This window comes from Ruditapes philippinarum, unplaced genomic scaffold, assembly GCF_026571515.1.
Source record: "Ruditapes philippinarum isolate M1 unplaced genomic scaffold, ASM2657151v2 ctg111_1_1_1_1, whole genome shotgun sequence".
Lineage (NCBI taxonomy): Eukaryota > Metazoa > Mollusca > Bivalvia > Venerida > Veneridae > Ruditapes > Ruditapes philippinarum.
In genome coordinates this window covers 151,869-296,047 of record NW_026856776.1, presented here as the reverse complement: position 1 = coordinate 296,047, position 144,179 = coordinate 151,869, and the positions used below count along the sequence as shown (strand labels likewise).

The 144,179-nt window shown below is 32.4% G+C and overlaps 9 protein-coding genes and 1 long non-coding RNA gene across 54 annotated transcripts in view; 8 read left to right on the top strand and 2 right to left on the bottom strand.

Annotated features, from left to right (window-relative positions):
- LOC132747680 (androglobin-like) overlaps nt 1-19,248 on the top strand; it is a 145,201-nt gene extending 125,953 nt beyond the window's left edge. For 35 of the 45 annotated variants that reach the window (XM_060737156.1, XM_060737155.1, XM_060737157.1 and 32 more), the window contains 15 exons: nt 1,541-1,694; nt 3,741-3,928; nt 4,218-4,423; nt 4,941-4,958; nt 8,887-8,963; nt 9,881-9,910; nt 10,876-10,908; nt 12,857-12,889; nt 14,117-14,188; nt 14,931-15,042; nt 15,460-15,671; nt 15,992-16,087; nt 16,555-16,784; nt 17,145-17,328; nt 18,252-19,248. In XM_060737156.1, the coding sequence (XP_060593139.1) occupies nt 1,541-1,694; nt 3,741-3,928; nt 4,218-4,423; nt 4,941-4,958; nt 8,887-8,963; nt 9,881-9,910; nt 10,876-10,908; nt 12,857-12,889; nt 14,117-14,188; nt 14,931-15,042; nt 15,460-15,671; nt 15,992-16,087; nt 16,555-16,784; nt 17,145-17,328; nt 18,252-18,455 (1,849 nt within the window). In that variant the 3' untranslated portion in view covers nt 18,456-19,248. The remainder of the gene's footprint in view (nt 1-1,540; nt 1,695-3,740; nt 3,929-4,217; nt 4,424-4,940; nt 4,959-8,886; nt 8,964-9,880; nt 9,911-10,875; nt 10,909-12,856; nt 12,890-14,116; nt 14,189-14,930; nt 15,043-15,459; nt 15,672-15,991; nt 16,088-16,554; nt 16,785-17,144; nt 17,329-18,251) is intronic. The other 10 variants (XM_060737127.1, XM_060737132.1, XM_060737133.1 and 7 more) reach the window with 10 other exon arrangements.
- A 1,782-nt stretch (nt 19,249-21,030) lies between these two features.
- Nucleotides 21,031-30,295, bottom strand: LOC132747685 (uncharacterized). The gene is made up of 10 exons (XM_060737173.1): nt 29,844-30,295; nt 28,556-28,674; nt 27,185-27,368; nt 26,528-26,636; nt 25,799-26,056; nt 25,381-25,484; nt 24,749-24,848; nt 22,280-22,406; nt 21,753-21,836; nt 21,031-21,158 (listed from the first exon to the last, which is right to left on the bottom strand). The coding sequence occupies exons 1-10, from the start codon at nt 29,894-29,896 to the stop codon at nt 21,031-21,033; spliced, it is 1,266 nt and encodes a 421-aa protein (XP_060593156.1). The 5' UTR covers nt 29,897-30,295.
- A 4,086-nt stretch (nt 30,296-34,381) lies between these two features.
- Nucleotides 34,382-45,735, bottom strand: LOC132747679 (PEST proteolytic signal-containing nuclear protein-like). The gene is made up of 5 exons (XM_060737122.1): nt 45,688-45,735; nt 42,828-43,045; nt 40,312-40,383; nt 39,088-39,143; nt 34,382-36,036 (listed from the first exon to the last, which is right to left on the bottom strand). The coding sequence occupies exons 1-5, from the start codon at nt 45,716-45,718 to the stop codon at nt 35,901-35,903; spliced, it is 513 nt and encodes a 170-aa protein (XP_060593105.1). The 5' UTR covers nt 45,719-45,735; the 3' UTR covers nt 34,382-35,900.
- Nucleotides 45,736-65,790: 20,055 nt separating this feature from the next.
- Nucleotides 65,791-73,697, top strand: LOC132747673 (uncharacterized). Its single transcript, XR_009628149.1, has 3 exons — nt 65,791-65,921; nt 71,861-71,930; nt 73,209-73,697. It is a non-coding gene; the product is annotated as an uncharacterized LOC132747673 (long non-coding RNA).
- Nucleotides 73,698-78,794: 5,097 nt separating this feature from the next.
- Nucleotides 78,795-87,941, top strand: LOC132747672 (uncharacterized). Its single transcript, XM_060737117.1, has 7 exons — nt 78,795-78,917; nt 79,415-79,489; nt 81,612-81,677; nt 82,370-82,435; nt 83,104-83,148; nt 84,103-84,171; nt 85,765-87,941. The coding sequence occupies exons 1-7, from the start codon at nt 78,881-78,883 to the stop codon at nt 86,742-86,744; spliced, it is 1,338 nt and encodes a 445-aa protein (XP_060593100.1). The 5' UTR covers nt 78,795-78,880; the 3' UTR covers nt 86,745-87,941.
- Nucleotides 87,942-98,027: 10,086 nt separating this feature from the next.
- On the top strand, nt 98,028-101,330 carry LOC132747684 (uncharacterized). The gene is made up of 5 exons (XM_060737172.1): nt 98,028-98,287; nt 98,840-98,958; nt 99,745-99,928; nt 100,475-100,583; nt 101,025-101,330. The coding sequence occupies exons 1-5, from the start codon at nt 98,235-98,237 to the stop codon at nt 101,328-101,330; spliced, it is 771 nt and encodes a 256-aa protein (XP_060593155.1). The 5' UTR covers nt 98,028-98,234.
- A 2,280-nt stretch (nt 101,331-103,610) lies between these two features.
- Nucleotides 103,611-105,864, top strand: LOC132747671 (uncharacterized). The gene is made up of 5 exons (XM_060737116.1): nt 103,611-103,710; nt 104,224-104,323; nt 104,706-104,832; nt 105,301-105,384; nt 105,680-105,864. The coding sequence occupies exons 1-5, from the start codon at nt 103,643-103,645 to the stop codon at nt 105,805-105,807; spliced, it is 507 nt and encodes a 168-aa protein (XP_060593099.1). The 5' UTR covers nt 103,611-103,642; the 3' UTR covers nt 105,808-105,864.
- A 1,524-nt stretch (nt 105,865-107,388) lies between these two features.
- LOC132747670 (52 kDa repressor of the inhibitor of the protein kinase-like) lies at nt 107,389-113,805 on the top strand. The gene is made up of 5 exons (XM_060737114.1): nt 107,389-108,174; nt 108,746-109,121; nt 109,318-109,534; nt 110,418-110,678; nt 112,990-113,805. The coding sequence occupies exons 1-5, from the start codon at nt 107,730-107,732 to the stop codon at nt 113,434-113,436; spliced, it is 1,746 nt and encodes a 581-aa protein (XP_060593097.1). The 5' UTR covers nt 107,389-107,729; the 3' UTR covers nt 113,437-113,805.
- Nucleotides 113,806-115,474: 1,669 nt separating this feature from the next.
- On the top strand, nt 115,475-126,616 carry LOC132747674 (uncharacterized). Its single transcript, XM_060737118.1, has 6 exons — nt 115,475-115,550; nt 118,895-119,182; nt 119,948-120,191; nt 120,883-121,067; nt 125,434-125,579; nt 126,563-126,616. The coding sequence occupies exons 2-6, from the start codon at nt 118,903-118,905 to the stop codon at nt 126,614-126,616; spliced, it is 909 nt and encodes a 302-aa protein (XP_060593101.1). The 5' UTR covers nt 115,475-115,550; nt 118,895-118,902.
- Nucleotides 126,617-127,297: 681 nt separating this feature from the next.
- On the top strand, nt 127,298-141,359 carry LOC132747677 (uncharacterized). Its single transcript, XM_060737121.1, has 13 exons — nt 127,298-127,520; nt 127,826-127,941; nt 129,817-129,945; nt 130,222-130,481; nt 131,333-131,537; nt 133,062-133,683; nt 134,300-134,409; nt 134,617-134,831; nt 135,267-135,496; nt 135,802-135,898; nt 136,291-136,446; nt 138,540-138,622; nt 140,947-141,359. The coding sequence occupies exons 1-13, from the start codon at nt 127,371-127,373 to the stop codon at nt 141,031-141,033; spliced, it is 2,460 nt and encodes an 819-aa protein (XP_060593104.1). The 5' UTR covers nt 127,298-127,370; the 3' UTR covers nt 141,034-141,359.
- Nucleotides 141,360-144,179: the final 2,820 nt, after the last annotated feature.

Here is a 144,179-nt window from a genome sequence, read left to right as displayed (position 1 = left end):
ACGACTATTCTAACCAGGCATTGGTGTCCACTTTGTTGAAGCTTTTGTGTGAAAGTTGCTATCTCCAAATGGGTTGAAACTTCGCACTTGTTTAAGAGTATAATAAGAGGTCACTTACCAAGGCCAATATTTTTTAACATGGATTTTGATAGAGTTATGGTCCTTTTTAAACTTTGAAAAATCAACATTACTTAAGCTCTTGTTTTTACTATCAAGCACTAAGAAAAGTTGAGCACACTGACAGCTCTTGTTTTTGGTGGTTGTTATTTTTAGCTCACCTGTCACACAGTGACGGGGTGAGCTTTTGTGATCGCTTTTCATCCGTCTGTCGTCCGTCCGTCCGTAAACTTTTACTTTACATGACATCTCCTCATAAACCACTAAGCCAATTTCATCCAAACTTCACAGGAATGTTCCTTTGGTGGTCACCTTTAAAAATTGTTCAAAGAATTTAATTCCATGCAGAACTCTGGTTACCATGGCAAAGAAAAAACTTTAAATATCTTCTTTTAAAAAACCCAAAGAGCTAGAGCTTAAATATTTGGCATGAAACATCTTCAAGTGAGTGTCTACCAAGTTTGTTCAAATAAAAACCCCGGGGTCAAAATTGGCCCCGCCCCAGGGGGTCATTGATTTTCCCTATATGCTTATAGTAAAAACTTAAAAAATCTTCTTTTAAAGAACCCAAAGAGCTAGAGCTAAGATATTTAGCATGAAACATCTTCTAATGAGTGTCTACCAAGTTTGTTCAAATAAAAGCCCTGGGGTCAAAATTGGCCCCGCCCCAGGGGGTCATTGATTTTCCCTATATGCATATAGTAAAAACTTAAAAATCTTCTTTTAAAGAACTCAAAGAGCTAGAGCTAAGATATTTAGCATGAAACATGTTCTTGTGGGTGTCTACAAAGTTTGTTCAAATAAAAGCCCTGGGGTCAAAATTGGTCCCGCCCCGGGGGTCATTGATTTTCCTTATATGTGTATAGAAAAAACTTAAAAATCTTCTTTGAAAAAACCCAAATAGCTAGAGTTTAGATATTAAGCATGAAACATCTTCTAGTAAGTGTCTACAAAGTTTGTTCAAATAAAAGCCCTGGGGTCAAAACTGGCCCCGCCCCAGAGGTGTCATTGTTTTTAATTATATGTGTATAGTAAAAACTTAAAAAATCTTCTTTTAAAAAACCCAATGAGCTAAAGGTAAGATGTTTAACATGAAACATCTTCTTGTGGGTGTCTACCAAGTTTGTTCAAATAAAAGCCCTTGGGTTAAAATTGGCCCTGCCGGGGGGGGGGGGGAGAGTGCAGAGGTCATTGTTTTTCATTATATGTGTGTAGTAAAAACTTAACATCATGAAACATCTTCTAATGGGTGTCTTCCAAGTTTGTTCAAATAAAAGCCCTGGGGTTTAAACTGGCCCCGCTCCGGGTGCCTATATACAGGTGAGCGACCTCAGGGCCATCATGGCCCTCTTGTTTAAATTCTGCTTAAAATTATATTCTATGACAAATTGGCATTAAAATGAAAATGCTTTTTTTATTATAGAGAGGTGTTCCATGTAATGGAAGAAATGTTAGCTGTTCCGAAATTATATGTGCCAATCAGTACATGTATGTTACGCGTGATAAACAACGATACTGGTGAAGAGATACCCAGAGTCTTTCAAAAAGTGGCACCCTATGTGTACAAGAAAAACAGAGTAAGTTTTTAACTTCATAAAGAATTTCTTTTTATTGATGTGATATATTCATTTGTCAGCAAATGTAAAATTTCATGTGGTATTAATCAACTTCAGATTTAAAATAAAATTGTAATTATACCCCCAAAAACGAAGTTTGGGGGGGTATATAGGAGTCACCCAGTGGTCGGTCGGTCGGTCGGTCCGTCGGTCCAGACGTCCGTTGCATTTTCCTTGTCCGGAGCATAACTTGAAGACTAATGGTTGGAATTCAATATAACTACATACAATGGTCAAGCACATTGAGAGGAAGTGCAGTGCACAAGAACCATAACTCTATCTTGACTAATTACAGAGTTATTGCCCTTTGTTACTTTTCCTTGTTCGGGGCATAACTTGAAAACAACTGGTTGGAATTCAAAACAACTTCATACAATTGTCAAACACAATAAGGGGAAGTGCAGTGCACAAGAACCATAACTCTTTCCAAAATAATTACAGAGTTATTGCCCTTTGTTACTTTTCCATTGATTTTTTTGTCCGGACCATAACTTGAAGACTTATGGTTGGAATTCAATATAACTACATACAATGGTCAAGCACATTGAGAGGAAGTGCAGTGCATAAGAACCATAACTCTATCTTGACTAATTACAGAGTTATTGCCCTTTGTTATTTTTCCTTGTTCGGGGCATAACTTGAAAACTACTGGTTTGAATTCAAAACAACTTCATACAATTGTCAAACATAATAAGGGGAAGTGCAGTGCACAAGAACCATAACTCTATCTAAAGTAATTACAGAGTTATTGCCCTTTGTTACTTTTCCATTGCTTTTTTTTTTTGTCCGGACCATAACTTGAAGACTAATAGTTTGAATTCAATATAACTACATACAATGGTCAAGCACATTGAGAGGAAGTGCAGTGCATAAGAACCATAACTCTATCTTGACTAATTACAGAGTTATTGCCCTTTGTTACTTTTCCTTGTCCAGAGCATAACTTGAAAACTACTGTTTGGAATTCAATACAACTTCATACAGTTGTCAAGGACATTAAAAGGAAGTGCAGTGCACAAGAGCCATAACTCCATTTTGAAAAAAATACAGAGTTACTGCCCTTTGATACTTTTCCTTGTCAGGAGCATAACTTAAAACGTATTGGTTGGAATTTAAAACAACTTCATACAATGGTCAAGCACAATAAGAGGAAGTGCAGTGCACAAGAACTATAACTCTATCTTCAGTATTTATAGAGTTATTGCCCTTTGTTCCTTTTCTTTGTCTTTCTGGACTTATTACAGAGTAATTCAATTAAACTTCATCAATGGCCAACCACATTGAAAGGAAATGCAACATATAAGAACCACAACTATCTTTAATTGCCCACAACCATAACTCTATATTTCAATTCTTTTACAAGGTATTCTGTTACTAGTAACATCCTCATTTCCGAAGCAGTCTTGTGGGGGTATTAATCACATTTAGTGATAGTTCTAGTTGAACTTAAAAATAAAAGGTTAAGGGTCACTTCAGCATGCATATGAATGGCGTCCATGACTGAGTCATAAAGGTCATTGACTTTAAACCAGTTGCCCCTCTCCACTGTAGGTTTGAGTCGTGCAAGTATATTTAGATTCTTTCATTTTAGAAAACTTTCCGCTGCCAGATAGGAAGATTTGACTCTGAATTTAGATAGATTTTGATGTATCATGTTTTGGAGACTTTCTTCCAACATTATTCAAGGGATTGGTAACTTTAGATACTAAGAACCCATCGATAGGACTGTTACCTTAGAATTCATTCATGACTAAAAAAGCTAATTTTTTATCAGTTATATATCTATTAAAAATGAAGAGAAAAGTTTCCATTACTTACACTGTGAAGTCATTCTATTATTCTGTTAATGAAATTATTTGAACATTTGAAAGTTTTTGGAACACATTATTGCCAACTATTATGCTGACTAGAAAAGCCTAGGAACTTTGAATTAAAAGTGTTGCAATTACACTCTTAACATGTGATAATATAAGTCTTATTAAAAATTATGTTTTTGTTATTTTGCAGAAAGGCTACACATTTGTTGCCGAGGCTCGTACCACGGACCAGCCATTACAGACTGGTACCTGGCGTATGAGAATGATTGGTTCCCTGTCTCCACTTCCTGCCCCACTACGAGGGGAGGTCAACAGCAGCTTTTCTGTGAAAGAGATCAAAGATTATTATCTTCCAAACAGCAAAAATGTCATCTTCAGGTACATTGTTTTAAATTATATTATTTACTTTTGATTTGGTTAAGGGTTTTTCCCTCAATAATCACACACAAAAATTATTTCAGCTTTAACATGGAAAGTTAGTGCATATGGTTAACAGACAGCTCCAGTTGGCATAGATATAAGATTTAGTGTTACCTTGAAAATTATTCTATAAAATATATAGCTGGTAAAATTTAAGAATGGAGATATACAGTCATTAAAGTATCAAATATGTTTCAACTTGAAATAATGTAAATTGATAGTGAAAAATTGTTACATTGTTTTTCAGATATGCAGTTAAGGTTACAGAGGACCATTTAACCAGTATACAGATGAACACCTCTAAATCTGATGTACACATCAAGCTTGTGGTACTGAACAATGAGGAGGAGGTTGCAAGCACCCTCGGGAAAGGTCATGCTGTTATCCCAGCCTTCACCTTCCTCAAGGACATAAACCCGGACGAGGAACCAAAAAGGTCAACTTCCAGGGCATGTAAGTGTTGTTTTTACACCTTTCTTGTGTATTTATTTGAGTTCTTAGGCCTGACAATTTAAGAGCAATAAAAACAGGAGAAGAAAGTTTGATTATGAAATACAGTCAAACATGTATATAGCGACCGCACAAGGGAAACACCAAAACTGGTCAAGCAAGGGAAACACCAAAAATGGTCGCTTACTGCAATAGTCTCTAAAGACAAAGCATGAGAAAAAGTCAAAATTTGTTTATGATATTTTACAGTGGTCGCATAAGGCAAAAGTCGCTTAATAAAACACATGGTCGAATGAACAAGTTAGACTGTAGTTAAACTATTAACCATATTTTATTTAAGTTCACATCAGCGGACTTGAAGGTTTTCACCATGAAAAAATAGAAGATTTTTAAATCTTCTATTCAATTTTGTAATGTCTTACATTATGTTTGACTTTATGACCCTTAGTGCAAGAAATATTTATCAAAAGTATTGAATCTTACAAAATGTTACAAATTGTATGATAATTTTATGTTACAGTACATGGCAACGATCATTGTAAGAATATATAGCAACTGTTTTTTACGGCATATAGATTGTGGTGTTCTGATGCATTTGTCATTGCTCTTTCTTGTAGATATTTTTAGCACATGATCAATGTTTACTGGCAGTTCTTGTTCATCAGATCTCATTTAAACCCTTAACCTGCTGGAAAGAAAAGTGTCAGCTTTTGCTACCAGTGTAGAGTCAGGCCAGCCTACACTGACCCTGTACTGTTGCTATGCCAATTTTTGTATTTTGTTTTTAAAAGCCCTTAAAAGAACTTTACAAATTCAAACCAGGGCAAATCCAGTACACAAATTCAGCAGGGTATGGGTTAAAGTAATAACAATATTTCAAGAGTGTAAAATTATCATGTTACAATATTATAATCATTTGCAATACTAGCATATTACACCATTATATACATTTGCAATACTTTTCATGTCACAATTTTACATACATTAGCAAAAATTTTCATATTATAAACATTTGGCAAAACTATTGTGTTACATTGTTATGAACAGTTGCAATACTTTTCATGTTACATTATTATATACATGTGCAATACTATCATGATACAATATTATAAGAATTTGCAATACTATCCATTTACAATATGTACATTTGCAAAACTATCATGTTACAATATTATAAACATTTGCAATACTTTCATATCACATTATCATATACATTTGCAATACTGTCCTGTACTTTGCAATACTATCCTGATACAATATCATATACATTTGCAATACTACCTGATATGATATATACATTTGCAATTCTATCATGTTACAATATTTTATACTTTGCAATTCTATCATGTTAAAAGTCTACATGTTTTTCATGTTTTAGCTTAAATTTCCTTGCAATACTATCATATTAAAATTTCAAAGACTTTACTATTTTCATCATGTTGCAATACTATTGCTTGACAATGCTACCATTTTGCAATACTTTATGCCAGTAGTTGACTTCTCAGTTACTTGGGGGCATAAAGTATTGTAAAAGCTTAATTTATTCTGAATTATGACTTTTTAACCAGGTTTTCAATTTTGAAAATCCTGGTTATTAGATTGGGGTATGGCGGGCGGATGGGCGGATGGGCGGCTGGGCGGATGGGCGGATGGGCGGGCGGGCGTCAAACGAAATTGTGTCCGCTCTGTAACTCTTCAACCCTTTGAAGAATTTTGATGAAACTTCAGACAAATGTTTACCACATCAAGATGACGTGCAGAACGCATGTTCCGCATGGCTGGCTCCAAGGTCAAGGTCACAGTGACATTAACATTGAAAATCCTGTCCGCTCTGTAACTCTTCAACCCTTTGAAGAATTTTGATGAAACTTCAGACAAATGTTTACCACATCAAGATGACGTGCAGAACGCATGTTCCGCATGGCTGGCTCCAAGGTCAAGGTCACAGTGACATTAACATTGAAAATCCTGTTTACATGATTTTAACTTCGGGCGTCAAACGAAATTGTGTCCGCTCTGTAACTCTTCAACCCTTTGAAGAATTTTGATGAAACTTCAGACAAATGTTTTACCACATCAAGATGACGTGCAGAACGCATGTTCCGCATGGCTGGCTCCAAGGTCAAGGTCACAGTGACATTAAACATTGAAAATCCTGTCCGCTCTGTAACTCTTCAACCCTTTGAAGAATTTGATGAAACTTCAGACAAAATGTTTACCACATCAAGATGACGTGCAGAACGCATGTTCCGCATGGCTGGCTCCAAGGTCAAGGTCACAGTGACATTAACATTGAAAATCCTGTTTACATGATTTTAACTTCGGGCGTCAAACGAAATTGTGTCCGCTCTGTAACTCTTCAACCCTTTGAAGAATTTTGATGAAACTTCAGACAAATGTTTACCACATCAAGATGACGTGCAGAACGCATGTTCCGCATGGCTGGCTCCAAGGTCAAGGTCACAGTGACATTAACATTGAAAATCCTGTCCGCTCTGTAACTCTTCAACCCTTTGAAGAATTTTGATGAAACTTCAGACAAATGTTTACCACATCAAGATGACGTGCAGAACGCATGTTCCGCATGGCTGGCTCCAAGGTCAAAGGTCACAGTGACATTAACATTGAAAATCCTGTTTACATGATTTTAACTTGATTTGGCAGTCAAAGGTCATATCATCTTTGGAGGTAATTTAAAAAAGATATGATATATTATTTCATGTCTACTTTGTAACTTGTTTTTCATTATACAGAATTATCAATATTAATTATAGTGAACAAATTCTTCTGTGCTGAACTCGTCCTACATTTCTCAACGGATTTTGTTCAAACTTTCACAGAAGCTTTGTCATCAAGCACCCTGGCACATATTGTCGGGGTTTTGTGATTGGATAGTTTTTGACCTAATTATGGCCCTTTGTTTTTTTCCTTATACATAATATTATAGTGAACACTTCTTCAGTGGCAATTCCTCCTACATTATTCATGTTTTACATTGCACATAGTTACATTGTTTGTTGCTTGTATTTGTATTTCAAATACAACATATTTATCTACAATGGTGATAATTGAAAACCTGGTTTCATGGCATTGCCATGTTTCTTGTTTTACCTTAAATCACATAACAAAAAAGAAAAAGTAAAAAAAACAAATTAAGATATCACAGGAGGTGGAATTATGTGCATATAGTTGGAAAATAGAAAATTTAAATAGCAGTTTGTGATTGTGATAAAAAGAATTTGGAACTTTACAAACAGATCTCTACATCAAGTACTGTAATTGACAATCTACATACCTTAAAATGTTCTTTAAATTCATAAGGTGGCAATCTTTCTTTTGAAACCTTAAGATTTAAAATCTATCTATGGAAATAAATGTACGTAAAATGTACAAAGTGAAAATATTCTTTTGGTAAAAAGTTGCTGCTTTGCTGCAGTAATTGCGGTGTTATTTCAAGCACAACGGTGGATGGATAAACATTTTCGTATATTATCTTGGGTTGCTGGTAAATAATCATAAGCACGTTTTTCTCATGACATTTTTTTTTGCTTAAATTTTTTTTCATTGCAGGGCAGCTTGTTTCTTGACTTAGAAATGCTAGCAGAATGTTTTGATGCTGCTACTCTGATTTAATCCTTTATTATTTTAATTAAGCTTAATAAAATATCTGAAATTTTACCTTTATAGAAAATTATTTTCCCATTTGTTATCTACAAATTACAAGTAAAAGAAAAGGATTGGTATAAAAATTCAAATACTTCAAAAGGAACTTACTTATCACATTCGGATTTTTATGTCTACTTCTTAATTTTGGTTATTTTGATAATTAAGACTATGAAGGAAATATGTTTTTGACTGTAGATCTACTAGTATTTTTTTTAAACATTTTACTTTGGCTAGGTAAATTTATAAGATTAAGATTGCTTAATTTGATTTTAACTATCTACAAACATTCACATATTCAGACGAGTTATAATTTTGAGTGTTTACAAGAGTTTAAAGGTAGATTTAGAGCTTTATCATTGTTGAGTCTTACTATTTTCAGTTATGCATAAGTTATTTACTGAGACATATTAGTTTGAGAACAATTTTTTATTGTGAATATCTTGAGTTAATTTTATTTGACCAACCAGAGATGAAGACAATATCAAAATTATTATAGTCTAGGGTGATATTCTTCATTTCAACCTCCAATATCATCACTACACCAATGGACTCTTACCCCCTGTAAGCTCCTCAAAACTCACCCCCCCCCCCCCCAAAAAAAAAACAAAAAAAAAACAACAACAACAACAACAACAAAAACAAATGACAAAAGAACGAAAAAAAAAAAAAAAAACTACCTAGAAAAAAAAAGAAAATTAATAATAGGAGATTACTAGATTAATACAGCATGCATTTTGATATATTATAAATCATGATAATATGTGATATAAAATGATATTTTATATTTATTACGTTAACAGCAAACAAAGGTGACAGTAAAGCTAAGAAAGGTGGGAAGAGAGGAGGTTCAGGCAAGAGTAATGATGGTAGAGGCTCGGTGAGTAGTTTTATAAATTTAGATAGTCTTTCAGCGCTATATCTGCTCCTAGAATAGATCTGATTTATTTTGCCTTATCTTTGATTATATACATTTGTAAACTTTCCTTCAGTTCATTTGAGAAAGTTGACAAATTGAAATTTCCAAAAAGTGCATTAAAAACAAATTTTTGTCATATGTCATTTAATAGTTGATAGACGAATAAGCTCTCATAATCAAAATGTTAAAATTGGTTTCTTGCCGTTAATGAATTTACTTTTGGTTTCTTGTCGTTTTGTGAATTTACTATTTCTCTTCCAATATTGAATTATTAGAAAAAATTGTACATATTAATACTAGTGAATATATTTTGAACACACTATATTATGATTTTGACTGCAATTGTCTATTCAACACTTTCTTTCATAATAAAATTGATGTTGTGAAAAAAAATAATGATTAAATTTGAAACTAAGCATGTCTTATTATATCCATTGCTTTTTTTTTAAACTTCTATTTATCTTAATTACATAATAAGTACTTTTTCACACACACTAAAAAAGAAAGTTTTTGTTTTAAGTGAAAAATATTGGTGTTTTTGATAATTGAAAAGTCGCTTTTTTTTTTAATTAATGATGATCATTGATTCAATTGAAACAATTTAAAGTAATAATGAAGTAAATGTTAAAATTCAAGATTTTTTATTATACTGACAAATACATGAATTGATTCTCGGTAAATTTTCCAAGTGTCTAAATTACCATGATGAAACAAGCTTTTTAATAGCAATTTAAGTTCAATAAAAAATTTAATTGTTTTTAATCATGTATTTAAGTTAATTAAATATGATATGATAAAATTGGAAAAAATCCAGGCTTTTTATTAGTTAAGATCATGTAAAAATCCAAGCTTTCAAATAACAATGATGAATATTTCAGACACCAACACCCACCTCTCGTAGTCCGAGGGTACGTAACATGGTTGTGTTAATCAGATACTTTATACTTGCATGTTTTTTATACAGAAAAGAAACACATTTTATAGAAGTTCAACAAAATATATATATCATATATGTATAATATAATAACCAAGTTGTGGTTTATTAATGTAGAGTAGTTAATTATAGTATGTAAATTAATTATACCAATTAAAATGATATTTATGCTCATTTTGTGTTTATTATGTGGTATATTTTGTAAACAGATTCTAATTGCATGTGTAGATTATAAGTGAATATACTTAGTAACAACACAATATATTTTGTTTTCAGGCAATTTAAATAATATATTGATCTGAGTATTTTATAATAATTTAACTAATTAAAGCATTTAGAAATTGAAATTCTGATATTTAGATGAACTTAAATAAATAGCATCATCCATTTAATTAAATGTTGAAAGGCAATAATCTTTTGATTATGTCAGGACACATTTCATCACCTTAGTGCAGTATCGGGTTAACTCCTATTAAATCATATAAGGAGTTGACCCATTTCTGCACTAAGGTGAAAATACAGAGTTTTGATTACAGAAAATATAATATATTAAAATTGAAAAAAAAGCAGAAAATGATTGAAATATTTATTGATATGAATTATAGGAAAACAGGAGCAAAAAGAATTAATAAAAAAAGAAGTACATGTATTTTCATGTAATTAATATTTTAAACTTTAAAAAAAAAGATACAAAAAACCTAAAAAAAAAATTATAAAAAATCTATTTATCTTCATACCAATAGCAAAACAGGAGCAAAAATAAAATTAAAAAGAAGTATTTACCTGCATTTGGCAAATTTGTGAATATGAGGTCTTTTTATATTGTGATTAATGCCTTATATATATTTTTTTTTTCCAAATTAATGTATGCATGTAGTATGTTATTATAAGATAATAATGAAGGACAAGTTAAATAACTTGATAATGGTTCAAATTCAGTCCAACCCTACTGGTACAGCCAGAAGAAGAAAGGTAAAAATTTTGGTCACCTGTTGAAATTATTGGATTTTTGGTGATGGTACTTGTGTTTTAAATTTATGGAAAATAAAAACAACTTGTATGTCCACACTAAAACTGCTGTGAAATGCATTATACTCAGAAAAAAATCTGTTTGTGAATTATTTACCAAGTGTTCTATGTGGGTGTCTTGTCCATTGCACAATTTTGTGAGGGATTATGTAAGTGTTATGCGCAGAATTCACCCAAATGTTTCTATGCTTTTGTCCTGTCAGTCGCTCTTGTGAGGGATTTACCAAGCTTTACAAGTCGGTTGCCTTGTAATAGTGTTATAACAGTTGCTTTTGTGAAGTATTCATTGAGTGTGTATGTCAGTTGCATTTGTGAAGGATTTATCAAGTGTTTATGTCAGTTGCTTTTGTGATGGGTTTTTCAAGTGTTGTATGTGAGTGTTTATGTCAGTTGCTTTTGTTAGGGATTTCCTGAACGTCCTGTATGAGTGTTTATGTCAGATGGATTTGATAGGGATTTCCTGAATGTCCTATATGTGAGTGTTTATGTTAGGTATGTTTGTGAGGGATTTATTAAGTGTTCTATTTGAGTGTTCACGTCCGTTGCATTGTGAGGGACTTACCTTTATCAATTGTTCTATGTTAGTATTTTGTCAATTGCTTTTATTATGGATTTTCCAAGCTTATGTCAGTTGCCTTTGTGACAGATTTTCAAGGCTTTTTATGTGTTTATGTGAGTGCTATGTCAGTTGTGTTTGTGAGGAATTTATTAATGAAGTGAGTGTCTTTTATTGCTAATGACCATTTGTACTTCTCTGAGTTTCATTTGATTACCAAGTCTAGTGGTTAAATACCAAGTGTTTTTCTATTTGAGTGTTTTTGAAATTGCCTTGAACACTAGTGATTCACCAAGTATTTGAATTAGTGTCCTAGTTTAGTTTACCTAAAGAAGAATTTCCTATGAACTTTGAATAAATGGTCAATTGCTCTTGAGTTTTATAGAAGAATGTCATTGTAATTTTGTAAGCAAAAATAAAACTTCATATTTGAAAAATTATGTTCCCAAGAAATAGATAGCATAGTCAGTTAAACTCAGTATCAGACAAATGTGTATTTAAACTTTAGCATTACATTAATGAACCTTGTTTTTCAGAGTTACTCAGCTATGACTTGCTTATTGTCTTTAAACCTTTCATATTATTCTATGTACTTACAAATCACAAAAAGTCACTGATGTATGTTGAAACTGAATTTATAACAATGAATTTGAAGCTGTGAAAGTCATTGAATTGTTTGAAAATAGTAAGAACCCATCCATTTTGCCTGCACATGATAATGCAGTTTTTCAATTTTTCTTTTATTTTTTTCCCCCTAAATGGCCCTTGTCTATTTCCTTCATCTATAAAAGAAATCATCAAAACACTTTTGTAGCTTTCTAGGTGATGGGTTTAGTTCTTTAAAAATGGAGAAAAAGTACCTTTGGTGTTAAAAATGTTAAAATATACAGAAAAAAATCTGAATTTTGCTTCTGTGTGTTTTCACTCCACTCCTGTAAAGGAAGGAATCCTGTGATTTTAGTTGTTTTCTTTAGTAATTATTGCATTGAGTTTGATGCATGTTTAAAACTGTGCTGTGGAATTTTCTTATGTAACCATTTACTGGATAGTGGGTAGTTTTTTTTCAAAGTACAAATGTACAAAACTTTAGATATAAATAATGTATGTTTTTCTTTAGAAATCATCAAAATTAAATAATGATATGCAAAGTTAATGTTATTATGTCTCTAATAAAATTAAATAATAATAATTTAACGCCAGAATTTTTTTGTTAAAGAAATAACACATTAAATTTTTAGTACCAATGAATCTTATATGAAAACTTTTTCAAATATTTTTCTAATCTGGAATTAATTGAGACATTGAAATGAAAGAATGCATGACTACTGTTTTCAGCAAACTCCGCCTGCTAGTGGCAGAAGTCCCAGGGTAAATAACTGTGTAACAATTTGTTTCAGAAGTGAAAATAATATGATTTTTGTTGTAACAAAGACTTGTGCCTATATTAGAAATGTTAACATTTAAATGTAGGGCAAAGTGTTTTTCTTGAAATATTATTTTTTGTTTTATCAGAATGCAGTGAAAAAATAAAGTGATGTTTTCTTTTCTCCTTTGTCAAATTTTAGTTGTTAGTTTTTGTAGTAAATTTAGAAATGAATTAACATGGTTCTGACAGTGAGGTTGATGAATTTACAAAACTAGTAATTCATAAATGACTGTATTTTTTCTTGGTAGAGGTGTGAGTGTAGATGTTAATGATATGAGCGGAGTTGTCTTTCATGTGTTTAGAATAGTTGCTGAAGTCTTGTTTTTCTGTGACAAAGGAGTGAATAATAAATAAAATATTTATGTGTTTCAGTAAAAATCAGCTGTATTTTTTATTTTTCTGTTAACATTAGCTATAATTTGAAAGATAAGAAAATTGTATGTTTTTTTTTCTTTTTGAATTTTTCTTACATAAAAAGAGGTTTAATAGTTATAGAAAAAAATATTTTAAAGACCTTAAATTTCTGGTGGGGTAGGGGGGTGTTCCTAGAAGAAGTTCAGATATTTAATTGCAAGAAAATGCTTTATGCTATTTGTAGATCCCCAGTGATGACAATTTTGATGAAGATTTAGTTACAGATAAATAATAAATATATTTAATATCATATGATTATGTGATTATTGTTTGTGAAGTCAGTTTACTGTTGCAGACATTATCCATATCACAAATTATTGGCTTTAATTATACACATTGTCATGTACATGTATTTTACCTGGGACAATAATTAAATTACTACAAATCACCAATGTGGCTGTTACTATGAAATTTATCAACATTTATTATGTCAAAACATAAAATAAGGAACTTTCTGTGTATAAACTGCATTTAATTTTTTTGCAGAAATATGTTTTAGGAAAAAAATAAATAAAAAAAAGAAACCAAACCATTTTGACTGGAACTATGATGTTGAAAAACAGGTTTAAAAAAGTAGAAACATATTTTTATGAAAATCCGTTTAAATTTTTATTCTTTTTGTTTGTCGCTTGAAGAGAAATAAACATGTATAGTATATTTTAGAAAAAGTTGGCAAACGGATCAACAATATTATTTGATATGGACTGGTACTAGTATTTTACACATTGTTTTACCAATGTTTTATTTGTTTACAGAGAAGCAGTCAGATAGATCATCATTCAGATGGAGGATTAAGTGATGGAGATCTGGAAGAGAGGGATCTTAGAGTAAGTTTAGGAAAAGTCGTTAACTCATCATTGTGTGTTAATGCCATTTATAGAAGACCAATGCTATCAGTGTTTAGTGTCAGTCCTAGAATTTACATCATTGCAATCTGTCTTGGCTCTATCTGTTGGATGCTAGATTGTTTAGTAATTGATCTTGATCCAATTTCAAATTAAGCTTTAGTCTCACTTTGATCATTGTGAAATATTGCTTGACCAAGCTTCCTTAAATTGAATTCTATAATTTGAATATTTTATAATTGGTGTGTTTAATGTGTGTCAAAAAAATTGTCCTCCTTTTGTCTTTAAAAAACAAAATGCTGTTTGATAGATATTCAAGTAATTATTTTTTTATCTTGTACATTAATAACTTTATATTTAACATTATAAACTTAGATTATTGAGAATTTGTGCATTTTATTTAAAGCTTATATCATGTCAGCCAGATGTTATTTGCAGACAAACCATTGGAAAACTTAGGGCTTAGCCATATGGCTGAGTGTTTAAAGCTGCTGATCACTTGCCCCCACTGAGATGGGTTCAAGTCCTCATGTGACATTTGTGGATTATTATTGATGGTCCTACTTGTCCTTAAAGTAATGTATGGTGAGGCCTTTCAAAGGTATAATTTCCCTACCTGTAGCCTGAAACTGGGAAGTTGCCATACAACCTTTACAGTGTTGAACTAGCCAGAAGAAAGCATGGTGGAAATTGATTTCAGTCAATATTTAAATTGTATTTTCAGCCACACAAGTATATTGTAGAGGCACAGGTATTAAAGGACAGTTGGCCGTTGTCTGAATCTAGCTGGAATTTTGTACAGATGCTGAAAGAGATGGAGAAAAATGAGCTTAAAGGTAACAAATATTCCTGTGTAATATGAAATAATAAGGTGTTTTTTTTTTAATTTGTACATTTATGTGAATTAATGTTGTGAACTTTGATATTTTTCAATAAGTATCTGGAACTTTATTCATATTTTGTAGGGTAGATGCAAACAAAGTTATTCTTATGTTCACCATTGAAAGTTCCAAACAAGCCAAGCTTGTTGAATATCTTACTGCTCAACAGTGTAAGATTTTGTTTGGTACATCAATTTAATATTTGTACCTACATGAGATAAAATTTCAGAATAAAATCTATTCAGCTCTCTGTCTTAATCAAGCATATATTTCTGTATTATTTTGTAATGTATAGTCTTTTTCAGCTGCCTTTCTTTTTAAATCAAGCATATACATATATTTCTGTGTAACATATATTTTGTGACCTTACAGTGGCATTTAAAGAGAAACCAGTTGAGGAGCCAGCTAAGACGGAGAAAGCTCCCGCAGCAGCTGATAAAGGTGCTAAAGGAGGTAAGGGTGGTAAAGGTGGCAAAGATAAGGGCAAGGACAAAGATGGTAAGGGGTCACGACCTCCATCACAACAATTTGACCTTGGTAAACCCCACTGGACCCTCCGAGTTGTCAGTGATGCCAATGCAGTGGTACGTTTGTGTAGTTTTAAGTAGATATTTGATATTTTATGGACATAAAGTAATATTTATTGCATTGTTGATGTTGTAATGAATTAATTAAAAAAATTGCTTATTACTGAAAGAAAAAAATAAGAAAATACTTTGTCTCTTTATTTAAGAATGTGAAAGTATGACTTTTCTGCTGTCAGTGAATTTAGTTTTATTCAAGGTTAAAGTAGGCTTAATCAGTGATAAAACTGACATAATGGGAAAACATTTTCTTTTGAAGGGTTTTTGTTTGCCATAATTACCATGAACTGGAATAATGAATTGATATATTACTTTTACAGGAGGATATAGAGATAAAGAAAGATACAGAGAGAGCTGACGAGATCCGAGCCCTGAAGAAAGCCTGGGAAGATGCTGAACCGGGCAGAGCTGCCAAGGTAACATACCTAGTGTTATATGATAGTGTTTATTATTGTCTTATTATGACATGTATCACATGACGTTACTTGTTTTCAATGAGATAGTCGTAAAATTTGCAATGGTTAGTCAAATCATGCCAGCAGTTACTCCTTGCTTTAAACCCAAACCCAAAGAAAAATGTAGTAATGTATTTGTTTTAATTGATACATTCTGTTTTTACTTGGCAAAGCTTTTATTTCTGCTTTAACATCATTGTTTCGTTTAGCATACAGTTAAAAGGATGTGTGTGTCATTTGTTATTTTATAAATGTCAACTTTTATTTCTGAAGTACACTAAATGTCTAAAGCTAAGAAAAATGTTTGTTTTTATAGAACTAATTATATCTTATTAAACCTCAACCAGAAATAGATAAAAGGAAGCCTATATTATTTCATGTGCATCATTCTAAGAAAGGGATTTATATCAATGTTTAATGTCTTTCAGGCTATGCAGTCCAGATTGAAGTACCTGTCTACACACACAATCAAGTTAAATGATGACGAGGAAGAAGGGGAGAAGGTGGAGGGTGAGGGTGGTGACCAACCTGGTTATGTACCACCACAAACACCAGGGTCATTCCTCGGTGATGATGATGGTAACCTTACTCTGGAGCCACCACCCCCACCCACACCCAAAGAAATGTTACAGCCAGTTGATATTACTCCTTTCTTAAGGTTAGTTAGTACCTAATTTCTGTATATGTATAGTGATACTTGCTATCTGTTAATTGGTTCCATTGAATTTAAAATTAAACATGACCAATATACAAATGTAGGATTGGATAATATGGATTAATTTAAAATGTGTTATTTGCTCTTAAAGATGGTTCATGGCATTACACTAGACTTTATTCATGTTTGAAACTATGCACCATGGGTCATACATAGTCAACCTTCATTTTGAAAATATTGCAATGTATTACTTCAAAAAATATTTAAAAAATTACTTACGGGATGAAAAAATAACTTGAGAAATGAAACTGTTTTACATTTCGAAATAAACAATTCTTTTTTTTTTTACACTCCTTGTTTTAGACATACAACTGACTCACCACGCTACCTGGATGAGGAGGAAACTCAGAGACGGTTCCAGGAACAGCAGAAACAGATAGCAGAGTACAAGGCGTTCAGACAACAGGTGGAAGAATGGAGAAAGAAAGATAAAGAATTACGCAATATGACTAAAGAAAAACAAATACAAGAATGCGAGGAGTTACAGGTATGTATACATCAAACAAATTGTTACTCTTAACTTGATTGGTTGGTCACCTTTAGGATGAGTTGTACATGTAATTTGAAAGGTTACTAGACTTGCTTATTTACAAATTTTGTAATAAATCTGCCAGCATTACCAAAATGATACATGAATTAAGATTAAAATAAAACACAGTCTACAGATGTACTAAGAGGCCTGAATTAATAAATAAAAGATAAATAAGCTGTGACATCATGTAAACGATGATATCTATTAAGCTTTCTTATTTGCTTTATCTGTCAATGAGCAAAATAAGAATCAGGTTTCAATTATCCTATGGTTTTAAAGACATTAAAATTCACTTTTGTTTAAAGAACAAATCATATTTAAGTGGTGGTATTATCGTAATCTACAGTGCAATTGCATTAGATTAATATTTTGTTATTGTTTGGCAAGCAATATCATATGGTATTATGTGGTATTTTTAAGATATAACACATAAGGTATTTCTTGAATCATCATACATTCTTTTAAGATCATAGTTTAAGACATTGTCCAAGGGCAATAACTCTAACATGAATTTTTACTGAATTACATGTCTTTTACCTTTGGAAACTTCAAAAAATCCTGCATTATCAAGGTTTTCGTGAAAAATTATGCACGGAGAACAATCAAGTAACAGTCAAGTCTGCTGTTCTCCTTACTTATTTAGTTAAAGCATATTTCATTTTTAGTTCAGTTGTAATGACAGTAATTGTAATGATAGTAAACCACTTACATGTATTTTAATAACTCACAAGTCTGCTGCCTTGAACCAACCAGTTCTTATAGCATATTATGAGGAAACATAGCCTTCACCAAAATATAGAGCTTGAACACTTCATACCTTGGCTTGTTAAATGGTAATGTTCAGACTAATGATTGATAAACAAATGTTGTTTTTACAGGCAATGCTTGATGCAGCTAGAGAATCTATAAATAAACCAAGGGAAGCATTTAGACAGACTTATTTAGAAGCAGAACGCAAGAAACTGGAAGAACTCGAGGCTAAAGAGGCGGCATTGCAAGCAGACGCAGCAGCTAAATCACCGAAGGGCAAAAAGGGCAGTGCTAAAGGCAAAAAGAGCCCGTCTGCTAAAAAGAAGAAATAATCAATAGACACTTTTAGTACTTAAATATATTTTTATAATTTTAATTTTGAATTCAAACACTGTGATAATTAAAATTAGATAGTCTAGACACATGAATGAAAGAACGTGTTTAGTGAATTTCTGTAAATAAGAATATATACAAATATATTAATTGTTGAAAATTTATTATTTGTTTAATTTATTTGTTAAATGTTGGTTTGAAATATGCATGGTATCAGAGTATTTAATTGATTTAAGATTTTTAGAATCATCAGAATTAGTTTTGAATGATGTACATGCAGCTATACATATTTTTGTATAGAACGGATTGAAATGGACATTTGAAAATGTTTTAAGGTTCAAAAAATAGTATTTTGTTTTAAGTACTAGTAATTACACTGTGATTTGTATTGATCTGTGATATATAGAGTGTACAGTAAGTTTAAAATAATTTATATTAAATATTTTCATGAACTTTTATTTTCTTGATTATGAAGGAAAGGAGTCAAAAGAAAACTTGAGTATTTCTTTTATCAGAATATACCTTAGAATAATTCACTATTCATATTTTGATTTTTCACTTGAACTATGACTTGTATAACATACAAAGCTGTCCAAATCATGCATGAATTTCAGTGTCTGATTTAAAGGTCGATGTGATGAATATGCAACAGTTAACATGGATGAAGTATTTTTGGTCTTTGTGTTAATTTGCCAAAGTGTTGGGTTTTTTCCCATTGATTTAATGTACATCTAAAATATGATTCCGTCCATTTGTTTGCTTTACAGACTGAATAAACATTGTTTTCCTTTACATTGTTTTCCGTCCTTTGTATAAGTGAAACTACTTTATTCTGTGTTGTTGGTAAGGCCCGTGTCTTTTGTGATTCAAATATTGTTTATAAAAAATACACAATAAATTTTGTATATATTGTCCTGCCTCGCCACATAGCCCTTGAAAGGTTCCGTCCCTACCTGTAACATATCCTTATTGTGAAGCTGGTCTGTTATCAAGCGATTTGTCAATGTTTTTATTTATTGGTTTGAATCTTAGATTCAACGTCTGAGATTGTTTTCAACTATAGTTTCATGTTCTAAAATTAAATGATACTTTTTGAATGGTTAGTTCATTTTCTTGAACTTTATATTTGTTGATATAAATAAATATATTTTGCTTATTTAAAGAACAACTTTATTTCTACATTTTGTCCCGTTTTGTCTGTTTTACTGTTGTTTTTTTATGTTGATTTTTTATACTCTAAACATGTATATTGAAATGCAGAATAAAATTTTAAAAAGAAATCTTGTTACTTCTTGTTTGACAAAATGTTTGGTTTGTAAAATGCTTTAGTTACCTCTATTATATAAGCTTCAACAATAGAGTGATAGTGGGTTAATTAATCCATTTCCCCCTGCATGATCGTAAGAGGCGACTTAATGGGTTTGAATTACTGGAGTCTGAACATCTCTTAGCTCCAGCAGGAGAGGTGGTTTTGACCCCTGGTGTTGCTATAATTTTGTAACACCCGACATTAGCTCCTTTTTCGGCACCTTATGACATAAACTATGTTGGTGTTATGCAAAACCAAAAAAAGAAAATGCATTTTCCTAACGCTGCAATTCAAGTAACATTGCCTAAAGTTTGGTTAGAACACTGTTGGGATCAAACCAAATGAAAACCAAATTTGTAACAAAGATCATGCTTTAACGACAGTTGCTAAGGTTGGATGCCTTGATATTTTATTTAAAGTTTAAATCCTTGTTATAGAATATGTTTTATTATTCTGTTGTTTCTAACGCCGAGCTTACATCTTTGCCATGAAAGGTAGCAACATGATATCAAAAGGTTACCTTGGGTAAAATATTTGTGTACGTATTATAGAGGGCAAAGTGGGACTAGTTTGTTTGAATGGTTTCTTCGGAAGTTGTAGAAAATTACAGAATTGTATGTCAATTTAAAAAAAAACAATAATATTCAGGGCTGCGGTTGATAGAAAGGGTATCTTAAGTCCTAGAACAAAAAGAAAACCACAACTTAGGACTAATTTTTGACAAACTTTAGACCGTCAAAGAATGTAGACTATATTAATTCACCCGAGAAAAGTTAATAAATACAATTACACACTCTTTTATTCGCATTGCTATTTCAGCAAGAAGTCATAACACAGGAATCATAGGTTAGAACATTTTATTTGAAATGCAAAATTTGCTTCAGTTTTGTTAACAATGATTTCATACTGAAACGTAGCCCTGGTTCTTGTATTTTCCTATACACAAAGGTGTTCAGTCAATGTGATACTTATAGACTAGGGTGGCGATTTGAAAAGAAAATGTATTTTTAATTATACATAATGTACATCTTTACCTTTTAAAAAGAGTTGTTCTGATTAAAGTTGTACGACAACTTTGTTCTTAGAGGCAGTTTGTTCTTAAATTTTGGTTTAAATCAATGTCATTGGTTACAATTGTAGGTCTAAAACGATTTGAATACTGAATATATTTACGCTGAAGAAAAAATAAGAAAAACTGAATATGTTTCAAAATAAATATGTATTAAATATTTGCATATTTTTGTAAATAAATATTGGTTGAATTTTCATTGGACAAGTCTTGTATTATGTGTATGATAGAATCCATAATGCTTGTTCCCGCACCCAAACTTTCTTGTCCAACCAAATGCAAGGCTGCCGTCAGCAGAACAAAATTTCTGTTTAATGGTAATATCTGAAGAAGAAAAAAGGATTTTTTAAACAAAATATTACAGTATATTTATATGGCCCATGTTAATATATGATAACATATAACGATTTTTAATACAAATTTACAATTTATAAATATTTCCTATAGTATTTAACAATACGATACACAACCTGGGTTCTAATTCTGAACAACAAAAACTGTGATGATTTAAGCGAATCCTAGATATTTCTTTTTCAATACCTAACCGCATAAATAGTTGATACAAAATAGTATGTTTAAATTAAGGGAAATAAAACTAAATAATAAAATAAAAAAGCAAAAATAACATAAAAAAGCACAAAAAAACAACAACAAAAAACAAAACAAAAATTAAAACATACGATATTCTTATGACGGAGCGTATGTTAAGACACAATTGTACTGTAATTTAGAATATACTTAGGATATGTTGCACAAAATTAAATAAAGGATTATAATTTTATCCAACTTTTACATGATATTCTGATAAACTTATAACAATGTCTGTGCTAGTTTTGTTTGTGTTTTTTGTTTTGTTTTTTTTTATATAAAGATGAAAAAATTACGCGGTTATTCACATGAATCGTGACATTGTCTCACCTTGTTTTAACTTGAGCAAACAATCTTCCCCTTTAACATCTAAAGTGGCATTTGCCCATACATACAGCTCTTCTCGTCTAAATTCTGTATTGAAAATATAACAGAACATGTATACCATGGACTTTTCATCCTTTTTTCGGCAAGTTTGATATTTCAATAATAAATGATGTCAAAAATACTCTTACACTATAATCGTATACATAGTATGATCTAGAAATGTTATATCAAGCTCAACATTTATTTCGTTAATAAATGCCACCAAAATAATACAATTCTTAAACGATATTAAGACAATAGTTTTATAATAAAATTTAATATCCTTCACTAAGCAAGATACATGTAGCTTAAATGGACTTGTAAATCTTTTTATCTTGAAAAAAAAAAAAAAGAAAGAAACATTCTTCATTTTCGCGGACAATTTTAGAGTACTTTGCCGACCATGATCAGATAGCAAAGCTAAATTTTGGTCTACACTGGTCGAATGGGCCAATGAAAAAAGGCTCCACATTTTAAATGAAAATAATTACGTTTTGATTCTCCATCGAGTAGAGATATACAACTCTCATGCTGCCGAAATCTTCGTTCATCTTTATCCATGACATAAAAATATGGATAAATGTAGAAACTGTTTCCAAGTACATTACCCAGATGTTTCTGTTGAAAAGAAAATAAGTTTTACTTTGAAAACAAAATACAATGTATGTATACCCTTTTTATCAATGGTTTTAACTAGTGACAATGTTTAAACATGGAAACTTTACGAACAAAACTTAATTTAACATTTAAATAAAAGATAATTATGTTTTATATGTGTCATTAAAACATAATGCTAAATACTTATGTAATATTCTTGTGTTTTAGTTATACTTGATATATAAACATTAAAAAATCGAGTCTTAATAAGAAAGGTAATGGAGTAGCATATACTATATCTATACTAGATCTAGTTATAAAGGTAATTGGGTAGCATATACTATATCTATACTAGATCTAGTAATAAAGGTAAGGGGCAGCATATACAAAATCTATACTAGTTCTAGTAATAAAGGTAATTGGGTAGCATATACTATATCTATACTAGATCTAGTAATAAAGGTAATGGGGTAGCATATACTATATGTATACTAGTAATAAAGGTAATGGGGTAGCATATGCTATATGTATACTAGTAATACAGGTAATGGGGTAGCATATACTATATGTATACTAAATCTAGTAATAAAGGTAATGGGGTAGCATATACTATATCTATACTAGATCTTGTAATAAAGGTAATTGGGTAGCATATACTATATGTATACTAGATCTAGTAATAAAGGTAATGGGGTAGCATATACTATATGTATACTAGTAATAAAGGTAATGGGGTAGCATATACTATATGTATACTAGATCTAGTAATAAAGGTAATGGGGTAGCATATACTATATGTATACTAAATCTAGTAATGAAGGTAATGGGGTAGCATATACTATATGTATACTAGATCTAGTAATGAAGGTAATGGGGTAGCATATACTATATGTATACTAAATCTAGTAATGAAGGTAATGGGGTAGCATATACTATATGTATACTAGATCTAGTAATGAAGGTAATGGGGTAGCATATACTATATGTATACTAGATCTAGTAATGAAGGTAATGGGGTAGCATATACTATATGTATACTAGTAATACAGGTAATGGGGTAGCATATACTATATGTATACTAGTAATACAGGTAATGGGGTAGCATATACTATATGTATACTAGTAATACAGGTAATGGGGTAGCATATGCTATATGTATACTAGATCTAGTAATAAAGGTAATGGGGTAGCATATACTATATGTATACTAAATCTAGTAATGAAGGTAATGGGGTAGCATATACTATATGTATACTAGATCTAGTAATGAAGGTAATGGGGTAGCATATGCTATATGTATACTAAATCTAGTAATAAAGGTAATGGGGTAGCATATGCTATATGTATACTAGATCTAGTAATGAAGGTAATGGGGTAGCATATACTATATGTATACTAAATCTAGTAATGAAGGTAATGGGGTAGCATATACTATATGTATACTAGATCTAGTAATGAAGGTAATGGGGTAGCATATACTATATGTATACTAGATCTAGTAATGAAGGTAATGGGGTAGCATATACTATATGTATACTAAATCTAGTAATGAAGGTAATGGGGTAGCATAATACTATATGTATACTAGATCTAGTAATGAAGGTAATGGGGTAGCATATGCTATATGTATACTAAATCTAGTAATGAAGGTAATGGGGTAGCATATGCTATATGTATACTAGATCTAGTAATGAAGGTAATGGGGTAGCATATACTATATGTATACTAAATCTAGTAATGAAGGTAATGGGGTAGCATATACTATATGTATACTAGATCTAGTAATGAAGGTAATGGGGTAGCATATACTATATGTATACTAGATCTAGTAATGAAAGGTAATGGGGTAGCATATACTATATGTATACTAAATCTAGTAATGAAGGTAATGGGGTAGCATATACTATATGTATACTAGATCTAGTAATGAAGGTAATGGGTAGCATATACTATATGTATACTAGATCTAGTAATGAAGGTAATGGGGTAGCATATACTATATGTATACTAAATCTAGTAATAAAGGTAATGGGGTAGCATATGCTATATGTATACTAGATCTAGTAATAAAGGTAATGGGGTAGCATATACTATATGTATACTAAATCTAGTAATAAAGGTAATTGGGTAGCATATACTATATGTATACTAAATCTAGTAATAAAGGTAATTGGGTAGCATATACTATATCTATACTAGATCTTGTAATAAAGGTAATTGGGTAGCATATACTATATGTATACTAGATCTAGTAATAAAGGTAATGGGGTAGCATATGCTATATGTATACTAGTAATACAGGTAATGGGGTAGCATATACTAATACTTTAATCAGTTAAATTTGAGTATAGCAAGAATCTGACCTCATTAACGGCAGGGTGGCAGTACTTCAAGCAAACATCTCTGTAAAGCTTTACAGCAGTGATGGCACAATCAAAGTTTCCAATTCTATCTATGACATCTCTGAAGCAGAAAAGAAAAGCATGAACCTGCTGGAACCAAAACTTATTATCCTTTGCCCCCCAGTATAGAGCCAGACCAATCTGAACAACCATACAGTCTGACTAGGCTCTATAATTGTTGCTAGCTAAAGTTATTTTATTTTTAAATTAATCCTTAAAACTTAAAGCTGGGAGGATCTCTTTAACTTTGGTTGAACTGTTCCGAATTCAAAGTTTGGTTAATCCATTACGTTAAGGATTCAAATGAATCAAGATTAAACCAATCACACGTGACTGCAGCAACAACAATAAATGACTAGATCCAAAAAATAGTAAACGACTTAAACATGTAACTAATTACAGGTATGTGGTAGAAGCTATCTTTACAACCCTTGAAATAACAGCACAATCAGTTTTATCTACTTAAAGGAAAAACTGTTATTTTTTGTAATAATTGGTTGGATAATGATACAGTCACACATTATGACAGACAAACGGACGGTGAGATAATTGTTATTAACTATTAAGAGAAAAAAATGACAAAATAAACTTACGGAGAGAATCGGCATGCTGTAGCTATTTTCATCAATGTTTTCATTCCCTCTGTCAGTATTTCCCTCATCTCTGTCTCTATGATGATTTTCAAGTCATTGTCCAGCTGTAGCAACATAAAATCATACGTGTATAATACTTGACTAAAAGTATAAAACAGTTTCAAAAGAACAATAAACTTCCACTATGAATCAAAGTTTTTTTTTCTTTTATCTAGGTAAGAGCATATTTATTCCAGAAAGACCACTGTTTAATTCTAAAAAAGCGACGTTAAATCTAATGATAGACTTTAATCATTGATCTCTGAAAGGCATTTTAAGCTACAGCTACTCACTCGTATTACGTTGGAATTTTTTTACAGGTAATGAAAATAAGTTGTATTTCATTTTATTGTTAGGTATTTTAGAAGTATATTTGTACCTTATTTATCCGCTCCTCTCTGATTTGTTTCTCTGTTTTGTACCTGGGGTACATCTTCTCAAAAGCCATCTTAGACTTATCTTTGTACATGATGTATTCTTTCGTCCGCTGTATGTAAACCTTATGGGCTTCATAGCTAGCCTCTTTGAATTCATTTTGGTCATCTACATCAACGTTAGCATATTCGTTGAAGTTGTCAGATGCAATATTCATCTGTGTGTATGCATCAAAACATTTCTTGTCCAGTTCTTTGTATGCCTAATTATAAAAAGTTTATACATAAAATTCAAACGTGTTAAGCGTTTCTTATATTATTTTTTTTTCTTTCATGAAATATGTACTCTGTACTAGTTTTGATGTTTTATATTTCGAATGTGTTACTGTCCGTTTAGTGTTTTGGACTAACTCATTCGTCACTTTAATGTTAGAATGCTCTTATAAATGATGGGTATTATTATTTCATTGGAAAATGGTTTGATGAATTGTCATTTGTACTAACGTCACAAAATCTTTATGAAGAGCTCTTCAAACTTCCGGAAGACATTTTATTAAAAATAACATATACAAGGAGGTGTAAACTCTGAATAAAATTAAAACAGCCTCTGATTAACGTGACATCATTACAGTTGATAAAACTAAACTTATTGCAGTTTATAAAGTATTTTAAACTATAATATAATACATAAGAAGTGTCAGCATTTCATTTCAGAATATAAAACTAAAATTTACCGAAATAGCTTCTTGTAAGGATTCAAGTGCTTGCTGGTGTTTATGGCATACTTGCGATAATTTCCGGAACAATTTCTTACATGCAGCCATTTCTTCTTTTGGTAAAAACCTATATAAAATGAAGAGCAAATGCAAACGGCTAGCTAGTATCATATTTTCTAAATTGTTGCATGAACACAGTGTTATTCAGTGTAGTTGTTATTTTTATAATGTTAATTTAAACAGTTATATTACACTGTTATATGTTAAATTTAAAGTGACTCCACTGAGGGTTTTTGACACGAGATGACTGGAAATATTTTCCCTACATTTGTGAACCATTCGATGTAGGCCTAGACCAATAGATGCTTTGCACATTTTTCAGATCAATTCGTAATCACGTTTTTCAAGAAAAAAAAGTTTTATAAATGACCCAAACAATGAAAAGCGTTGCAACGCTTTTCACTCAATATATCGTGCTAAGAATCGCACATAAGCGGATATTCAATTTGACACAAAGTATATTTCTTTTTTAGCCTCAGCAAATTTAATTATTTTAAGTACCTCACTTGATATATATTATAATTTAATTTTTATGTTTTTAGACTTTTTGACCTCACTTGAGCTTTTAAAGAATTAAAGGTCACGGAAGTACGTGTATATAGGTTTTTAACTTACGTATTATATGTCTGTCTTGTTCTTCTCAACCTATCAGTTGAAGAGTTGGACCTATTTGAATCCCCTTGGTCATTTTGTGGGTCATCTTCAGGCCAATAATCTAAATTACCTTTCTCACGAGATATATGATATTCAAACGCAGAATCTTTTAATAGATCAAAAGCCTCGTTCAACAGTGGAACATCTGTAACATAAGTCACAAGTTAAGAAAAAAAGTTTACTTCTGATCGTTTACTTTTAAGAAATATGGTTTGAAATACACTATGTACATTTCACTATGCACATTATCTCAATCTTAAAGGCCCATTATGTCTCAAAAATGCTACAATTTGTTATCACAAAATCTTTATTTTTTTGGTATCTTGTCATAGTTTCCAAAAATACTCAATTACCATATAGATTAACTATCTTTGCTTCTTTTGCTTTGTCGGCAATTGGAACAATTAAAGTGAAATAGTATTTTGTATGGAAGTAAAAATACTACTTTATTTACATTTTGCTATGTTTACGACACGTTACTACACATTCAGAGATAATTTCGTCAGCTGTTAAACATCTAACATGATCTGCATGCAAATAATATTATTTAAACATTATTAAACACATGTTTGACATTTCTAAAGAATAAAATTTACTTCTGAGCCATAATGTGCCTATAATGATTGCATAGAAAAATGCAATAGAATGAAACTTCAGTAGTTATTAAAGTAACAATAATAGTACCACTATGAAACTATATGAAAAGAAATATATTTGGACAATTGAGCTGAACATCATTGCTTAGAAACATTTTGTCACAAAGAAAAATTAAGAGAGAAATTTGATTTGACAACACAGACAGAAAGTCATACAAATATTGAATAAAGAAAGTGTACATTAATATACTCGACAGATGATAATATTGAAAATAAATGCACATCCGAATTGGTTTAATCAAAACTTATTAAATAACTTATGTGTACAGGAATATTTTTACTAAAGAAACTATACACGAATACATTTTTGTAATAATCAATATTCAATAAAGAATAAAAACCATTCACGAATATACATACCCTCGATTAATCAATATAAATTTATAAAAGAAAATAAAAAGAAAAACACGTGCACGGATAAACTGTTGATAAATCAATATTTGATAAAGGAAGTATGCATACAGGAATAACCTCTAGATCAATAAATCAATATTGAAAAAAGGATGTTCACATGCATGCATATACACTTGATTTATTAATCAATATTGAGTATGCATGGATATACTCTATATTAATTAATACATAATCAAGAAAATACACTCTAAACAATACACTCAAGATTAATCTACATTTAAAAATAGTAAAACACACAAATAAAATGGTAAATATTTATTACCTCTAAGAGGCGGGAATTTTGTGATCTTGGTTAATATCATTGCTGAAGGATCTCGTCCTTTTATAATTTCGTCAGCAAATAATTCACACAGCTTCCGAAACTCAACAAATCGATTGGTTCTGTAAATTAAAGTAATTGAACAAATTATAATCGATCCAACATATTTAAGAACATCATCTAACGACAGTTACATTAATTATTTGTAACTATTTGAAGTGAACAACTTAAAACTACATGCCTACAGATGAGTCAAAATATTTCAATAAAATCAAACTTGAGAAAAATGTACTAAGATGTAAGGAAAAGTAAAAAAGTTTCAATTTTAAGTAATATTTTACATATAATGTGCGATTAATGACTGATTTTTCAGTATTTACAACTATATTTCTACTGCGTTACTTACGCAGTTAAGGCTATATATGCAAATTTTGGTCATTTTTTTTAGGAATTTACGTGGTTTGTAAGTGCCATTGATAATGTGTAAATTGCTTCCTTTTGGTTACTTCACAATATTACACATTCAAATACATTTTCAAAATTTTAATGAAAATTAGCATGAATTTTTTTGGCGTGCTGCTTTACGTTTTAAAAGTTAAAATACGTTACTATGGTTCTTTCCTAGTTTTCACAATGCCATCTGTAAATTTCTCCATTTACTTTTTTTTTTTTTTTTTTTTTTTTTTTTCAATTTTTTTTACACAATACAAAACATTTATGCATATACATACAATATATGAGATATATGTACATGTATAAGTAGGAATAAGAGATTACTTTTTAGAATCTACAAAGTTTATAAATATAATAAAGACAATAATTCAATAGTATTTTAACAGAATTGACAAGTTTTTAATACCAGACTTATTTTAGTATAACATAAGCCAAAGATTCATTTTCGGAAACTTTACTTTACAATATTACAGAACTTATTTGACATAAAGGAGAAATTCCAATTTTACATTGAACTTATATTGAAAAAAAAAATGTCATTAATTCAAGGGAAACAACTCCTACTATCTTAAAAATGATATCCATTTAAGAGTTGCACCTCTTGTCATGAATACTTTATGCATTTATATCATGAGAAAGATTAAAAAAGACCAAATGTCATTCAAGGTGTTTAAAAAAGAAAGATACAAAAAGGGCAGTGGGTGCAATACGGAATGGATCAAGCCTAAATAAATGATCTTAAAACATTAGCCTCAATTAGGCAGCAAAGAAATATATTTTCCCCATAAATTCTCCATTTACTTTATGATCGGCAATAATTAAATTAAGATAAACTTACATCAGAGTTCCGTTCTGCGAAAAGATAAATGAAGGCTGATATACAGTGTCCATTCTGATATTTTTCAATAATAAAGGATGACAGCTGAAGTTAGCTGCAGTTCTTCACAAACTGGCGTCGTTAAATGATTTGGTTGTTAACGTAATGACGTCATAAACGTTAGTACGTAATTGAAATGACGTTGTTGGTTATTTTAACGACGCATCATGACAATCTTCTCGAAATAATCTCCCCTTCATTGTTTGCAAAGATTGGAGAACTTCTTTCTAATATTTTACAGCAAATTTCCCCCTTGAATTTGTCACGATTCATGTGACATTTTTGCAACCAAGATGATTAAACGTGATTGCCCAATATTGATAAATAGAGAAAATTAAATGACTTTTGATTCTGTATCGAATTTATTAAACGAGTTGAATAAGACAGTTTGAAGCGAGCCTCTGGCGACAAGATTTTTATTTAGTGGGTTTGATTTTTTTTCTTCCCTGAATGAATTTATGTTTAATGAGGGTCTACATCTACAAAAAGCTTAGAATATTAGCCAAAAAATATGAATTTTGAGCCGAAGGTAGGTCACTAGTACAGCGGTCAATGGGCAACATAACATACAGTAACATAAAGCAAATGGCCTGCCTGCGAACTAGGAGCTCATCTTAGTACCTATCCCCTCGCCGTCCATGGCCACTCTCCTTGATTTCAGACAGAGCATCGGCAACTGGTCCGTAGAACGCGAGAGTAGCTTAACTCCAAAATGCATTGTGGTGGTAGTTTGACCCAATCGGGTCTTAACCTGCTAGCGTAACCTTGGTGAAGCAAACTCCGACGAAGCTCAAATCTTCGGCTGGTGCCCTGTGCCTTACCACGGTGTGCAAGTAAGGATGGGTAAGAATTACTTTTTCTCTTGCTTTCAGACAGTAACAAAGCGTAAAATTCAAACTCTAAAAAAAATTCATGTGATCATTTTCGTCCATTGCATAGACATTTCATGTAATCATTTTCGTCTACCGCTTAAGAGACATTTCATGTGATCATTTTCGTCCATTGCATAGAGACATTTCATGTAATCATTTTCGTCTACCGCTTAAGAGACATTTCATGTGATCATTTTGTCTACCGCATAGAGACATTTCATGTGATCATTTTCGTCTACCGCATAGAGACATTTCATGTGATCATTTTCGTCTACCGCATAGAGACATTTCATGTGATCATTTTCGTCTACAGCATAGAGACATTTCATGTGATCATTTTCGTCTACCGCATAGAGACATTTCATGTGATCATTTTCGTCTACCGCATAGAGACATTTCATGTGATCATTTTCGTCTACCGCATAGAGACATTTCATGTGATCATTTTCGTCTACCGCATAGAGACATTTCATGTGATCATTTTCGTCCATTGCATAGAGACATTTCATGTGATCATTTTCGTCCATTGCATAGAGACATTTCATGTGATCATTTTCGTCCATTGCATAGAGACATTTCATGTGATCATTTTCGCCCATTGCATAGAGACATTTCATGTGATCATTTTCGTCCATTGCATAGAGACATTTCATGTGATCATTTTCGCCCATTGCATAGAGACATTTCATGTGATCATTTTCGCCCATTGCATAGAGACATCTGGTATACCTGCAGGTGACTAATGTTCACTAGTGCATTAATTTCTGTTCTGTTAAGTCAACTATTTTTGCAAGGCCAAAATTTCGCATAATCAACATCTGGGTCTAATTGGTGGGACAAACGATAAACATCTCTACTGTCAGTTTTGTTTAATTCATATGATACAAAGGGATAATTTAATTACCCTAAAATCACCGGCATGAACTATAAATAACTCACGTGGCCAAATGAAATTTCTATCAATATCCATCGGAATTTATATAGTCAAATGCGGATCAACTTGGCAGTGAAAAATGACCATAATGTTGTTTACTGATTATATATAACAACAGGGACATGATGGCCCTGAAATCGCTCACCTGTATAAAGGCCCCTGTGCGAAGGCCAATTTTAAACCAAGTGCTTTTATTTGAACAAACTTGGTAGACACCCATTAGAAGATGTTTCATGATAAATATCTAAGCTCTAGCTCTTTGGCGTTTTTATAAGAAGATTTTTTAAGTTTTTATTATATACATATAGGGAAAAACAATGACTCCCCCCTGGGTGGGGCCAATTTTGACCAGGGCTTTTATTTGAACACACTTGGTAGACACTCATTAGAAGATGTTTCATGCTTAGTATCTAAACTCTAGCTCTTTGGGTTTTTTATAAGAAGATTTTTTAAGTTTTTATTATGCACATATAAGGAAAATCAAAGACCCCTGGGACGGCCCAATTTAAACCCAAGGGCTCTTATTTGAACAAACTTAGTCGACACCCATTAGAAGATGTTTCATGCTAAATATCTTAGCTCTAGCTCTTTGGGGTTTTTAAAAGAAGAATTTTTAAAGTTTTTACTATATACAAAAAGGGAAAAACAATGACCCCCTGGGGCGGGCCAATTTTTACCCCAGGGCATTTATTTGTACAAACTTGGTTGACACTGACTAGATGGTGTTTTATGCCAAATATTTAACCTCTAGCTCATTCGGTTTTCTAAAAGAAGATATTCTAAGTTTTTTCTTTCGGTTGCCATGGCAACCAGAGTTCTGTATGAAATTCAATCCTTTGAACAATTTCTAAAGTTGACTACCAAAGGAACATTCCTGTGAAGTTTGGATGAAATTGGCTTAGCAGTTTATGAAGAGATGTCGTTTGAAGTAAAAGTTTATTGATTTACGCCGGACGAAAAGGGATCACAAAAGCTTACCATGTCACTTTGTGACAGGTGAGCTAAAAATACAACACTTGCCCTATCCTCACCCTTACCACCCTAGGTATCTTTAATGGACTTGTCCATCTTTAAATCTGGACGCAATCATTCATAATTTTAAGGGTATTTTTAAAAAAGAGGGCCATGATGGCCCTAAAGTTGCTCACCTGTATATAGGCCCCCGGAGCGGGGCCAGTTTAAACCCCAGGGCTTTTATTTGAACAAACTTGATAGACACTATTAGAAGATGTTTCATGCTAAACATCTAAGGTCTAGCTTGTTGGGTTTTTTAAAAGAAGATTTTTTCAAGTTTTTTTCTTTACACATATAGTTAAAAATAATGACACCTGGGGCAGGGCCAGTTTTGACCCCAGGGCTTTTATTTGAACAATCTTTATAGACACTTACTAGACAATGTTTCATGCTTAATATCTGAACTCTAGCTATTCAGGTTTTTTCAAAGAAGATTTTTAAGTTTTTGCTATACACATATAAGGAAAATCACTGTCCCCTGGGACGGGGCCAATTTTGACCCCAGGGCTTTTATTTGAACAAACTTTGTAGACACTCACTAGAAGATGCCTTGTGCTTAATATCTAAACTCTAGCTATTTGAGTTTTTTCAAAGAAGATTTTGTAAGTTTTTGTCATACACATATAAGGAAAATGAATGACCCCCGGGGCGGGGCCAATTTTGACCCCAGGGCTTTTATTTGAACGAACTTGGTAGACACTCACTAGAAGATGTTTCATGCTAAGTATCTAAACTCTAGCTATTTGTTTTTTTTTCAAAAAAGATCTTTTAAGTTTTTGTTATATTAACATATAAGGAAAATGAATGACCCCCGGGGCGGGACCAATTTTGACCCCAGGGCTTTTATTTGAACGAACTTGGTAGACATCCATTAGAACATGTTTCATGCTAAATATCTTAGCTCTAGCTCTTTGCATTCTTTAAAAGAAATTTTTTTAAGTTTTTACTATATGCATATAGGGAAAACCAATGACCCCCTGGGGCGGGGCTAATTTTGACCCCAGGGCTTTTATTTGAACAAACTTGGTAGACACCCATTAGAAGATGTTTCATGCCAAATATCTTAGCTCTAGCTCTTTGGGTTCTTTAAAAGAAGATTTTTCAAGTTTTTACTATATGCATATAGGGAAAATCAATGACCCCCTGGGGCAGGGCGAATTTTGACCCTAGAGCTTTTATTTGAACAAACTTAGTAGAAACTCACTAGAAGATGTTTCATGCCAAATATCTAAGCTCTAGCTCTTTGGGTTTTATAGAAGAAGATATTTAAAGTTTTTTCTTTTGGTTGCCATGGCAACCAGAGTTCTGCATGAAATGGAATTCTTTGAACAACTTTGTTAAGGCTTCACACAAGGAACATCCCTGTGAAGTTTCATTATGATCTGCCTTATGGTTTCAGAGGAGATGTCATTTTAAAAGTGTGAACGGACAACGGACGACAGACGACGGACGAAGAGTGATCCTAATAGCTCACCCTGAGCATATGCTCAGGTGAGCTAAAAATTATCTTGACTAAAAAGCGAACAGTGCAGACCATGATTATATAGCTGATCTTGGTCTGCATTGATCACAAGGGTTAATGTAATATCAGGTGTTGCCTGCACGCTGAATAGAATGACCTGAATATTTGGTTCTAATAAATTCAATGAATTATAAAAGTAAAAATAATAAGTTCAAATATATTTCACTTATTTATTTGATCTACAAAAACACAAGTAAAATAAAATACATAAATTAACATCAAGCCAATATGGCTCATATAAAAAATGCTTCCAATTGCAAAATAAACCCAAGTTCATTAACAATGACAGGTGTGTACACACCAACTTAAATAGTTCTGTTAATCAGAAATTTCTTTTTCAAAGGAAAAAAATTCTTTCCAGTAAAATACATATATTTTCAATCCTATTTCTTTAAAGCAACCGTTTCGGGATTTATTTCAATGTTTTGATTAAAATTCAATTAATAGTTTCAATCAGTAAATATTGTGTGAATTGAATGAGGCTGGTCAACAACAAACTTTCCGACAAAATTATTAAAAGTTTAAATATGCCAACATAGCCTTCATATTGCTTGTATAGAGTAGAAATATAATGATGAAAAAAGAATTATTCATTAGTATTTTTGCAAAAAATGCATTAAGAGTCATATAGACAGAGAAAATTTAAACACTCGGAACCTAAGAATATTTACTTTTCTTAAAACGATTCCAATGACAGTGTTTTTTTTACGTGTCAGGAATGGAAAGAATTTTTCAAGAATAATGTTCCATTTGATGTAGGTCTAGAACAATAACTTATATGCAAAATTTCAGGTCATTTGCTCACTGCATTATTTCCAGAATAATTATTATATTTTTGAAAATTGACCCAAAAATCTTTTTTTAGGGAAATTTCAGAATAAGTACTGACTGAATAGTGCTCACCATGATCAGATGTCAGGAATGTGCTGGCTGATCTTGGTCTGCACTAGTCACAGGGATAGATTCTGTAGCCAGTCAGCAGGCTAAGGATTTTATGTTTGTTTTATCACTATTTTACATACAGCAGTAGTTCACTAAATAAATACTGTCACCTCATCTTTGAACACAAGCTTTGAGCCATCCTTCAAAACTATTAATGTCACAATTAAAATCTAAAGCTTAACAATTCTAGTGAATTCAATTTTGGCAAAGACTTAACATAACTCATTGCTTAACATGCAAACTACTTCTGTGCTGAAACTGTCTCAGTGAAAATACATGTAACTAATAATTCTAAATTTTGGTGTCACAATAACAAAATCTGTTACATTTCAATGTATACTGTATAAATCAATATTTATGCGTACCGAAAACTTAGCGAATTTAAAATAAATTCCAGATATTCCAGAAAGAAAAAATATTAGCGAATCTTGCAAGGGTAGAATTTAATGACAGGTTGGTTGATATTTACGATTGAGGAAAGTTTTGCGATTTTTTTCGTCAATTTGCGAAATTCGCCAGTATTTCCACATCGTAACTTAACCAGCTAAAGAGTAAATAAATAACCTATGTGATCATTGACCTCCTTAAACTTGAATTATCTCCAAGAGAATCAATTAACTACTAAACAGTGAACACTTGTATATCCCTTAGAATAAGCAATAACGAGATTTGATCGCTGTACACAAAAATAGCTCTGCTGTTAAAACCAATCTCTATAGACGATCGTGTTTTCACTATCCTTTAGAATCGGCTTGCTCCCCTAATTCTTCCATTTGTTTTTTCAACTCTCTCTCTATCATTCTAGTTCTGTCACAAAAACCTAAATTTCCCTTTCCAAATGAATTTGGTCCAGCAGCAGTTTTGGTTTCTCTGAAACAAAAAAGTAAAAAAAGATAATTCTTTTAAATACAAATTAATTTTTCTTCTCCATGTATTTCATAATAAATCTTTTATTACATGCTTTGCAGTGGAAAGTGAAATTATATTTGTTAATTTTCACAGTGAAATTATATTTGATAATTTTCACTGTAGCCAGACTATATTTGAATGCGGACGGATGAAAATAATATTTCATGTTAAAATAGATTTATCAACAGGAATAAATTCCATTGTATGTAAATTTTGCTTCTTTAGGAGAAGCAAGTAAATAACTGCATACATTATGTTAACAAGAACTGTCAGAGGACAGCGACGCTCGACTATTCGAAAAAGTTGTCACAAGGGTGTTTCATTGAGTATAATAATGCTTACCTATATGAAAACATAAAATTGTCCGAAAAGGTACAAAGCTTGATATTAAGATGTTTTATCAATAAATCACTTGATTGCTTGGTTATTATGAATGCATACAAGTGTCACAATAAAATTCAAAAACTTTTAAGTAGTTATGGAGATAACAGCTTACACACAAAAACTTAACCAATAATTTCTAAGTCAAAAAAGGGGCATAATTATGCAAAAAAGCTACCAGAGTTATGGGACTTGTGCCAATCATGTTAGATAATCACAGAGAACAAGTGTGTGAAGTTTCAATCCATAGCCTTTAGTAGTTATGGAGATACTAGCTTACACACAAAAAACTTAACCACATAGACGCCGACAAATGGGTGACTCTATTAGCTGGATTATTCTGCGAATAGTCGAACTAAAAATGTAACAAAATGCTGAAATTTTATTGAACTAACTTTCAACATTGGTATGATGATGTCATCATGTGATGACATCATGAAGAAGAACGCATACATTACACGGTAAAACAAGTAACAAGAGGGCCATGATGGCCCTGAGGTCGCTCACCTGTATAAAGGCACCCGCAGCGGGACCAGTTTAAACCCCAGGGCTTTTATTTGAACAAACTTGGTAGACACCCATTAAAAGATGCTTCACAATGTTAAGTTTTTACTACACACATATAATGAAAAACAACAATCTACCCGCCCCCCTCCTTCCGCCCCCCCCCCACCCCCCCCCCCCCCCCCGCAGGGCAAATTTTAACCCAAGGGCTTTTATTTGAACAAACTTGGTAGACGCCGATAAGAAGATGTTTCATGCTAAACATCTAAGCTCTAGCTCATTGGGTTTTTTTCAAAGAAGATTTTTCAAGTTTTTACTATACACATATAGTTAAAACCAATGACACCCCTTGGGCAGGGCCAATTTTGACCCCAGGGCTTTTATTTGAACAAACTTGGTAGACACCAATTAGAACATGTTTCATGCTAAATATCTTAGCTCTAGCTCTGTGAGTTCTTTAAAAGAAGATTTTTTAAAGTTTTTACTATATGCATATAGGGAAAATCAATGACCCCCTGGGTCGGGGCCAATTTTGACCCAAGGGCTTTTATTTGAACAAACTTGGTAGACACTCACTAGAAGATGTTTCATGCTTAATATCTAAACTCTAGCTATTTGGGTTTTTTCAAAGAAGATTTTTTAAGTTTTTGCTATACACATATAAGGAAAATCAATGACCCCCGGGGGCGGGGCCAATTTTGACCCCAGGGCTTTTATTTGAACAAACTTGGTAGACACCCATTAGAACATGTTTCATGCTAAATATCTTAGCTCTAGCTCTTTGAGTTCTTTAAAAGAAGATTTTTTAAGTTTTTACTATATGCATATAGGGAAAATCAATGACCCCCTGGGGCGGGGCCAATTTTGACCCCAGGGCTTTTATTTGAACAAACTTGGTAGACACTCATTAGAAGATGTTTCATGCTACATTTCTTAGCTCTAGCTCTTTGGGTTCTTTAAAAGAAGATTTTTTAAGTTTTTACTATATGCATATAGGGAAATTCAATGACCCCCTGGGGCGGGGCCAATTTTCACCCCAGGGCTTTTATTTGAACAAACTTGGTAGACACTCATTAGAAGATGTTTCATGACAAATATCTAAGCTGTAGCTCATAGGGTTTTTTAAAAGAAGATATTTAAAGTTTTTTCTTTTGGTTGCCATGGCAACCAGAGTTCTGCATGGAATTAAATTCTTTGAACAATTTTTAAAGGTGACCACCAAAGGAACATTCCTGTGAAGTTTGGATGGAATTGGCTTACTGGTTTATGAGGAGATGTCATTTAAAGTAAAAGTTTACGGACGGACGACAGACGGACGGACGCCGGACGAAAAGCGATCACAAAAGCTCACCCTGTCACTATGTGACAGGTGAGCTAAAAATGACTCAAAATCACTAAAAAGCATGAAATAAATAGAAAATTTGTTTCTTTTGCATGTAAGACTGAAATACATTTCACTAGTGAACACAGGCCTAGCCACTCATGAAAATACTGTATCTGGTGTCCACTCAGTGAAATATATTCCATCTTATTTGGAAAACAGACAATATTCTCATCATTTTTTTTTTAACTAAAAATAACTTAATTATATGGTTGAATGAAGTTGACCTTTATAACTCATTAGTTGATTTTAGTTTATTGTCTATGTAGGCAATGAACAACTTTCTATTGGTCGCTTATATCTTTGGCTATAACATTTTTGTCTTTTTTCCACCTCTCTTTATTTATTTATATTTTTGTTAATTCTGTATATGGGTGACAAGTAGATCTCATGTTGAGTTTGAAATTTACCCTCCCAACCCTCTCAATTTGTGTGTTATTTGTATATGTAATTGTACAATAATGTTTTCATATAGGTAATATTACCTTAATGTTTGAATATTTGCTTGATGATAATTAAATATTAATTACTACTGTAATGATTATTGTGCTACATGTAGCATATGGGTAGACAAAACTATTTTGATTGTGTTTGTTGATGATACAAATTGTCATATTTGTATTTGATGTGTTTATATGAATGTGATACATCTGATCTTAAGATAATACAAGTATTGAACAAGAACTGGTATGAAATGTGTATAAGGGTGTCAAAACAATGCAGCAGAGCCTCATGGGTAAATTTACCTTCCCACATTTCTCATCCTCATCTTTGCCTCCATTGGCATCTCTTCTTCATCACTCTATAAATACAAAATAAAATAATGTCTTCTGTAAATAATTGATTATAATTCATGTAGAAATGTGATAAATAAATCTAGGCATATATTTAAAAGTTGACTCCATTTCGATGAAACCATTTTGATGATAGGTAAGATGTACATGTGATATCCCGACCGGATTAAAATAAATTCTTTATGCCAAATGTGCCAAATATGCGTTGAATTTCCAGTCGGTAAAAAATCCAGTTTTGAGCCCCTCATTCCAGAAAATAATCCAGTTCTGGCCCATTTTAGTTGTCACATGCATGTAGCTTATTCTAGCTTGACTGAATCACTCTTGAATCTGTTTCTTGGAGCATATCAGTGCTTAATCCATAATCTTTCTGGCATCCAAAGCAATTACTCTTTGCCACTAGCATAGAGCTAGGCCAGCCTGAACTCCCTATGAAGTCTGAACAGGCTCTAAACTGTTGACTGACAAACTCAGATTTTCATCTTAATATCCCCAAAATTGATAATGGGACTCAGTTCCAAAAATGGAAGCTGAACAAGTCCATTTAAGAAATTCAGCAGGCTACGGCTTAAAAGTCATATAACAAACATGTAGCAAATATATGTTTTATCCTCAAATCAAATGAAATATGAACATGTATTGATAAGTGAATAAGTTCAAGGTTTGATAACTCGCCTTAGTAAGAATAAGTGATTTAGAAAACTGAGTTATTCTATTTCTGGTCTTTGATAAAACCAGAATTCAAATTCCTATTTCATGAAGCGGATTACACAATAGAATGCCTTTATAAACTCTGACAAAATAATCATCAAACTGAGACAGGCAAGGGCATTCTTTACATCCAGAAATTTAAAGCTATTTTAGTCAAAATTAAATTTTACAGAGGCTAATTTTGAATGATTTCCTAGCAAGAATAAATGGGCATCATTCTGGGGCCTTGTGGTAAGAGGTCGTTGACTTCAAACCACACCTCTACAGCTGTTAGTTTGAATCCTGAAAGAGACTATGTATTCTTTCATGTGCGGAAGCTATCCAGCTACATATTGCTTATGGAATGTTGCTGGTTCTACTCAGGTGCCAGTTTGTGTCTGAAATAATGCAAAGAGGTGCATCCGAGGTCATCCTTTACTGGTAAGGTACAAATGGAAAAAAAATTATTCAGTATTCCTTGTATACCTCACTCTCTTCATTGAACACAGATGCTACATGTTTAGCTTTTTCCACCACTGGTAATGCCTCCTTGGTAGGCTGAAATGAACAGAAATATGAAACTTGTTACACATTATGATAATCTTCACTTCTTATGTGCTCTATTGAAATTATTGAATTACACATTAAGAAAATTAACACAATTTTTTTTTAATTGCATGCACATGTAACTTTATTTCCCTAGTCATAGATGTGGGGTTGAGGCATCCCACTACTATAAATATACTTTGCAAGATTTTCATTGGAAATATACAAATAGAGCTATCACTAAATGTGATTCATACCCCCACTTGCCATCAGTAAAGCTGGAAGTCACCATATTACCTCTAACTAATTTGCAACATGTAACGCCCCCACCAAAAAAAACAACATTAGTTCAGTTGGTTAATAATCAAACTTCAAAACATTGAAGCTGTCTTATTTCAAAGCCCTGGTGAAAAAATATGTAATCAGACCTTGGACCTTCTTGTGTATAAAACCCTACAAACTTGTACAGGATAAACAACAAAGTCTTTCTGAATGTTAGGATTATTAGCAATCATAACTCCTAGCCAAATTGCCATCAGAGCAAGTCATGCCAGTTTACAAATCATTACAGCCTCACATGGTTCTTACACTGTTGTTTGCTCAAACCTTATAAAGAATTTATTTTAGTTTGATAAAGATTGTGACTGTGTTTAGGAAGCTATAAGCTTATAGACACACTGTCAAATCTGTACCTGGAAACCAACCTTACCAGTACTGAGCAATGAGGGTAAAGTTAAATCTTGCTGAAGGAAACAACAAATCGCCCCTGAAGAGGTTTGAACCCATGCCACCAGCAATTATCAGATGCGTTAATCCCTTGGTGCCGCCACTGCTCAAACACTCATGAGAACATAACAAAGTCAAGCAAGGTAAGCCAAATATACAATAACACAAGAGGGCCATGATGGCCCTGAGGTCGCTCACCTGTATATAGGCCCCCGGAGCGGGGCCAGTTTAAACCCCAGGGCTTTTATTTGAGCAAACTTGGAAGACACCTATTAGAAGATGTTTCATGATGTTAAGTTTTTACTACACACATATAATGAAAAACAACGACCTCCGCCCCCCCCCCCCCCCCTTTGGCAGTGCCAATTTAAACCCAAGTGCTTTTGTTTGGACAAACTTGGTAGACACCAACAAAAAGATGTTTCCTGCTTAAAATCTAACCTCTAGCTCATTGGGTTTTTTAAAAGAAGATTTTTTAAGTTTTTACTATACACATACATGTAAAGTTAAAAACAATGACACCTCTGGGGCGGGGCCAGTTTTAACCCCAGGGCTTTTATTTGAACAAACTTTGTAGACACTTACTAGAAGATGTTTCATTCTTAATATCTAAACTCTAGCTATTTGGGTTTTTTCAAAGAAGATTTTTAAGTTTTTGCCATACACATATAAGGAAAATCAATGACCCCCGGGGCGGGGCCAATTTTGACCCAAGGGCTTTTATTTGAACAAACTTTGTAGACACCCATTAGAACATGTTTCATGCTAAATATCTTAGCTCTAGCTCTTTGGGTTCTTTAAAAGAAGATTTTTTAAGTTTTTACTATATATGCATATAGGGAAAATAAATGACCCCCTGGGGCGGGCCAATTTTGACCCCAGGGCTTTTATTTGAACAAACTTTGTAGACACTCACTAGAAGATGTTTCATGCTTAATATCTAAACTCTAGCTATATGGGTTTTTTCAAAGAAGTTTTTTAAGTTTTTGCTATACACATATCAGGAAAATCAATGACCCCCAGGGTGGGTCCAATTTTGACCCCAGGGCTTTTGTTTGAACAAACTTTGTAAACACCCATTAGAACATGTTTCAGGCTAAATATCTTAGCTCTAGCTCTTTGGGTTCTTTAAAAGAAGATTTTTTAAGTTTTTACTATAGGCAAATAGGGAAAATCAATGACCCCTGGGGCGGGGCCAATTTTGACCCCAGGACTTTTATTTGAACAAACTTGGTAGACACCTATTAGAAGATGTTTCATGCTAAATATCTTAGCTCTAGCGGTTCTTAAAAGAAGATTTTTTAAGTTTTAACTATATGCATATAGGGAAAATCAATGACCCCATGGGGCGGGGCCAATTTTGACCCCAGGGCTTTTATTTGAACAAAGTTGGTAGACACTCACTAGAGATGTTTCATGCCAAATATCTAAGCTCTAGCTCTTTGGGTTTTTTAAAAGAAGATATTTAAAGTTTTTTTTTTGGTTGCCATGGCAACCAGAGTTCTGCATGGAATTAAATTCTATGAACAATTTTTTAAGGTGACCACCAAAGGAACATTCCTGTGAAGTTTGGATGAAATTGGCTTAGTGGTTTATGAGGAGATGTCATTTAAAGTAAAAGTTTACGGACGGACGACGGACGGACGACGGACGAAAAGCGATCACAAAAGCTCACCCTGTCACTTTGTGACAGGTGAGCTAAAAAAATGCAGCAGGGTTACAAGAAATACCTGTGTGGCTAATGACATCTTGATTGGAGCAGCTCCTAATTTTTTCGTCCCTCCAATGTTCATATTTATTCCTGGTTTCTTTCCCAGTGTCATTGAAATCTTTCCACTGCCAAGCACTGCTGGTGCAACTTTGGTGGCTTTTTTGTTTGGGGCATCTGTGTTCTCCAGAACCTCAGCTTTACGTTTCTGTGGACTAACATTATTATCAGCTGTAGACCCTGCTGAGTAGAAACTGAGAAAATTGAAACTATGTTAGATGGATGACAATCAAAAGAATTACTTTTACATCTTTAGTTACATGTCCAACTGTTTGTCAATCTGTTAGTCATTGTGTTCCATTTTGGAGTCTGCAATCTTTACTTTATTGAGACTTGATAGTAAAGGGTATTTTTTTCAGATATGTAAAAATGTGAAAACCAGTCAGGGCTCTCAGTAAGGTCAGAAGTTCACGAGTCAAAGACTCTTTGGCCAAAATTTTCACGAGTCAAATCATTTTTTTCAAGTGTCATTTGACTACATGAATCATTTTTGTGTTCCAATAATTACTGTATTGAACAATTTGAAGGTCATTTTGTGTAGATTCTCAGGTCTAAATTGATAATATTTACCACAGAAAAAATGCCTAGTTATAAATGTCATACAGGGCTACAGATAACATTTTGTATATATTGGGTAATTACCCCATGTTTTGTGGTCTTTTGGGTTTTTTCTATTTTCTTAGAGTTATTTCTGTATTTTTACCCTACCCTCTCTAACCAATATGGGTTTTAAAGCACATTGTCACAATTTCTTTTTTATACCCAGAATTTCTGACCTTAATTGTAGACTGTTGTAGGTTTTGTATAGTAATAAAAAAGCTACTTACTACTATACTTTATGGTGTATTGTCCTAGGAGATTTCCAAGCTGCCTGATATAATTTTAAGGTTAAAACAGTCTGAAACAGTATGATCTGCCTGATGTACAGCGTTAAGTATAACTTACGTCTTTAGTCTTTACCCACCAGTTCCAGTGTAGTTTGCATAAATAAGAATTTATTTACTTTTTCTTACCCTTAGTTATTATTTCTATTGCGTTTTTTTTTTTACATTTTAAATGGGTAATTACTCAAATATGCATGTTACCTGCAGCCCTGGTCATATTCCCCCCCCAAAAAAAAAACCAACAACAAAAGAAAAAAACAAAACAAATAAAAAAAAAATGAATTGCGTCTTTACTGTGAAAAAATAAAATAAGCAGCAGCTTTTCTGATTAAATGTATAAAGTATAAAAAATTATCTACCAAACTGTTCTAGGAATATTTAATGGAAAAAGAAATAACAAATGTACAGGTACTACAAGTAAATCAAAGTCGTATTATATTAATTTATAATCCTTTAAAAGCAATCAATAATTGACACCTCAAGTATGTAATTCTCATCATTTGTGTAGAGTATTTTTAGCGCTGTCAAATTGCATTCACTGATGTCGCACTTCAGTGCACAAGCTGTGTAGCACTTCATACACGGCTTTTACTACCTGTTGACATTTTTATTAAGTTTCAATTGAACATAATATTATGTAGGATTTGATAGGTAATAAGGGGTGGATTTAAGGTAATTATTATTGCATAGCTGAGAATCCCATGTCGCAAATTGACTCTTGTGCAGATTTTATCACGTGTCAAATTTGTGCATTTCCTGATTTTCACCAGTCAACGTCTAAACGTCTGTGGCAACTAATCGAAAGTTTAAATTTTATTACCAAATTTATATTTTTTTCTTAAAATAATAATTTTTTTGTCACTAAACATACTACAATATATTATAAGAATGACCTTAGGGGTATTTAAAGGTCCTTTGTGCCTCCCTAGAAATCCTTTATTCCTTAGCAGTGTTTAGTAGCGAGCTCGACGAGCTGGCCCGAAGGGCCTGCTCGCAAAGCGAGCTTTACGGTAACGCGAGTACCTGCTAAGTGATGGTTTTGAAAACTTTCGTCCGAAGTACCGAATTGGACACATCGCAACTTTTCGAATTTAAAGATAACGATAAAAACTGAGGAATTCTGACTGAAAACGGATGTGTAGACTGGTCACCCGCGCACGTCTATGGGAACCATAATTGGACAGGGAACCAGAATAACGGAAGCTGTGTATAAAATATCGAATGACAGTTTTAAAATGAAAATTGAAGGCGCCATTTTGTTTGAAAAATCTGATAAATAAAAACAATTTTTTTGTCGAATTTTGTTGTGAAAACTATCTAGAATGAAAGAAAATGGTCTAACTAAGAAAATGAATCCGAACACCAATATCTTTTATTCAGTCGTTAACGCTGTACAGACGTTTAAAGTATTGTTTACGTGACGTCACAATGTAGCGCCAAACAGCACGTGCAAAACAATCAAATCAAGTACGCTATTATAATGTCGCAAACGTTTAAAATTTATTTCACTTTTAATAATCTTTATTTCACTTGAAAAATTATAGAGTGAAATAAAATAAACAAACAAAGTTTTATCAACGTTTTAAAAACTCTGTTATTCATTTAATGACAGGGGCGGAGCCATATTTAACACAGTACGTGTGACGTCACACGCACTCGTCACTGCATTTGAAATAAAAATGAGCGATTATTTCATACTATTTCACGTTAAAAGTACATCGAGCTCGCTTTGAGGCTTTGCCTTTTTCATATTAGGGCCCAAATTTATCTCCCTTGATTTAAAAAAATCTTTTTCAGACACACAATAAAATTACAACTTTCTCTTCCTTCAAATTTTAATTTGCCAACATATATGTCAAAACTGCAGATTTTCCTACTGCATAAATTTACAGGCTTATTCCTAGGAATTTAATGTTAAAACTTCTAATTCTGTCTTACCATTGACATATTTTGTACCTTCGTCAGCCATTTTGAATTTTTTAAGAATTAAACCCAATCAGTTTTTAAATGCCGGAAAGATTAAATAATTAGACCCCTCTTAACCAGGACGAGTGCATGCAAAAATAGCGGGGGAACATTTTAGATATACTTACAACAATAATAAATCAGGCCTCGGCATTTTGTCATGGAATATGAACGGAATGAATTTTGTAATTCATTACATTTTATACTTTTATCTGCTTTCAATCCTTTCATATTCCATTTTTTCCAGTAGTTTTTTTTTTTTATTTCTACAGTTTTTACAGAATTCCCAGGAGGTCAAATGCAAGATTAGGAAACAAAAATTTGTTTAGAAGTGCATATAAAATATTAAAATGTTATATAATTCAATTCTTTATTTTCACTACATAAAATGTATTTTACAATGTGCAATTTTGTCTACAGAAACTACTGTAGTAGGCATAATGTCCGATCAAATAATGTTTTCTAATTGTTGCTAGAGTTATGATACTGGGAGTAATAAAGTCAACGAAAGAAGTGCAGATAATAACGAGACTTTTTAGTTTAGTATTTTTCCTCACAATCACCTCTACTGAACCTCATTTACAATTAAATGATATTTGTTAGAATAATAATATTTACAGTTAACTATTGTGCATAAAATAAATGTTTAGTAAGTAAAAGCGAACTAAAACTCTTTCATGGAAATTTTACATTATTCCTAATTTTTTATATTTTATATTATTCATAATGACGACTTCTATTAGTGTTCTATAAATAATTTATTAAAGAGAAAATTCAGATATATTACAATGTTTATGTAGGCTGTGAAACCATTGATATAATTGAAAAATTAATAAATAAATTATAAACTGAAATTGCAAGTTCATAATTTTGCAATGTTTATATTCACAGCATTTTATTTCATTCTCATCTGTAGTGTAACATAGCTTTTAAAAAAAATCCATTTCAATTTTTTTTCTTAATTGATTACGATGTAAGTTTTCCCGACATAATAAAACACGCTAGCATTCACGTAAGACAGCTGCAGCACAATTAATTCAATATTATCTAAAGGAGCATCAATCAATAATGGAAATAGATGGCAGATACAACACCACAGCTACCTCAGATCAGTTAGATACATTTTTGTTAAATAATAATAATAAAAAAAAAAACAATACACAAGAAAACAACAACAATCTGAAACTCGAAGTGGAGATATCGATATTATCCACTTTTTAAAGAAAATGCTCAAAAAGCACGGATTAAGACCTGTTTTTCGTATTTAATAATCGTTGTTGTTCAAAATTTTGAAGAATAGAGCCTTAACCATTAAAAGAAAAACAACAATTATATCCCGTGTTTCCTACACGTTTTTCGTGTAAAGCATCTTTCAATTCTTAATATTTTGTTGTCAACTGATTCTATTGATGATTTTTTTTACATAAAGAATATCTAAATTGACTGAATAAGTCAGGGACATATATAGAGCTTGAATTCAAGAATCGATTAAGAAACTATTATATTTCTTGTGTGTACTTAAAATGTTGTAGGCTGGGTTTGAATGTACCTTTTTCAGTAGGGTTTTATTCATTTCTACCTTTGAAAATCAAATTCCAAATTCCATGAGCATCATGATTGTGTAAACACACTCGTTAGCTGCCCTCCATCATAATCCATATTTTTCGAACTTCCGACTTACAGTCCAGCTTGTAGGCTTACTATATAAACTCCTTCAATATTACAAGAGTGTTGTTTGTGCAATATTGTGCCAATGACAAACCTACAATACCAGTGTACTCAAACAGTGATTATATTATACTACTCAAAGTTTGCTAAACACCAAGTTTTCCACATATATAGCATCGTGCATTCTACATCATATAATGTTAAGATATTTACATAGTAATGTATCGAGAGTGTACCCTGTGTACACATAACCTTGAATGACAGGCTATTTCCACGTGCAATTAGTGCAAGCCCTATATTTTGATAATGTTTATTAGACACAGCATACACGTACGTACCGACACGTGTAGGGTGTTCAATTTTCATTTTCATTGAAATATTGAACATTTAAGATTGAATAATGGCGAATGCAAATGTTAGAAGCAGAGTTGTGGCGGGCAGTTGGTATGGTGAGCAAGGGGCTCGAAATCGTGAGGTTGATGAGGTGTTTGGTGTGGACCATACGGTTATCATCCGAGCCTGGGAGAGGTTCCAACAGCATGGTACACCTGTTAGACGACGTGGTTGTGGCAGAACAAGGGTAACTTTTGAGGCTGAGGATCGTTTTCTGGTCATCCAGGCAGGAAGAAACCGTTTTGCAGCTGCAACCCAACTTCGTTCTGACCTAAAAAATGCTTCAGGGGTGCGTGTGTCAACACAAACCATATAAAGTACCCGTTTGCATGAAAGTGACGTGCGATCGAGAAGACCATGTATACGGATCCCGCTGTCTATAGACCACTGCCGGCTCCGATAAGATTGGGCCATTGACCATGTTGGTTGGAGCAGGATGAACTGACGGCCTGTCCTCTTCACCGACGAGTCAAATTACTGCCTGGACTACACAGATAGGCGTGCTAGAGTATGGCGATGGTCAGTGGAACGGTTCAATATAGCAAACATTGCGGAACACAAGCGCTATGGCGGCGGATCAATAATGATCCGGATTGAATCAGCTGGGATGGACATACCGACCTCATTGTCATCGACAGAGGCACATTGACTGCCCAGAGGTATCGAGATGAGATCATAAACACCCAGGTAAGGTTGAATGCTGGTGCAATTGGTAATGGGTTCTTTCGATGGATGATAATGCCCCCCCCCCCCCATACAGCCAATGTCGTGAAGACAGGGAATTAAAGGTTTGGACTGGCCTGCACCGGATCTAAATCCCATTGAGCATGTATTGAATGAGCTGAAGGTCCGTATATCAGCCCGTCAGATCAAGCTAAGAAGCATCACCCAGGAGTTTGGTGCCGACCTTGTCGACGAGTGGAATACCATCACACAAGCTTTCCTAAGAAACCTAATAAGGAGTATGCATCGACGGTGCCAAGCTGTCATTGACAAGACTGGGTCACATACTCGCTATTAAAGCAAAATCATTTATTTGCATAGCTTTTTGGGGGCAAAAATGAGTTTTTCACTTATTCCACCATATCCGTCTTAAACACAAATTCATTACAATCAAAACAAATAAACATGAAATTAACAAATTCCTTAATGATGTTTATAAATCTTAGAACAGAAATAAGTCTAATATTTGACATACAACATTTCTTAGGTACCAAAATACTCTTGGTGCTTAGCAAAGGTTGAGTAGTACATTTTAGATCCTTCAAAATGTTGTGTTATAAGTGTTTAAATGTCGATTTCATTTTATTTCTATCATTTTCTTCTTGTAATTCATCATTTAAGGACTTCACCTTGCTTTCATAGAATGGTAGAAAAGCGTCAAAATTCAACGTGCTCTTATACATTCATGGAGAATTTTCACAATTCAAATTAATTTCTATACAAAGAGCTAAATTCTGCATGATATTATAACTACACTCGTGCACACCAACTGGAACTGGCTTCCAAAAAAGTTCTTATTGGCGTGCATGTGTGTAATTAATATAAACTTACTGTTTATTTCCTTAACTACGCTAAAATATTTGTGATAAGACAGAATGTTGTGCGATGATATTACCATTTGGGCATTGCAAAAATAAAAAAAAGACACTCTTTGGGACAGGAAGCCAAAGGGGTAAAGGTTCAGGTACAACATATCATAAGTAAAACATAACCAAACAAATAAGACATTTACGACTGAATAAGTATCAAGGTTATGTAAGAAAACATACATTGGGTTACATCACATTATTATTTCTTTATTAGAGTTTTATTTTGATGACAATTACAATACACAAAACTTAAAATTCAACACTTTATCAACTCTTCTTTCGTATAATTAACAAATCAAAAATCAAAAACTACAAAACCATAGTTTGTCCAACATTCTAATTTGCAACTATGTGATTCCAATTCCTGCGTTCATTTTTTACTACATTGTATTAGGACATCGAGCAGAATTTATTGATAAACACATCGAGATTATCATTAAAATCTGAAGCGTAAATCATAATAAATTACGGAAACTAACGAAATACCTCCGAAAAATGAATGAGTCTAAGGTCAATATATCTGTGAAATTATCAAATAAAAATTTCACGGATAAATCAGTGATCCACTCAAAAGCATAAAATAAACCCTTGTCATTCACGTGAAAGTTAAAATTAATTTGGCTTTCTTATTATTTTTCATTAAAAGGCACATAATGCCTCAAAAACAATTTTTTTACTTCTTTTGAAATGGAAAACATAAATTTTATATATTTTAAATAATGGCTGTACAGAATGTTCGATGCTTGTTACCTGAAGAAAGTAGTGATAAGTGTGAAATAATTTGTAATTAAAGCATTAAAATTTAAACAAAGAATTATTTTGCAAATCTGCAAAGACTTTTGTTACTATGCATTAATGTGATGCGCAATGTTTTTAGTGGTACATACAGTAATGTAAACGGGGTTCCCCTCTTTTGTTGTTGAAGTTTGTAAATAATTTATTGTATTGATACTAAGAAAATTAGTTTGTCCATTTACTTATATGTGTTTGTTGTGTTTGTGTTTAATGCCTGTTTTCTACAATGAATTGAACTGTATATTTGAGCAGGCAATGTAAAACAAATTCCATGTTTCAATAAATGTTGAGTCATAATCGATAATTTCAAAATCCATCTTGAATTGTTCATTGACACACTCATTATATGTTTCCATATGCTCTGGGGTTTGTGTCGGTTGAAAGATATTATTTTTCGTGGAGAGGAATGGGTGGAGGTGGGGGGGCATTTGACTTTTTCAAATTTAATACTTAGTCATGAAATGTGTGTTCATTGCACAATGTAATATAGATCTACGCACTAATGGTATTTATGCGTGTCAAAATATATCTATATTTCAATCATATTATAAAAATAAGCTATGCATACACTTCATTGTGGTATGCTTCATTAATAAATTTAATGATTTTCCTGATGATAAACGGTTATCAACATCAATCGGTCAGGTCACTGTTAAACAATGCCGTTTTTTTCTATCATAGTGATTTGTAATAAATAACAGGCATACTATAATTCAATATTTAATCAGTAGGTTGGCCTTCTCGAGTTCTACAGATAATTTTAAGAATTCTTTAGTCCATGTAGTCCAAAACCATTTTATCTGCAGACAGAATGACGTTGCCTCGATACGATACACTGATTTGATAAAACAACGTTGAATATATATAAGCTTTGTCCTATAATAAATAGTTCAAAGGCAAATACTTTATTCCTGCATTATTTTGAATAAGTTGACTATATCGGTAAGTGAATTTTATTTAAATTTATTTCATTTAACAACTCAAATGATTGTTTTGAAACTATTGATATAAATAGTATTACTAAAATATAAAAACTTTGGAGAAACCACGATAACTGAATAAATATAACTTAACGAATTAAAAAAGTAAAATGTCGAAACTCCTGTATATAATAGAGAAAATCAACATATTACTTGATTCATATTGTAATACAATTTGACATGGTAAAGAATCAAACACAAAAGTCACAATTTAGAAATTATTAAAATTAATGTAAACTACCTTATCAAATTTTATTTTAAAGGAGCAGACTACCACACATAAAATAAGGAATTCAAATAAATGAATATTCATTTAAAACATTTTAGAAACAAATTTTGTAACTACAATTTACATAAAAAATACTTAAAAACAATAGGTGAAAAAGACATCGCATTGTATAGTGTAACAAACAAACTTGAATTTCCAATCTTAGCTATATAGACCCAAATTCTTATTTTTATAGGATTCATAATTTATACTAAACACATGCCAATATACAAAAAGGAAAAACAAAAACAAATATAAGAACAATGTAAAACAAAATGTTTTAGGATATGTATGTAATTATATTTAGATTTACGTATATTTCTATAACTTAATGTGTTTCAGTGATAACTAAACGTCCTTATTTGTATTTTGAATTAATGTGACATATCCTGTTCGATCAATCAGAGCGGTTCAATTTATTTAGTTTTGTACCAGCTTTTATAAGGTAGAAAAGGTATATGAAATTAAATACGTTGCACTTTCATTTGTTCCTGTGAATAGTTTTGAAATTAAACAGAGTTAGAGAATTTACCATTTAATATTTGTTTTACGTAGGTATCGGAAGATCTCCTTTCGTTCAGTGGTGTTCAGAAATTAATTGAAAGACCAAACATAAAAAACAAGGTAACATATTTTCAACTACATGAACTAGTATTTCATGAAATATCAAATGTTATATAAAAACCTTTTAAACTACATGTACAAGTATTAAAAATTACTTATCACTAATTTATGTTCACTCTACTGTGTAACAAAATGTGTTTTATTTTCTTTTTAAATGTTGTCCACAGAAATTAAAATGGCCACACCTGCACCAGCCATACCGCTTTTGGATAAAAACGAAGCAGTAACAGTGGACCCTCAAGCATCAACCAATGGTGAGAAAAGTAAGTGTATACATTTTTGCTTACAATTTACCACACCTAAACCTTATTTTCAATTGTTGGATAATGTTACAGTTTGACAAATTACTATTTTGTACAAAATAATTATTACGGGTATGGATGGTGAGCTTAAGTTCTTTCACGAATATTGTATTTATCCATTTTAATTTATCAATACTTTTTGTATTGAGATGGTCAGTAATGAACAAAGAGAATATTAAAATAAAGCAACGTTTGTTGATACTGAAAAGAGATATATACGTAAAAAATTGCACGAATATCTCTAAAATAAAGAACATTTATGTCTTTAGAAAAAAAATAGTTTTTAGGCATAAACCTCAGCAGTATTTCTTCTATTGTTTATGGCCTTAAGTTCCAAAACCATAGGATATACGCCGCCATTCACGTAATGCAGAGGAGAGAAAATTTGTTGCATTGAATAATAATTTTATCGTTTCATTTCAGTTTACTTGTTGTTTTTTTAAATGACGTTTTGCTCAAAATAGTACGATTTTCTGTTTGATTGTTTAAATGACCCATTTGTTGTTTTTTAAGCTCTAAATGAAAGATCTCATGGTAAAAGATGTTGTCCTAGTTGTACCTGGAAGGAAACTGTTAAGGATATTGGTAATATAAAAAAGGGAGACCACATCTGTTATCGATCGAGTTATTGTACTCCTTATAGACATCATGCAATCGTGAAGAAAAATAAAAACAACATTTTACATCTTATCAATCTTCAACGTCCCAACGATGAATGCATACTTCGCTGTTTCTGCAAGAAATTATTCGAAGTAAGAAAGACGCGGGAGGAATTCAAAAACATGAAACGTTTGAAGGTTGTAAAGTATCCAAGTTTCGCAAACTTAGATTCAGATGAAACAATTAAAAATGCTGAGGAAAAAATGGATCAATTTAAGAATGAAAATAAAACATACAATCTTTGTACCTACAACTGTGAGCATTTTTGCTACGAATGCACCATTGGAAGTAAAAGTAGCAATCAAGCTCGGTCATTTTTTCGCAAATGTGGAATATGTTTGCAGTGCGTTTTTTCCCCTCCTTTTTTGGCGTTTAAGTATATTATAATGCTTTTTATTTTACACATTAGTCATAAAATTACTCATAAATACAAGGCGCATACCATTGAACAAATACTATTTTGTCTTGTATGCGCCATTCCGCTGTTGGTTTGTATTATTATGCAATTTTATTATTGCAAACATACAGAACGAACAGGAAATACAAGCTGCTTCCCCGATTACTGTACTAATTGCAGCAAAAGACACAGTGTCATCAGATGGATTCGTTTAGGTGTATTTTTGGTTTTCCAGTTGATTTGGTTTTTATACGTACATGGATTCCTCTTTCCGAAAAACCTTGGACTACCAAATTTAGATTCTATCCAGTATCCTCTCGATATTGTTATTTCACTGGCATATAGTTTCATCACTTTGTTTTTCATCTCTATAATTCCGCGCATAGTGTGTTGCTGCCGAAAAGATAAAGATAAAACCTCAACACAGAGCAATAATGATACAGAAATGCCGTCGCCAGCGATGGTGCGGAAGAAGCCTTAGAACTATAACGTTTTATTTCATGCTTTCCGGTGTTTTATTGTAATATATCAGATGATTATATTCTGATAAACCACTAGTGAAATATATAAAATATAATTTTCACTGTAGCCGGACTATATCTGAATGCGGATGAAAAGAAAATCATAACTAAATGGAACAACAGGCAGAAATAAATGCTGCCATGCGTAAATTTTGCTTCTTTAGGAAAAAAAGTCGATTTCACCATACATCATATTAAAAATGTAACAAACTTAGAGAAATTTAACAGAACTATATTTCAAAATTGATGATGTGACGTCATGATGTGATGCAAAATCAGTAAGAATACTTTAAATCACTTAAAAAGCATGAAATAAAAAGAAAATTTATTTGTTTTACATACAAGATTGAAATATATTTCATTCGTGAACACCAGCTATTATAATTTCAATCGTGGCTACGCCACTCGTGAAAATATTGCATCTGGTGTTCACTCAGTGAAATTATATTTCAATCGTACATGCAAAACAAACAAAATTTTTAATATCCTCTATAAAATGTTTGAAGATTTACTTCTGGAGATTAATTTACTCATCAAAATATGATAAACAAGATCAACAAGGAAAGGCGGCGTTTAGTCTGCTAAATCAATCTGTTAACTTGTATTTCACTTCAATGTTGTTACATTTTCTGGTTCTTCGGGATAATTGATGTCAGCACTATTAAGTGTTGAAAATTGAGTACCGCTCAAGCCGGTGCTAGGGAGCGTGAGGGATGTTGCACTTATTCATTATCCCTCATGAATAGACTCAATCAAACCGAGTTTACAATTTTCATGTAATTTTGTTGTGATTTATGATTCCGAGGGATCACTTTATTTTCAATTTAGTGGTTTGCAACCTAAATGGTATTAAACCGGAAAATGGCACACTTTTACCTTTATTCTTGACTACTGTTGTAGTTTTAGCAAGGCACCTGGTTAAGGTTTGATTTAATGATTGAGCTTGTATGAGAATTGAGACCTCATTTGTTGTCATTATTTATGACTATAAATCTGTTGGGGCTAGACTGTGTATCAGTCTGGGAGATTTTAGTGTGGTAACTCTGTCAACGGGTACCTGCATAAATTATGGACAAGAGGCCTGCAATTGTTGTGTTTAGGGAACTCAATCTTGGTTACCATCATAAATATTCCAGAATCAGTCTGTTTTGTTTCTGGGTACAGTTACTTGATCAACACTTGTCGTCATAAATATAGAAGGCTTAAATTGTCAATTAACACTAAGGTAACCTCCAAATATGGAGAGTCAAGGTATTTCATATTTAAATACTGGGACAAGATTTTCTAGGGGCATTCTAGATTGAAGATTGAAGAACGAGATTCAAAATGCAAGAGTGAGATTGTAAGAGATAGAGTCGGGATAGGGATTTTTGAGAGTTAATTCTCAGTGACATATCAACCATGTGTGAGGGGGAAAAACTCTGTAACTTTAATTATTAATTGTAGAGTAGAAATTTAGAACATTTTCAACAAATAAACAGTGAAATGAAATTAAGAACAGTTATTGTGTATTTTTATGTGGAATTATGGAAGTAGTAGAAATTATAAATTACGAGAGAGAAGAATTTATAACACTACCTAAGCCATTTAGATTATAGGCCTGTTGTTTTACAACAATGATAAAAGACGAATAAACACTGCACCTTGGGATAATCCTTATCTATTAAAGTTTGTAGAAATAGCACATCACACGTTGGGGTGACCTTTAAATTCAATCCTCATACACAGGTGTATACTATTGAACACATAATAGAACATATGCTGAAACGTTAATTTTCATATATTTTTATAACTATTTAAACTATGACTATTTAAACATTGTAATATATTTTGTGTTTATTTAATGAACTTTTTGTATGATGAATAAATCACTAAAAAAAAAAAATCTGTGATAATGTTTTGTTATTTATTTCTATGTTAAAGTCACATTTTTAATAAAAGTAATGTATATTCGAGGTTGCAAAAATGCTGAGTTTTCCTAATAATGTATTGAAATTCTATTACAATATTCAAATGGAGATTAAATTATGACGACAGCCACATAAAATCTGTATCAGGGATTTTCAGAGACCATGTTTGATACGAGAAATTTTACCGATATATACGCCGTCATATTATCTTCAATTTGTTACAAGAATCAAAACAAGTAACAAAACGAAAATGCCAAAAAAGATGTATTTTATACATCTGCTTTATAAGATATCACTCATCAAGGAAAGTCTGAGCCTTTTTAGTTTAAAATGTAGTATACTTTAATTCAATCCTCTCATGTGCAAAGAAGCATGTTACAAAACAACTGTGCTTTTATAACAATCTTTTAATTGTACATATATGTATTGACAATAACGTGCACCTTTCAAAAAATCCTATGACTGTATGTTTAATGTTATTTAAATTCATTCGCGACCCATTGACAATTACCAGTGATTAGATCATTGTCCAATACAAATCATCTACAAAGAAAATCTGATGATATCAATGTTAATACAAACTGTAGTGAGTTATTACAATTTTGCCAAGTGTACCATATCTTCAATCCAATTGTATACTTTTACCATTGTCTTCTGAATGTATATTTACTAATGGGAACAGAAAAGGTTCTATAGACTTTTATATTATCTAAAAATCACTTTTTCATAACATTAAAATTACACAAATGGTTGAAACTTAGTTGTCTTCTTTTCTGTTTAAGTATTATTGAAGATGGTACCGATATCAAATATGAAGAACCCTTCAGTAACCAAACAAAAAATATGTATAAATTCAACTTATCATACCCAGTTCTTGGTACGCATCATTGTATTGAATATGACCCAAACTCTTCATTGTAAAACAAAATGGTCTTTAATAGTGATGAAATAAATTAATAACTTCAGGTTATTTACCATTGTAAATAAAATATTGAAGCCTATACTTACTTTTATAATTTCCAGTAGTTTCATTTGCATTTGTGTGTATAGAATACTATTACATTTGATCGTGATGTAGAATCACCTCCAATGCAATCCTTTGATAACGAAAGAAGTTTTATGCACTTCAATATGAGGTGAACTTATTTTTGTATTAACATGCAATAATAAAATCAGTGATCGTTGTTGTATCTAACTGTTAAATTACAGCAAAACGGCTGTGTGTGGGGTTTGTAGGCGATGCTGTGACCAACTTTCTCAACTTTTAATATAACAAAACACAAAATTTAGATTGTATCTATCCATTCACTTTATATAGATACTGGACTAACCGCCGGGTATAGACTTACGCGAGAAACGATGAATGTTTTTGGTATGGACCAGTTGGGAAATTTGATACATGATGCGCCACTAAGTCATATGATTGAAAGTGTTTTTATATATAGAGGATTGCATGTATCAATATAATGTTTATCTAATTAACCTTTAGTGACAACTGATCTCTGGCCAAATCTCACCGCTGATTCAGAAATAATGTGGGATAAGTAGTCGCTTACTACCGGAGAAATTTTTTCTGGGTTGTTATCCAGGAAGACCGGTAAGGTGGACTAATCACCGCGATATGAGGGGGAAAAGAGCTAATATCAGCCTACAACTGATATAGAAATAAACAAACATACGTTTGAGTCCGTATCTTCTGTGTTTATTTTTGGACAATCGTTATAGTATTTAAAGATTTTTTTGTGTAATGAACTCAAAGTGTTCATATAATATCGAAGGTGTGTACTAAAGAATAGTTAGAATGAAAATCTAAATTACTGTCCGATCCACAAATATTGTAAATTTTGAAAGCACAAAAATTTTGCCTTGCTAATTGCACAATGACACTGTTGTCATTGCGTGTGAACATAGTCCGTCATTTCAATCTGATTAAAACCAGCTATACAAACACTGCGTTGAAAATAGAACGCTTCATTAACATCTGATGATAAATGAATCGAAGATGATTAACAGTTGGCATTTTAAGTACAACAATATATTTGTATGTCAAATGTTACCATTTGCTACACTCGAGATTTCTGATTAAATATTAGAAGAGGTGTATATGAAATCTTTTTGCTTAACGTTGGTCTACCTAGGGTATAATTTAAATTAATTTCAAAAAGAAAAATGCCAACATGCGATTTAAAAACTCGACATTAAATGCGATAAAATAAAACACTAGTTACTAATTTGACCATATAATAGGTCTGTATATCCAGGAACGTATGTCTTATACCCCATAAAGACTGTAAGTGATCAATACAAATACTTTTTCCTACTTTTTTATATATCTGTAACGGATCAATTGACAAATATGCATTTTATTTGGATTTTAAGGCGTTTTGAACTCTAAACCCCAAGTGTCTGTGTAATGGATTTCTCTTTCAATTTATTTCATTTAATATAATTTTTATGAAATAAAATTTTCAGACCATCTGTAGATTCAAAGATGTCCGAGATGAAATTCATTTACCTATTTTACTTTATATTTGAGTTTATATCTGGAAAAAGTGATCATACCGAAGCAAATCAGCAAAATTACATGAAAATTGCAGACTTGATTTGATTGAGTCTGTACATTAGGGATATTGAAAAAGTGCAAAATCCCTCACGACCCTAGCGTAACTCAATTCTCAACTCTTTAAAGTGCTTGACTCAATGATACCGAAGGACCAGAAAATTAAACAACACTGAAGTAAAGTACAGGGCAACCTTTTACGGCTGCCACACATCACTTGATAACTGCTGTTGTGATGTATAGATAGCTGGGAAAAAGTGATCCCTCGTTTGTATTAAAAACATCAAAATTACATGAACATTGCAGACTCGGTTTGATTTTTAAAAGTGCAGCAGGACTAAATAATCATGAAGGATCAAAAAGGGCTAAAAATATTTTAGGAAGAAATCAACTTCTTACAAGTAAACTGTTAAAGCAGATGCGAAATAAATGAGAAATAATCAGCGCACGTATTACTAATTGAACAATCCTGTTCCATAACAATTCATTGAACTGAACATTTTGAATTATGCTTTAGCTTTCTGAGTGGTATAGTATATCTAAATATGGTGCACTTTTTATTGTTTCACTCAATCAAAGAGACTCTAGGCTATATTTTCCCCGAAAACTATAAAATGTTATATTTAATAAATATCACGACCAACTGAGTGCAAAAAAAGCAAAATGATCACTCTTAACAACATACTATGAACATCAGATGTCGTTTTGGTTGATATAATTAGTGTCGGGTGATAAATGTGATACAGTGTATTTGTTTTGTTACATGTTCAAGCATAATAACTAAAACATCGTAACCGTTATGTTCTTGTACAAGTCAGCGAAAAGGAAAATATGTCACGATACGAAATGTGACTCTTTGACGTCACATGAGGCTAAACAGTATAAAATCACCATCGTCGGAACCCACGGTAAACATTCCGTATATACTACATCGTCGAAACCCACGGTAAACATTCCGTATATACTACATCGTCGAAACCCACGGTACACATTCAGTATATACTACATTTAATAGTATTGTATGTATACGGTAAATATCCTGGATTACCGAGGATGATAAATCACATGAGACAAACAAATTAAGAATACGGATTGTAACCCTCTGACGTTACAAAAGGTTATATACATATCAATCACATGAGATGCAATAATTTAACTTGTTTAGAAGTAAATGTTCGTGTAGTCTCATAATATTTACCTGGCAATTTTGCATGCATGATCCGGTGGTTGGTCGTGGTATTTTAGCTTTATCATTAAAGCATGAAAATCGTCATTACCATAAGAGGAAATCTAAATGGCTAATTCCAAAGTATCAAAAGTATTTAGATATCTTTCTATCACGTACAAATAACATGGTGAATTATTTTGTTGAAATCTAGCAGTCGAGTAGATACCTCAGTGTCATCTTTTAATACCTCCACAAACTCAAGCTTCCAAAATCTCTCAAGGACTGTGAAAATAAGTGGCACTGAAATGACATTACATATAGTTGGAAAACGACCTATTTTTGCATTCAGGAGAGGTCTTGAAATAAGTAACCGAATAACCGACCTTACACTACTGTCGGTCCATTTCACATAACGACCTTATTCTGTACGACCTTCAAAAATATTTACGAATGATATCTCGGTGTCGTCGTCATTGTCGGAAATAGGATGTATAAGTTTTAAAAACCTCCAATCTATTTAAGAAACTATAAACGTGTAATTTTTAATAACAGCAACAATCTTGTAATGTGCCATTTTCGTTATAAGAGTAATCTTATAAACTGCCATTTTTGATAATAACAAAAATTATCATTATTATTATCATTATTATTTTTTTTTATAAAATATGCAGTTCAGAACATTTTATAATTTGACAAAATTGATGTACGTTATACATGTATTTCTTATTTTTTACTGTATGATTAAACTTTAGAAGATTGTTAAAGATTAAGATGGTATTTCAGAAATAAAAAGCAGTTTTTCGGTCAAGAAGAACTCGGCAAGGCTTGAAGAATTTTAAATCCAATTTTCGAAAATATTATTTCAGAATTTTATTTTTACTTTTATTTAATTTATATTGAACAGAAGATTTCTTTTAGGGGTTGTTCGGATGTAGGTAATCTTTTTGTGTTGTCCAATTACATGTTACTGTTGTCGTCAGTCTGTTTGTCGGGAAAGATGTTTTCAATATATAAAAAGCTATATAAAATACGTTTTCTTTCATATCTGAAATGGAGATCAGCTGTATCTAGAAAGTTCAAGTCTGAAATGCCATAATTCCAAATACATTTTATATAACAAAATCAATAATCTAACAAAATTATCATATATCCGAATAATAAAATTAACATTAAGGAAAAAAAATGTCATTATATATAAAAACAAAAAATAAACAGTTTATAATACTGTTTAATGTGCATTTTCAGACAGCTTTAAATAAAAAAAAATTTATGCGAATTCAAACTTTAAGTCCGATTTAGTCCAAAAATGAAAACTGGAAAATTAAACAAATAGTTTTTCAGGTGACAACTTATAAACGTGGAAATATTTTTTTTGGGAAAGAATAAGACATTATTAGAAGTATATCTCTCTCCTTGTCATATTATCGTATTCATTGATATCCATCCATGGACGTTATTTCCATTTTCCTCATTTCAAGTTTTAGAAATTGTTTTTTTCTTAAAGATATTATGCTTAAATGCGTTACCGCTCGGATTTGCATTTTGTGTTCTTATTTTGAGCAGCCTTAATGGCGCTTAATAAAAGACATTGAAAAATGTCTATATACATTGCAACTGACTTATCAAACTTAATATTTTAGAAAATTCGAGACTAATAAGAGTAAAAATTTCGGGGAAAATACCGGATTGTATAGTGTGGAAACCTTAAGTTTTAGTTTCTAGTACCAGTGATAGTTATGATTGAAATTTATTGTATTCAAGCAAAATTACAACGAAAGTTAAATCTCTTTTTACAATGTTTATTTGGAAGTTTTTGTGAATGCTATGTATAATGACAAGGAAAAGAAATTCATTATCATTTGTATAACGAATGTAATTTACATTTGGATTGAATCACACGTGTCTTATGAAATTTGAATTGTACACTTGTTTAAGTCGACACAAAAACATATTTCATGACATTAATCCAGTTTCCGATAATGCTGGTTTTATTTCTTAAAGACATTTTGACAAAAATTCTGACATTCATCAAGTTTCTGATGATGCTGGTCTTCATTTTATAAGACGTTTTGACCTTAAATTACTGCATAGACAAATCGTTTTAAGGCATTAAAACATCATTAATATAATATTTGGGGCCTTGCCTCGAGTCTTGACAACAGACATACATAACTTTTTCATTCTTGCAATTTTAAAATTAAAAAGTTATGAAGAGGACACACAATTGTTGACTTTAAACATTTGACAAAAAATAAATGAGAGATGAATGTACAGTAAACAATCACTTAAAAGATAACGAGGATGTAATTTTTATTACGTGCTAATATAGGTCATGTAAAAAACAAGATTATTATTCATTATGCCCCTAATTTAATATAACAAGTTACACATCGGTGATAAATATTATTAACATCTTAAAAAATTCATATTTAAATATCAATTTTGTAAAATGTTGCTTTAAACAAACGCAATTTTATATTGTTGATGCCACTAGAATATCACTTTAAAATTTACCTTTCAGTAAGAATAGAAAAGAACCATGGATTTTGAAACGCACTTATACTTGAAAAAAATCCGAAGACCAAACGAGTATAGATAACTACAATAAAAACAATATTAAAAGAAATCATGTGACGAAAATTGTAATCTATATATTTTCCCTTTCCTCTGTATTTGACAAAGATTAACCTTAACACTTAGCCAGCTGTCTTTGTGTAATGGATTTACCTGGCTTTTCATTTGAAAAGGAACAATCCATTCAAAGTATAAGGGATTTGAATATCAAAATACAAAAATCCACCAGCATAGAGCCTTGTTGGAGTGTACGTATGTGCTGACTGGCCTCGCTCTATATTTGTGGCAAAAGATAGTCATTGTCGGTTTCAGCAGGGTAAGTGTTAAGTGAACAAATTGAGATAACAAAGAAATTAAATTATTTTCTAACTGATTTCATACTATTTTTCGTACTATGTTACTCAGTACAATATATATTCTCTGTCACCAGTATACACGTTTTTTTTTGTTTTCAAACAAAATAATTTACAAGAATATCATTCAACAATTTGTGGGAATAAACATAAGAACTCATTTTTTTAGAGCTACCTGCAATTCGGGTTTGGATTAATGTACCTAAATCTTGGCAATGACTTCATTATATGTTAAAATAACTATCATTTACAAATTTTGTTGCGAGTGCTTGCTGTTGATAAAAAGGTATTTTATCCACAAACTTAATTAAATGATTTCATGCTTATCATTTATTCATTATTTTCGTGTCGGTTAGCTCTAAGATATGAGAAAAGGTTTGATATTTCTGATCAACCAATTTTTGTGTGTCTTCCGTTGAAACATGGCAACGGCATCCATATTCTGAGTAGACAAAGTCTTGCCCACCATCGTTATAACAACATATACATGCCCCATCCCTCATATTTGGCTGAAATGCTTTACCGTTAATTGAAAAGCAGTCGTAATCTGAAATGAAATAACTGACTTAAAACAAATGAAATATTAATATATACATTCAGAGAAAGATTAATCTCTGTAAGGTATTTTCGTGCACTCAAAGCTATATGAATCAGAAACACCTTTTTGTTTTAAAGCGTTGTCATTGGTAAGATTTCTCGATGATTTTAAACAACGTTAAGCTGACCACAAACGCCAACATGTCATCAACATCAAACATTTTGACATCAATTACCCTGATTTAATTACTGAAAGCTCTCCACATGTTCTATTGTCATTATGGATGCCTTATGCAAATCCTCCATTCGCAATAGGTGTGTGGTCGTCTAAGCCATTCTCCCCTTGTCACTAGAAGTGCATAAAACTGTACACTTCTCACTAGGGCGCCAAAGAAATTGTTCACTTCGCACGAGGGGTGCCTAAATCAGTTCAGTTTAGCTTTGACAGTAGCTATCTACTCATGTATACTAAAGCCAACATGGTTGGAAAAAGGTCTGCTTTCACTGACAGAATAAGGTCCTATATCAAGAACTACTGTATTCTTGGTATACAGACGAAAGTCATATTTAATGAAATATGTCGTGTTTATGGTAACAATGAACTTTCTTTTTAATCTCTCATACGGCGGTGTAATAAATTTAAAAGTGGTATGGATTCAGTAAAAGATGCACCTCGTTCACGCTGTCCGAAAACTGCACCTTCGCCAAAAGGATTTGATAGCCACTAAACAATATTTACAACTAGGTATTTAACTAAATGCGTTGACATCTCTGTAAGAGCCGCTCATACAATGCTCAGACGTGATTTAAAAATGAGAAGGATAAGTGCAGAAGATTAAAAACTTGCTCGGGTTAGAATCTCTAAACAATTGTTGAAACAGTTCCCTAAAACCAACAACCGATATTTCATCACACGCGATGAGACGTGGGCTCACTTTTATGAGCCCAACAGAAATAAACATTACAAAATATGGGCAACCAAAGGAAGTCGAAGACCTTGCATAGCAAAAATCACCAGGAGCGTCAAAAAGGTGATGTTAGTAAGTTTCTTTATCAATCAATGTCCAGCTATTCAAATTGACGTACAAAAGGGTAAATCTGTAATTGTCAAGTTTTACAAAGGCAAAGTCCTTCTTAAATTAAAGAAATATTTCAAGAGCCGTCGACCAGCAACTGGTCTCTTTGGTGTCAGGTTGTCGTATGACAATGTTTCGTTACACAAAGGGGCCATTGTACGAGAATATCTGAATCGAGCTTCCATTCGCCATATCTTGCCATTTGTGACTGTTTCCTAATTCCGAAGCTCTAAAAACAACTTGCCGGAAGAAAATATCAAACGTGTAAAAATCTCGGTGTGGCTATTTTCCAGTGTCTCAACAGTATACCTCGAAAAGGTTATGAAAACGCTTTAAAAGACGTAAACTTTGTATTTCGCTGATATTCATTAAAAGGTTGGCAATTTTTAACCGAAATTAGTAAGCCCTTGCTGTTAAGAAACGGTATCGATTCAGACCAACATGATTGCAGTCTGACCAGGGTCTATACTGATGACTGCTCTAGAGTACTATTGTGACTCTGATATCTCTTAAATTTTCAAAGGATGGCTCCACTTTCTAAGCAGGACAAATCAGTTGCATAAAGTCTATTTGATAATAGAACAAGTTATAGAAAGAGCATCGAAACATGAGGCTATCTGATTTATAGAAGAGTGCTTATGGTATGAATCAGATTTCCGAGTGTTTTGATGTTCTTTTTCTTTTGTATCATAGGCACAAAAAACACGACGTCACAATTTGAAACCAGAAAAATATATAAGCAATGTAAGAACATATAAATATGACTTTTCTATTGTTATCACTCTCAATGTCGAGACAATAAGTTAACACCAGAAAAAATGAGCCAATCAACACGCATGCTGTATTCTCTCTCCCCCCCCCCCCCCCCCGCCCTCGCCGATAAACAGTGCAGTCACTTAAGTGAGTGTAACTTATACCTTCAATCGGGTTAACGCCCTTAGGGTATTGCACTGCAGTGCATATATAATATTAAATTTTGACGTGACGTAATTTTCATTTTAGAATAATAGTGCGCTAAATGTTAGTTACACAATAAAAGCGTTTCATTCATTTTTAATGTAAACAATTTGTTTCTTCTTCTTTCCTTTTTACAGGAGAAATTTGCAATTTTTGGGGCAAAAGTGTATTGATCGAACTTGTTATATTTCACATTTTACAGAAGAAATGGAATCGCAGTATCTCGCAATCGACAAAAACGGGAATTAAGTTAGTTTTAAAATATCTGTAAAAGCATAATTTTGTAAATGATGTCGTACATCTGTCTTATAAATGCTAATTCTGAGATTACAATAAAGCATCATTTTACAAAAGAATATAAAACAAAGTGTTTTCTTAATTTTAAATTTATTCTATACACATTTCACGTTTCGTTTATGACTTCGTTTATAAACATTCTCTATGTAAACAGACGATTTACTCTTACCTGATTAAGTTTGTTATAACAATATGTTCTACGATACGGCTATAAGTTTTAAGACATACTGAAATTTTCATTTCTGTTACGCAATTTTCACTTATTTGTGATATACTCGTACATGTTTATCTTACGCGAGAAGAATCCGTATACACTGTATATCAAATTTGCGGTTCAACAACTTTCTTTGTAACAAACCCGGAACCATATCATTTTGAGGAAAAATCCCGCTTGAATTTCAAAAAAAAATTGTTTATCTTAAAATTTATATTATCACATACACTTGCACGCTTAAAGGAGCATTTTGAATTAATGCGTTTGAAGATTTGAAGTCAGGGCTTAATAAATAGTTTGCCAACGATTGAATAGGCCTACGCAACTTTCGTTATTGTTTTAGAAACGGTTTACCACATCGGTAAGTAGTGTTTTTTGTTTCATGAAACTAAAATTAAAAATTGACTGAAATGCATTTGTTACTATAATATGACACTATCTTAAAGCATATCTCTTTTATTTGTGTAAAATATATTTACTGTAAAAACTGTCGAACCACTTTTGTCGAAAAAACTGTAATAGAGAAAGCATATTTTATATTAATGTCCACTTTTTTTTTCCTTAGGTCGTTGTTCAATTTATTCATTATTCGTTTTTAACAGGCGAAAAATGTCCCAATATTGCCCTTAAGACTTACTGCCGGAATGAATTTTGATGATTCCCAACAATATTGCTCTGATCATCCCCTGATAAAATGGCCTCTAAGCAATGTTGTCCTTATGCGTACAAATAGATAAACTTTAACCATCTTTTCAAATTTGATTAGTTTGTAGCAAAAAAAAGATAAATATTATAAGGCGGTGGCGCGAGCAAATGATTATCACGTCAGCAAGGCTATATTCTCAAATATATCCGTCTGCAACTTGTACAACGAATTAAAAATAATGTAAATTCTTAATCGCTACACTTTTTAAAGAAAACCCAACACATAAAAGACTTTTTTCAATGTAGCGCGGGAAAAGCGCAGGTAAAAAGATGAGTGCTGCTCGAACGTTGTTGTTAAATAAGAAGTAATTCAAGCATTAAGACATCATAGCGGTGAAAACTTTTGTTGAAGTAATATCATTTGAATTAGAAATATACCAAAAAAGAACAAAACACAATAACAAATTTTAGGCACACATATACTTTGAAGAAAAACATTGTTATTTGTTGCGCTTAGGTTCTTACGGTATATATTGCAAAGTATTCAGAATCCGAGAAATTTATTTGCATTATTATAATGCTCACACCTGAACTTAGATTATACATCAAATCAAAGGAATTTTGGGGAAATCTTAGACAAAAGGGGGTTTATAAAGTGATAGAATGCCATTAAAATGGGATGATATACTGAAGTCAAAAATCTTTATAATTAATAATATTACCCATCCAATATTCCCCTTTTTGATTGATCCGCTTGAAGAAATTTATATAACCGAGCCAGACAGGTAATAAACACATAAATTGTATCATTTGGGTACCCCACGTTGTAAACAATATGCGCTGTAACGATGCGCGTGCTGTTCGATGTTGCGTCCCGGTGAATCTTATTTCGACGTTTAATTTACAACATTGACTTATTTTAAAATCGTCTTAGTCGGCAGGGGACGAGTAATAAACAACATTATTTGGGTTTTGGAGTGATATCTGTGGATATATACCTGCCAAGATAAAATATTCGATTGAATGATTCCTGACAGGCTATATGGCCGTGTATAAACGGTCGTTTGCAATATAACTAACTATCGTATTGCGGCTGTGTTTCATTCTTTAAAGGACACCTGTATGTAATATGTGAACGCAATTTGCCATGGTCATAAGGACACTTTTCTGAAGAAAAAAACTTGGACATTTAATAAATAAGCCTTTTTTTTCGAAAATTAGGGCATTTTGAATTACCTGTAAAATTATTTTCTTTTTCTTTCTTTTTGTTTAGAAGCAAACTATCAAATTAAGCTTGGATGAAATGGTCGTTTTTCTTGAAGTAAATTTGACTGATTTTTACTTTCATAAGCTTTATCTACCATAATCTTGCATTAACTTTATGTTTACATTACCATTATATTGTATTAACTTTAGGTTTACATTTCTTTTATTATGTATTAACTTTATGTTTAAATTACCATTATATTGTATTATTTTTAAGTTTACATTACCATTACTTTGTATTAACTTTAAGTTTACATTAATAACTTTATGTTTACATTTCAATAATCTTACATAAACTTTATGTTAAAAATTCCATCATATTGTATTAACTCTATATTAATTTTACCTTTATCTTGTATTAACATTATCTTTACATAACGACCATTTTACATAACTTTATGTTTTATTACCATCATCTAACATCAAATATAACTTTATATAACCATTAGCTCACATTAAATTAATTTATGTTTACATAACCATCATCTTATATTAAATTTTGTGTTTACATTACGGTGACCATCATCTCACATTACATTCCTGTGAACATTACCATGCTCTTACAAATAAAATTTTATGTTTACATAACCATAATCTAACAATTAATTTATGTTTTCATTACCATCATTATAAATTGAATCATCACATAACATTAAATTTATGATAACATTAACTTCCTCTTCCCTATTAAATTTATGTTTACATTTCCATCATATAACATTAAATTATGTTTACACTACCATCATCTTACATTAAATTTATCTTTACATAAACATTATCTCACATTAAATCAATTTATGTTTACATTACTATAATCTTAAATTAAATTTTGTGTTTACATTACCATCATCTCACATTAAATTATTGTTTACTTTACATTACAATCATCTTATATAAAGTTTATATAAAGTTTATGTTAACAATTCCATCATATTACATTACCTTTATGTTTACATCACATTCAGCTTGTATAACCGGAAGAATAATTGACTTTCATATTGTACTGTCTTAATATTCATGTTTACAATATTCATGTTCAATACCATCTTGTTTCACTTTCAATTTTTTGTTTGCATAGAAATACACTTCTTTTCATCATTTCGATTAAAAATAGAGGGTAACGAAAGCCCAACAAGACAAAATTGGAAATGTTGCATACTCAGTTTGATTGAGTCTGTTCATGGACAGTAATGGAAAGTGCAAGTTACTGTCCACGCCCCAAGCACCGGCCTAGCAAAATTCAACATTTAATCATGTTAATGGTGAAAGTATGAATTTAGAAACATCCGCATATATGTTCATACGGCAGTTATCATGAAACTTTCAACGTGACTCTTTCATGCCATTCCATGATAAGTTCACCAAGTAAAAGAATGAGTGTCCCCTAACGAGAAAACAATGAGCGCAACTAGATAAAATTGAATTTTGAAAGGGGATCGGAGGTTATGAAGCCTGCATATCACATATATGACGTGAAAAGACAAATTTGAAAAGCAGGCAACGTATCCTAGGGGTGATTTAACATTATTCAAGTAGGAATAATATTGGAACCACCCAGCTAGAAAAAATGCCGAAAAGTAAAAACCTACTTGAATAATGTTGAATCACCCTTAGGATATGTTGCCTGCTTTTTAAATTTGTCTTTTGACGTCTTATCTGTGATACGCAGGCTTCATAACCTCGGATCCCCTTTCAAAATTCCATTTTATTTAGTTCCACCCATTGTTTTCTCGTTTAGGGCACACGCTTTTTATTACTTGGGGACCATACGCCGCTTTTCATGGAATGGCACGGAAGTGTCACATTGAAGGTTCCATGATAACCGCCGTATGAACACATCTGCGGATGTTTCTCAATTCAAAATTTTACTATTTCATGTTTAAATGTTGAATTCTGCTTAAGCCGGTGCTAGCGGGCGTGGACGGTAACTTGCACTTTCCAGTACCGTCCATGAACAGGCTCAATCAAACCGAGCCTGCAACATTTTCAATTTTGCCGTGTTGGGCTTTCTTTAGGGATTCTGTATTTATCTATTTTAAAATACTACAAACACAACAATAATGTCGTGCTGGGCGATCTTTAAGGATCGAAAATATAACATCCCTGATTGAATGAACGGGGCTACTTTTTACAGCCTCCACATGGCACAAACATTGCTGATTTAGCGTCTTACAAAATCTTGCATAAAGCAAGCAAGGCAAAAATGTGTATAGTTTCATCTTTATACACCTTTAACTGATTAAAGTACAAATTTACAAATGTTTTTTAGAAATATGACCGGCTTGTTTATAATAGAGGAAATTCCCTCTGATACCCGTTATTATAATTATTCAAATTAACTAAAATCTTATGACCCGTGCTAATAGATTTCCACGAAAGGCAAAAAAATAATTCTACGTATGCATAATATTAAGATATATTTGATACGTTTAACAAAAACTTGGTAAAATAATATAAAAATAAAAATATTGTACATAAAGAGTGTATGTAATAGATACAGTTAGAGTTTTTCTTCAAAAGTGTCTTACCGATGTAAGAATGCAGTTCGCTAAAATAAGCAACAAATTCATCGAGGCGAAGCCTTTACGTCTGTAAAAAGAGACTTTTGAAGAAAATACGAGTACAATTGTAATTGTATCTAATTTATACGACGATTAATTGTAAGAAAAGATAAATAAATAAACACATTTCATATTAAATAACGTAATCTAAAAGGCTTAGAGCTAAGATATTTGATGTGTAGCATTGCATTAAAGACTAAGTTTCTTCAAATCAAGACCTTGGGGTCGAAATTTGCCGTGCCAATGGAGTCACTTTGTTTAAATAAGTGGGAAAACTCTTTCCCAGCACATTAAGTTTAGAAGACTAAAACCGCTTAAGCCGGTGCAAGGGTTCGTGAAAGTTATACCATTTCCCTTCCTGAAAAAAAACTTACATTAAATCAAGTCAGTTTTTATTTAATTTCTTTGATAATGCTTCCGATGGATCGCTTTTTACCAGGTTTCCATATTGAAAGGGCCTAGAACTTAAACACTTTTGCTTATGAAGCATTCTAAACCACTATCATATTTGTTAAAGTCATTGTTCTTCCCCTCCGCCCCAGGGTCGATATCAAAAAAATCTTCTCTTCTAAAATAATTACGACTAGTCCTTAGAAAATTTTCAAGTATGTAGCAAATCTTAGCCCCATTTGATATAACATGTCAATTACCAGGTTGTTTTTACCTTTTGATTGGCTTCTTGTTTTAGAGCTAAAATATTGGAATTTAGAGCACAAACCTAATATGTCATGCCATTTGAACTACTTTTTCGAGTTGAGCTACAACTATATAATTTGGACCATACGCACAGTTTCTGACTTAGAATTGAAGTTTGACATCAGTTGACCAAGGTTCAATTTTGTGTCAGTCTCAGCTTTTAGTTATAATACAGTGTGATTTCTTTATTCATTATCATCTTTGCAAGCAGGATGGCACATTTAAAGTAACAAGCCATCATGGCAAGGATTACAGAAAGTCTATGGGCTTCTGCATATGTAAAAACATGTAAAAAGTTCATGCTTGAAGTGGTATTTTTTTGTATAAAAGTAACGTTTTATACGGTAATCAGCGTTAAGTTTCGTTATATGGTTATCGTATAACTTTGTTTTAAACGTTAGAGTTTGATACTATTTGACAATGACCATGGCCATCATAACAGTCACATGGCACCCTGAGTCACAAACCATTGATAAATTATAAATCCTTATTAATCCTTGTCATTTAGAGTCATTATAGACAGTTGTGCTATCTAGGGTAATCTTCGTCGTCGTCGTCGCTGTCACCGTCATGCAAAACCTTTGATGTAGCCCGTTATTCAAACATTCAAAGAAAATGTGTCAACATAATTTTGAAATGCTTGCTTATTACCACAAGGTGCAGTTGTTGGGCAGTGCGCATTAAAAGCAGTGTTTTGAGTTACATAAATGCCCTTTATAATTTTTAACAGATGAGCAATAACATTGCATGCGGTGCTCTTTTGTCTCAGACAAATTTCAGAACGGAAATAGAGAATAAGTTAAATAAAAAAAGAAATAAACAAATAATATTGTGATTATATCCTATTCAAGAAGGAATGATCAAACTATCTGAAAAGCAATAGACTGTATAATTATCACGCAAAGATACCGATATCAAATACTTTTTATGTGTGCTAAAATGTTCTAAATTTCATAGCTGAACATTCTATGACAATTTTCATAGGTTTTCTTTGACATAATCCGACGTTATCAACTGTTCATATACTTTGCCAATAATTTAGTTTAATTTGTTTTCAGTTGTGCATGATTTAAAACAACATTAAAGTTAACATCTGATTTTATCATAATACCATGTATTGTTTTCTCCACAGAAACCAAATATGACTGACGGTGACATTTGCATTCATGTAGAAGAAAGCAGTAATAATAACAACGAGACAGGTACAAAAGTTATATGTTACAGTTAGTCATGTTGAACTGCCATAATTGTCCCTTTGCCCTCTCTAGGTTTGTTAGATGCCCCACTTGGCTCCTTTGGTCTGGGTTTTGTTGGACGATAGGTTCATTGAATGCAACCTTCTAGATCTAGTTTTCATATTTTGTTATGTATTATTAAGACAATTTGCCAGTGACGGTTTAGTATTTAAGAAAAATATCAAAAAGAACGTTTAAGATGAGGGAAATATTATATGTAATCAAATGAAGGTATACGAGCTTTTTTCTTCTTTCATCAATGTATTTCCATTTTAGTTGTTTTTCACTTCAAATCACTTGCCCCTCACAGCTATAAGTTCGAACGAATCCCGAAAGGGAGTTTGGATTCGTTTACTTTCATGTTAGGAAGCTATCCAGCTAGCTTATGCAGCGTCGGTGGTTCTCGGTCTCGGGTGCCAGTTCGTATCTGAAGTAATTTACGGAAAAGCACCCAGATTCTTCATTCATCAATAAAGCTGTAATGTCTCCAATAGAGTGTTGGTGCTACTAAAAGACAACAAAATCATCTCTATATTATATGTTATTTTGGTTTTGGAGTGATTTATGTGGATATATTACCTTCCAAGATATTATATCTCCCGAGCCGTTAGGCAAGGGTGATATTTTATCTTGCCAGGAAATATATCCACATATATCACCCCAAACCCAAAATAATTAATTTATTACCCTTCCCATGCCGAGAAAGACTATTTTAAAATAAATCATTGCTGTTTCAATTGAAACGTCAAAATAAGATTCCCTTTAAGATAATCCTTCACCACAACATGACGTCACATAAATACATGAAGTATTTGCTTTCGTACCTAACGAATGTAAACAAGAGAAAAGGAGTAGTCTGTTGAATACACTCTTTTTGTAATTAATATCAAGCTTTGGCGAGGCCTTTTTTGTTTTCAATACTGATGAGAATATTAATCATTACTTTATTTTGGCAAAAAAATTATTTGACACTTAAAAAGTGCTTGTATATCGGAATTTACACAGCGTTAAATCGAACCGTACGCGCATCGCCACAACGGGTAAATTTAGTGTGTATATTACCCGTCTGGCTCGGTAATATCAATTTAAGAAGGTGGAAAAAATCTGGAAGGGTAATAAATTACGTATCATTAGCATTGAAAGTGGGGTCATGAAAAAAAGGGTACATATCTATTCTATTTGATATATAATTATATTTTATTGATATACATGTTGATGTTTGATACTGTTTTTCCCCTTCATTAGACCGTTTACACCAGGGAGAATCAGAGTGTTGTCCTGACTGTACCTGGAGAAAACCTGTAAAGTCGGTTCATAAAATTAAGAGGGGCGATCACATCTGTTTTAGGCCATATTGGTATTCTCCTTACAGACATCACGCAATCGTAACGAACGTAGATTCGACGCAAAAACAAGTGAATCTTATTCATTTCACTCGCTTGGATGGCAAGACTATTACTCGTTCCCTCTGTGGACAGAATTTCAAAATAAAACAAACAGATATGAAGTTTGAAGAAATGAACGGGCTACAGGTAGTCAAATACCCACATTCTAACCCAGAGCAAACAGTTAAAAATGCTGAAGAGGAAATGAGGAACAGTAAGGCGGTCACTTACAATATTTTCACTTACAATTGCGAGCACCTGTGCTATCGATGTACCATTCGGAAAAAGAACAGTAAACAACTGCAATCGCATTATCGTGCCTGCGTTCAGTACTGTTCTTTCTTCTCTGCATGGGCAGCAGGGTGGTTAGATATTTTTCAATGTTTATACTGATGTCCATTATTGATATAGCTCCTGTATATGCAGAATACATTGCGCATGTACTTTTAGAATTTGTTTGCGGTTTACTCTTTTTGTATTGCTTGATCATGTGCCTTCGTTTCCCATGTCAAAACGTGCCTACATTCCAAAGATGCTTCTTTCCCGAAAGATGCAATCGTTGCATTAAACGACATAATATTATTAGATGGTTTCGCTTCTTTGTTTTTGTGGTTATTCAATGGACTTCTTTATATTTAGAAATGTGGCTTATACAATATGAAATAAGTCAAGCAACAATAGTTTTAATTGGACTTGCTATCAGTATAGTCACATTAGTAATCGTCTTTTTGATTCCTGAGGTAGTTTGTTGCTACCGGAAGAAGTAAATTGAGGGTGTTAGGGTGCAATCAGATTAAGATCAACTACTGGACATTTCTTTTCGAGCTTCTTGATAATTCTACGCTTTAAGATTAAACAGACACCAACAGGAGGTCGCCAACTCGTGACCTTCCAATCAGCCAAACAATAGCTAATATTGTTTTAGTCATCAGTTTCTATTTTTAACTTTTGCGGAACCAAATTTCTGAGCCAGATTTTCACAATTTCAACATATGATGGGTGAATAAAATTTGCATTCGGAACTCTTCGTCGATTATTTATAATAATCTTGGAGATAATATGAACTGAAACAAAGACAGATAGTGTTATATGTTTAAAGTGAGAAACAAATGTTTTGTATTTTATGTGATATCCCTTGCAAAATCAAGTATATTTCTGTAATATTATACATGTATTCTGCAAAGAAGTATGTCTGATAATCAGAATCAGTTGAAGAATTAACAGTGACATACAATTATATACTTGAAGTGAATCTGCCCATAATGGAATGTCTGTCATACCATAAACTTTTATGTTGATAGTATCAAACAAGACAACTAACTACAAAAGATTGATATTATGTAATTAAATGTTATTGGTAAGATATTTCATTTCTTTATATAGCGTAGAATTTTATCAACATTTGTTTCGAACAACTACGTTTGTATTTATATAAATAAGAATATCCCAATTATATATTTCAATTGTTTATATAAATATTTGAAAAGTTTTTGGTAAATGAACCGATTTTAGACGTCTCAAACCTTATTTTAGTCTACTTTTATACAGTATGATGTAATAAACAAACTGAACGAACCACTGATTTACTTACGTTTAAAGTGTATAAATCTATGTCTGATGAAAAATTGTGTAAATATTTAAAAACAGCAAAATTACATTGTTTTCATTACCGTATGTTTAAATTTCTCAAAAAGGTTATAACATAAAATGTCTCTATTAATGAATACACATGAATATTGTTCGTAAACTAGAATAAAATGTTCCGGAACAAAATATTTCTCTACTATTCTTGACCTGGCTTATCATTTTTTGGACATGTTCCACTCGATGTCAATAAATAGCAACACACATTTCTTTATTTTAAAGTACTCTGTATCTAATCTGATCATTATATTAACAAAACTTATGCAATTATAATACATCAAATAAATAGCTTTATACACTTTAAATTTTGTTAGCTTAAGCCAAAATACCGTATATGTTATGTTGTTTAAATTCATACTATAGTAATACGCAATATAATCAGTTTGAAAAAATGGCAGAAGCTTCATTTTATTATTATTGTTATTATATTTCTTTTTAAATAATAATGGAATAATCTATTTGTCAAAGAGAAATATATGTTTACTAGTAATTGTTTGTGTATGTATTTTGATATTTTTGTACAGCGAAATCTGCAAGCCTGACTTAGACTTTTTTGCCAAATCAATTGCATTAAATAATATGTGATTGCTATTATATTAGTTGTTTTGTATTTGTCAATAAGGGTAAAATTTAGAAATTTGGTTACAGAAAAGTATATACGTGTAAATCTAACACTTTATATTGTTACATTTATGTAATACTAATTATGTTTTAAAACACAAGATCTATATTCACTTATTTCCCATAATCGCTTTAAAGCAGCATGATTCCAGATTCATGCTTATGTTCATGAAAATGTTTAAGAATGTTTTTGAAAGTAAAATAGTGTGAAGAAAATAAAGAAAGTAATTGATACATTACAAATGGCATTTACAAAAGGGTCAAAATATGCAAAATAATCTATGATACCCCCACCCCCATTTGTCAAGCAGCAGAAAAAAGAGTTAAAATACTGCAAAATCACAATTTATCGCATCTAACATTTATGTACATTTATATTTGAATCTCGAATCTTTTTACTTTTTTTACAATCTTAGTACATTGTCTCAAGTTTTATGAAATTTTATTAACTTTTATGAAATATTTTGGGTCATCTGGAGGCATCCAGCTTTTATAAGATTATTTATCTATATTTCTGACGTTTCGATAGCATATGTAACAAAAATGAAGCACTATCAGCAACCTTAAATAAGATGATTTCATAAGAACAAGCATGAGTACAGTTAACACTTTAATGAGAAAAAAAATCATTTTGGTGATTCTAAATTGTATGAAATGAACGTAAACTTGATTTGTTAAAAAGTAGCTAGGGGTATAAAGAGTTCACGGTTACACAAAAACTGTTTGGTTGAACGTTTAATTTCATTGGTTATCGATAAAGACACATTTATTACGAATATGTTTGAATTAATGATTTCATTTTTAAAGATTGTATTTTTTTGGTTGACAATTGAAATCTTTTTCATAATTATTTTTGTAATAATGATTATACATAAAATGATCAGAATTATTCAGACAATCTTCTCACTTCCCCTCGGAGCGTGCACGGCGGCGCTGGGAAGGCACAGGGCATCGGCAGAAGATTTGAAGAATTGGTGGCAAAAAATAAATAAAGACCAAAACTTGTACCTGCAGACCAGCTGCCGATATCCTGACAGAAGGCGACGGTAGTGGTCTTACAAAGTAGGCAGGACGACGAGGAAAGTCTGTAAAGGTGCCCCTAGCACAGAGAGTGACGGATGGAAAGGAAAACTCTTTGATTGGAACCAACAGCCATTTTCAGCGCAACCTCTTGTTCATATTGTTTCAGGTTACTGTACATTTAGGCTCTTATTGGCCGCCGTACAGTGGCTTACTTTTGGCTTTCATAACTTCGGCTAGTACTTCATGAGAATTGCGTGGAGGTATATTATTATCACTTTGTGCTTTAAAATTTACCCATTTAGGACATGACTTGTTTCATGTCCGGGGTCAATACTCGACAGCGAAAGCCGCTTTTTGTGCCCTACACTGGTAGATGGATCCTTATTTCATTCTTGAAAACGGGGCTGTCATATGAAATTATTGTTATTTTACAAGAATGACTACTCTGTCGAATTTGTTTGATTGTAGTCTTAACATTTGTTTAATTATGTCTCTTTGACCAGTTAGTCATGTCATTTCCCTGTCATCTGAGGTTCTTTGACAAAAAATCAGACGTGTTTGACATTTTGATATAAAGTAGATCTATGTTTTTTACAGACTATAAACTATAATAATTAATAAGGGTTTGGGAATTGGTATTGGTTTTTTAATTCATTTGCTCTTGTAAAATTCAATGTCAACTAAACTAAGACTTATTTTTAATTAAAACACTCGTGGATATAATAAAAGTTATTTCGAAAAATTTTGTACCGGATAGTTAGAATTCATGTTGGCAGCATAATTTCTTACCTTTTAAGTATTTCCTAGAATTGTGATGCACTGATGTTTGTAATTTACAGTAACTAGAGTGCAAACAGCGAACATCACAGTGTACAGAATATTTCATATTTCCACAATTGGTAAATTATGTTTTATATTATATGTCATTGTGAATATATATTTTGGAATATCATGAATATGTTATGTTAAGCATATAGTGTATATTGTTTTATAAGAAAATGGTTAAGTGGCCACTAGATTCAGGACCAATATGATATTAAAATATGCATTTTATGCATACATGATTTATGTAAGAAAGATAAAATACATGGAGTATTCCTATAGACGTATCTATTGATAGAATGGCTTGATGATATTAAGGAAATTGTAACGTATGTATTATACTATATATTTCATACTAATATTTGTACATGTGTACGTACAGGGCTAGATGTATTATAGTTATGATGTATTGTGTAACCTATTGTGTTGCACGTTAAATAGAATTATACCTTGTGTTGGAATTGCAAAGTGTCTACTACAAATTAAATCTACGAACCAGTAACCCTAAATTTTTGTTGTTTTTTACAAAAGGGATAAGAGAAAAAGGGGTTACATTTATATAGCTTAAATATATCAGATGAAGTTTGAAAAAGTAAAGTTAAAGGAAAATTGTTAAAACAATCATTCTGTAACATTGACATAAATGCGCACTTCTAAAAATATAATTTAAAGGGAACTAACATTTAGATCGCGTGATCCTAATTCTAGTTGTGGTATGGATACTACATAGCTTATTGTTACACTAAAACATTCATTCTCTCGTGTTCGTTTTATCGTCATAAAGATCAATTTTAAAGCAATTTTTCCTTGATTATATCTCATGTTTAGATATGATGAAACAATCAAATAATACAAAAACAGTGCAAAAAACAAACAGACGGAGAAACAAACTAACAAACAAACAAAACAAAACAATTTTTTAAACATTTTGATTACAATACTGTAGAGACAACTGGCTGCGATTTGTATTTCTTATCATAAATGTGTTATTTAGCGTATGGTACAAGTTTTTGTTTCTAAGCGAAGATTATGTAAAAAAAATCATAAACGTCGCCGATTTTTAAACACAAATAGACCATTCAAGTATTCAACTGGGTTTACATTTTTGCATATTCGACTCTCATCTTTGCAGTCGGATCGTTCACATCGTTACTTCGGTGTTAATAAAGTGATTTGTGAAATTTAGATTATTTAATTACTACTAAGACTTGCAATAAAAATTTGATTTATAGGATTTGAAATAACCTGTTATCGTACGGTTAATATAAGTTTACCAATAATTCAAGTTTTCATTAAACAAGTGTAATTGTTGAATAATTGAATAATTGATAAGCTAGTATTCCAAATCTAAAATATTACCCTTCAACGATTCAAAATAGTGTGACGAATCCGAAAGGATAAGGAAGATAACATACAAAGAAAATGGCGAAAAGATACAAGACAGTAGATACAGATATAGGTTTGATTTAGATATAAAAGTTATAAACTATGTTATTTATATTTTTTTCTTTTCTTTTTTTTCTTTTTGTTTGAAGGAATAACTAAGAAATAACTAAGGAATTGTTCAATACGATTACCTATAGACTTAAAAGTATCAGAAAATTCAAGAAAAAATATTTCTAGTAATTCATAGGAAATTAATACGGTCAACTGTATTTCTTTTGCATAATAAGGGAGAATACCTGGTATCTGCTAATACAAATGCAATTACCAATGATTTAATGCTTAAATTATGAAAAATAAACTTACTTAAGTTTTTTCTACACGATCAAATAAATATAACAATTAGTACAAAAATATGATGACCTTTAAATAACTTAAAGCAATTTTTACGTAAGACTTCCAGCAAATTTCTCTCACGTGAGAATACTGTTTTTAAAGCCCACTCGATGAAATAAAATTTCATCTTACACACAAACAAACAAAATATTCTCTATATCTTTAATATAACATCAGATATGGATGAATCAAGAATTCCAATTGCTGAAGGTCACCAAATACAGCAAGAGACAGACAGCATGGACATCAGAGGTAAGTGAAAGGTACAAGTCCCATCCCTTACCTCATAACACAATTTTGTACAATAAAAACTTTTATTAGAAACATCCTTCATGACCTCACGCGGCAGTATTCTTGGAACTTATTATATGATACTTAGCTATAATTTGCCACTTGCTAACGAAATAAAGGAAACAATTATGGGCTGTACTAAAACAGGAAATTGTTAGAGGGTATCATTACTATTTTGTCGCCTTGATATAGTATAAGTAACCTGTCGACGTTTCAGCTTCCTTGTGGAGGTAAAACGTCAGGTGTCTTTGTGGTTTTTTTTCTGACACAAGCGGGAATCTGTCCTTACCACCGGCCATCCGTAAGATAACTGAATAGCTTTTTCTACATAAAAGATTTTAAAGTCCCTTGATCACTCGGCCACATAAGTTCTGATTGATCGACAGTTTTCTAAAAATAAAAATTTGTAACTACCAAATCGAGGGCGTGGCGCAAGACTATTCTAACTTGTATTTTGAAATTTTTTCAGGAAATGGAAAAAATATGTTATTTTATTTTGATTTCATTTTTTGAAAAAAAAATCACAATCAATCTTATCAAAAAATAGAAATAAGTTGTGTACATGTTCATTTTTTCAAGAAAAGTGTAAAATATGGAATTTATAGCCTACATGCTAACATAGCCTAGTATTGCACTAGAGAAGCTACTTTTTACAGAATATTTTATTGTGCAAAAGTATTCTAACTGAAACAGTGTGTTGTGGTCAAGATATGGGTATTTTTACAGTGGTCTCCTTAACCCAAGTAATTTTGAACGGTTTAATACACCTAAAAGCTTCCAAAATAAAGGTTAATAATTTGTGCATAATTCAAATAAATATTATTTTTTATTTTTGAATTGGATTTAATTCAGAGAGATGATTTTTGCATGATTGTATTGACATAAAGCTTGTTTTATTCTTCTGTTGTTTTATTGAAATTTACTAAAAGTTAGTACTCAGGAGCACTTACACTTTCTACATCCAGTGAACTTGATTGGCCATAAATTATAAATCTTTAAATGTAAGCAACTTTAATATTCATCATTACTATAAAAAAGTAAATTTCCAGACTGAAAAGGGAAAATTTCTTCTAAAATTGTATAATACTGAGATCTGATTTTTTTTATTCTTTGTACTGATAATTTGAAATGTCATGCAGTCAGTAAAATAAATTAATCTTTACAAGTGTTTGAAATTGATTGTTACACTTGGCATAAATAAATGAGGAATCAAATTTTCTTCATCTTGAAAACAATGAAAAACAGGCAAAAACACATCAGAATATGTTTTAAAACTGTAAAATTTTGTAAAATATGATCATAGAAAAAGTGTCATAAATATTCTTGGAATTTATGACATCATGATAGCTTGTGATGACATGATCAAACTTTGTTTATTTTCAGTTAGAATAGTTAAAAAAGCAATAACTCCTGTCAACAGCATCTTTTATTTCGCTAGACTATTCTAACTTGAAGTTAGCATAGTCTTGCACAAAAGAATATCAAGTTTTTAACTTAAAAGTGATTGTCAAACTATTCTAACTTGACTTAGAATAGTTTTGCACTGAATATATTATATCACCAGATGGAATATTTCCTTAAAATGTGTAAAACTTAAAAATTAGTGGGAAATTAATTATGTCTTTTTAACAGAACATGCATTGAAGGAATTTATACAAGAAAATGTCAAAAAAACATTTTCTGAAAAATAGTTAGAATAGTCATGCGCTGAGCCCTCGAAATGACATTTCTGAAAGAACAAGAAAAATTAAAAAAAATACCCCGAACAACATATTTAATTTGGTAATCAATATTGCATATATAATCCTCATGAGCGATGCAGAATCATCACAGCTTGTCTTTGTCTTGTAGTTATTTTACAACATGTGCACGTTCAATTCCAATCATTTTTTTCATTACAATTCAAATCATTTAGCTATATATCTATAATATTATCACAAGGATTTGTGTGACAATAGTCAAGGTATCAAATGTTCAACTGCTGATAACTTTCGTTAAAAATTGAATTGCATATGATTTAAAATGGAAAATGTTAACATATTATTCATCTTCTACTTGTCACAAAATGTATTTTCCCCCACAGAAACAACAATTATGTCTATAGCCACCGAGGGTTTGCAAGAAACGATCGAAGAGCCCTACGTGACAGGTAAGTAATAAAAACTAATTTCTTCTACAGTGACTTTTCTCACAACAGCAAGTGTCCGATGCTGTGTGACATCTGTAAAACGTATGTCCGTGCTTCATCTGTTTTTTTTTCTCTTATTTTCCGATCTTCTTTCGGGTCCATAAATTGTGTTGAGGATTGAAGTATGATTTAGGCGGTGCTGGGATGCAAATGTAGACAAATGTAATGTCCCTAAATAACAGAAAAAAGTAAGAACTTATGGGCTGTACTAAAACTGTCGGCCATGGACTCCCCGACTTATCACATGTTAAGGAGACAGCTGTCAAAAACTATTTGCAACTACTTACAGGGAAATGGTGTTTCTGAAAGAGTAAGAAGAAACAGAAAATTACTATTCTAAAATTTAGTAATCAATATAGAATTTGTCCTCATGAGCGATGCAGAATCATAAATGGCTGTCTTTGCCTTAGTAGCTATTTTATGAAAAAATTCATGTAAAGTGGGCGATTACAAACATTTTTCATTGAAAGATAAATAATAGACTATCTAAATCATTTAGCTGTTTATTCTATAAAATTATTACCAAGTTTTGTTTAACATGAGTCAAGGTATCAAATGTTCAAATGCTCGTTAAAAATTTATTTGAATATGAATAAAGATGGAAAATGCTAAAATCTCATTCATCTACTAACTCTAACTTTTGTTCCCCACAGAAACAACATTCATGTCTAAAGACACCGGGGATTGTCAAGAAGAGAGCGACGGGAGCAGCCTGTCAGGTACTTAGTAAAATATTCATTGTGACAGTCAATTTTCTCACAACAGCAAGTGTCCGATGCTGTGTGACATCTGTAAAACGTATGTCCGTGCTAATTCTGTTTTTTTTTCTCTTATTTTCCGATCTTCTTTCGGGTCATAAATTGTGTTGAGGATTGAAGTATGATTTAGGCGGTGCTGGGATGCAAATGTAGACAAATGTAATGCCCCTTAATAACGAAAAAAGTAAGAACTTATGGGCTGTACTAAAACTGTCGGCCATGGACTCCCCGACTTATCACATGTTAAGGGGACAGCTGTCAAAAACTATTTGCAACTACTTACAGGGAAATGGTGTTTCTGAAAGAGTAAAAAGAAACAGAAAATTACTAATCTAAAATTTAGTAATCAATATAGAATTTGTCCTCATGAGCGATGCAGAATCATATAGCTATTTTAGGAAAAATGCACGTAAAGTTGGCGATAACAAACATTTTTTCATTGAAAGATATATGATAGACTATCTAAATCATTTAGCTGTTTATTCTATAAAATTATTACAAAGTTTTGTTTGACATTAGTCAAGGTATCAAATGTTCAAATGCTCGTTAAAAATTTATTTGAATATGATTAAAGATGGAAAATGCTACAATCTCATTCATCTACTAACTCTAACTTTTGTTCCCCACAGACACCGATGATTGTCAAGAAGAGAGCGACGGGGGCAGCCTGCCAGGTACTTAGTAAAATATTTATGGTGACAGTCAATTTTATCACAACAGCAAGTGTCCGATGCTGTGTGACATCTGTAAAACGTATGTCCGTGCTAATTCTGTTTTTTTTCTCTTATTTTCCGATCTTCTTTCGGGTCATAAATTGTGTTGAGGATTGAAGTATGATTTAGGCGGTGCTGGGATGCAAATGTAGACAAATGTTATGTCCCTAAATCACAGAAAAAAGTAAGACCTTATGGGCTGTACTAAAACTGTCGGCCACGGACCCCCCGACTTATCACATGTTAAGGAGACAAAAAATATGTGCAACTACTTACAGGGAAATTGTGTTTCTGAAAGAGTAAATGTCCGATGCTGTGTGACATCTGTAAAACGTATGTCCGTGCTTCATCTGTTTTGTTTTTAATTTTTCGGTCATTCGGGATCATTATTGTTAAAAGATTTAAATTTAGTTGAATATTGAATTATGATTCAAGCGGTGCTGCGATGCAAATTATGTTGCATACTTAAATGCATTTAAATGTATGCTTAAATACTTCGACATTAAAAATGCGATATTTTACCCCTTGAAAACGGAACAAAGCAACAACTTATTGGCGGAACTAAAACTGTCGGCCTCAACAAAAAATACTAGATCTATTCTAAAATCTAGTAATCAATAAAGATGAGACTAATCAATAGCTGCATTGGTAAGAAGCTTTTTTAAGAATTGTGCAAGTACAGTGGACGATAACAAACATTTTTCATTATATGATATATTATAGACTATACAAATCATTTAGCTTTATATTATATAAAATTATTACAACGTTTTGTTTGACATTAGTAAAGGTATCAAATGTTCAAATGCAAAAATTGAATTAAAAATGATTTAAGATGGAAAATGTTAACATCTCTTAACATCTCATTCATCTTCTGACTATTACTAAATGTATAGTTTATTACGTTCCCAACAGAAAAAACAAAATTAAAGCCTGAAGCCACCGATGGTTGTCAAGACAAGAGCGACAAGGGCAACATAACAGGTACTTTAGTAAAATCGATTTTCTGTGTCAGTCAATTTTCTCACAACAGCAAGTGTCAGATGCTGTGGTTAAATCTGTAAACGTATGTTCGTGCTTCATCTGTTTTTTTCTGATCATTCGGGATCATTATTGTTAAAGAATTAAATTGTGTTGAATATTAAATAACGATTCAAGCGGTGCTAGGACTGCAAATAACGTTTCACACTTAAATGTATTCAAATGCATACTTAATGCTACGACATGGAAAAGCGGCAATTTGCTCCTTATAACGGGATAAAGCAAACAAAAATGGGTTGTACTAAAATTGTCGGCCACGGACGCCCCGACTGTTCAGAAGTTAGGAAGCATCTTTCAAAAGACAATCTTTGCAACTTCTTACAGGGAAAAAAGATGTTTCTGAAAGAGCAAGAAAAAACCCAAAGAAAATTATCTAGATCTATTCTTAAATCTAGTAATTAATATAGATTCAGAATCATCTAAGGCTGTCTTTGCTTAGTAGCTTTTTTAAGAATTATGCAAGTAAGGTGGACGATAACAAACACCTTATGGTATACTATAGACTATTCAAATCTTTTAGCTGTATATCCTATGCAATTTTAAGAATTTGTAGAATTCTTAAGTTCAAAAAGGACCATAGTCGTGTCAAAATCTCTTTTAGAGTAATGAACCTTGGACAGTGCCCTCCTATTACGCTCTCAAATCAGTGTGTTAAGATTCGACCAATTCCTTTCAGTAGTTTTGGAAATACAATCTTGCACACAAATACGAAACTAAAATGTGACGCCGACAACGACACATAGGTGAATACAATAGCTCTCCCTACCCTTCAAACAGTCGAGCAAAAACAAGAGATTTTTAGTTAGTCAGTCTTAAATCTTAAATGGCGATATTTGACTGCCTCAAATAGGACACCATAGAAACAGACGGAAAGTTGTAGCGAACTTGATAGTGCAACTCGGGAGTAAATTTAGTTTGTCAGAAAAAGAATAAAATAAATTGGATGATCAAAGAAAAAGCTCAAAACCATGCGATAATCATTAATCGATTGGAAGACCACGAGAAAGTAACTAGCTATGAGTGGATATCAGATCTTAATGCGTGGCGTTATTTAGGAGCTTTGACGTATATCCGCGCTTCATCTGTGTTTTTCTTAATTCCCGAATTTCGACCTTCCGGGATCACTTACGTTCAAGCTTTAAGATATATTGCACACATCACTATCTTGTACAGTCTCAATAAAACCATGTCTGCAAACTTTTATTTTTTACTTTGTGTATAACTAAAATACATGTTAAATAATGTATGAAACCTTTCCAGTATCTTGTCAATGTTTTACTACTTTTAATAATTAGGTTAATAATAAAAATAATTACATCGTTCTTATAATCCTATTGTTTTTTCTTTACCATTCATTTTTTTATTTGTCTTTTTTTTTCTTCTTCAACCAAATAAAACACACCACCATTTGCGAAAGACAAAATATCAACCATTACTTTATTATATTTAAATTATGAAAATGTACGATTTTTATGTGGTCTATTTCCCAGTTCGATTTTCTGTTTTCTTAAATATGTTCTGTTTGACTTTATTTAGCTACAGCTAAAACAACTGCACCCCTGATAACAAGCAGTCCTACAGACGGATTAAAATGTTGTCCTGGTTGTACCATTAAGGTATCTGTTACGAGCATTGATGACATTAACAAAGGAGACCATATTTGCTATCGACCGAGTTGGTATTCTCCTTATAGACATCATGCAATTGTAGAAAATGTTAATGTGGATGAAGAGAAACTGGATCTAATTCATTTTGCTCGCCGAGATGGCAATGTTAATCGTTCCTTCTTCGGAAAGAATTTCAAAATACAGAAAACAGGTAAAAGGGTTGGAGAAATGAACTGTTTGAAGGTGGTTAAGTACCCATATGGACGATATAGCCAAGATGAAACAATTGATAATGCTACAAAAGAAATGAACAAAGGAGACGAGGTCACTTACAACATTTGTACATACAATTGTGAGCACCTATGCTATAAAAGTACCGTTGGTATAGAGAGTAGTAAACAAGTTCAGTCGTGTTTTCGCATATGTGGATTATCTGCCCAGTCCTTGAGTATCATTGTTGCATGGCTATTTCGATATTTCGCAAAGTTCATAATAATACCGATTATTGATATCAATCCTGTAATTGCGGAGAGAATTGCAATAGCATTATTTACATTTGTGAGCATTTTACTACTTTTGTACTGTATTCTTAAGTGTTCTCCTTGTTGCAAAAATGAAAATGAAGCGTGTAAAAACTGCTGTCCCAAACGATGCAATCTTTGCATTAAACGACACAATTATGTTAGATGGATTCGCTTTTTATCTTTTGTTGGTTTACAATTGCCATCCTTATTTTTAGAAATATATTTCATAAGAAAAGGAAACCGTCAAGCTGCGGTACTTCTCACTGGACTAGCCTTCCTATTTGTCACTTTGTGTACCATCAGTCAAGTGCCCAAGGCAGTTCGCCTCTACCTTACCAAAGGCAATTATTTGGATGGCAAAAATGATGAGGATAAAGGACACTAATGAGCATCAATCTGGAATCAGCTTGTCAATCAGCTTGTCATTACTTTATTTTATTTTATTTTATTTACATCTATTACATTTAAATCCTGCAGTTGTAGTGACTTTTTAGGTATATACATTCCTTTTGTGTACGGCCATTGTATGTATGATGTATGTACTTATACAATTGATAGAAATCTTGCAAAGTATGGTATATTTATCTTTTAAATATTATGCTGTACTGCTCTGTTACACTTTTTTGTTACACTTTGTTATATATATACATACATATTTTTACGACATGAATGTACATTCTATTAAAAAATAATTGTTTTACATATATAAAAACAACAAACATATTGCATGTTGACAATATCATTATTGTCCCCATGTTTTGAAAATAACATTTAGTGTTAGTTTGATCATGTTAATCAGTCGTATTATTTCTTTTGTGAGGTGGCTTCTAATAAGAGTGATTGTTGTTGTTGTTGTTGTAGATAGTATCGGACATACTAATTAGTCATCAACTTAAATTTTAGTGCAACATTAACATGTTTAAGATTATCCTCGTTCGCTGTCAAGACTGATAGATCGGACGTCAAAATATTATTCTAAAAGCTAGAAGAGTTTCACTTTGTTATTTGATTTAGGGAAACAATATATGAGAAACTATTTTGGAGGCACCAAAGCTATCATATTTTTTCAACTACTTATTTTGGAAGACAAAAATGACATTCTTATTGTATTTAAAGCTTTAAAAAGAGAAATAATTCAAAACACATCAAACTAAATATTTTGTCAGCATCGAAAACTTTTATCATCAGTAAGTACGTTACGTGTGGACATCTATAGTCCTTTTTAAGATGCGGTCCATTGCTATGAATAATAGACCGGAAACAGTATTTTCTCACGTATATATTCACTCTACCAAAATGATACAATGTTACAATGTTTTCAGTCTTATAATTTTTAAGTATTATATTCATGTCTCTTTTACTGAGAGAAATTATATATTTGTACTTACATGTATTTTCAATATTTTCAATCTTGTCAAACATGACTTATTAATGATCGCATGTCTGATTGATGTATCGTGTCTACTTGTATATAGGAACAATAATAATTATGTGTATTTGACTATTAAAACGACAAATAAACAAACAATCAAGTACCCATGCTGTTACTTCTTATCTCATAAAAATTGAGAATTGTGATATCAATCAAATTTCAGGTATATTCGCTACTTTATTTATGACCTTAACATTGTTAAAATTATTTTTTAAACTGAGCAACTAACTATATCGAAGATGCAATTACTGAAAATTTTCCATTCAGTTTGTTAAAGAACTTTACCTTTTAATGCAACACAATGTGCGTAACAATTGTCTTAAACAAGTCTTAGTTTTCAGAATGAAATAAGCTACATTCAAATATTCCAAAGGACATTGCTTACTGCACAGGAATAATTTTTTTTGAATCAAATGCTAATGAAATTAAATATTGGTTGTAATAAAAGAACGTTGACATGTTATATTGTCAAATGAACGGTTTGAAGATGCAATCAGTGTTTTTTTCTCATTTCACTGGGAAGAGGCCTTATTAATATTTCAAGTAAACTAATATGGCTTTAGAATAGTAAAATCACCAACAACACGTGAATATAAATTATATTTATTATGAACGTTACGGTTTACGCCATCATAACGATATATACTAAATTCTAACACTCCACGTTATTTTGTCAATATAGACAAAGAAGAAAAAAGCCGGTGTTAAACTGCCAATAAACACTGGTTAGGGACTACTTGTATATGCGGCTGTTATGTTTTCACCCTGGATTATATAGTTTACAACGCCTTTTAGAGCAACAATAAAAGCATTTTTATTTATATTTTCAGTTCTTATAATGTTTTCTTTTCAAACAATACCGAAATAATATCTCACATACACTAACACCACGTAAAATATTTGATATATTTTCAATGACATTTCTTATTAATGGACCGAGATGCATACAAAATGTATCATGGTTGTGAAACAGAAAAAAATATAAGACCAAACATCGACAAGGCAGAGTGGCCTTTACAGAGGGCAGCCCCGACAAGTTTGGCTGACCACCGCAAAGGCACACATCAGGGCACAATAGGCGGGACATGAATTTGGCGAATAAATTTTCAACTAAATAGGGAAGTAATAGTAAAATAAGACAGGTGTATTAAATTGTCAAGTGGATATCTATAATTAATAAATGTCATCCATGTTATTCTTTAGCAGTTTTAGATTTGATTTAGAAATGACAAGATATAACTATGGAACAGAATTAGTGCATTTATTCCATCTTGCTTGATGATATTGGGACTTACATTATGCTTGCTTCCATACTTCTTTATGACAATGGGAACCAACGTTTTGCCGAACACAATTTGCATTAAGATTACTTTATGCACTAGTATGTAATTGCAACTTCATGTGTTCCTTTCTGAACCATCAAACTCACATATTAAAACATGCTATATGTTTATTTTCATCTTTTATTTAGGGCGGCGTATTATGTTCGGTGTTTAAAAATAACATTATTTGCTTGTTCTTGATATAACTAGATGTAAATGGCAAGTTCCTGTCGGTACCTTTAATTTGTTATAAATCTGCCACTTACGTTGTCAACACTATTTCACAATAAATAATTGATTTTGATCAATACTTGGCGAATTCGATGTGTCTTAGCATTCATGTTTCCATATATTCACTGCTTACAAATACAATGCAATACATGACCACTGCGCATCGACAACGAAGATGACAACGATAGTGATATTATAGTCGCATGTTACAGTACGCACTAAGCAGTTGACAGTAATCATAATGCGAGTTGCAATATTTTGTTTTCATATTATGACAGCAGGTGTCGCTTTGTCGGTACATCCCGATATTTTTCGGATGGTCCCGCTATTTTTGCACATGGAGTCCTCTTTATGTAGGGGCGTATACCGTACAGTGTTAGTTGGGGGCTGACATGTACGTGAAAAACAATAGAAAACGATGCGACAGGGGAAAAGTGCGTGTTTTTGAAGATTCAGCATGTAATACGTACTAAGATGTCTCTTTTAACTCATCCTACAAGTGGCAAAACACCTCTTACACATTGTTTATACACCTTTTTCAGTGTGTGCCGAAGTCATATGTACAATAGTGAAATTGAATTTAAAGATTGATTCAAAGTTGATATTTGAAAATATTGATTGTTGCTTCACAATTTGTTTGTAACACAAAATAAATAACATTTGGCTCCACACACATACACACACATATTTTGCTTTAAATCCCATATACGTACACTATAAGTGGGCACTATGAATATAGTGTTATTAAAATAATATGGCAGTTTTTTTTAGAAAGGCACAACTTTACTTGACCCGTAATAAGGAATGCAGATTCCCATACATTGTGTGTATGTGTTTTTATTTAAATAAGACATATTCAGTAAGAATCTTATATATTTCAATAAATTGCTGTAATAAAAATATATTAGTGAAAGATCTGCATAGTAAATCTTTAAGCACAAATTGATATGAATGTGGTGATGTGTGAGGCGTGTCTGTGACACAGTAAATTGATGACTTATAGGCCCATTTGGCAGTGTACTATAATTGTACACATATATGCTCATTATTTGTAATTGGCTAAATATGTACATGTCACAATAATAAACAAATTCCTTCTTTCCTTATTATATATTATACTGCGTAACACACCTATTCGCCACTATTAGTGACTCTGAGACATTTGAAAGGTTAAGAGGCCAATAAAAATTGCCTTTTATGTTCAAGTCATTAGATAAACACCTTTGCAACACCTAGGCAGGTGCGTAACAACTGGATGACAGCATTAGGGAGTACACTATGACCAATTTTGCATGAAACTGACACGTATATATTCCATCCCAGCTCATGAACGTATCTTTTGGCTGAGCTGCGGCTTAAGCCAGGGCCTGAATCCGCCACTGTATAACTGCACCATTAAATAACTGTTCACGAATATATTTTTCTGTCAGACTGCATATATATATATAAAATTATATTGCATAAACTTTTTCTACTAATATTTATATTCTTTCCTGGACAATTTATATATTTAGTGCTTGGTACGTATTTATATATATACGCAAAATGGTCACCGCAGTTTGTGTACGGAAAATACCGATGATAGGCGAAATGTGAAAAATTCCGTTGATCTCGATAACAGAGTTCTCGCCCCTTAACAGTTCACACTCGTTAGACATTGTTTAAATTGTTAATATATTGTAAGATGATCAAACATAATCCACAAAGCATCAGACACCGAGCTTTATTTAGCATAAACACTGAATAATGGAAATAAGCAAAAGCTAATAGTTATCACGCCATGCAAGCGATAAATCATATAAGTCACACGTAAACAAAATCCATCGTGTAATTTAAGGTGTACAAAAAGTAGGGAAGAAGAATAGTCGATTTTAAATCACTTCTACATAAAAGTAATACAAAAAGAACTAAACCGTATATAGTTTGTAAAGAGCATGAAGAAAGGTAGCTTATACATAAAGTTATATGACGTTAACATTTTAATATTCTAAAACAGTACGATGAATGACTTGTGCAAGTTTAATAGTTATCACTCAATGATAGAATTAGTCACTACGAACGTTTGAATGAAATAATGGCAAATAGAATGCAGCTTCATGCAATGTTAAGATATCATAAAGCAAGATGGAATCAAGCATAATGCAAGTTCCAATGTCATCAAGCAAGATGGAATCAAGCATAATGCATGTTTAAATATCATAAAGCAAGATGGAATTAAGCATAATGCAAGTTCCAATGTCATCAAGCAAAATAGAATAAATGCATTAATTCTGTTCCATAAATAACTGCTGTCGTCTTCACTTTTATTTAGAAATAAGATTTATTTCAAAGGGAAGGAACTTTTCTCATTTGTCAACTAAAACATGACTTTATCAATAAGATAGACAATATTAACCAATTATTCCAATTTCAAAGCCCAGACACATTTAAGGTTATAAAGTTAAATTGACATTCATTGCGTTATTACAGTCAATTTTTGTATACACATGGTTATGAAAAAGAGAATAATGAAGGAAACGTGGTAAACAAACATTTAAATCATATGATATCCAAAATTTGGCGATACACATTCTGTATTTAGTTAATTACCTTCAAAACGGACATTCAGAGGTAACAAGCTGTAACTTCATACTGGTGCAGGGAAGAGCTCTATTGTTGTCTGCGCATGTGCACCGGAAGGCGAAAACACGAACAGGCGAAAACACGAAACCGCGAAAATACGAAAACATGAGGGGACGAAAACACGAAGGTCAAAAGATATTCATGTGGAAGGTGCATCGCAATTTTTTTATTGATAGGCAGTTACAGAATAAAACATGATTCACCATGACCAAATTGCACAATATACCAATTAACATGAAAACATTTAATTCGTAAGCCTTTTCTGTTATGTCATTTATGGTCGAGTTCACAGACATAAGGTTGTATTTTATACTTTCATGTAATGTTAAATCGTATGAATTGACATTTTTTTTGCTTCTTTAATGAACCTTCCGCGTTGATAGCTTTTCCATATTAAGAAATTATTACAAATGAAAGTTTTAAGCCTTATACTACAGTTCCATAAAGGTAGATTGAAAACTGTGTTATAGAATTTGTTTAAACTTTGAAATTAGCTTGGTAACAGATACATTGTAAAGCTGCGTTAAAATGTTTTTAAAAAATTAAACTTAAGAAAAGAGTACTAAGAATTTAAAAAAGTGTACTAAGAATTTTAGAAAAGTCAAGATTCAAGTAATAATTTACATGTTACTTGCGATTAATGACTGATTTTGCAGTTATCAATATTTCTCTACTGTTTTCCATTATTTCGATATCTGTTTGGCAATAATTGACGTGGATTGTAAGTGCTTTTTGCAATGAGTAAATCACTTTCTTTTTTCACTTCACAATATTTTACTTTTTAATACATTTCCAAATTTTTCACGAAAATTGCTATGAATCTGGAGGAATGCTGCTTGAAGCGAAAACTTGGATACAAAGCAATGAGTATAAAGTTTCTTACTCAATAAAACAACGACTTGCCCCTGACGGGACTTGAACGATGAACCCACGCAGCCAGCAATTCTTAGACCATAGTTCAAAAGTAATTGTGTAAATATGGCTTACAAACCTTTTAAATTTCTATCTTCATTATAGACAGTTCCAACAAAAAGTGTAAGCTTGAAAAAGTCTATTTCACGAATTCAGAAAGTTAATTAAGTAGTAGGCTTACAAATCTGCCTATTCTTACCAGTGTCAGCACTGTCGGTTGTTCAAGTTTAATATAGAAAATAATTTGGCAAAAAATGCCCCCAGGAACTTAATATTCACAAACAAAGTGTGAAATGTATAATGCTTTTAAAACGCTTTTGAAACGTTCATGTTTTGCAGAAATGAAATAATTCTTTTATATACATAAAACGAAAAGTAAACTCATTTAATTGCGAACTTAAAATGACGATAGCTTATCACCCGCTTGATTTGCGTTACGTTGCGTACTATATCTGTTAAAATAGCCTCCTTAATAATTACTGTAAGGAAATGGCATATTTTTAAGTCTGTCCTTTCATGAATACGGACAAACAGCTTTTTGTCCCTTTCTCCTATGAGAAGGGGGAATTCTATGATGCGTGTATGTGGTCGCATTGTCACTTTCCTACCATTATGTCCTCGATGCGTGTATGTGGTCGCACGAACGAAAATCTCGTAACAAATGACGTTTTCAAAAGTGTTTTGGAGAAGAGTCCTGATGCTTAATCATAATGTTCTGTAAAAAGTAAATAGTGAAAAGAAGTTTTAAAGCCTTATTAAGACTATGTTACTTTTAATTAAAGTCTATTAAGGTTTTTTTTTACTTTCAATTAGGAGTTAAAATGCCTACAAATATTTCTTCCAACAAGGCTTTTAAACTTTTAATTAAGAGTTAAGTAACAAAGAAATGAAGAAGCTTATTTAAATTTAAAAACAATATATTGTTATTATGATAAATAAGCCTATTTACTACTTTGTTATTCTTAATAAAGAGTTTTAACAGCCTAATTTTACCAGAAATACTTGTATGTCATAATTAGGAGTTCAGAAATAAAATCTTAACAAGACTTTGCAAAATAAAGGACTTTGTGAGTCCAAATTAGGACCTTAAAAATCCTAATTTAGAGAAATTATGAGAAATAAAGTCTAAATTTGAAAGTAGTTATAAGGATTTTATTTCTCTTTACATGCTTTCTTTTATAAAACTTATAATACGGACACACACACATGTAGTTAGGGTACCTAACTCATAAAAAGGAATTTGTACAATTCTGTAAGGTAAGAAGGGGAAAAGTAATTTTGAAATAACGCTTCGTGATCATATTTGAAATTATCTATACAAGTTCCAGGCTGGACACATGTATACAGGAAATTATAGCCTGAATGAGATAAATATGACCCGAGCTAGGCGTTAGCCGTCAGCAACGCTATGTTCTCCTATATATCCCGTTAGAAAATGCAAATTTTGAAAACTCGGCTTATAAAGTTTTGGAAGCCAAACCTATTATGGAAGGAGATTTTGTAGTAAAGACGATTCTGGAGGCAGGGATTGGTCCCACGCCGATAACCTGTGCCAAAAAATCAAATTTTGCAAAGATAAATGGTATATAAAAGTATTGTGTAAATCCTATAATAGTGGACCATTTAGACACCGATGGGTATCACTGTTACCTGTTCCTGGGAGAGATCTTGGTATTCTGTCCAAATGTTAGACACTTTCGAATAGTCACAGAAAGTGGCAAATAGATGTGTTACATAGTACACAATATTTAACTATCTTTGTTTTTCCATTTTCTTTGGGAAAGCCTTATAATTAAGAAATTGAAAATAATGATTTGTAAATTTGTAAAAAAAAGGTGGCGAGTTTTATAAAGATAATATAAAAGGAATCACGTTTTAATAACTAGTTTTATTACGATTTATATAGAGATGAAATGATGGTCATTTGCTTTCATAAATTTTTTATGGCAGTTATATTTTTTAATAAGATTTAAATTGTACTGACCTCTTTGGTGATAATCTAAAATTCATCGATGGAAAAAATATTCTTATTGAATATATGTGTTTGATTTTTTTTGTACAATAGAATGGCAGTAATTTAATAACACTTTATTAAGGAAAATCGTCTATTATTAAGATGAGTAAATTGATTAATTTTATCAACAGTCGCAGATACATTGGTATGTGCGCTGTTATTTTGTAAATGCTTACTATTAAACTATTTAAAAGACCCGGCAAACACTAATCTATACAAAAACAATGTGATGTTAAACCATCCAATATGTACCATAAACAGCACTAGAAAGTCAATGAAATAACACCATTTTCAACCTCACATTTCAAAATTTCTCAGTCTATGAGAGTGGACACCCCTCCCATGCCCACCTCAATTACATATATTTTCTTAATTCCATATCATCTAAATATTTACAAAAACATTACTGCACACATATGTAAGCAAAGTATATTGCCACTCATCATAAGATGAGATGGTCACATGAACAAGATGTTGGCCCATTATTCGAACAAGCGCTATTTTTGCCTGTAGCATTTCTTTTGTCAAAATTTTCCACCCATTTGTCCTCCCTGCCCCCCCCCCAGGAAACCATGTTCTGTATTACAATAGTAACAATTACAATAGTAACATGGGAACGTCCTGTCAGAGTGTAACTGTTTCAGCCGCCGCATGTTCTCGGTCCTTTGCGTCAGACTAATAATAAGTAACCGTCGAGGTGTTCCGATTGCGATTTCAGGCTGTAGAGTTAGTACTGAATAATAATTGCCGGAGACTCCGAGTGTATAACACCTTTCTATTGCAATAATAGTTCAAAAAGATATAACGACATTTAGCACTACGTGAATTAGTTTATAGTACAGTGTGAATTCACTTCATTTTTACTTCAATCGAAAGTCAAACTACACAATATATGTACATCTCTTCACCTGGGAGGTATCAGTAACATGTTCCAGCCTGGTGCAAACAAAATAAATTCCAGTTTGATATGCAAGAACACTTATCTAGTGATAATGCAAAAAGTACTGAAAATATTTCTATGAAACTTGAATTATGAGTAGATGGCAGTATGGAGATTGTGTATCACAAATTTTGAAAAAGATTGGTTGCCATGGCAAAAAATAGGCTTAAAATATGGCATATATAACAATATTTGTGATAAGTCAAAAAAGCTGAACATTTTTATAAATTTCAAAATATAGATAGATGGTAGTATGGAAATTATACACATCATTTTAATCTTGACTATAGGATGTATATTGAGAGCTGTCATACTTAACAAAGGTCGGCAACCTCGTCAAGATTTCTGATCCTAGTTTTTAGGCTTTTCTATATAAGTTCTTTATTTCTTAAGGTATTTATTTCAAACTTCAAACATAAGTTTCTGATCATCAACCACATCATATGTGACAATTTAACTCTAGCACAAAAATTATCAGAATTGCTTCCCTTGAACTTACATGAAAAAATGTTGTTTTACTTCTTAATGTATCTTCCTCAAACTTCTTATTATCACTCAAATCATTTGTGAGAAGGTTCAATACTCTAGCAAGACTATTTCCAGAATTATTTTCCCTTTGAACTTAAATTTTTTCGAGAAACTGGTATATTTTACTACAACTTCTTCATTACTTATAGGATTTACTTCAAACTCCCACATCATAATAATATTACAATGTTTATAAATCGAGCATCCTTATTTCCAGAATTATCTCCTCCTTAAACTTTGAATTTTTCTTATTCATTCTTTTAACTTTCTTTTACTTCGAATTCAAAATAAACATTCATTATGAGCAGCTTCATTACTAATTGTTCTTTGTTACACTCACATCATGTATGAAATCTTGGATATTTATTTCAAGAGTTATCTCCTCTTTAAGAATTTTGCTTTTAAAAAAGGTTATATTTTGGTAACAGGGATGTTTAAAAAATTAACTTTAGAGTGTCCAACAGTTTGTCTGTTCATCAAAACTGTTTCCTGTGATCACTTTTAAAGAACCTTTTGTGATCACTTTTAAAGAACTTTTCCAACAAAGTTTCTTAAAAAAGAGAAAAATTGAAACATTAGTGAATGGCCAATGGCCTTTCAGAATGTTGTTGGGGTTCTAACCGGTAGGGGACTTATGGATTGCTTGCAATACTATGATAATTGCTTGTTAAATTATCGCTTAGTATCACACGAATTAAACAGAACTGACAGTAGATATGTTTATCCTTTGTCCTACCAATTAGTCCCAGATGTTGATTACGAGAAATTTTGGCCTCGCGAAAATATTTGACTTTACAGTACATAAATTAATGCACAAATGAATACTGTACATTAGTCACATGCAGGTACTATGCAATGGACGAAAATAATCGCATGAAGTATCTATGCATGAAAAAATTTATCTATGATAAAAATGATCATAAGAAATGTCTCTATGCAATGGACGAAAATGATCACATACTGTTTTTCAGAGTTTGAATTTTTCACTTCGTTACTGCCTGAAATAAAGTCAGAGAAAAGCAAGAGAACAAAATAACCTCCCACCCGTCGGCACGTGCATGCCGAGGGAATCAAAGGGTGCAGCCGAAGATTTGGAGCTTCGTCGGAGTTTGCTTCACCAAGGTTACGCTAGCAGGTCAACATCTGAGCAGGTCAAACTACTACTACAATGCATTTGGAAGTTAAGCTACTCTCGCCTTCTACGGACCAGTTGCCGATGCTCTGTCTGAAATCAAGGAGAGTGGCAAGGGACGACAACGAAGGGTACCTGGGTGAGCCCCTAGTCCTCAATGACGGATATTAGCTTTGCACCAGCTATCATTCTTTATTTGACAGGTTACTGTTTATTATGGTGCTAACTGAACGCTGTACCTAATTCATATTTTGGTTGTGACCCTCATTAAACATAAATGTTATTCATTCAATGAAGAAAAAACCCAACTTAAACTTAATTAAAACTCAAACTTAATAAAAAAATCTTCTCGCCAAAGGCTCGTTTCAGACTGTTTTATTCAACTCGTTCAATAAATTCGATACAGAATCGACACTCATTTAATTTCCTTTATTTATAAATATTGGGCAATCACTTTTAATCATATTGGTTGCTAAAATGTCACATGAATCGTGACAAATTCAAGGGGAAAATTTGCTGTAAATATTAGAACGAAGTTCTCCAATCTGTGCAAACAATGAAGGGGAGATTATTTCGTGAAGATTGTGATGATGCGTCGTTAAAATAACCTACAACGTCATTTCAATTACGTACTAACGTTTATGACGTCATTACGTTAACAACCAAATCATTTAACGACGCCAGTTTGTGAAAAACTGCAGCTAACTTCAGCTGTCATCCTTTATTATTGAAAAATACCAGAATGGACATTGTATATCAGCCTTCATTTATCTTTTCGCAGAACGGAACTCTGATGTAAGTTTATCTTAATTTAATTATTGCCGATCATAAAGTAAATGGAGAAATTTACAGATGGCATTTTGAATATTCCTTTGTTGAAACTGGGTTAGAACCATAGTAACGTATTTTACCTTTTAAAACATAAAGCAGCATGCCAACAGATTCATGCTAATTTTCATTAAAAGTTTGTGTAATATTGTGAAGGAACCAAAAGACAGCAATTTACACATTATCAATGGCACTTACAAACAACGTTAATTGCCAAAAAATGACCAAAATATGCATATATAGCCTTAACTGCGTTAGTGACGCAGTAGAAATATAGTTGTAAATACTGTAAAAACAGTCATTAATCGCAAATTATATGTAGAATATTATTTAAATCTTGAAACTTTTTTTAATTTCCTTACATCTTAGTACATTTTTTTTTATTTTATTGAAATATTTTGACTCATCTGGAGGCATATAGCTTTAAGTTAATTAAGACAATTCACTGCAATCGTTACAAAAAGATGTTCTTAAATATGATGGGTCGATTATAATTTGTTCAATTACTTTAATTTGCAGAACCAATCGGTTTGTTGAGTTTCGGAAGCTGTGTGAATTATTTGCTAATGAAATTATAAAAGGACGAGATCCTTCAGCAATGATATTAACCAAGATCACAAAATTCCCTCCTCTTAGAGGTAATAAATATTTACCATTTCATTTTTGTGTTTTTTAATATTATTTTTAATGAAGATTTATCTTTAGTATATTGTTTAGAGTATGTATTGATTAATATAGAGTATATCCATACATATGTACATTCTTTACTCAATATTGATTAATAAATCTGGAGTATATTCACGCATGTGTGCATCCTTTTTTCAATATTGATTGATTGATCTAGAGTTTATTCCTGTATGCATACTTCCTTCATCAAATATTGATTAATCAACAGTTTATCCGTACATGTGTTTTACTTTTTTAATTTATATTGATTAATCGAGGGTATGTTCATATATATGTGAATGTTTTTTTCTTTATTGAATATTGATTATTACAGAAGTATTCGTGTACACTTTCTTTAATTTTAGTAAAAATGTTCCTGTACACATACTTTCTTTATTCAGTTTGGAGTAAGCCAATGTACATTCGGATATACATTTATATTAATTATTATCATCTGTCGTGTATATTAATGTACACTTTCTTTATTTAATATTTATGTGACTTTCTGTCTGTGTTGTCAAATCTCTATCTTGATTTTACTTTGTGACGAAATTTTTCTAAGCAATGATCTTCAGTTCAAATGTCCAAAGATAATTCCGTTCATATTATTTCATAGACGTACTATTATTGTTATATTGAGACCTACTTAAGTTTAATTCTATCGCATTTTTATGCCGTCATAGTGTATTTCAAACAGTATTCCTTAAAAGTAAACGACCGGAAGGAAACTTTTTTTTAACTTGTGACTTATGTTACAGATGTTCCTCTGTTGAACGAGGCTTTTGATCTACTGAAAGATTCTGCATTTGAATATCATATATCTCGTGAGAAGGGAAATTTAGATTATTGGCCTGAAGATGACCCACAAAATGACCAAGGGGATTCAAATAGGTCCAGCCCTTCAACTGATAGGTTGAGAAGAACAAGACAGGCATATAATACGTAAGTTAAAAAGCTTTATACGCGTACTTCCGTAACCTTTATTTTTTAAAAAGCTCAAGTGAGGTCAAAAAGCCTAAAAACATAAAAATTAAATTATTATATTTATCAAGTGAGGTACTTAAAATAATTAGATTTGCTGAGGATAAAAAAGAAAAATACTTTGTGTTAAATTGAATATCCGCTTATGTGCGATTCTTAGCACGATATATTTAATGAAAACGTTGCAACGCTTTTGAATTGTTTGAGTCATTTATAAAACTTTTTTTCTTGAAAGACAGGATTACGAATTGATCTGAAAATTTTCAAAGCATTTATTGGTCTATACCTACATCGAATGGTACACAAATGTAGGGGAATAATTTCCAGTCATCTCGTGTCAAAAACCCTCAGTGGAGTCCCTTTAAATTTAACATATCACAATGTGATATGACTGTTTGAATTAACATTATGAAAATATCAACTACACTGAATAACACTATGTTCATGCAACAATTTAGAAAATACGATACTAGCTAGCCATTTGTATTTGCTCTTTATTTTATGTAGGTTTTTACCAAAAGAAGAAATGGCTGCATGTAAGAAATTGTTCCGGAAATTATCGCAAGTATGCCATAAACACCAGCAAGCACTTGAACCCTTACAAGAAGCTATTTCGGTAATTTTAAGTTTTTATTCTGAAATGAAATGCTGACAATTCTTATGTATTATATAGTTTAAAATACTTTATAAACTGCAATAAGTTTAGTTTTATCAACTGTAATGATGTCACGTTAATCAAAGGCTGCTTTGTTTTATTCAAAGTTTACACCTTCTTGTATATGTTATTTTAATAAAATTTATTCCGGTAGTTTGAAGAGCTCTTCATAAAGATTTTGTGACGTTCGTACAAATGACAATTCATCAAACCATTTTACAGAGCATTCTAACATTAAAGTGACGGATGAGTCAGTACACTAAAACACTAAACGGATTGTAACACATTCTAAATATAAAACATCAAAACTAGTATACAGAGTATATATTTCATGAAAGAAAAAAAATAATATAAGAAACGCTTATCAAATTTGAATTCTATTCATAAACTTTTTATGATTAGGCATATAAAGAACTGGACAGGAAATGTTGGGATGCATACACACAGATGAATATTGCATCTGACAACTTCAACGAATATGCTACTGCCGATGTTGATGACCAAAATGAATTCAAAGAGGCGAGATTTGAAGCCCATAATGTTTACATACAACGGACGAAAGAATACATCCTGTACAAAGAAAAGTTTAAGATGGCCTTCGAGAAGATGTACCCCAGGTACAAGACAGAGAAACAAATCAGAGAGGAACGTATGAATAAGGTACTATTTTTGAAATATCCGAAAATAAATATTATACAAGATATTTGATTATCTATACAAACTGAATGTTGATCATTTTAAAACAAATTTAGAGATCGTCGCTTGAAAACTGTTATGTTCTATCTCCAAATTTACCAAAAACAAGTTAAATACACAATTTTGTCCGCAATGGACTGTTCTATCTCCTTGGCATGTTATATTAGTGCTTCAGAGCTTCATGAATAAATTACAACGAAACCATCCTGTTCTATCTCCACAAATTTACTATGTCTTGATAAATAGACTGTTCTAACATACTGGACTAATCATATCATCGATAAATGTCACGTGACCTGTGGGATATATGCAACATACTGTTCTAAATCCAAAATTATCGTATCAAAACATTGCATCAAATCACGTGATAGCAGGACATCCGCCATGTTGTACGAAACATTTTGAGTTAGATGGTTAATTTGTTGTTTATTTAATATATTAATACTAAATATAAGTATTGAATGATATTATGTATTCATTTATTTCCTCCAATCATTGACATTTTAGTCCTGTAAATTTACTGCATGTGATTAAACAACAAACAAAACTTATCATGATTTAAAGTAATTTCGGATGTGTATTTTCGGATAGAAACAACTGTGATCATACAATTTCATCAAACAAATTCGTAAAAAATAAAATTTGTTATATGTTCTAAAGTTTCTTTAACGTAAGGTACATTCTGTCTCAGAAACCAATTATTTATCTTTATAACAGACACATATGAGTTTAAAAATTGACTGTACTCATTGCCAATATGAAACAAAAGCATAAGATGTTTTAGGTTACTGACCAATGTGGAATATTTTGGAAACTATAACAGAACTCAGCTTTTGAGAGATTAAGATAAAAGCAAAAAAGGCCTTTAAGAAAATTTATAGATATTATACGTTTACATATAATATATGTTTTCGAATGCGTTAATGTTATATAACTAAAATATTGCTTTAAAGTAAACACATTGTATACCAAAGACAGAAGGAAGAAAAATATTCTTATACGTATATTTTGTTTGTCTTGTAATTTGACTTTGAATTTCTAAATGAATATTTATATAGCATTATGTTTGTAATGTTTTTGTACACGAACAATCTTTAAATATGACATTTTTCAAATATAAGTCATGCCTGCTCCACCTTTAAGGTCTTTTCTAGCAGATATGTTTTCATTGCCTATTTAAGTTATAGAAACATTTTTTTACATACCTTCAATTATAAGAACTTCTTATCAACACACAGAACATGTAAAGCGCATAACAAAATAATTACTACTATTTCATACTTTTGGAAGGAATTTGAATTTGACCATCTTTTGAATTTTCATGAAAAAGTCTTGAAAGATTTCCTTAGCATTCTAGAAAAGTTGAAAGTTTTCTTTTCCGGTTTGCGGCTATAACTTTCTTTTTCCAGACATTGAACCACTTTGAATGTGGCGAAAGTTATGAAAATTGATAAAATGTCTACAAAAATTTATGTGGGTAATTTATCTTTATTTACTTAAATTATTTGTTAAAATGTCATTTAATAATGTAATGGATTTAAGGATTTTAATAAGATTTCGAATGTCATAGTTCATGTAGTTAGACACATATGGTCTAAGAAATAGTGTAGTGTCAAAGTCAACTAATCAATGGATAATTAGCCGAGAGCATTTTTGTCAGCCTTTTAAAGATGAAACATACTGTTTTATATGATATAAATCAATTCAACTTAAAAGACATAATGTTCTAAGTCACATTGAACACTCTGATTTTAACAATTTTTGAAAAAAAGTAACAAGGACTGTTCTATCTCCAAATGTTTTTTTAGGTTTTTAAGCAAGGAAATATCAAAATCCACATATCTTTAACGATATTGAGTTGTTCTCCCGACACCACGTTTAGTAGTTTTTAAATTTTCAAAATCCGACAATAAATAAAAAAGTTATGCAATACTAAATCTTTAAATGCTTTTTTCTCAAAAACAACAAATTGGCACTTAGAACAAAACGTTTTTCAAGCGACGAGATGTTTCTAAGTGGTCAATGGTCCATGATTTTCTTCTACATGATATTTCTATAAAACAGATACACAAAGTACATGATATTTCTATAAAACAGATACACTAAGAAGAGTGTCATTTGTTAAATGAGTACCATGATAATTAAACAGTGGTCTTCATAAATTGACAATGCAGTTACCTAGATAAAAAAACTTAGCTATGTGGTTGGATTCATCGTGGAATTTTATTGTACTTTTGCAATTGTTTTATATTTTTTATCTAGTATTATCTGATATTATGTTGTAACAGTTGGACAATGACTTGAAAATCATCATAGAGACAGAAATGAGGGAAATACTGACAGAGGGAATGAAAACATTGATGAAAATAGCTACAGCATGCCGTTTCTCACCGTAAGTTTATATTGGCATTTTTTTCTCTAAATGGTTAAAAGTAATTATCCCACGGTCCGTTTGTCTGTCTGTTTGTATATCCTATGCATATGTGACGGTAAAACTTTCTAACTGATTATTACAAATATAGTATTTTTTCACTAGGTATATGAAACGGAATTTGTCATTTTAACGGTTGTAAAGATACGTTCAACCTCATCTTTATTAGGTCGTTTACTTTTTTTTGGATCTAATCATTTATTGTTACTTTAAATTTGTATCAGCCATTTGTGATTGGTTTAATCTTGATTCATTTGAACCATTAACGTTATGGATTTACCAAGCAGTCCATTCAAAATTAAAGGAACTCCAGCTTTTAGTTTAAAGAATTTTATACAATTGATAGAGCTACAATTTTATAGAGCCTAGTCAGACTGCATGGTTGTTCAGACTTGTCTACCTCTAAACTGAGGCAAAGGATAATCACATTCAGCAGTTTTCAGGTTTAAACAACATACGTTTTTTCTGCTTCAGAGATGTCATAGATAGAATTGGAAACTTTGATTGTGCCATTACTGCTGAAAAGCTTTACAGAGATGTTTGCTTAAAGTATTGCCATCCTGCCGTTAATGAGGTCAGATTCTTGCTGTACTAAAAATTAATAAACTGAAAGTATTAGTATATGCTACCCCATCTACCCCCCCCCCCCCCAATTGCTTTTATTACTAGTGTATACATGTACTGAAGAGGTATTATCAAAAGATTTGATTTCTTCATGTTTATATAATAAAGGATAACTAAAAGATAAGGAACATTATAAAGTATTTAGTATTATGCAAGAATACTTATGAAATTTAATTACTTTTATGGAAATATCTAACATAAATTTGCATTATATATATATTATTTTTTTTTACAAAAATTAAACAATGTCACTAAATCTTATGTACTAAGAATTGGGGAGAAACTGCAGTTCTTATTTTGTTTTCAAAATAAATTTCTTTTCTTTTAAACAGAAGCATCTTGGTGATGTACTTGGGAACAGTGTCTACATTTATCCATATTTCTATGTCATGGATAAAGATGAAAGAAGATTTAGGCAGCATGAGAGTTGTATATCTCTACTAGATGGCGAATCGAAACGTAATTATTTTCATTGATAATTCATTGGCCTGCTGACAGGCAACTAATTTTACCCATGCAACCAGTGAAGATCAAGATCAGCTTTGCTGTCTGATCATGGTTGGCACTGTACTCTATCCAGTTAGAACATATGTAAAAATTGTCCGTGAAAATGACGAATGTTTTTTTGTTGTTTTGTTTTCAAGATTGAAAGATTTACAAGTCCATTTAAGATACATGTTTCTTGCTTGGTAAAGGATATTAGTGATTCCTTATAAAACTGCTATTTTAATATTTGTTTAAACAATTTTATTATTTTGATAGAATTTATTAATGAAATATTAAAGTTGAGCTAGATAATGCATTGCTAAATCATCAAGTATACGATAATAGTGCAAACCTGCATTATTTTGTTATCACTGATTAATGAAATACATGTATCAATTTTCCCGAAAAAAGGATAATAATCCATGAATGATATATTTTTAGTATTCAGGCGAGAGGAGCATTATGTATGGGCGAATTCCACAGTAGATGTTAAAGGGAAAGATTATATGCTCAAGTTGAAACAAGGTAAGACAATTTCACGTTTTATGCGAATAATCATACTCAATATATGCCACCTTTTTATCTTTATAAAAACACTTTTTTATCTTTACAAAAGCTTTTTTTGGTATATTAAAAAGAAATATTATGGATTCCCTTTACATTGCAATTGTTAAGCAAATGAGTCGTATTTATAAATACTATATAATTAAGATATTTATAAATTGTAGTTTTGCATTAAAAAATATTTATGTTTTCAGATACTAACATGGAAGTTAAATTGTAATATCAATACAAATTATTCTTTTTTTCTTTTCTTCAGATATTAGCATCAAACAGAAGTTTTGTTCCGCTGACGGCAGCCTTGCATTTGGTTGGACAAGAAAGTTTGGATGCGGGAACAAGCATTATGGTTTCTATCCTACGAATGATACAAGACTTGTGCGATGAAATTCAATTTTTATCTACAAAAATATGCAAATATTAAATACATATTTATTTTGAAGCACATTCAGGTTTTTTGTTATTTTTTTCTCGACGTAACTATATAATACAGTATGAAGGGGCCACCTACAACGTGCTCACACGATATCTACTACATGCGCACGCGATAACTACCACGTGCGTTCGCAATAGCTACTACGTGCGCACATACAAGCTCTTACGTGCGCACGCGAAAGCTATAACGTGCGCACGTAATAATTGGTCCACGTAGTAGCTATCGCGTGTGCACATAGTAACTATCGCGTGCGCACGTAGTAGATAAAATATTTCTGATGTTCCCTCTATGCCACCGTAATATTAACATCGTTTTGGTCAAACACTAAAGCAGCATTTGAATCAGGTTATGTCCATATAATATCAGTATTTATGACATTAACTTCAACATAATAGCAGTATCTACGACATTGTCTATTAATTTCAATATAATAGCAGTAATTAGAACACTGTCCATCAACCCCAACATAAAAGCAGTATTTATGACATTGTCTATTAACTTCAATACAATAGCAGTATTTATGACAATGTCTATTAACTTCAATACAATAGCAGTATTTATGACACTGTCTGTTAACTTCAATATAAAGCAGTATTCAGGGGCGTACCTACCGATACGCCAATACGCCAGGGCGTATAAATTCAAGAAAATTCAAAAAATTGATAAAGTTAGAAATTCCAAAAATGGAATAAAAATCAAGGGGCATAGTGTAGGTCCCTTGAAATTTAAGCTCAAAACTGACTAGATCGATCCTGTGAAGTAATGTACAAAGACATGGAAATAAACGTATAGATTTCAAGTAGCCTAATACCGTAAATACGGTACTCGGCAGATCTACTTTGTCAACGGGAAGCAACTCTAACGAAGATGGTTTTTATCGTTGTTTCTATTCGGGATCCGAATGAATGTTTAGCGCTACAAGTTTTCAAGGCGGGAATTTTAAAATGTCTTTTAAAGATGGAGATTTCATTCCGCCCTATCCTGATCCTTTTGGAGATGGAGAAAGCTTCAAAGAAGTTAACAAGAAGCTCGTTCTTTTGACTCAACCATGGAATGATGTGCAGGCCTTTAAATTCCCATCAAGGTAGATTCTAGCTTCTCATTCTACCTATAATTAGAATCTATAAATAATCAAAAAGTAGCTTTATTCAAATTATCGCGTAAAAATATTCATTTGAGATTTAAATTATTAGCGTGGCCTAACTTGTATGGAGAACAATTAAATTAACATACGGCCGAATAGTTTAATGTCATCTGACGACTTTATAATATTATATACTTAATATTAACCCATTAATTTATATTGGCTATATAGCTCAGTGGTTAGAGCGGATGTCTCTCGGTGGTTTCGAAGAATTCAGCTGTCGGTTCAAAACCTGAATTTCAGCGTGATTTTTTTTTCTTTATTATATGTATTTTTTTTAATATTATATTAAGTAGAATCTAGATCTAAATATGATAATTTTAATTTTCAATGACATTCTTGTCTTTTTTTTATAATTCGGTAAAAAATTTTACACTCAATAATTTTTTAACATTCAGGTATGCTAGTGGAAGATTTAGGACGCCACAGCCGGCTTGGTTTACGTCTTATAGCTGGCTGAGGTATTCTGTAAAGCTGGATGGGGTCTTTTGTGCCCCGTGTTTTCTATTTTCTGGTTCTGATCCCCGCAGCAAGGCACTGACAACAACTGTAGTTACAGACTGGAGTAACATAAAAAAGATTTTAGATAAGCACGGGAAATCTGATATTCATATCTCTAGTTCAATTGCTGCAGAAAACTTTGTAGCGATACAGAATCGACAACAAAAGGATATTGAGTGCAGTATATCCTCAGCATATAATGCTTTGGTTGAGAAAAACCGAAAAATTATGGCACTGATTGTCGATACCCTTATGCTTTGTGGAAAGCAAAACATTCCAATCCGTGGTCACCGCGAAGATGCTGATTCTGACAGAAAGGGGAACTTTCAAGCACTACTAGAATTTCAGGCTAAAAATAATCCAGTTCTGAAAGACCATCTGGAAAATGGAGACCCAAGGACGCGCTACACTTCTCCAAAGATTCAGAACGAGATAATTGCCATATGTGGCAAACTTATTTCTGATGAAATCGTCACCGAATGTAATCAGTCTCAAATGTTCAGCCTAATAGCAGACGAGGCAACAGACTGCGCTACAATGGAGCAAATGGCTCTTTGTGTGCGATATCTGAAGGACAGCGAGATCAGGGAAGAATTTCTTGGTTTCTCCGAGTGCAAGAGTACCACGGGGGAGGCATTGGCTAACGCCTTTCTTGAAAACCTCAGATGTTTAGGTAATGATTGAGAAATTTGACACAATAAACTGCATAAATAACATTATATCTTTATTTACGACAGTTTAGTATCTAAAATAACTTTCTGAGATCCATGTTTAAACACAATTTAAAACTGAAAATATTAATTTCCGTGCCTACTTTGATTTACAAATTAATAAAAGTTTGGCATCTTTACAATGCAGATATTTTTTCGGGGGGGGGGGGGGGGGGGGTCCTTTCACTCAACCTGATTTAACAAATCTCTTTTGTACATTTTTTACATTTTATAGTATATTATTGTATGCAATATAAAACAAAGATATTAAAAGAACAGTTTTTAACAGTTTATAGAAAATCTCTTTAAAAATGCTGTTTAAATGAATAATAATAATAATAATAATAATAATAATATAATAATAATAATAATAATAATAATAATAATAATAATGATGATGATGATGTTGATGATGATGATGATGATGATAATGATGATGATGAATATTAAGGCTGAAATAAGGATGATAATGTTGATAATAATAATTAAGGTTATTATAATTGTAATGATATGATTACTTCTTTATTCATACAGGAGTACAGATGGACTATATAAGGGGTCAGGGATACGACGGGGCCTCAAATATGTCCGGGTTATATAGAGGTGTCCAAGCCAGGATCCGCCAACAATATCCTGAGGCAGTTTATACCCATTGCAAGGCCCATTGCTTGAACTTAGCAATTGTCCACGCATCCAACTGCACGTATGTTAGAAATATGATGGCCACGGTGCAGACAGTAGCGTTTGCTTTTAACATGTCCGCAAAACGTTTGCTAAATTTTCAAGAAACTCTCGGATGTGACCCCACCAGCCGTGAAGAAATGGAAGAGCGACAGAAGCTTCAGTCGTTATGTGAGACACGTTGGGCAGCTAGGGCCGATGCTCTTCACACGTTTTTATGCTCATACAGGTATCACTGTGTTTGATACATTCAATATAAGCATAAATTATGAATTCTTTGCCGAGATGCTTTAATGACAAATGTCTTACATTAAACACATATCTATTGAAATAAAACATGTGTGTATTAAATGATGAAATATTTACGCATTTAATTATTTTATATATATTTATATATGTTTGATTCAAATTCAATTTTGTTTAAGAACTGTAGTAACATCACTGGAGGACCTGGGTGCGAATGGCGACACGAAGGCAGCTGCATATAGTCTATCCGTGCTAAAGTTTGATTTTATAATCACCCTTGTAACAGCGGAGCATGTTCTTGCTGCACTTGTTGGACTATCAACCATGCTACAGCAGAAAGCCTGTGACCTCTTAAGAGCTGCCACAGAAACTAGAGTGGTGATTGCTACATTGAAGGCAAGTTGGTCATTTTATTCATATTCTTAATGATACAAGAAATTTAAGTGATACGATTTATAAATAGAAATGTTTTCTTTCTTTATACTGTATGAGATCTACATAGCTCACATGTACACCTATGTTCACAAATACAGCAAGAACTTATGAAGTCAAATGTTTTTATCAGAACGGATTATATTTCTTATGATAAAATAGACTCATTTACATGTGAAGGTGTAGATATAGTCATGAGGATTGATTTTTTATGTCCCACTTTGTATTACATAAAGGATATACCGGTATATGTTTGTTTTGCACAAACCTGAGTGAACACCAGATGCAATATTTTCACGAGTCGCGTAGCCACGAGTGAAAATAGAATACGCTGGTGTTCCCGAATGAAATATATTTCAATCTTATAATTAAAACAAATAATCATGCTTTTGTAATATAGCTCTGTTAAATTTCTCTAAGTTTATTAAATTTTTAACATGATGTATGATGACATCAACTTTCTTTTCCTTTATTTAGGCAAAATGTATATGTATGACGGCATTTTTTGCCAGTTATTCCATTTACTCATGATATTCTTTTCATCTGCATTCAGGTCTTGTCCGGCTACAGTGAAAATTATATTTGTGGTTTATGTTCTCATAATCATCTGATATATTACAGTAAACCTCTGGACAGCATGAAATAAATATGAATCAAACGTAATTTACTTTAACGGTGTTAAAACCGTAATTAGGTACAGCAAAGACTTGTCACTTGTATGGAGAATATTTCAGGTTAGGTAGTTTGCACTGAGCCTCAACAGAACGATCAATATTTTATAAACGCTCTAGATATCTTTCTTATAGACATAATTGTGACGCTTTGATATTTTCGAATTATCTTACAGAATGAAAGGGGCGACACTGCTGTTTGGGATTCTTTGTACCAGAAAGCTGTGGATCTTGCTTCGAATGTAGGAGTCGATCCCTGCATTCCAAGAAACGTCGGACGTCAGAGAAATCGCCCAAATGGCCCAAGTGATACATCATCGCAATTCTGGAAAATTAATATGTATTACCCTTTTCTTGACCATCTGTTAACAGAGCTGGAGAATCGCCTTTTACAAGCAAATCCTAGATACAACGCACAAATGCTAATCCCAAGTCAGGTCAGTAAATGCTTTTATATTGACATGTTTTCATATTTATAATAGATCAATAAACATTGATGTACGAGGGGTGATCCAAAGATTCGTGGACAATGTGTGTATCTCCGTAACGTGACGTCCTACCGAGGTGAACTCTTTGGATATTATTAATCAATGCTTTTTTAATAAATTGACCAAATTTTAAAACACCAATTGCATTTTTTATCTATATATGACAACATAAAAACATTAAGTATCAAAATCGCGGCGCAGCTTACTTTTTCTCTGTGATGTTAACGTTTTCATCTCATTTAAACACATGTTAAACCTGTGCAAACAAAAAAAATTGCGGGAAACGTTATAATAACGTTGTTTTAAGGTGTATGACGTCATTCTGTCAGTATTAGAAGACATTTTGAAGTTGCGATTATTTTACGCTCGTGCTTTACAGAGCAGGTGCTAAAAAAAGCTTTATCAAAAATGGACGTCACGGATCCAGCAAAACTTCGGACAGTTATACAGTTTTGTGTAAATCTTGGAAAGACGCCCGGCGAGACAAAAACAATGATCGAAAGTGTGACAAATAAACCGTCAATGTGTCGTTCTCTAGTTCTCAGCTTCGAGCAGAAGTACTCAGTCATTCACCATATTCGCCTGATCTTTCCCCGTGTGACCTCGCCTTGTTTCCCAGGTTAAAGAAAGAGTTGACAGGGAAACGTTTTGACAATCTGGACAAGTTGAGAGGAGCCACCCAATGCATACTGTCATCATTCAGCCAGGAATGGTATGCGAGTACATTTAGAGACTGGGTCCGCCGCCATGAAAAATGTGTGCGGGTTAAAGGGGAATACTTTGAAATGTTATAAGGCAAAACGGTAACATAGATTACTTCCTATGATAGCATAACGTCGTTTGTGACGTCGTGAGCTGCGCCGCGTTTTCTCATGTCTATGTATATAAACTGGTGCAGAATCGTTAATTCTTGTACAATTTTTACAATATTTTGAGAATTTTTCGACATACGCTCACTTAATCAGACACTAGAATTTCATGTGATTTGCTTTATAACTTTTTGTTTTATGCAGCGTGTCCACGAATTTTTGGATCACCCCTCGTATAGACGATTTTTGTTAATTTTGAGTAAATATGCTATTACACTGAGAAGTCAGAAAATTGCAATATAGCACGTGTGAAAATGTGAATATTTTTTCACTTCTATGTGTGATAAATAGCATATTCATTAGAAACTAACACATTTTCTTTTCAAGATGCCTTAAAATGTAGAAAAAACGCAATTTTCAATTACTGATTTGAACGACGCTCGTCAGACATTCAACGTCTGTGCGAAAAACGCTATTCAAACAAACGTATTTAAAGCTTATAGTTAACATTGCGGTGAAACGTTTAACTTTTTTAGAGAAATAATGACATTTGAATCGAGTACCGAAGCTTATCAGGGCCCCCCACGTAAGTACAAGTTTCACGTCACGTCAACTTGTTTCTTCTTGTTTTGACCAAAAACATTCCATGAAGTGAAGACGTTATATGATAAATACGTAATACGTATAAGTTTTTAATCATTCCCAAAAAACTTTTGTTGAATTACCTGAGCTATTTGTCAATGCGAGTAAACGTCATTGCGTCTTACTAAATATTTCAGCAAAGTCGTGAAATCACGAAGTTTCGACAGGATTTTTGCCGGAGAGCATATCGAGAAAAGTTCAGTTGCAATGCCTTAAATCTTCTCATCTTTGTCAGTAAATTTTATTGAGACATTCGAAAACATCTTATCAATGCGAATAAAAAAAAGTTAACTTAGCGTAAAACATCTTATCAACTGTAGGCCCTGATAAGCTTCCGTACCATTAACAAGTTAATTTACAAAATTTTTGGAATCATGAAAATTGAAGCGTACACCAAAACAAGTTCGGTCACAGTGTAAATGATATACTGTTGGTGATGTGGATTTTAATTCACCAATAAAACCCAGTATCTCTCCAGTTAGCATTTAATAGAAAATATTGTATGAAATTGGGCATTTTATATGTTTCGTTGTGTGAACAGTACTGAGTGATGCTGAGAGAAATTGTATGTCGACATATATTTTGACAAATACTTAATCACATTATATTGTAGCTTTCATGATAATTTGTAAACATGTTTAAATCAACTTTATTCTTGATTACTAAGACATGTACTGCAGATATGAAAATGCTCATTGAATCCATTACTACTACATATATAACGAGGAAATCTTCTTTTAACATTATTTCATTTAAAGAATTGATTCTTTGCTTAAATTGTAATATTGAAATTATCGATTATTTTATAGGTTTCAAAGTCTGGTCTTCCTGTATCACAGTGCCGAGAACTATACAGGGGTCTACAGATATGCTTGGATGTTGACGAAGATACATTCCTCCGTGAATGTGTCTTGTGGAGGACGTGGTGGACTGATCCAACACTAGCTGCCCAACGAGAAACGACTCCAGAAAACTTAACGGAGTCATTAAAAGTCACAAGTGAAGCATTGTATCCAAATATCAGGAAATGCTTGGCACTTCTTATGGTAGTGCCGGTCTCTACCGCTACTGCAGAGAGATCGTTCTCTACAATGCGTAGAGTTAAATCATACCTCAGGTCAACCATGACGACTGAGAGGCTGTCCGGCTTGGGACTTCTGAACATTTACCAGGAAAAGAAGCTTGATGCTGAACGTATTGTCGATATTTTTGCGGCTAAAAAAGAAAGAAGACTGGCTTTGATATTTAAAGTGTAGATTATAACAGAGATGTAAATGAATAAATAAATAAATAAAAACATAAAAATTATAATAAAAAAGAATGAATGAATAAATATATAGTAAATAGTAATGAAGAAGGAATAAAATCTAATCGTTTGTTGTAATTTTGTTGTAATACGTTTAATACTTTTTTATTATATTGGTTAAGTTTTAGTCTGGGAAAGACATTTGAGAAGCTATTTTATGGCATTTCAGCCTTTTAAAATGATGCTTAATCAAATTTTTTCGGGGGCCTCCGGCCCCCTGAACCCCTGGCCAGGGCTTTGCCCTGGACCCACCGGGGGCCCTAGCGGCCCCCTGGCCCCCAACTTTTATGGGCGTATTCTTCAAATACCTCCAGGTACGCCCCTGGTATTTATGACATTGTCTGTTATCTTCAACGTAGGAGCGTTATACATGACATTGTCTACTAACAGCAATATAAGAGCAGTACGCATGACATTGTCCACTAACATCAATATAATAGCAGTATTCATGACATTGTCTACTAATTTCAATACAATAGCAGTATTTATGACATTATCTACTAACAATATAATTGCAGTATTTATGACATTGTCTTCTAACAATATAATAGCAGTATTTATCACACACCCGTGTCTACTTTGCTACTCCCCAAAAATGGCACCGCATTATACATTTATAAAACAGCACCATGGTTTTGGTTACATAAAAATGAAATATATATATTATATTTTATCCATGAAATATGGTGCAGTCAAAATTTGGCATTGTTTGGTATGAATTAATCAATGAAGATGTTATAAAATTTAAGTTGAAGTCCAGATATTCTGCCTTATTGTATTAACTAGTCTAGCTATGTTCTGGAAATGACAAAAATGCTGATAATAATGAGATGATATGCAGAACGCATGCATATTTAAGCCGTGTCGTGACAAAACCAACATAATGGGTTTGCGACCAGCATGGATCCAGACCAGCCTGCGCATCCGCGCAGTCTGATCAGGATCCATGCTGTTCTCTATCAGTTTCTCTACTTGTAATAGAGTTGATAAGCGAACAGCATGGATCCTGATCAGACTGCGCGGATGCGCAGGCTAGTCTGGATCCATGCTGGTCGCAAAAGCATTATGTTGGTTTTGTCGTGACGCGGCTCATTTATGCTTCCTCATACCAAGTTCAATACCATACTGATATAAAATCATTATTTAAGTACTAAGTTTATACAATGTAAGCTCAGGGCTTTATTGATATTTGGCATGGAACATCATCTTAATTAATTGTGATTCTGTACAATGTCAAACACTATATGACTATGTCTCTGGGGTCAAACTGTTCTCGCTAGGGGTGGGGATTGGGGTGTGCACTTTGTTTATATAGACTCTTAATTAGATATATAGGAAAACTTACTAAAAGTCTTCCTTGGCGAACCTCCAATGCCCAGAGCATATAGATACATCTGCATTTGTTATGTAGCATTGCCTTGCTAGTAAGCCTCTACAAAAGTTATGCGAATCGTGCACTTACAAATAAATATTCTTTATGTTGAACATAGACGGACAAAAAATAATTTCCTACTTCCTTAATATTTAGTTGATCGAGTGACACGGTTTTCGTATTTATTTAAAAAATATCACTTGAGGACGGGTTGTCTTGCACCGGTGAACACACTTGTTTTAATGCCATATAACGTGTGAATACTTAGCTTCACAAAAGCTTAATTTCATTTTATTTCATATAATAATTACATGGTATTGTTTTTCGAATCATAAGCCTATACGTTTATATTTTTCAAGATCTCAGGATTTTAATAGTGGACCGAGTTAGTAAAGGGCCGAGTTGTCTCTCGATATTAGGGAGTAACTGTTATATTATATGTTAGTTTCGGAATTATTGATTTTAATCAAAGATTTAAATTTACATATATATCATTTTTTTATTAAATAGCATATAATATCTAATTATTTTTATGAAATTACTTTTAATTACATATATTATTAAATTGTTGGTGCTATGCTATTTCTATATATAAAAATTGCTCCCGTACCAAAAAAAGTTGTTTACATCGGATACGGCCAAATGGCCTGTGAATTTAACGTCTAGACAAACTAAGCGAATGAACGGGTAAAGTATGTCATTTGAAAAAAATTATAGGACATATAAACTAAACAAGCGTTTTTTTTGTCTTACCTGATCGGATGTTATTGGTAATGTTGAGAATGATAGTAGAAAAATTCAAAATCCAGTTGAAAGCGATTCGTCCCTCTCAAGCTTCGCTAACAATTGAATGTGTTGTTAATAAACTACATGTTCTTTGGCTTATTTTAAAACACATGGCTAAAACTATCATTTTACATTGTATAAGTAGATCTACATAAATCTTAAATACTCAAAACCACAGGTGGCAGTATCAGTGTTGGCCACTCCACCCTAAGGCTTACTATAAGCTGATAAGATACATGTACCAAATAAAAAACACTGATAAAAAAATCCACTATCAAAACTATTGTTATAGAAAGGTGAAAAGTCTTCTATATGCTCAGTTGCCAAATAATGTGGAACACAGGATATCGTCATTTCGGCGACTCAGGCACATTCCGGCGGCATATGGCTGCAATTCATTCATTGGCATCAATAAAAAGAACTAGAATTCCACAGTTTACCAAACTCCAAGTAAAAAATCTTGTGATACAGAAACAAATTGATAGAATATTGATATTCGTTGGACTTGAAATTAGGAAAACTGTGGAATTCTAGTTCTTTTTATTGATATTATTATTAATGAATGATGCAGCGATATTCTGTCGGATTGTGCCTGAGTTGCCGAATCAAGATATCCTGTGTTCCAATTGTTCGGCAAATGAGCATATTGTAGTAGACTTTTCACCTTTCTATAACAATAGTTTTGATAGTGGATATATATATATTTTTTTAATCAGTGGTTTTTTAATTTGGTATCTTATCATAAGCCCAGGGCCAAAACACCATTTTTGGGGAAGGGGCCTCAGCCTTTTTCTTGGGGAAAATATGCGTGATTTTGGCATACTTTGGGAAAAGGGGTCTCAAATTTAAAACACTTTTAACAAGTTATTTAAAATAGAAAAGCAAAAAGCACTGGGAAATACTAACAAGACCTTTAAATTCAACATCATGCATCATTTAATTTTGTTCTAAATTCTATGGGAAATTTCAAAAGACTGGGGAATTTTGAGGACCAACCTGGGGAAAAAAAGAGAGGCTAGTTTGGTTGGGGAAGCAGCCTATATTCGGCCTCTACAAAGAATGATTTTTGGCCCTGAAGCCTAAGTGTGGAGTGGCAAAAAACTGATACTGCTACCTGTGACTCAAACTTTTCATTCTTTTCACTAGAAATTTTCATGATGTCATCAACTTGTGTGCGTAAATGCTGAGATTACAGGAGGTGAAGTACCATGGTGGTTACGTACCACATATATATATATATGTACATGCACCATTGGTATATATTTTCTTGAAATACATGGTACAGAGTAATATAAGGCTTAATAATTATAATAAAAAAGTAAATGAACAAATTAGTACTTTAAAATTACTTAAGAAGCAAAATCATATCAAAGCAATATTAAATGGCAACAATTTTACCTGTAATTACATCTATGTATGATTATCACAAAGTCAGAAATGAGTAATCAAACAAATAACAAATTACAAATATTATTATTGTCATTATTCATTATTGTCATAGTACCACAGACTTCTATTGACAATTCATGCAATTGCCAATTAAAGTCCATGATTGTACTCCTGTTTATTTCTGTTTAGTGCGTGTAAATAAAACTTATAAATGTTTTTTGTAATTGTGGTTTGATGTTTATTTTTCTTTGTACAATTATAATCTCATTATAAAAATACAATAGATCTATCAATTATTAATGAACAAATTTGAACAATTAACACTATTACCTGATATTCTTAAAGGGACTTTACTGAGGTTTTTTGACATGATGGGACTGAAAATATTTTTTCCAGATAAATGCACCATTTGATGTAGTTTAGACCACTAATCTTTGTGCAAAATTTCAGATCATTCGCACACTTCGTTTTCCCAAAATAATTATTCAAATTGTAGAAAAATTACCCAAAATGAAAAGCGTTTAAACGCTTTTCACTCAAATCGGGCTAAGATAAGATAAAAATACGATTTTCAATTTATTTCAAAGTATATTTCTTAATTATCTTTGCCTGAATTTCTGTTTAAAGTGCCCCAGCTAATTTATGTAAAAAATTCAAATGTTATGTTTTTAGACTTTTAAACCTCAGTGGTGTTCCTTTAACAGTTTTTATCCCTTTTTTTACTATTTCTATATATGTGGTATTTTACCTCCAAAAATGGTACATTTCTCCATCGTATGTAACCTTCAAATTCCATTTCTGACAGGCTTAGCTGCTGCTGTCAGATGAAAACAATGCATAGGATGATAAGGAATTGATATACAATAGATATATTGTTACTTAGTGTAATTTCATGAATATTTTGAAAGACTTTATGATTTATATAAAAAATCTTTTTTGTGCCGGGCATTTAGATTTACTCTTGTCCGTCCGTTCTCTTTTGTGTCGCACGTAACTCAAAAAGTATTTGACCTAGAGTCATGAAACTTTACAGGAATGTTGATCAGCATGTGTAGTTGTGCACCTGGGTATTTTCGTGTGGATATATTTAGTATTTTTAGAGTTATTGCCCTTGAGATATTGCCCTTGACTTAGTAAAATTTTGCAATTTTCAACTTGTGTCGCATGTAACTCAAAAAGGGTTTGACATAGAGTCATTAAACCTTACGGGAAGGTTGCTCAGCATATTTAGTTTTGCAGCTAGGGTTTCGCTTGTGGATTTATCTAGTATTTGTAGAGTTATTTCCCTTGACTTAGTAAAAACCGTTTCATTATGATGTTATTTGTTCCTTGAGTGCTTGAGTTAGAATCAACCAACTTTACAGGAATAATGATTCACATCACTGTGAAGCTATGTACCTGGGACTTTGCTTGTGGATTTTTTTCAGTTTTGTTAGAGTTATTGGCCTTGACTTACAGTAGTACAAATTTTAAATTTTCAACTTGTTCATGTATAGCTCAAAAAGTATTTCACTTGTAGGCCTGAAAGTTTACGAGAATGTTGGTCAGCATGTGTACTTATGCACCTTGGGGTTTGCTTGTGGATTTATTCAGTATTTGTAAAGTTCTTGCCCTTTACTTAGTAAAAGATTTTTAGTTTTCAAAAAATATTTGACCTAGAGTCATAAGATTGACAGATCAGTGGCGCGGTGGGGGCACCCGTGTCCTATGGACACATTTCTAGTTTAATATTTTATTTTTTATATAGGACTGGATATTTAGAAATATTAAGTTAAATTGTTATTAATGAAATTGAAATGTTGTTATGTCAGTTGAAATGTCAGTTATCTTGATTTATGATTATATTTTTCTTCTGTTCTAGGTTCCTAGATGCTTACAAATAAAATGTCTGCTAAAAAGAAAAATACCAACAGGGAAAGGGTCGTTCAAGATATAGGTCACGGTGACCTTTTCCTCATTGGTGGAAATGCCTTTAACCTGCCACCTCGACCACCAGATGTCCAAGATTATAGAGGACCGTTATATTATCATGACAGCCATATGGAAGGAAGGCCACTTTATCAAAAGAAGGAGATTGACAAAAACTTTCAAATGATGAATAACATTGACAGGATTGGAAATGAGTCTCAGATGACTAATTATTCCACAGGTATTATATAGTAGGAAGTCTTGACTTGAAATCATTGAATTGAAATCAAAGCACCGAAGGCACTGAATTTGCTTAGGACTTTGATACATGCAATAGCTTTTAAAATTGCAAATTGAATGTACATTTAAATTGAATGTACAGACTATTTTATCATATTGATACTGAAATAGTTTCTTTAACTTAAATTATACTAATTGTACTGCCTGTTTAAACCCCTTTATGACCAAGAAATACTTACTAAAATTATACTAATCGTACAAGTAACCAATATAAGTTCAAGCTAAAAAATCATACAATCAATGATAATTGTACAAGTTGTTTAAAGGTCAATTTTGCCCCAGAAATACTTTTATTTTTATTTCTTAAAAGCTTTGTATTTTTTGGTATTCTATTGTAGTTTCCAAAAATTTACTTATTAGCTAATAACCCAAACTATCTCTTGATGCTTTTGCTTTGTGGCAATTAAGTACAGGCAAGTGATTCAGTATTTGGTATAGAAGTCAAAATACTGCTTCTATAACTCAGATGATAAGCATGTAACATTCTCTGAAACCATTATTTAGATGTTATAAAACTCCTGTTTGTTTTTTCTAAAGAAAGTTTGTTTGTTTGTTTGTTTTCCCAACAGTATTTCTGTCATATAGGCGGGTAGTTTCCTAATCATCGTTCCTGGATTCTAAAGAAAGAAAAATTAATATTACTCTTTGGATTATATACATTTAAAATTCTTTGATATATTTAAACTTATGTTTGTCTCTTTTCTAGGTATACCTGGGCATGAACATGAGAAGAGGGGTCTTTTTAATCCAAATAGCAGACCTCCTAGTGGTTTACAGAGTAGAGGTAAAGAGTCGAGGGCAGCAAGTTCTTTAAATAAACCTTCTCCAGATCTGTCTCGGCCGGACAGTTTTGCCAAAGGTCTCATAAGTAGACCTTCTAGTGCACTGAGTCGACCAGGCAGTGCATATCGTCCTGTTTCAAGGGCAGGAACATTACTAGAATATGAAATGTAAATGACTTTTTTTTTACACAGTTTCATTGTTTAGTTGTCCTATTTAAAAGAATTTGTATAGGATATTGAATGAGTGTAGGTTTAATACTAAATTTATAGAACGAGCCTCTTGCAATAATATTGTTTTATTCAATGAGTTCAATAAATTTAGTATTGAATCTACACAAATATAATATTCTATTTATGACATGATATAAATAAGAAAGGTAAACTGTTAAAAAGAGTCATTTTTCATTGAAGTGCCTATAGTGTAGCATTATCATTAGCGCTTTAATGCTATGTTTATATGTAATGCAAATGACGTCACATCAAAGTGTTATTACACTAGTGTAAAATTGTTTGTATTGAATGGCTTTATTACACTCCTGCACCATGGTTTATGTGATAAATAGCAATTATATGTATATTATAATTAAATAATTCTTAATATATATATTTGTATCATATTGTATGACATTTATATTATATGAGTGGTTAAGGTTGCTATCATTAAACATTTGTAACACAACCACTCTGAGTTTAATTCAGACCAGGGACTCAGACTCTTGTTTGAAGGAGCTATCCAGATTGGTCTTCTCAGATCATTAGATGTCTGCCTGTATTTGAAATAAATGTGTGAAGGGGCACTTGTGTAATATCTTAACTCTCTAACTCATTTTCATATTTTGAGTTTTAAATCTTTGCACAGGGATCCAGATCATGAACCTATAACTGATGTTCTGTCACGACTGGATGATTATTCTCAGAACTTTGTTGCGAATTTACCAGTGGCATATACTGACTGCGAGTGCACTACAGAAGAGTTCAGGTCATCAAGTCGGCAAGTTAGGGTCAATCACGGTGACTCTGATCATTCAGAGTCTGATGATGAAGGTGTGTGATATAATATTTACTATTATTGTATCGCCTGCTACTAAGTAGAGTTATGGCCCTTTGATTTTTGTTTTTAAAGTTTGTCCCGACTACTTCTCTTTTACCACTAATGCAATTCCAATGAGACTTTACAGGGTTGATTGGTAGCTCAAGTACTTGTGTATATTACACGGGTTTTTTGCTTGAATGATATTTTGCTGAGTTATTTCCCCAGAATAAAAAAGGTATTTTGGCTTGTTAATGATTTTTGTATTTCCAGCTACACAGATGCTGATACATGCTACAAAGTAGTCTGTTTATCAGTTCATCACAAAATTGACTACTCCTCAGACACTACTGGTGCAATTTCAGCAAAACTTTACAGGAATGATCAGTACCAAGTCTACTTGTGCTTATCATCGGCATTTTCCCATTCATTCAATGATTTTTGTTAGAGTGATGGCCCTATTATGATTTTTACTTTTTTAAAGTTTTTTGATGACTAATTCTCTTTAACTAGATCTACTATTAAAAGAAATTTTACAGGATTGATCACCTCAAGTACTTGCGTATAGTGCAAGTTATGGCCCTTGTATAAATTATAAGTTCTGGCCTGTTTTTATGATTTTTGTGTCTCCTGCTACACAGGAGCTGCAACATGCAATTGGGCTATCATCAGACAACACTTTTAATCGGTGATTGCTCTTGTGTATTACATGTATATGTATTTGTTTTTGTATCTAAGAAAAAAGACTGTTTTAACTTATTTTATGATGCGTACCCTCTGTAGTCACCTTAAAGCATGGGATATTTACAAGGTATAGGTCACAGTTACTAATCAAAGCACTGAATGTACTGATGGGGAGGCTATGACAGAATGTTTCAGACTTATAGTTTCTTTTCTTTTTTCTTAAAATGTGCTGTTAAATAAGAAGATATGCACATTTATCGGTCAGCCATTCATATATATGGTTAATATGGTTGACTATTCATTTTGTTAATATTCCAGAACATTTCATTGAGGTCTACATTCGGATTGTTAATCATGCAAATTTTGAAAAACCTAAAAACCATTTATAAATGACATACCAGCAGGTATGACGACTGTTCATTAAAAGATCATAATACCATTTTACAACTGACGGTTCCTTATCAAAATATTTTAGGACTGTTCATCATAAATACTTTATGTCATTTTAATATCATTGAATGATAATAACAACTGCAAGTTAAGCAACATTTTAATTGAACATAAAAATTATACATATTTACATGTACCATAACTGAGATCAATAAGACACTGTCTTGTGATGAGTATTAATATTCATGCTCTACGGACAGAAAGTTGTCTTCTCCCGAAGCAAATCTCGAATAAAATCACATTTCAGAAAATTATTCCCATTTCATTACTCGTCGCTGACTTTGACGGCTTCGGATAATATTAAAGCTAAACATTTCTTGAAAAAATACATATCTGCAAAGCTTATTCAAAATTGAATCAATCTAAGTGAAAGTTGATCAGGAAGTTATATCTTCTTTTTTTACCGCCAACACTCAACCAACTTATGGTAGTTAATCGATAGATTTTAAACCTCACTAGCTTGAAATATATACTGCGTAAAATCTGCTGTTAACAGGGTGTGCGGTTATTACGTAGGGTTTTCCTTTTCGACCATTTCCCGCAAATAGATGAGAACATCGAAGGGTCAGTGCTATGAATGGTGTTATAAATAGCGTGTTTTGGAGGTTTTTGTTGAAACTTCTCCAAATCCCTCCAGAGGTATGCACGTCGCGGAGAAGGCACACAGCAGGTCTAGGTCAAGTCATCTCAAGTACCAGAGGTGATTGGTTGACCTGTCGTAACTTACTCTGGAGGTTTGGCGCTAATAATGCCGTTTTTGTTGTCGTCAGTCAGGAAGTTGATGCCTTGACAGTACTGTCGTCTCCTTTACCACTAACGAACGAAGAATGGGCTACCAGGAAGATTCTGCTTGAAAAAGACGTCCCCGATGCTATAATCTCGGACATATGGTTATTCCGGTGCCGAGAATAAATTAACTTAAAAGACACACTCTTGTTGAAAACAAAACAAAAAAACAACAACATATTTTCTGTAGTAATTTTTCAAGTGTTGTAAAATGAAAATGAAATTCGTCTTATGCCGCCAATCATTTTTAGAACACAAACATATAAGTTCTTTTTATTTGATTTATTCAAATAAACATTAATCACTTCAGCGCGCACAAATATCTTTTTCAAATTAAAATTTCGTAAGATATGTTGATGAATTTCCGATCCTCGACTGTAAGTCATTCGTATATATATGCGTTTTTTTGTTTCGTTTTTTAAAGCTTCTTATTCTTTAATATTTTTATGTATCTCATAATCTGTATTGAAAATTTTATTACACATGGACTATCAAATTATGATTCGTTGCCCTAGAATTAAATAAACTTTCTAATTACACAATACGGGGTCATTCATTTGATTGAAGACTGATCTTTGCGTCTTTCTCTGAAATAATTATTTCCTTGTTAAAACATATTTGACCACATATTTTTGTCATTTAACTGTTCACTTTACTTCCGATTTTTGTTGTACCGAAACAAATGTTTCTATTTGTGTTTTCTATTCGAATCTATAATCAGTTTAATGGGATCACCACCGGGTAAACAACTACTAGGTACTTTGGTCATGTTTTTTACCCCAAATATTTGAATGTTTCTTTTGGGATTAAAATGAGCGTATTGGGATTAAAATGAGCGTAGATAACTAAACTACTGGTTGTATAAATCCCTGACCTGTCTAATTCTAATTATGAGATTAGTGGATATATTAAGACTTTCATTACAAAATATTCCTAAATAAAAGAGCACAGTCATGTTTAAATTTATTCCTTTACAAATAAAAGATCAGAGTAGGGATCTGTCAATTGCCAGACATATTTTTAAAAGATACTTTTATGTTAAAAATTTGATTAATGAATTATGTAAGATGAAAATATCAGTATTGCTTTTTTTTATTTTGCTAATATTAAATGTAATCTTGTGGTGAAATTTTGTCGGAGGGTCCTTACGGTTTTGTAGTTAAATAGTTTTTTTCGGTGATACATGGTTTAAGAATATAATGTTTTCAAACTATATGTTCATCACCATTAGTGAATTTTTAGTTAAATGTATGCAAAATATTTACTAACAGCTATATGATATAGCGGTTTATGAGCGTTTTCTGCGTACAGCCTCCTAAGGTGTACTAACAAGTTAGTTTTCCTTAGTTATCACGCAAGCATGATCCATGTCTCTGATGTAAGCGACAGTTTACCATTATTTGTCTTTAAAAAATATTAAGGACTATTAATGGTTTATAACAACAAAAGAGCATGCATGATATTGAGACTACGGTGTTGCCACGTTCTAGTTAATTACCCGTCATAAACAGTTGGTCGCTGCGTAGTAATTGGAAAATTGGTATCAAAAATAATAAAGAATATTTGCCACCTAATTAAAGCATTTACCTATAAATTTTCATTTATGCTTTTTGTTTAAAAAATATTGATAAAGTTATTATATAGAAGGGTTTTCATACCAGAACTATTTAATTATTACCAACGTACGTATGCCTAAACCTGATTACCGCGGCAGTATGATGTCACGGAGTAGTGATTTTGAAAAAATAACAAACAAAAATCAAGAATTTTTCAGAGAATTATTATCTTTACAAATTGCAGATATGAAATAAAAGAATGAAAATATTTGAATATTGTAAATGTCTGTGATGAGTGATCAGTCAGCTTAGAAAAAATCAAGGTACTATTTTTTGACCTGATTACCGCGGCAGTAAGATTTGATGGATAGTATTAACATTGGGGAGGCATAGCCTCCCCAAAAATAGGAATGAGATACATGTTTTATAATTTAATTTGGTATATAGAAAGCTTTCAAATCCTACAGATGACACAGCATTGTTTATTTGAATCTTTAAAGGAATGTTTATATATTTTATGCTGGGGATGGTATATACAGTACAAACTCTATAGATCAATTACCTCTTTATAACAACCGTGTCATTTAAAGGCTTAAAAAATACTTAACTATTATTGTAGATCATTATCTCTAATTCTAATACAACCCGCATTTTTCCCAATTGAACATATAAGGACCGAAAGTGCGTGTTATTATGCAATAAAATCAATGTTGACATTCTATATTAAGACATGTGACGTAACCTTTCAATATGTGACATAACCACTAAAAATGTGACAGGCTGAAGTAAGTACGAAAACAAATCATGGGCAGTTTAACCAAAATCTCAATATCTCTGAATACATGAAAGTGATGCTCTGCCGAGGTTATCCTGTAACACACAGAAGTATATTTATGTATTGTAGATGCTGGTGTGACCATGGATGTTTTATTGAAGACATTTCAGCAGTTTGAAGAGAAGGGTCATTCTAGCAGCCGACAAAAGGCAATGATGACACTTGTGAACAGTTACACCTCACTAGATACCCTGTCAGACCAGCAGCTACATAAGGTATGTTAACAGTGACACATAACACATGCTTATAATCGATCATAGTCATAGAAATTACTAGTTTGACTATGTTACTCCAACCAAAGTTATGATTTTTATAATGTGAACAAAGTCAAAGTCATTTCAGTTAAATTCTATGTTACTTCAAATAATTTTTTTTATATGGATAGACCTTTATTCCTAAGTTACAGGGGTAGCAAAATCAATTGTCTGTATTGCCCAGGTTGACCCACAGCCTGTGCCGACAAGAATTTACGGACTGTTAAGAAATGCTTCAGATAAAAACGGACAAGTAAGTCAGAATCTGATTTTTCCAGACCTTAAGGATAAATGGATTATGCACTATTTGCATATAAAATGACAAATTAAATCATCTTCAGCGATTTGCTAAATTTGGTTTGTGTTGGTGATTTGATATATGTTTAAATGTTTGTTTTTTTTATCATAAATTTCTTGGCTTCAATTCTGGTTTTTGCTAGCACAATTTCCTGCCAGGTTAGTAATTGCAGCATATCAGCTGTGGTTAGATATCCAATGACTAGGTAAAAGTCTGTATTCTTCCTTACCATTTGCTTAGAATACCCTACTTATCATTTTTAGCTTGTCTTTTCTGAAGAAAAAGTTGAGCTATTTATTATGATTGCTGTTTTGTTGCCATCGTTGTCGTCTACATCATGTAAAAACTTTTATGTTGCCCATTATTTGATCTTTTTAAAAGTTATCAAAATAATTTTGTTGCCATCATTGTCGTCTACATCATGCAAAAACTTTTATGTTGCCCATTATTTGATCTTTTTAAAAGTTATCAACATGAAACTTTGAATACTTGCTTATCACGACAAGGTGCAGTTAGATAAGGGGCGAATTTCTGAAAGCTGTATTTTTTGAGTTATAGCACTTTTTAACATAATTTTTTTTTCCCCAAAAAATTGGGTTCCTTAAAAGAAAAGGGAAAACTGATTGTGCTGTTTTTTATTTAATAGTATACAGTACATGGAAACCAGTTTCTGAGTGAAAGACGCCTGTCTCAATTTTGAAAAATTGTGTGAAGAACTCAGAGCACTTTGGAAGTTACTGGAGAACAGCATCCCAATTTCCTAATGATACCCTAAAGGAATAAACAAAAGCATTTAGAAAATCTGCTTTACTGTTTTAGAACAATAAATTTTTATGAGCCCGCTCATGACAAAACCCCAAAATAATGTCAACCAGCAAAGGATCCAGACCCGCCTGCGCATCCGCCATCTGACAGGGTCCCTGCTGTTTTGCTTACAGACCCTATAACAAGTAAACAAACTGATAGCGAACAGCATGGATCCTGATCAGACTGCGCGGATGCGCAGGCTGGTCTGGATCCATGCTGGTCGCAAACCCATTATGTTGGTTTTGTCATGGCGCAGCCCATATGCTAGCCACAAAACCTGACTAAAATGACCATTTAAATTGAATTGGTCAATTATGGAATGTCTGTAATATCATAAATTATTATGTTTATAGTATTTAGTATTATAAGTAACAACAAACCACAAGTAAATTGTATGTGGGTAATTTTAAAAAGTCTTAAATGCGTGATTCAATATGTCATATCTATTTTTAGCAGATAATAACTTGTTCAAGATCAAAATATTTTTATTCATCTTGTAGATATTCATACTAAATCTCCTTATCTATTGAAGTTTTGAAATTGTATTAAATGACCTAACATTATTTTTACAGGTATTTTCTGATCCCGAATTCAAGAATAAATGGTATGAATTATCGGTAACGAGGTTTATACCAAAGTTGATATCGATGGTGCGTGGAGAGATACCACTGGACGTGAAGTACGCTGCATGTTGTGTGTTCCGATCATTTGCTTTATATGAAGATTTTATAGTTTATGTCACCGATCAAATTCTGCTGAGCGTTTTACTGATGAGGAATGCAAGTGCTAAGTTCAAGGTTAGTAATGTTTTTTTTTATGCGTATAAGAGTGATCACTTATAAGATGGTTGTCTTTATTTTAGACAAAAAATTGCTGTTATTTGCTCACTGCCGGACTCCTATATTATTTCTGTGAACCTTTGTGATCTGCTTATAATGTTTATTATATAATGCACCTGTCAATTGTAACTGATAAAACTGTACTCATTTCCCCTGCACTGCCCCTTAAGTGGTTGACTGATGCATACTACTGTATAATAAAGAGTGGGGAAAAAACTAGTAAATTACAAGTACACATGATTTATACATACAATATATTACAGGAGGTGTATTTTGAGATACTAACTGGTGTGCTGTCACATACAGACTGTTTCCCCCCAGATCTTGTAGACAGTAGTGCTATACCAATGACAGTCAGTATCATCAGGGAGGGACCATGGTAAGAAGTTCTAAACATTATTTAGTGAAGAAATGTGAATCCAAGCTGATTTTTGTGTCGCCTTGAAAAGGTAACATATAGTGGTTACTTTTGTCGGCGACGGCGGCTGCTGTGTCGGCGTTGTCCGCGTCCCCTAAAGCTTGTCCGGAGCATAACTCAGTCACTATAAGTCTGATTGACTTCAAACTTGGTATGCATGCTTCTTTCAATAACCCGAAGTGCAGTGCACAAGGACCGGTACTCTGCAGTTCTTATTTCTTGAGTTATTGCCCTTTGTTAATTTTCATACTTTAATTTTGTTCGGGCCATTTCTCTTCAACTAAAAAAGCTATGGACTTGAAACTTCATAGGATGATAGATCTCATTAAGAAGAAGTGCAGTGCACAAGAACCGGTACTCTGCACTTCCTAATTTTTGAGTTATTGCCCTTTGTTAATTTTCATACTTTATTTTTGTCCGGGCCATTTCTCCTAATGTATAAAAGCCATGGACTTGAAACTTCATAGGATGATAGGTCTCATTAAGAAGAAGTGCAGTGCACAAGAAAAGGTACTCTGCATTTCTTATTTTTTGAGTTATTGCCCTTTGTTTATTTTCATACTTTAATTTTGTCCGGGCCATTTCTCCTTTAGTATAAAAGCTATGGACTTGAAACTTCATAGGATGATAGATCTCATTAAGAAGAAGTGCAGTGCACAAGAATAGGTACTCTGCATTTCTTAATTTTTGAGTTATGGCCCTTTGTTAATTTTCATACTTAATTTTTGTCCAGGCCATTTCTCCGAAAGTATAAAAGTTATGGACTTGAAACTTCATAGGATGATAGATCTCATTAAGAAAAAGTGCAGTGCATAAGAACTGATACTCTGCATTTCTTATGTCCTGGTCATTTCTCCTCAAGTATGAAAGCTATGGACTTGAAACATCATAGAATGATAGATCTTATTGATAAGAAGTGCAGTGCACAGATATGCTGCTCTGCACTTATTATTTTTTTAGTTATTGCCCTTTGTTATTTTTCATATTTCATTTTTGTCCTGGCCATTTCTCCTAAACTACATTGTTCACAAGGCGACACATCCGACTCGCGGAGTTCTAGTTGTGAAAATAAAGGGGTAATTTTTTTTTATCTACAATTATGAAGAATATTAGTTTTGAATTATTGCTTACTGTGTTATGACTCTTACAAATGTCTGGTTTGACCATGTCTGTAGGGATTGTAAATATTGCGCAGTGGTTAAGTTGACTCATTGGAGCCTCTCTATCCAAGGCATCATGACCATGTTCCCTAATAAGACGGCTGTACTGGTTAGTCCCAGAGTGTTTTGAATATGCTTTTAGCTCGCAATATAATCCAGCTAATAACAAATATGTCTTGACTTAATATTATTCAAGAATTTATAGCAAATGTACAGGTATCTTCGCGGTTTCACTTGATATTTATTATGTTTCTTATTTATCATAGTCTGCTATAAATGAACCAGACCTTATTTCAAATGCAGACCAATCCATCTATATGTATATATGGAAAGAGATGGATACAGTAATTTTCTTTATTAATTTGTTCATTTTATTCAATTTACTATGCTGTTGACTGTGATATAAAAATAGAACATGGAAATTGAAACAATATACAAATATCGGAATAATTTGGAAATAAATTCTCCAATCTTTTGTTTATTTGACTTTTTAAGTAATTGCCTGCATAGTTCCATTCAATATTTTTTGTCAGAATATGTTTTATTCAATCTAGTAATGACAAGCCTGGCAATGGAAATTTGAATGCTATACAATACTTGCACTTACACATATAAAAGAAGCAAAACATTATCAGAACTGTGTTTGTTATATCAGAATGTTTGGCTTTGTTTTCAGTGGTCCCCAGCGTGCCGCCCTACATTTATTATCGTCCCTGACAACAAGTGATACTGGTTTATCCACTGTGATAGGAACCAATAGTCTGGTACCTATGTTACTATGCTGTATGAAAGAGTCTCATTGCAGGTACGGGAACCAGCGTCTGGCAAATATATCATTGACATTGACTTTTATACATTTGAAACAATAAGCGATTTAAAGCTTTTATTTTTGTGATAATATTCAAAAAAATTACAGGTTGTCTTAAAAAAATGTTCTATATAACATCCTTATTATCAGTTGCAATTATCATTCATATTGCCAATAGATCAAAGTTTCATGAAGAAGTTGTACTTAAAATCAAAGTATTGTGTGATTTCTAATGATAATCAACCAAATATTAAATTGGTTATCTTACAATAGGAAAGTCCGCCAACATGCAACAGAGGTTATAAGAAACTTGTGTACCAGTCGTAAACTTGGACTGTGTAAAGATTTGATGTTACAGTTGAGTAATTATCTGGTACCCAGTCTGGAACAGGAATCTTTAACCAGTCTGTCACAGATGGCGTCAAGTTCTATGACAATAATGCAAGCGAAACCGAGGTTTGACGAGGAACGTCAGATGTGGCTTGGACTTGAAAAGTTCATAGATATGACAAAAAGTGTAATACATAGGGAAGGTAATTATTTTTCACCCTTTACCTCACATTGTTCATAAAATGTTAAATAGATTGGTATAATACCTATGTTGACCCTTTTGAACTTTGTCATTTATTATGACATTAAAAACTGACATGAAATAGAATTAAGGTTATGATGCATGCTTGTGGTGAGCATTCTAACATTTGTGAGACACATATAATTTAAATCTATATGAAACAAAAAAGTCCTTTTTTTAATCAAATGATAATAGAAAGAAAATTAAAAGAATATAAAAAAAACCAGGAGAATCATTACATGGTGTGTCATTTTTAGGTGTTGTCGCCCAACAACTTTACATAGGATATCATGATGTTTTTGGTTAGATTTTAAGTACAAAAATGGTAAGGGTCATATGGCGACTTTCCAGCTTTACTGGTGGAGTATTACTGGAGGTGCCCCGCTTTGCAATATTTATGGCACAAGTGGTCATCTTAGTGGAATAACTGATTTTTAGTAAGCAAGCTGGAGAGCTTCCTTACATGAAAGAATCCCTCTTGGTATTCAAAGCCACAGTTGTAAGTTCCTTTGCCTGAAAAGATTTGAACCACAGCTGTAAGGGGCAAGTGTTTTGAAATCAAAGACCTTGACCATTTGGCAACGGACACCCCTTGTAATTGTTAAATTACATTGAATACAAACAATGAAAAAAGTAATTTCCTAGATATTTATTTATTGTGAATTTATTAAAGAAACTGTATATAACAGATTTACCATACTTTTATATTTTACTTTCCCTGTTTAAAATATTGAAATGATTTTTACCCTCTGAAAGTTCTAAATGAAAAAGTTGCCATCTTAAATATATTATAATTATGATTTTTTTTTCCAGCTAAAGTTGAGGTAGATGATCTAGGGCTTGTAACTAGGGTTCTTATGAAGCCATGTATAGACACATGCCCTATACAACTAGACATTCTTGCCCAGGCATTTCACGTGTTACAGTATATGTGTTTATGGCCACTAGATAAGTCACGGCTAGGATTCAGTGCTAACAGAGTAGATCTGACAACATTCACTGATGATGAAAAACAAAAGTATTTCTCTTCCACTTTCATCTTTTAGTGTTAATATATTAGGATATTTAATTGTTTTTAAAGTCAAATATACTTCACAAAACTTGTAAGTGTTCTGAATTCAGACTTGCAGGAGAAACCTAATCTCTTATTTTTTAGCTTGTCTGTTTTGAAGAAAAAGTAGAGCTGTTATGATCACTGCGGCATTGTTGTTGTCATCATTGTTATCATGTAAATACTTTAATGTAGGCTGTTACTCAAGTAGTTTAAAAAGTGTCAACTTGGAATACTTGCTTTTCATGAAAAGAGGCAGTTGTTAGACAAGGGTAATAATTCTGAAAGCAGTATTTTGAGTTATGCCCCTTGTTTATTTAGAATCCTTGTCAAAAATGGTTATTTTAACAGACGAGCGTTAACACCGCATGCAGTGCTCTTGTTATCATATAGTTCTTATCAATTGAATATAATTTTTATGTAGGGTTAAACTTTTTGTAACCTTTTTATTTTATTGTGCCCCCACTTTAGTGACGGGCATTTAGATTTACCTTTGTCCTTCCGTCCGTCTGTCCGTTCTCTTTTGTATTGCACGTTACTCAAAATGTATTTGACCTAGTGTCATGAAACTATACAGGAATGTTGATCAGCATGTGTAGTTGTGCACCTGGGTATTTTTGTGTGGATCTATATAGTATTTTTAGAGTTATTGCCCTTGACTTTGTGAAAATTTTCAACTTGTGTCGCATGCAACTCGAAAAGGATTTGACCGAGAGTCATGAAACTTTATAGGAATGTTGATCAGCATGTGTAGTTGTGCAATTGGGTATTTTTGTGTGGATTTATATAGTATTTTTAGTTATTGCCCTTGACTTAGAAAATTTTTGCAATTTTTAACTTGTGTCACATGTAACTCAAAAAGGATTTGACACAGAGTCATTAAACCTTATTGGAAGGTTGCTCAGCATATATAGTTGTGCACCTGGGGTTTCACTTGTAGATATATCCAGTATTTGTAGAGTTATTTCCCTTGACTTAGTAAAAACCATTTCATTATGTTGTTATTTGTTCCTTGAGTGCTTAAGTTAGAATCAACCAACTTTACAGGAATAATGATCAACATCACTAAATTACAAGAATAATGATCAACATCACTGTGAAGTTATGCACCTGGGACTTCGCATGTGGATTTTTTTCAGTTTTGTTATTGCCCTTGACTTACAGTAGTATAAATTTGCAATTTTCAACTTGTTCATGCATAGCTCAAAAAGTATTTGACTTGTAGGCCTGAAAGTTTACAAGAATGTTGGTCAGCATGTGAAACTTATGCACCTTGGGGTTTGCTTGTGGATTTATTCAGTATTTGTAAAGTTCTTGCTTTTTACTTAGTAAAAGATTTCTAGTTTTCAACTTGTGGCACATGTAGTCCAAAAAAAATTTGACCTAGAGTCATAAGATTGACAGAACAGTGGCATGTGGGGGCACCCGTGTCTTATGGACACATTTCTAGTTTTATATACTTTTTGTTTATTTTATTAAAAATTATTTCAGGTTACGTCTGTCAAAGGTAAATCGTGGTCTCACACAAGCAATATGGGACAAGGTTGGAGTCATTGTCACTGACCTGCTGCTGTCCTATGCTAAGAAATTCACCAAACTGTGTGAAGAGTCATCAAAGAAAGGGAGACAAACTGATAGTCTTGATACATTGTTTGAATCAGGGGAAGTTACTCTAATAACTAGCCTTCTAGAACTTACTCTTTGCTCAGCTCTGTGTACATGTGTAGAATTTCCTGACATTATGCCAAAACTTGAAGTTAAATCTCCAAAAAAGAAATCTAAACAACCAAATAAACTGCAGTCATTCTCCACTTCTCAAATATGCAATGACAACAGGCCTGGTCAGAGTGTGGAGTCGAGGTTAAAATCCCAGTCCGACACCGGTAAAGGTTTTGCAGGGGACGGGTACTATAAGGTATGGGAGAGAGAAAATCCACATCTGTCCACATCTCAGTCAAATAAAAGTCATGAAGTTGCCATGGAGAAAAGTAAAGCGGAATTACGACACAAAGAAGCATGTACGGACAGACGGCTACTACGCAAGTGTCTTTATGAAGCAGATGTATTCAGATGTGTTTGTCCGTTTATCAAGTGTTCAGACCAGAGTATACAGGTACTTGCTAACTTTTATAATACCGTATGAATAGAAAAAAACTTTTATATACATGTATACATTGTATATGTATAATTTTTTCGCACTTATTTTAGATTTTATGTTGCTTAATCTTTACTTTTTATGCTATGAGTCTGTTTGACAATCTTGTCTAAAAATGTGTTTCCCTATTAGAAGTAAGTCATTTTATGATCAACTGAATTTTGTAAATGAAATTGAATGTTTGTTTGTTTTGTTCGATTTTGCTCTTATTTAAACAGTATTTCACTGATGTACACTGGGACAGTTACCTAGCAACATGTTTTAGACATGCAAATCATCTCAGAATTATACAATTATGCTTTGAGATATTAAACTTGTGAACTTGGGGTTTGGTTTTGTTTGTTTGGTTTTACAGCGCACCAACGCAATTTAGGCCATATGGAGCTGAAATAGGCAAGATGATTTTGACTAACCCCGGTTGTTAAAACTTAAAGCAACACCAGGGGTCAAAACCTCCTCACCTGTTAGAGCTAAGAGATGCATAAATAAAGAGATGCATAAATTCCAATTAATTTAACCCATTTAGTTACCTACAAATCTACAAAGTAAGAATAATGACTTATTATTTTCTCAGATACTGGTTCTACAAATTTTACGATGCATGATTCAACCATTGGAGGAGAGAGTGGCACCAAAACTGAACTCTGGGTCAGGTGTGTTTTCAGGCAAGACAGGAAAACAAAGGTAAGATTTAAGACTTAAAAGCAATTTTTGACAGTAATGTCATATATACATGACAGTATACACTTTGACATGCATTCTTCTGTTTTAAATTCACTCCTTTAGTTGTAAGCTTATATTTCTCTCATAACATCACTGGAAAATACATTTGTACATTTGTTTCCCTTTGATTTGAAGCAAGTTCATTTTCACAAGATTTGTTTCCCTTAGACCTCAGACAGCTGGTGCTATTCCGAGCACAAACAAGAGGCTAAGTGTTGCTCTACATCAGATGTCACCGGATATGGCCAACCTGATAAAGGAGGCTCTTGGTCCTAACTTGGAGAAGAGTGAAACCAAGAAGCAAACGGACACACAGTTGGCACAGCAAGTTAAAGTACCAGGTGTTCCAACGGGTTTGGAGACGATACATGAAAGATTACAAGGTCAGTTGAAATAATTGCATACCTGAAATTTCTTGTAGCAACTGAAGCCATGAAAAATAGTGGAACAATGGTTTTATTTCTATATCTAGAGTATTATTTAACAAACAACAATCTTAAGATACAGTTTTATCACATGACACTGCTTGTTAATCTCCTGTCCCATGGCACGTAGGGAATTATAGGACCGTGTTCCGTCTGTCTGTCCATCCACATACAAATATACATATTCTTAGGTAGCTATGGGGACAATTAAGGTAATAATAAATTTCCTTTGATGAATCATTCTTTAAGGTCTTATGTAGCTACTTTTTTTCTCCTTTAGCCAGAAGAACAATTAACTTTTCGTAAATATAGCATTCATATGTCTCTGTGTGTTATATCAAGTATATTGTGTCAATGAAAACCATGTCACATTGTATCATATATCTTATACAGAGTTTACAGAACAGAATAAGCTGGAGGATGTTATAAAGACAGAGGCACAAGATAGCGTGAAGGAATATGTGAAGCCTGTGATAGATAGATGTCGACCTATAGCCCAGCAATGTAGAGAGGCCCTTATAGAGGGTATAGGAGAGAAGATTATAACGGGAATCTTCACAAAAGCTCACAGATTAAAAAAACATTCTGTACTACTGCTGCATGACTATGTACAGTTTGGTGAGGTAAATAATCTTGACTAAATCATACCATCCAAGCATGACTACTTTAGGGATTTGGGTATTTGTTAGTTTAATGGTTTCTTTTTCTTTGGTGACATACATACACCCCTTTTCTGTATAATTAACATTTTCAGAAACTTAATTCATATTTCTTTATTACAGTCAGTTATTACCTACAATAAATTATATTTGCTGTATAACACTAATGAAATCCAATCAAAATTTGTGAAATCTGTATTTATAAAGATTATATTTAGTATGTCATTTGATAACGCAAGTGTTTATGTTTGTTATCTACACAATTACAGAGTAGTTGTCACATGGTGTTGTCGAGATACGGTTGTATGCCAAGATTGATAGATTTTCTACGTGTAAATGAAGACAATGAACTTCTGGAAATAATTGGTAAGAAAACAAAGTTTAGTCCATTAAGTAGGTTAAGATTGAATAGCCAATGATATGGATGCTGGTCATGCTGTATGAAAATGCATGTTTGCTAGGCTTTGTGTGATAATCTGTACAAAGGTCTTAGTTTTATTAAAGATTGCAAAGTAAAGTGCTATAATAGTTTTCTGACTTCAGACCAGGACTGATGGTATTTTATTTATGCTCTTCAATATTCCCAAGGCTCGTCTTATTTAACTTATGCTATTGTACATTTCCAGGATTGATCTTAATTGACTTATGCTATTTCCAAGGCTGATTTCAATTTACTAATGTTATTTCCTGAGTTTATAGATTTTACTTATGCATTTCCAAAGATTATACATTTTACTTATGCAAATTTAATTTTCCAGGGCTGATTATTGTGAGAATAATGGTGAGCAGTGACAACAGATTGAGACAGTTGTTCAACAGACATGGGGGTCCACAGCTGTTACTGTCAATGGCACAGTATACCAAGGGCCTGTTGAAACAAGAAGTGACATCAACTCTCAACACAGTTTCCAAAGGTTTGTTTAGTTTAATGTACTAATTATATATTAATGAAATAAAAAAAAATTAAAAGGTTTAGAATTCAACAGTTTACATTATTTAATGATAGATAATGCAATTACAAATTAAGACACGTTCCATTTCCAGTACCCAAAGTACTCAATTTGTATTTTACAAAACAAGCTCTTACCTGAAGGTATCTATATTTCTGCAAACAACAAACAAATCCTTTAGTAAAACTACCACATAATCAGAATCACATTGACTTGTGTCTGCTCACTGAGCTCAATTAAGGGAGAGTGTCAGATTTAAAATTCAAGGGTCACTGGTTGGATCCTTGAGTGAGAGGAAATTTCTCCATGGCATTTGATATCAGGCATAGAGTGTAATGATCATTTTGCCTCTCGCTACTGATTTAAAAAATCATATGAGCCGCGCCATGACAAAACCAACATAATGGGTTTGCGACCAGCATGGATCCAGACCAGCCTGCACATCCATGCAGTCTGATCAGGATCCCTGCTGTTCGCTATCAGTTTCTTGACTTGTTATACGGTCTGTAAGCGAAAAGCATGGATCCTGATCAGACTGCGCGGATTCGCAGGCTGGTCTGGATCCATGCTGGTCGCAAACCCATTATGTTGGTTTTGTCATGGTGCGGCTCATCTGATATTACCAGTTGTAGTCAGTCACCTGCAGAGGAAAAATAATTACTGGTTTGTTATCCAGAAAAACCGTAGAGGTGGACCAAACAAACATTGACTAAATAAAGTTTCAAAACACTGATAGTCTCATTCCTTTAAACATATCTTACAAACTATATTCTATGTAACTTACATTTTCATTAATTCCTGCATACAGCACTGGATATATCTGTTATCGCTGCCTAACTTTTCATTAAAACATATTTAGTGGATATATATAGCCATCCTCTTGACAAATAAAGAAGTCCATCTTTGGTGCTGATAGGAAACTATACTGTTTTTATACCCCCACACAACAAAGTTGTAAGGGGGGTATAATGGAATCAGCTTGTCCATCCGGCCGGCTGTCCGTCCGGCCGTCAGGCGTCCGTCTGCTTTTTCTTGTCCGTCCAATAACTTAAGATTCCTTTGACCCACAGTCTTCATATTTGGCATGGAGGTTAGTCATAATTAATAGATGACCCCTATCGTTTTTGAGGTCAAAGGTCAAGGTCACAGGGGCTTTGACTTCAAAAAGCTTGTCCGCCCAATAACTTAAGATTCCTTTGACCCACAGTCTTCATATTTGGCATGGAGGTTAGTCATGATTAGTAGATGACCCCTATTTATTTTGAGGTCACCAGGTCAAAGGTCAAGGTCACAGGGGCCTTGACTGAATAAAATATTGTCCGCCCAATAACTTAAGAATCCTTTGACCCACAGTCTTCATATTTGGCATGGAGGTTAGTCATGATAAGTAGATGACCCCTATTTATTTTGAGGTCACCAGGTCAAAGGTCAAGGTCACAGGGGCCTTGACAAATTAAAGCTTGTCCGCCCAATTACCTAAGAATCCTTTGACCCACAGTCTTCATATTTGGCATGGAGCTGAGTCAAGATTATAATACGACCCCCATTTATTTTGAGGTCACTGGGTCAAAGGTCAAGGTAACAGGGACTTTTAGTACAATAAGCTTGTCTGCTCAAATGGTCTCATATATTCATCATAAAACACCTCCAGGCAAGGCTGCATGAATTGCAGGTGGGGGGTTATTGAAGTTATTCAATGGCAGTTTCAGTTTTGAGGTCAGTAGGTCAAAGGTGAAGGTCACTTTACATAACTGAGCAATGCACTGGCTTTGGCTGGGAGGTTGTCTTTGAGCTCTAAATGACTGCAGTTGATTTTGACAAATTGGTATGCAGGGGTATTCACCGTCACGCTATGACAGTGGCAGTTCTAGTTTGGTTTGTATATTTTTCAAATTAAAATACAAGAGGGTCTTCCTTCACCAGTAAAGCTTGAAAGTCGCCATTTGACCTATACTGTGTTGGTGCGATGTTAAACCCAATCAATCAATCAATCAATCAATCAACAAAATGCAAGAGTTATGGAACTTTAAATTATATAGTTGTAATATATTTTTTAGTGGAGAGTGTCCGTAAAAGACCGATGTCAGCTCCAGTTCACAGAACAGTGCATAAAGAGAAAGCACCAGATGTTTGGGATCATGTATGTTGTTTTATATATGATATTTATATTTCAACCCTTCAGTCATTTACTGTTTACAAAATATGACAATTGTGTAGCAAGCACCGCCTTAAAACAACATACCTTCAGATTCCATGAACATTATTAGATGAAGATGTTGTCAGATTTAGGCAATCCTTAGGTACTTGCTTGACCCTTAGATGACTGATGGTAACTCAATATTCCCATGTGATCAGTGCAGACCAATATCAGCTGGCACATCCATGCTGTCTGATCATGGTCTGCACTGTTGGCTTTTCAGCCAGTATATATTTTGAAATATTCCATAAAAATGATGAATAGTTTTGTCCAGATAGAAAAATGGACAAATCCATTTAAAATATATAGCAAGATAAAGGTTAAACAGTTTAATCTTTTGTTTGTATTCAGTACTTGTTTTGGCAGCAGGGTTCTATTTCCAAGTGGTTAAGATTGCCAACTTCAAATCACTGCTTTGGGTTTAAATTCTGTTAGATTAAGAAGCTAAGTCAAGCTTGCTAACAGAAGGTGGGCAGTTCTACTGCTAAGTAGTGCCTAAAGTCATGCACGTAGGGATACCTGAGGTCTTCCTCCACCAGAAAAGTTGGAAAGAGGCCATATGATCTTAAAGGAGCTCCACTGAGATCCAAAGGCCTGAAAATATAAAATTTGAATTCTTTTCAGGGATCAGCTGGTACACATAAAACAGAAATGATATGCAAAAGATAATTAATTAAGTCGTGTTTTCGTGTTATTCTCAGCTCAATTTGAATAAAAAGCATTGCAATTTTTGGTCATTTTTTAACAATAAAAGTACATTGTATTTTGAAAATACAATCAATTGTTTTTCTTTTTCATTGCAAATTTTATTTGTTAAAGGTCGACATGCAATATATTATCTTGAACTGATGGACTTTAAATAACTTTAATTTTTTATGTGTGAGTCAGTTATTTCGAACTGTAATTATTCTTAAAAAAAAAGAGTGAGCCAATGATCTGAAATTTTGCACACAAGTTATTGGTCTAGATCTACACCAAATGGAACATTAATCTTGAAAAATTATTTCCAGTCCTGTCATGTCAAAAAACCTCAGTGGAGTCCCTTTAACAGTGTTAACATGACTTAAAACCCGTCATAAGAATGATAATAAATAAAATGATTTATTTTATACTTATAAAAATATTGATGAAATAAAATGTGTATGTTCTGTATTTTCACTGTAAAAATTTTATTTTTCACTACTGGCATGAGAGCTGTTCCTGTACAAAAATCTTTGTTACTTAAAAATTAGTTTTTATTACTCTCGCTCACCAAAAAAATTGATTGTTACACAACAATATTCAGCTTGTTACACAACTTATAGAAATTCCATTATGTTCTAAACATAGAATAACCCTTAGTTATGAGGCCTGATATGGGGTACCGTAGTTATCCATTATTTTGCACGAAGAGAAGTATTTCCTGTACATAAAATATAACCCATTATAATTATACATTGTACAATGTTGTTATATCAGACCTATTTTTCATTAATAATTGTTAGACCATTTTCCCAGAGGTGAATAGAGGTAATTCAAGAAGTAGAGCATAGACTAAACGCTGGTATCTATTACCAGTTACCGTTACCCCAACACAATTACATGCAATGGCGTGCTTGTATAATGCATGATATTTTTCTCAGTAAAGCCATAAGATTATTTTATATAGTAATATAGGTCAAAATTCTGATAATTGAACAGGTTTTCATTGCATTACCGTCTTATCTGTTCAAAGGTGGTATAAGTGGAAAACCTTTTAACAGGCCTCACATGTAAGTATTTTTGTGCATGCGTGAAAGGACAAATCCCCCAAAGTTACCAAGGTCACGTTTTGACAACGCACAGTTGAAAATGATTTTATATGTACTGCCAATCTCACACTTAGATTTTGTCTTGTTTATGCATCTGCTTGATTTGATATTAATTTTTAAAAATTGCAAGTAAAAATCAAGCACTTAAACAATAAATACAAGTACTGCTTCTGTACAGGAACTGCTGGCATGCCAGTACAGTGAACATATTTTCCGTATTTTGGTATCTTGCTTCTTAATTCAGCCAATACACAAAATTAAAGGGAGAAAGTCTTACGAATTGTAAGGTCAAATATTAAGTGAAAAAATATATGATTAACAGAAAATTCAAGCTTTTTCAATAAATACCGTATTATTTTCATCTTGTGATATGAAAATTATTATATTTCATACCACTCAATGAAAATACATCATGCATTTATAGAAAAAAAATGCCTTGATTATCTCTCTATGTAACAATTATTTACTTTAAATTAGATTCAGGCGAGATGGAGACAAGAAGACCAGGTAGCAAGTGTACTTAGACAGTGGATGATCGCAGATAGGAAGCAAAGAATTTATTAAAGAAAGATTGATTGTATGTTACAGAAAAAACACAGAATTGGAATATATGTTTAAAGCAATAGATTTACTTTATATGGAAAAGTGTTAAAGAGAAAACCTAGAATTCATTGAAGATTTTTATGTTGTTGATAAAATAGGCAAAGGTTTGAAAAAAAAAACAAACTGATATTGAGGAAGATGTATTAAAAAATTTAATGAAATTTGTTAAAAATTTATGTTATAAGTTATAATGTTGAATTTATTTATAAGTTATAGTTTGTATTGTTGATATTTTTTTCTAAATAGAATGCAAATGAGCAAATGTTTCACTAAAGATAGGTATTAGAATATTCAATAAAAAAATTGTATAAGAGAAAGAAATATTTATTGTTAGAAAATATTTAAAAATGTCTCAGGATATAAATATCATGAATAATTCATTCAATCTATGAATATATACATGTAATTATGAAGAATGTTGAAAATACATATAGAATTTATTGAAAAATATTTATTACAAAAATGAGACAAAAAAGTCCATTTTATACTGCCCTGACCCTTATTTTCCCCCTTTATTTTGCCTTGACCCATATTTCCCCAATTTTATATTGCCCTGACCCTTATTTCTCCCTTCTTGTTTGAGGACATCGAGATACATGTATATTCATTTTTAAAAGCCTCACAGTTCTCATGGCTGTAATAAATGATATATAACACCAATACTGAGTCATGTCAGTATTTTAAAACCCTTAAAGGCACATTATGCCTCAGAAAATGAATAAATTTTCACTTTTTTAGAAAAGACAAACATGAGTTTTATAACAATTCAATATAGGTTTCATAGCTTTTTATGTGCTTATCACCTAAAGACATGTTTGCTGAATGTAAAATTATTTTTATCTTAAAAGTATCAAAATGTAAACAAAGTAGTATTTTGACTTCCATTTAAAATACTGAATCACTTTATTTTTACTAATTGCAAATTCCAACAGAAGTAAAACATGGATCAGATAGTTGGCTTTTGAAAACTATAACAAGACGCAAAAGAAATACAAAAGCTTTTGAGAAATAAAAAATCAAAATAAAAGTATTTCTGGGGCATAATGGGCCTTTAAGCTAACAAATGGACTGTTCCAAATTCAAAGTAGGTCAAGTCCATTATAAAAATTCAGGAGGTTAAAGGTTTAAAATCTTTTCCTGGACATTCAGTAAAATTAAACATAAATGATATATTGTTCATGCCACCAGTTCAGAGCAATCCAAGCCCTTGTATCCTAGCTGGTACAGTATTTTTCCTAAACTGACAAATATCTGATCCGAAAATATTTATCCAATGAAGGACAGTTTCAATTTCAAAACAAGACAAGGTTCCTTTACTGTTTGCTGACTTTGTTTTAATTTTGTTCCTTATATCCCAAAAATTGATAATGGACAGTTCCAAACAACGAAAAAGGGCAAGTGAAATTAAGAATTCCAGTTAAGTGTTAAAAAAACAGTGAGTCCGTTGTCAAACCTTTACTAACATCCTTACTAATGGCAATGAAGAACACGAGCTGTCTTTTTTTGTTGTTTTTTTTTTAAGAAAATATTTTTTTCTATTATTTAGTTGAATTTCATACCTTACAAATAGCATTGAAAAGCACAGGCTATTTTTTTAAAAAAAAAGAATATTGCCTCTATTATTTACTTAAATTTTAAAACTTAAAAATAGCATTGAAAAACATGGGCTGTTTAAAAAATAAGTTTCTATTGTTTAAATGATAAAGGTAGTGTCTTTTTTTTCTCAAAAATTCTGTCCCTGTATTTTATACAAAGTTGAAGTACATGTATTGTTTTTCTGATAATTGGTTGTTTTTCTGAGATTTTATTTTATTTCTTGCAATTTCAGTTCATTAAATACATGAAAAGTTTTTCTGTATAATTGAATGACTAGTGGGGGGACTTGATGTATTTATATTTTCAAAGTTGGCAACTCAAACAACATTTTCAACTTTATGTACCGAATTAAATAAAAGTAAAAAAGAAAAAATTTGGAGTTTCCCAGCTTTGTTTAAATATTAGTGATGTTCCGATTGTCGCAAGTCGCCGATAATCAGTAACTGTTATGTAAAACGACAATAATCGATTCACAAAAATTTGTTCCGCGACGTCGTCGAAAATGTTTAAAGTATCAAAGGGAATAAATTCTGACGGTAATTTTCTTTTAGGAACACCACGCCGATCGCAAAAAAGCACTCAGAGACAATTTGGAGTTGAACAGGATCAATAAATGATGTAAACAATAGTAATATATTGTGATATGAACGTTTTTATTTGACATCCATTGAAAAATAAAATCTATTTCGTAAAATTATGACTATATTAGGTTAAAACTGTGTTGAAAAGTGCAAAATGAAGTTCATGTTACTAAATATAATCAAGTGCCTTGGTAAGAAATGTTACTTCCTTATTTCTTTAAACGCGACTTTATTCGAAAGTTATCGATTATGTCCCATCCGACTGAACCGATGATCGATTGGGACAAATTTCATCCGATTTCCATCACTATTAAATATTGAGATATGTGCATTTTTTCTTGATATAAGTATGTTGTTTTTTGTTTGTTCGAGGTCTTATTTTTTGTTGCTTTTTCATACTTGTATGAGTCCACTGCTTTTCTCATTGCATTAGGTCACTGGTTTGAATCTTGAGTGGGAAGAAATTTTTTCCATGACAAGTGATATTTTAAATTAAGTCTAATGGTAGTCTTCTTTCATTGCTGATTCAGAAATCATATGAGCCATGTCATGACAAAACCAACGTAATGCATTTGCGATCAGCATGGATCCAGACCAGCCTGCACATCCGCGCAGTCTGATCAGGATCCATGCTGTTCTCTATCAGTTTCTCCACTTGTTATAGGGTTTGTAAGCGAACAGCATGGATCCTGATCAGACTGCGCGGATGCGCAGGCTGGTCTGGATCCATGCTGGTCGCAAACCCATTACGTTGGTTTTGTCGTGACACGGCTCAATTATGGGATTACAAGTTGGTCACTTTTGGAGAAATTGGTAACTTGTAACTGGTACTGGTTATTTATCAACGACAGCTGGTCAGGTGGTCCGGTGCACCAACGGCAGGGATAATGACTAAAAATGAGTTAAAATTGCAATGAAAAACAACAGGAA

Bases quoted from the DNA above. Each gene is read 5' to 3' on its own strand.
- LOC132747677 (XM_060737121.1), top strand. From the start codon at position 127,371: ATGGTGCGTGGAGAGATACCACTGGACGTGAAGTACGCTGCATGTTGT. The intron at 130,482-131,332 runs GTAATTATTTTT...TTTTTTTTCCAG, and splicing joins AAGTGTAATACATAGGGAAG to CTAAAGTTGAGGTAGATGAT. The intron at 138,623-140,946 runs GTATGTTGTTTT...ACTTTAAATTAG, and splicing joins CACCAGATGTTTGGGATCAT to ATTCAGGCGAGATGGAGACA.
- LOC132747685 (XM_060737173.1), bottom strand. From the start codon at position 29,896: ATGGACACTGTATATCAGCCTTCATTTATCTTTTCGCAGAACGGAACT. The intron at 24,849-25,380 runs GTAAGTTTATTT...TTTCTGCTTCAG, and splicing joins ACAGCATGCCGATTCTCTCC to AGATGTCATAGATAGAATTG. The intron at 21,159-21,752 runs GTGAGACAATGT...TTTCTTCTTCAG, and splicing joins TTTGCTCAAGTTAAAACAAG to ATATTACCATTAAACAGAAA.
- LOC132747684 (XM_060737172.1), top strand. From the start codon at position 98,235: ATGGACATTGTATATCAGCCTTCATTTATCTTTTCGCAGAACGGAACT. The intron at 98,959-99,744 runs GTAATAAATATT...CTTATGTTACAG, and splicing joins AAAATTCCCTCCTCTTAGAG to ATGTTCCTCTGTTGAACGAG. The intron at 100,584-101,024 runs GTAATTTTAAGT...TTTTATGATTAG, and splicing joins CCTTACAAGAAGCTATTTCG to GCATATAAAGAACTGGACAG.
- LOC132747672 (XM_060737117.1), top strand. From the start codon at position 78,881: ATGGCGAAAAGATACAAGACAGTAGATACAGATATAG. The intron at 82,436-83,103 runs GTACTTAGTAAA...TGTTCCCCACAG, and splicing joins CGACGGGAGCAGCCTGTCAG to ACACCGATGATTGTCAAGAA. The intron at 84,172-85,764 runs GTACTTTAGTAA...GACTTTATTTAG, and splicing joins CGACAAGGGCAACATAACAG to CTACAGCTAAAACAACTGCA.
- LOC132747671 (XM_060737116.1), top strand. From the start codon at position 103,643: ATGAGGGAAATACTGACAGAGGGAATGAAAACATTGATGAAAATAGCT. The intron at 104,324-104,705 runs GTCAGATTCTTG...TCTTTTAAACAG, and splicing joins GCCATCCTGCCGTTAATGAG to AAGCATCTTGGTGATGTACT. The intron at 105,385-105,679 runs GTAAGACAATTT...TCTTTTCTTCAG, and splicing joins TATGCTCAAGTTGAAACAAG to ATATTAGCATCAAACAGAAG.
- LOC132747674 (XM_060737118.1), top strand. From the start codon at position 118,903: ATGCTTACAAATAAAATGTCTGCTAAAAAGAAAAATACCAACAGGGAA. The intron at 119,183-119,947 runs GTATTATATAGT...TCTCTTTTCTAG, and splicing joins GATGACTAATTATTCCACAG to GTATACCTGGGCATGAACAT. The intron at 121,068-125,433 runs GTGTGTGATATA...TATGTATTGTAG, and splicing joins TTCAGAGTCTGATGATGAAG to ATGCTGGTGTGACCATGGAT.
- LOC132747670 (XM_060737114.1), top strand. From the start codon at position 107,730: ATGGCACTGATTGTCGATACCCTTATGCTTTGTGGAAAGCAAAACATT. The intron at 109,122-109,317 runs GTATCACTGTGT...ATTTTGTTTAAG, and splicing joins ACGTTTTTATGCTCATACAG to AACTGTAGTAACATCACTGG. The intron at 110,679-112,989 runs GTCAGTAAATGC...ATTATTTTATAG, and splicing joins AAATGCTAATCCCAAGTCAG to GTTTCAAAGTCTGGTCTTCC.
- LOC132747679 (XM_060737122.1), bottom strand. From the start codon at position 45,718: ATGGCTGACGAAGGTACAAAATATGTCAATG. The intron at 40,384-42,827 runs GTATTTCTTGTA...TGTTCATTTCAG, and splicing joins AGATGTCATTAGCCACACAG to CCTACCAAGGAGGCATTACC. The intron at 39,144-40,311 runs GTATACAAGGAA...TTGTATTTATAG, and splicing joins TGTTCAATGAAGAGAGTGAG to AGTGATGAAGAAGAGATGCC.